The sequence below is a fragment of the Diceros bicornis genome, chromosome 11, assembly GCF_020826845.1.
Source record: "Diceros bicornis minor isolate mBicDic1 chromosome 11, mDicBic1.mat.cur, whole genome shotgun sequence".
Taxonomy (NCBI): domain Eukaryota; kingdom Metazoa; phylum Chordata; class Mammalia; order Perissodactyla; family Rhinocerotidae; genus Diceros; species Diceros bicornis.
Genome location: NC_080750.1, coordinates 44,901,642 through 45,045,820, shown reverse-complemented (window position 1 = coordinate 45,045,820; position 144,179 = coordinate 44,901,642). Strand labels below are relative to the sequence as shown.

The 144,179-nt window shown below is 35.8% G+C and overlaps 1 protein-coding gene across 1 annotated transcript; it reads right to left on the bottom strand.

Moving 5' to 3' along the window:
• Window positions 1-36,454: 36,454 nt before the first annotated feature.
• On the bottom strand, window positions 36,455-123,918 carry GLRB (glycine receptor beta). Its single transcript, XM_058549785.1, has 10 exons — window positions 123,854-123,918; window positions 122,019-122,169; window positions 84,150-84,256; window positions 82,568-82,635; window positions 65,363-65,592; window positions 65,173-65,255; window positions 63,429-63,569; window positions 58,528-58,680; window positions 47,696-47,988; window positions 36,455-37,669 (listed from the first exon to the last, which is right to left on the bottom strand). Exons 2-10 carry the CDS (start codon window positions 122,138-122,140, stop codon window positions 37,373-37,375), a joined length of 1,494 nt encoding a protein of 497 aa, XP_058405768.1. The 5' UTR covers window positions 122,141-122,169; window positions 123,854-123,918; the 3' UTR covers window positions 36,455-37,372.
• Window positions 123,919-144,179: the final 20,261 nt, after the last annotated feature.

Sequence of the window (144,179 nt, the reverse complement as noted above, 5' to 3'; positions counted from 1 at the left end):
TCCAAAAATAGAAAGAAATAGTAGAGTTTTCATTTTAGGTTGTTTAGGGGCTTTGTATGGATTTTAATTAATTTTACCCCAATAGCAATCTTATACCAGAAATATTTATGGGAAAATAGTGTTTCAGTTGATTAATTAATTCAGCAAACTATAAGGAACTACTATATTCCAAATACTGTGCTTGAATATAGTGGATAAATTAGATGGAAACAACAGAAGCCTTCTTCAAGAAGTTCCCAGACTTCATTCAAGTAAACAAATGCTTAAGAACGTGTGAGAAGGGCAATAAGAAATGAAACAAATATGCATATGATTAAGGTAGTATAATGAAGCAAAGAAAAATCTATTATTCACATTGTATCTTGGAGCTCAGAGAAGAGGCGAGTCACCAAATGCTCACACCCAAATTGAGTCAAGTAGAGGTTAGCTAGGTGAAGACTGGGATGTAACTAAGGAGAATGCTTCATTTTTTTAAATTTTATTTTTCAGCTTTATTGAAGTATCATTGACAAATGAAATAGTAAGATATTTAAAGTGTACAACATGATTATTTGATATATGTATACATTGTGAAAGGATTACCCCCATCAAGTTAATTAACACACCCATCATCTCACATATTTACCCTTTTTTTGTTTGTGAGAACATTCAAGTTCTACTCTCTTAGCAAATTTTAATTATATAATACAGTGTTATCAACTATAAACACCGTGTTATATATTAGATCCTCTGAACTTATTCATCTTATAATTGAAAGTTTGTACCCTTTTACCATCCTCTCTCTATTTTCCCCACCCCTCAGCCCCAGGCAACCACTTTCTATAAGTTTGACTTTATATTTATTTTAGATTCCACATGTAAGCACTACCATCCAGTATTTGTCTTTCTCTGTCTGGCTTACTTCACTTAGCATAATGCCCCCCAGGTTCACCCATATTGAGGGTGAATAATATTCTATCATATATATATATACACACCACATTTTCTTGATCCATTCATGCACTGACAGACACTTAGGTTGTTTCCATACTTTAACTATTGTGGATAATGCTGCAATGAACATGGGAGTACAGATATCTTACCAAGATAATGGTTTCATTTCCTTTGGATATATACCCAGATGTCAGATTGCCAGATGATATGGTAGTTCTATTTTTAATTTCTTTAGGAACTTTCATACTGTTTTGCATAGTGGCTGTACCAATTCCCAACTGTATACAGTGGTTCCATTTGCTCCACATATCACCAGCATTTGTTATCTCTTGTCTTTTTAATAACAGCAATCCTAAAAGGTAGTAGGTGATATCTCATTGTGGTTTTGATTTGCATTTCCCTGATGATTAGTGATATTGAGCATCTTTTCATGTACCAGCTGGCTATTTGTATGTCTTCTTTGGAAAAATGTCTATTCAGGTCCTTGTCCATTTTTTAATCAAGTTATTTGTGTTTTTGCTATTGGAATGAATGAGTTCCTTGTTTATTTTGGATATTAACCCTTTATCATATATATAATTTGAAAATGTTTTCTCCCATTCCATAGGTTGCATTTTCATTTTGTTGCTGGTTTCCTTTGCTGTGCAGAAGCTTTTTAGTTTGATGTAGGCCTACTTGTTTATTTTTGCTTCTGGTGTCAAATTCAAAAAAAATCATAACAAGACTGATATCAAGGAGCTTATCCCCTATGTTTACTCCTAGGAGTTTTATCATTTGAGGTCTTATGTTCAAGTCTAATTTATTTTGAGCTGATTTTTGTGTATGGTGTAAGAATGGGTTCCATTTTCATTCTTTTGCTTGTGGCAATCTGGTTTTCCCAACACCATTTATTGAAGAGACTACTCTCTCCCCATTCTATATTCTTGGCTCCTTTGTCAAAAATTAATTAACCATATATACATGGGTTTATTTCTGGGCTCTCTAGTCTGTTCCATGGATCTATGTATCTGTTTTTAATGCCAATATCGTACTATTTTGATTACTATAGCTTTGTAATATAGTTTGAAATCAGAAAATATGTTTCCTCCAGCTTCCTTCTTCTTTCTCAAATTGTTTTGGCTATTCATGGCCTTTTGTGGTTTCATACAAATGTTAAAATTGTTTTTCTATCTCTGTGAAAAATGCCATTGGAATTTTGATAGGGATTGCATTGAATCTGTAGATCCTTTTGGGTAGTATGGATAGTTTAACAACATTAATTCTTCCAAACCATGAGCACAGAATAATTTTCCATTTATTTGTGTCTTCTTCAATTTCTTTCATCAATGTTTTATAGTATTCAGTGTATAGTATTTTATTTTTTTTTTGATACTATTGTAAATGGGATTGTTTTCTTAATTTTTCTTTCTGATAGTTCATTGTTGGTATATAGAACTGCAAATGATTTTTGCATACAGTTATGTGCCCCATAACAACGTTGCAGTCTAAGACAGACAGCACATATGACAGTGGTCCCATAAGATTATAACAGAGCTGAAAAATTTCTGTCACCTAGTGATGCCATAGCCATCATAACATTGTAGTGTAAAGCATTACTGACATGTTCGTGGTGATGCTGGTGTAGGGAAACCTACTAGGCTGCCAATTGTATAAAAGTATAGCACATACAATTATGTATAGTACATAATACTTTATAATGATAGTAAACGACTATGTTACTGATTTATGTATTTACTATACTACACTTTCTATCATTATCTTAGAGTACTCTTTCCACTTACAAGAAAAACTTTTTCTGTAAAACAGTATGCCACGTTATGTCGACAGCAGCCTCATACATCTTGTGTTTGCCGCGTCTCTTGATTGCATCATTTTCTCTTTTGCTTGATTTAATCTCATGTTGTTTTGTTCATGTCCCCTAAGTGTACAAAAAACACTGCTAATGTTGCCAGTAGAAGACAATGTCAAGCGATTGACCTGAAAATGAATTAAAAGTGATTAAGGACTACAAAGGTGGAAAATCGGTGATGGTTATTGCTCGCCAGTCAGGCATGTCCCGTTCCACCATAGCTACGATTTGAAGAACAAGAACAAAGTGATGGAAGATGTTAAACATTCTGCTTCATTGAAGACAATGAGACTAACAAAAATTTGGAAAAGATGTAGAGAAACTTCCATGACGTGGAACGAACACCAGACACAGATGCATATCCTTCTCAGCACCATGACGATCATGGCCAAAGCAAAATGTTTGTTTGTGATTTTGAAAGAAAAGGCTGGACCCAACTATGACGTTGAATTTACTGCTAGCTCTACGTAGTTTAAGTGATTCAAGAATTGTTATTCATTACGTAATATGAAAGTGAGTGGGGAGTCTGCAAGTGCTGATGTGAAGGCAGCTGAAGAATTTTTGGAAACTCTAGATAAGCTGATTCTGGAAGAAAATTACTTGCCAGAGCAAATATTCAACATGGATGAAACCTCCCTATTCTGGAAATGGATGCCTGAAAGGACCTTCATCCGTAAAGAGGCCAAGTCAATGCCAGGTTTCAAGGCTTTTAAGGACAGGATAACAGTCTTGCTTGGGGTAATGTTGCAGGCTACAAATTGAAACTCTTTGTGATCTGGCACAGTGACAACCCCAGGGCTTTCAAGCATATCGATGAGCACACATTGCCAGTCTACTACAGGAGCAATGAAAAGTCACAGATGACCGAGCTCCTCTTCCGAGATGCCCTCTTGAATTGCTATACCAGAAAAATGGAGAACTGTTTGGAGAATAATATACTTTTCAAGATTTTCATTATTGTTGATAATGCTCCCAGACATCCTCCTTTTATGGATGATCTTCATCTGAATATCAAGATGGTGTTTCCCTCTCCAAACACCACTTGTTTGATCCAACCAATGGATCAGGGAGTCATCGCAGTTTTTAAGGCCTACTACCCGAGAAGGACCATTGCCCAGGCTATTGCTGCAACTGAGGAAGACACTGAGAAGACAGTGATGCAATTATGGAAGGATTACAACATCTATGACTGCATCAAGAACCTTACTTGGGCTTGGGGTGATGTCACCAAAGAGTGTATGAATGGTATCTGGAAGAAGACACTCAAGAGGTTCATCCATGACTTCAAAAGACTTGCCAAGGATGAGGAGGTTGCAAAAATCAACAAGGTTGTGGTTGAGACGGCAAACGGCTTTTACCTGGATGTGGATGAGGATGACATTGAGGAGCTCCTAGATGTAGTTCCTGAGGGATTGACTAATGAGGAACTGTTGGAACTTGAACAGGAACACATAGCTTAAGAAGAGGCAAAAGAAAAGGAAACTGCAGGAGAGGAAAAAGAAAAAGAAGCCTCCAAGAAAATTCACAGGGAAGAATTTAGCAGAAGCTTTTGCAGACCTCAATGAGCTCCTTAATACATTTGAAAATATAGACCCCAACACCAAAAGGTTTTATTAATGAAGAGGAATGCTCATTATCTGCTTCAGAGCAAGTCTATGATTAAAAAAAAAGTAACCAAGCAAACCACCATAGGTGTATTTCTGAAAAGAGTGACGCCCCCTCAAGCATTTTAGAAGAAGGCATTGTTATCATAGGAGATGACAGCTCCATGCATGTTATTGCTCCTGAAGAACACCCAGGAGGACAAGATGTGTAGGTGGAAGACCGTGATATTGATGATCTTGACCCTGTGTAGGCCTAGGCTAATGTGTGTGTTTGTGTCTTAGTTTTTAACACAAAAAGTTTAAAAAGGGAAGAAACTTCAAAATTTTAATAGTAGAAAAAAGCTTATAGAATAAGAATATAAAGAAAGAAAATATTTTTGTACAGCTTTACAATGTGTTTGTATTTTAAGCTAAGTGTTATTACAAAAGACTCATAGAGTTTTTAAAAAATTAAAGTTTATAAAGTAAAAATGTTACAGTAAGTTAAGGTTAATTTATTATTGAAGAAAGAATAATATGTTTTACAAATTTAGTGTAGCCTAAGTGTATCATGTTTATAAAGTCTACAGTAGTGTATGGTAATGTCTTAGGCCTTCACTTTCATTCAACACTCTCTCACTGACTCACCCAGAGCAACTTCCAGACCTGCAAGCTCCATTCATGGTAAGTGCCCTATACAGGTGCACCATTTTTTACCTTTTATACTGTATTTTTACTGGACAGTTTCTATGTTTAGATGCACACATACTTAACATTGTGTTACAATTGCCTGGAGTATTCAGTATGGTAGCATTCTGTTCAGGTTTGTAAGCTAGGAGCAATAGGCTATACCGTATAGCCTAGGTGTATAGTAGGCTGTACCATATAGGCTTGTGTAAGTACACTCTACGACGTTCACATGACAAAATTGCCTAATGACACATTTCTCAGAATGTATCCCCCTCATTAATGATGACTTGTATTTATTTTTCTAGCCCAGTTACTATAACCAGAACTTCTGGAACTACGTCAAATAAAAGTGGAATGAATGGGCATCCTTGTCTTTTTCCTGATCTTAGAGGAAAAGTTTTCAGCTTCTCTCCATTAAGCTATGGGCTTGTCATGTGTGGCCCTTATTTGTTGTGGTTCTTTCCCTCTATACCCAGTTTTTTAACAGTTTTTATCATGAAAGGACACTGAATTTTGTCAAATAAAATTTTTCTACATCTATTGAGATAATCATATGATTTTTATCCTTCATTTTGCTAATATGGTGTATCACATTGACTGATTTGCAGATATTGAACCATTTCTGCATCCCTGGAATAACTCCCCCTTGATCATAGTGTGTGATCTTTCTAATGTACTGTTGAATTTGCTTCACTAATATTTTGTCGAGGGTTTTTGCATCTATGTTTACCAGGCATATTGGCCTGAAACTTTCTTTTCTTGTTGTGTCCTTGTCTGGCTTTTGTATCAGGGTAATGCCAATCTTGTAAGATGAGTTTGGAAGTGTTCTCTCCTCTTCTGTTTTTTGGAAGAGTTTGAGAACAATTGGTTCTAATTCTTCTTTAAGCATTTGGTAGAATTCACCAGAGAAGTCACCTGGTTTTGGACTTTTCTTTACTGGGGGGTTTTTGATTTTTGATTCAATCTATTTACTAGTAATTGGTCTGTTCATATTTTCTATTTCTTCATGATTTAATCTTTATAACCATTATTTTGGAGTCTCCGTCAGGTAAATCGGTTATCTTTATTTTACTAAGATCTGTTTCTGAAGATTTATCTTGCTTTTTCGCATGGAATATATTTCTCTGTTTCTTCATTTTCCTTGATTTTCTGTGTTGGCTTCTGCACATTACATAAAACAGCTGCCTTTCCTAGTCTGGATGGAGGGTCTCACCCAGGAGATACCCTTGTTAATCAGCCTGGCCCAAGCTCCTGGTTGTATCTCAAACCTTTGTGATTGTCCCAGCCACCTTCTTCATTCTTAGTGGTTCTAGTAGTTGAGAGCATGCCAAGATTTGTCGGTTTCCCAAAGGGAAGGATCATATTCCACACCCAGATGCAGGCTGATTGGAAGCTGAGTCCTCAGGTAGCAGCTGGGAAACTATGTAGTTAAGCCCTTTCTAGGGGGAAACTTGGAGAAGGGTATTTTGGCCTATTCCCTCCGTGCTGGACCCTGGTGTTTAGCCAGGGGGATTGGGGAGGGTACACCTGCACCCATTAAGAACTGCTTTTTTGTTTGCTAAAGTTCTGTGGGACCCGTGAATGCAAGACCTGTTGGCTCTCAGAGCTAGGTGATCCGGGGGCCTGTCCCTTGGGCAGCAGCCACGAAAGCTGGGGTGCCAGACATGTGCACAAGCTCCTTCTAGGGAGATACTGGCAATTTGGAGTGGGCTAGAGGGAGAAGGCGAGGGAGGTGTCCAGTAGCTTCCCTGGTCTCCATGGAGGATCTTAGTTAGCCCCTAGATGTGTGATAAATTAGAATCCCGATCCTTAGATAGCAGCTTTTAAAATACCCAGATGGACCCCTTTTATTTTTGCCTGCTCCCTCTGTGCTGAGCCCTGAGGGGTATAGTGGCAATCAGTGCTCACAGGCCCAGACCATTTTCAACTGCTTCTTTTTTTGTTATAGTTTTGAAAGTCTTGTAGATACAAGCCTCATTTGCTTTCAGAGCTAGGTGTTTTGGGGCCCCGTCCCTCCAGTGGGAATCCTAAAAGTTAGCGTACTAAATATGAGCTCCAAACCCTTTACTTCTAGGGAGTAGCTGGGTCTCGGGTGTTCCCTCCTGATTGTATAGCGCTGTGCTTGGAGTGGGGCTTATGGCAATAGTTTGTCTTAGCCCTTCCTATCCTTTTTGGTATGGCTATTTTCTCATTCACCTGATGTATAGGAGTCACTCAGCTAGTTTCTGGATTTCTTTTAGAGGTAATTTTTCCACGTGTAGCTGTGCATTTGATGTGTCCATGGGAGGACGGGAGTTCAGGAGCCTCCTGTGTCCCCATCTTCGTTGATCCCAAGGATGTTTCGTTTAAATGTAATGGTGTCAGTAAAGGCATGTGTGGGGTCCAGGAGTTACAAGCAGTGCAGTGTTTCTAGAATGGGAAGTGTGAGTCAAGGAGCCACAGGAATAAGCCAGATCATAGTAAGAAATGTGTAGTTTATTCTAAAGGAAAAGGGAACCATTTTGAAAGTTTTAAGTAGAGAGGTGAGTTATTAAAGTTAGTATTTAAATAGAACATTCTGGAGGTTATGTGGAGAATGTATTTATAGGAAACACACTGAATGTAGAGAGGGGTAGGAGGCTGTATTCTTGGTGGAGGTGATAAGAATCTGGATTAAGCGAGTAATTGTACAGATAGAAAGAAAAGGTTGATTTCAGGAAATATTTAGGATGGAAACTTAGTAGAACTTGTTAGTGAACTTATATGTGATAGAGGTAAAGGATATGGAGAAACAAAGCCAACTCCCAGGGTACTAGGCTGAGGGCCTGGGAAAACGTTGTGTCAGCTCAGGATGAGATGTAGGGAACAGTGACCGGGAAGCAGATATGTAGGCAAGGTAATGTGATCACTTTTGGGTAGGTTGGGTTTGCAGGGTCTGTGGAACACAGCCACTCAAGCTGTTGTGTTAGCACTTGACACTGATTCTGATACTCAGGGAAGAGGCCTCATCTGGAGGATAATTTTGAGAATCATCAGCATGTGGTATTTCACATGAGAGTTACTATTTCTTGAAAAAGTCAGTTAAAGCGAAAAATTGAAAAAAGAGAAGACAGATGCATGCCTTAAAAATCCTGCTTTCACTTACTACTGATAAATGTGCAATCATTTCCCACTCATTTGAAGTGGGACCAGGCCATTACCTTGAGCATGGATCTACTGAATAGTTTGCCATTTCAATCTCTTTAAAGTGGAAGAAGAACTTAAGAATTTTTGTGAAGAAATCTGAACACTAAATCCTTTTCAATTTTTATGATTTTTCTGTTATTTTGTGATAGTCTTGCTCACTCTTAACCAGAATAAAATATTTTATCTACTTGCATTATTGATCTTTTCCAGAACATTCAACATAGTTTTCAACAATTCCCTTTTCACATGTTATCAATTTACAAAGTATTTTAACTAAATTACATAATCACAATATCAAATTCAACTGTCATAAAATGTTTTCTTTTCTTAAAATACACTTGACTCTCACTTAACGGTTGACAGCAGAAATTAGAAGGGCAAGCTGCTAGCCAAAAGTATTCAGGAAGCCTAAATTTTTTTTTTTTTTTTTTTGACATAAGAGGAGACAAAAAGGAGAAGAAAAGAAACAAATAAAGAACATAAAACATAGCTACAACGGTTTCCGAATCCATAGACGGTGACAAGACTTAAATAGGTAATGACAGCCACTTTCTTCAAACACTCCTTCCATATCTACATTACTTTTATCAGTACATCAGCTAGACAGAATTCTAGCTTTATTCCTTCATTCATTCCTTCATTCCTTCAGGATCTGAGTCCTTGATGTTCTTGTCTTTTTTGGGTTTCTATAGTTTTCTTTTGACTGATGACTGGGCAAGAGAATACTAAGAGGCACTGTAGTGCATAGTGAAACTCCTCATCTCCTTCGTTGTATAGCACCCCCCAGTTCAATATATACCATTTCTATTTTATAATGGTATGCTGCTGTGCATGTATAATTTTGTGGTTCAATGTATTAGATAATGTTATTTCTTCAGGATGGGAAGATCAGGTTGTAGAATCATGTAGTATCCTTTGGACAGGAGCTTAGTATGTACCAGGGCTCAGTGGTAAGTCAGAAGCTATTTTTGAAATGGATAAGAGTTGCCAGCAGAGGAGAGCAAGGTCTTACTTCAAACTCTAGGCATCTGTGCTTTGATTCCCTTGCTGGAGCTTGCCATAGTCTCTATATTAGCATCTCAGACTGCCCCAGACACTTCAAATACCATTGGGTCTACTGGGTCTCAAGACTCAAGTGTCAGCTTGCACTGCAGCCCGAATCTCCTATTCTAGTTTTATTTCTTTGGGTCCAACTGGCAGCCTTAAAGGTTAATACTAGTAAATGTGTTAGAGCAGTACACCCAAATGTGGCACACATTACCTGCAAAATCCAAACGGGTAAACCAAGCATTGCTTCTTTCTTTGTGGTGAGTGGTAAAAGGTACAACCAGCCTCAGATCACTGGATGCTTAAAAAACTTCACCTATGAGACAGACCCTCTAACTTCTGAAGCGTTTATCTCCTACACTCTGTCAGGCATCTAAGTGGCATACTACTTCTTGCTTCAGGTCCGATTAACATGGTGTCATCAGTTTAATGCACCAGTTTACTGCTCTGCTATAGCGGTCATCTTATCCAGAAAAGTCCCTGTACCTCTCTGGAGGATATAGTGGGATATAACTCTTACTATTGGCCAAGAGACAATGAGAGATGGTAGAGTAAGGAAGAAATGGCTTTATCTTGGGAGGTAACTGTTCCATATGTAGACATTAATTTTTTTTTTTTTTCACATTGAGGATGACTCCCTTGCAGAGTTGAAGGGTTTGCTTCTGATTGCACAGGAGGTCTGGGGAATTTGGAATTTCTAGGCTCTCAGCCTCACCCAAGTCTGTACAAATGTCTTTATTCAATGCATCGGAGTTCCACTTCTTGTTTACCAGTACCATTATACTAGAGACCTGTGGTAGAGCATTTAATTGGCACTGCAAACTGTTTACTTAGGTTTCCCCAAACCATAAATGCCCTGCTACTATAGGAGAGGAGGAACTCGTTCAAAACTTCAAGGAGGCTTTCTGCTTCTCTATGCATATTCTTAATTGCAGGCTTATAGGTTTTAATTTCTCATATCCCCTCTCTTTGTTCTCCGGGGCCAGAAAAAGAATCTGGATAGCTCCAATATTTCAAATCACTACTGTTGTCATAGCAACAAAATGCCACAGCTACTGGATTTTCTTCCAGTTCCACTTCATTCTATGTTATGATCAGTGAAAATGCTAGAAATCAAGATTTTATCATCTGCCATAAATTACCCAAGTCCCATCTCCTCCTTCATAAGGAGCATAGCCCCTGCTCCTCAAATATGTGAGCAATTTAATCATTGTGAGGTTCTATTTCCTAGAACCAGTTGCAACACCAACTACCCTATATCTGGAAACCAGCAGAAAACAGATGACATACACAAACAGAATGACCCAAGGATATTTTACATACAGAGTGTGGGTGAGTAAAGAAAAACACAAAATTTAGTGTAATAATCTAGGATAGTAACAGCAGAGCTGTTGACATCCTTAGGCTGAAAGAGATGAGTGAGGAATCGGGTACCTGAGCTCAGAAAGAGAGAGTCATGAGGAGATGACCGTCTTGAAAGAAGCAGTGATTTTTGGTTGAAGGACACAGATCACCTGAGGTGACCTATCAGAAGGAAACCAGATGAAGAGATATCCCAATCTCACTCTGCTTTCTTCTCCAATCACCTTACCAGGCTCCCTGTTGGCTAAAGTCAACTGAAAGTCAGAGTGAAGGAAGCCAGTAATGTAGCTCATACAGGTCAGCCACCTGGGGCAGAAAGTAGGATAGAGAAGGAGAGGGGGTGAATTTGAAGAGGAAATGGAAATATGCCCAGTACACACGAGCATTCTTTCTTAAACCTAATCAAGATTCAGATAAATATTAGAATACGAGATGAACTATTAGGCAGAAACACGGAGAGTTCAGTTTCATAACAGCTATTGATGGAGAAGACCTGGTTTTTCATTATCAATGGTTGGTAAGTAGACTGCTTGGTTGATTATTTGGTTTTGCATGAGCACGTAGAGGAAAGGCGGGAAAGGGAAAGACAGCATAATGTCTGTCTGACATTGGTTCAAATACACCAATTATACCTTTAGAGAGAAAAGGAGATAATGAAAGTGATGATTTCGCCATAGTCTCCGTAAGGCAGTATGGCACAATTAGTGCCATTTTAGATTACTCGTCCATCCCCAAATCTGCTTGGATCATGATGTGACTATGTGAGAATGAAGATCCAAGGAATTCTATGCAATTTTGCAGTTTGAGGTTTTGCCACTATGCGAACACCTTATAAAGTACATAGATGTTCTCACATATGGCACTAGCATCAGAGGATGAGGAAGGTACATCATAAAATGGCTTAATAAGTACCAGATATTGATGAAGGAACCAGAACTGAAGAGCCTGGGAAGACTGTTTGTGAGCACACGTGAAACAACTCCAGAGACTCCCAGAAATGGGAGGAGGAATTTGTTGGGAGCTGGGGTACGATGTTTTGCAGGAGGAGTCAAGAGCCAGTGAAATTTTGAACACTATCACTATCATTACCCATTTTGAATCTACAGCCTGAGGACAGCTGGGGAAATGCAGTTTATACTGTTGATGTCGGTTTTTATGGGATTGGTTACCTTTCCTATACAACCTAACTAGAAATTAGTTTGACCTTCTGAAATTACTTTCTATGATGTAACTTGATAAATAGGAATACAATCCTAGCTTAGTACCTACAAAGGCCATATATTTTCCATTGTTTTCAACATAGACTAATAAGAAGTGTAAAAAAAAAAAGTTACCCTCTGATAGTTGTTTCTGGCTTATTGCAAACATAATCCATTCAAAACTTTTTTAATAAGGGCAATTATTCTTAAGGAGTTCTAAAAAGCCAACCCAAATCAAATAATATTAAAGAATGAAGAGTCTAAGTTTAGAAAGATATATTACACGGAAAATAAGTGAATATAATATTTATAGAGTGTTGTGCAATTGTACCTATGATATTTGGTCAACTTAAATTCCTTATACTCTTAAATTATTTTCATTGTTCAGTTATGTTTTCTTCCATTCAACAAATATTTATTGATCACCTATGTGCTGAGCACTAGAGAAGTCAAGGTTATTATGACGATTTTTGCCTTCAGAGAGCTCACACTCTAGTGAGAGACAGACAATTGCATTAAAGGGATAAAGTGTTACGTAAAGTTACTTCTCCTCTAAAGAGAAGACGTATGATTCAAATGACAGAAAATAAATTTATTTTTCCACAGAGACTTGTGGAAATGCAAAGTAAGAAAGACTTCAACCTCAACCCCTCTACCATAGTTGAGCTGCAAAAGGGTGAGACCCATCTTGGTTAATTTTCATTCAGAGAGCACTTTAACAAGTGATGTGAAAAAGTGGATGTGAAAAAGTGGATCTACAGCCAGGAAGAGGCAGGCAGAGCTAAATTATACTGATTTTTTTAAAAAGGAGGAGAGTTGAATTTCCAGAAGACACCCAATATAAATGGCCCAGAAAACAGAGAAGCAAAGAAACAGCATAGCAGGAGCCAGGATCCTACAGAGAAGGTGGTCAAATTCCTGGGAAAAAGGACATGACGTGCTTATTAGAAAATAGAGGTCTAATATTTCAGGTGAAGTTGTATTGCTAGGATGTAACCCTCTCCCCCTCTTCCTAACTTTCAGTGAAACCCTGCTGTGGAGGTTGAGTTCTACTTCTGCATCAGCAGAGACCAGAGAGAAGTTACTACAAGGATTTGGAATATTAAGAGGAGTATCTACAATCCTGTCACATATTTTAGAAAACCTGTTCCTGAAGAGGAAGAAAACATATTATATAACTATTGGAGACTGAAAACTTAAAAAAAATCAATCTATTTTAATATGGCAATGCTTAAGTTCTTATTATATCTGAATGAGGCAGAAAGGAATAGAAGTTTCCTTTTCTAAAAAGGAAACTTAGTAATTTCATTGCTAAGTCAGTGAATATTGTTCACAATATCGTGAAAATAATATTGTCATTTATACAAATAACAATCACAAAAATTCCAGCTCCAACTGCCTTAAAAATAAGATAAATGTATTGATTCATAGAACTATAATTTCAGAGTTATAGTAGGATTTGGTTGACCTACTTTACTCTGATTTTCTTTTGATCAGCTTTAGTCTAAGATTAAGATTAATTCTTCTTATGGTTGTAGCAACTGATGTTTTCTCCAGCTGGAAAGAAAGCACTTTGGTTGCAGCCTCCATCAAGATATCCTGAGGCTTATCCTAATTGCCTTGCCTAGGTCACATGCCCAGCTTTAAGCCAATGCATATGTCCAGGGGAGAAGAAATGCAGTGGTTGGATTTGGGACCTACCACTAACGCCAGGAGTTAATGGAATGTGTGGTTACTTTTAACAATGGGGAGAAAGGAATGCTAAGCAGAGACAAATATGTCCACTAGAGTAGATAGAAATGGAAAAAAAATAAGGCTAATTCTAATAAAGGAGAAATTCTGTGACTTTATCCAGAAACATGCTTTCTCTAATCTTAGAAACCTTTAAATTGATTTGATCACTTAGATGTAATTTGCTATGAATGTAGTATTCTACTCATTTCAAAGACTGTTCCTTGAACATTGTATAAATTCCGGTAACATTGTAAACTCACTTGGAATAACATCGTTTGCTACCACATACACAACTTGAGAGAATTTCAAGGCTATGAAAGGAGTTTAAGGCCCAAATAAACTCTGAACTGCGCTGAATGCCCCCTCTGTTTTCAGCAGTTTTATAACATCATAAATATTTTTGTGTCTGATACTGCTAATGAGTTCCATAAAAGAATTTTTAGCCCACAAAAATCCTTGTTCAGCACTCTCATTTTGGCAAAAGTACTCAGGTTTTTTATGTGACTGTGCTAAAATACATCATGGTTGGATAGCTATTTTAAAAAAAATTAAAATAAACAAAATTTTTATTATGCACAGTAAAGAAAGATAAGATTTTTGTTTTGGTTGTTCAGTTATTTTTTGTTTCCTTGCTTTCCCCAACACCAGCATTCAAATAGTAATGTCTAACTGGTGTACTACCAGTAACAGACTTTTGCCACTCTAGATTATGTATGGATGAATGCATTAAAGTTAAAACCAAAAAATGTTTTTCAGATGGTGACATTAAAGAAAAATTCTAGTTAGAGTAGACTGTATTTCACCTGTGGATCAAAGCTACTTACTGAAATGAGGAAAAGAAACTTCAAATAAATTACACCAACCACCTGAAGTTTTGAAAGTTAATTATAAATTTGTACAATCTTACAATTCATGATTAATTTTAGAAAAATGCTTCTGTCAGATTATACACAAAAGCCTAATTCAGATGTGCCATTAACATTCCTTTCCACTGGAATGCATTACAGAATGTATCTTAATGACAAAAAGTCCTAGTACCATTAGTGGTGAGATAATTTATAGAGATAAATAATTTATGTTTTGTTCTCCCTCTTACAGAAGAATCTTAAAGAATGAGAACTATTTTCTTTCTAGTGCAAACGCCCTTTGAAATGCTTTTCTGGGCTTTGAGTCTTAGAGGCAGAAGGATGCCCTTGCACTAAGGTCAGATATAATGGGTTTTGGATTAAATTGTCATAAATTGAAGGGTGTGGTTCTGAAGTTAGCAGAAAATTAAGGCTGAAAGGGCCTAAAGCTCTAGACAGCTTCTCTGAGGTGAAGGATAGAGATGGGTGTTTTGTTCACCTTAGTTTGATTACTTTTCATGAGAATTGTAGGGAATGAGGAGCTTCACAAGACATGGGAAAATATAGAAAGACTTGGAAGCTGATAGAAGCCAAAACGGAGTGGCATGTGGAGACTTGGAGAGATGGAGAGCCCTAAGAACCATGGCCTTGGTGTTCGGGCAACGGCTTCTGTGCTCATGCTTGCATGGAAGGATGGAGCTGCTCACTTCTGAAAGATCACATGGCTCAAAAAATGACTTGGTGCACTGGAGACTATAGTTTTTTTCTCCCATTTTCCAGACATTACCAAGTTATCCAGTTTGTCATGTGACCCTAGGAAAGAGAAGGGTCCCTCAAGAGATGACAAAATTTAACTTCTCACTACCCTGGCAAAGTGAGGGCATAGAGTCAGGTTCAATTTAACTTAGTAAAGTAAGGGTACTGTGGACTTTCCTTACATCTTCCTTAAAATCAGGAATGGAAATCATATCCTCTATTTGTTATTATACCTTTGGTCACTGCTGCAATTCGACTGACATCAATCACAAAATTCTCATTCAGTTGCCATCTTTCTAAATATTGAAGTAATTTCCTGTTTCAAATTCTAAATAGGGGACAGGAAAAGAAAGAATTACACAGCTAAAATGTTTCTGTAGACATTAAAACTCCCTTTAGTGTAGGAACAAAATGAGATGAAAACAGAATTTATTCTATTAGGATGAAAACAATGACAGATTCAGGTAAGAGCTGCTTTGAGAACAGTTGGCTCCTAAGCTTTTAGGGTTAAGGAGAGAGCAAATAGGTAGGGACAAGTAGCCATAGCAGAGAAATGTCTGACCTCCTCAGGTTACATACCCTGCAAATGCAGACATACACAGAAACCAGTTAAACTACTTGCTTTCCAGTTATAATAAAGACAAGGTACTGGGAGAAAGCTAAGGTGAACTAGAATAACATTACACAGCTCAAGTTTCTCCATAGATTAGCAAGAGAATTTGGAACTAAAGGAGCCACACATATCTATGGCATTCTTTAAAGGATGTTTCTGTATTTAGTATTTGGTGTATAAATTTCAAAGCAGCTTTTAAAATCCAGCAACGCTTCCAAATTATTCCATAAGCTGCCAAAGGAAGATGAACAGCAAATCTTGATTATTAAGCTTGAAATTGTCTGGTGGATTGATGGGTAGGATGATCTTCAGGCTTTTATATCTCATTTTAGAACCAAGATTTTATTATTCATATAAACAATTTAATGTTCGCATTAGTGTGTATAATTGTATTACATGTAGGAGTAATACTAATTTTCTTCATCCCCATAATACATAAAAGGGAAAAATACCGTATGCTGCAAGCTCTGAAATAGCTGTCCTTATTGAGTACTTACTATATGCCAGATACTACATGTTTAAATATGTTGCCTCGTCTTATTTTCATTGTAACTCTATTAGGCATAATGATATTTTAAAGAAGAACCAACTGGGCCCTGAAATTTAAGTAACTGAACTAGCAAGTGATAGACCACAGATGTAACCATAGATTGTGTCTAACTCTTAAAACTATATGTGATCCATTGTTCTATAATGTAAATGCATAATAAAATCATACTAGTGAGGAATAAGACGTGATTCTCAATTTCTGAATGAGGCATGCAGTCTACCACACGGACCAGCCCTCACACATGCTTCTTCCTACTATTTAATTCATCATTAACTTGCTCACCACATATTTGTTGAATTCCTCCCCTGTGCCAGGCAATGGACTGTTGGAAATATAATGGTAAACAAGTCACATGTGGTCCCCGTTCTTATGAAATTTTTATTTAATATTTTCTTATAATTAGAGAGACTAACAATTACAAGTTAATATACAAACTAACAAAATAGTTACAGATTGTGATGAGTAATAAGAAAAACTAAACAGAGGCACTATGATAGAGAGAAGAACTGTCTTTTGAATGGCCATCGGAGAAGCCAATGTGAAGCTGTTATCAAAAGGAGAAGAAGGAAGAACCACATCTTTCGATACACTTACTTCCAAATTCAAGTGCTCATGTAATTGAAAAGAGTGAGAGGCACACTGCAAGTAAAACAATGATTGTTCCATGTTATCCCAATGATCAGCCATACAACAAAATAACATGCTCTTTCTCTCTGACCCATAGCAGCAGAATCCTTTTAAAACTCCTTAATGAAAACAGAGAAGAAAATATCAGTGTAGAATCAATTATAAGTAGACCACGTGGCAGAGCATTTAGTGTAGATTTAACCTGACTTACATATAAGATTCTTTAGATAGTGGGGGTGGGAGATTGAGTGGTTAAAAGGACAAGTTTTCTATTATTTATTGTCGTCGTTATATTGAGGTTAAAAAGCTATAATGATTATCTGTGGTTTTCTGAAGCATATTGTAGAGAATTCTGAGGCTGCATCTGAGTTCAACAGGAAAGGTGCCATGATATGTGCAATGGAAGTAATAAAAGACAGCAATGGAAGTCGGAGGAGAGCCTGACTGCTCTCCTCAAGGGGTGCCAAAATGCAACCCATTTGCCCTCCTTCCTCTAAGACATAAACATTACCCAGAAGGATGACAAGAATTGGATATTATTAGTTAGGTATCTTAAGTCAGATTTCCTAGAAGAAAGAAACTGAGCCAAGGATTCACATGCAAGTGATTTATGAAGTACCCCCAGGAGAAACGAGGAAGGGAGTGAGAGAATCCAGAGAGGAAAAGGGAACAAGCCAAGGAGGATGCAACTTCAAGTGAAGCCCCAGATTCAATTTGATCCCATGGGAAGCTCAAGAATGTAAATTCCACCTCAGAGTGAAGGACCTGGACTTCTGTTAGCCCACGTAGTCAATCACTGGCCTCAGGCTACCCTGACATAGGAGGGATGTGATGTCCAGGCACTGTCAGCTCCCCAGGCCACTTCAACGTTCAAGAGCCATCCTCTGAAGTAGTCTCAGGCATGGTCTTTTCACAGAAAATCACATCAAAGCTGACGGATGGGCCCAAGGAACTGGTAAAAAGATCTGAGGGGATCTGGGAAATGTACAAGCAGGATCTGCAATTCTACTTATCAAATTCTTCAATAAATGAGTGATCAGGAGATCAATATAGGGCAATGAGGAAAAGAGATTAACAATGAAGTAAAGCTTCTAGACTAAGGTGTCAGAGCACGTGGCTAAACCGTCTTGCCTTGGCACAAAGCACAGTCATCCCCATGGGGGATAGGGACAGAGCCATGCAGATAGGGATGGTGCTCTCAAAGGCCTAAGGTTGAAACTGGGAGGGTCTGAAGATGCTGAGTGAAGAAAACCAAGATAGGGATGGAGCTACAAACTGGAAATTGTAGCTGGATAGAATATTCTGTAGCCTTATTGTGTTTAACTATACGCATAACTGGGATAGACGTTACTTGTGAATGAGACATAGGGATGATTTTCACAAGGGATATAAATTAAGTCTGCCTTTGGCACAATTTAAATTGGCCACCATAAAGAGGAACTTTGGAATTGCCTGAGCTCTCCTCAGTAATAAACATTAAGCGAGATAAAAATCCAGAAGAGCAATAAGTTATCACTGCTCTGACGAAGGAAGTGGTTGAAGTAAGAGTTTTGATTCTCACTAGCTCCCGTTATAACAATCCTGTCTAGCCAGTGTGTTAGGAAGGAACTAAAGGTGGATAGTAGATTATTAAGGGTTAAATATGGTGAATCCTCTGATTCATTCAGTTTACTTGATAGGTAAAGGCAAAATCATCTTCCTCATCTAGGAATCCTGTTTGCTCCTAATCACAAAGTCAACAGAAATAAATCTGAATTTAATTGGGCTCTGAGCAGAAACAAGCATTAAAAAAGTTACAGAGTCGTGTCACAAGGGCTCCCACTGAGCCCTTAAGACCTAACTGCTCACATCACATTAAAGATCTCTGTGACCAGAATATATACAGACTAGGCCTTTAGGCAAAATTTGAATAAGGCTACCCAGCTGAAGCCTCATGGGTTTTGGATCTGAGAACTGCCTAACACTGCTGCTAATTCTAGCCTACTTGAAAGGAAAGTGTTGGCTTGTTATTGGAAATTGATCAAAACTTCACCCACCACAGAAGGGGTCAAATAAATCTAAGGGCAGAAATATCAATGATGACTTAGGTGATGTCATAGAAGCATTCTAATAGGGAGAGAGCAACACAACAAAGTTCACTTATAAAATGGAAGTGGTATATTTAAAAACCCCATGAGGATCGGGGGAGTTCGGTGGGGTATATCACATACATGAGTGGATTGCCTTACTGCTCCAAGACCTTATGGCCTCTGAGGAACTCCTTGCCTCCATTGCTGTGTAGTCAGAATCTTGTTCTCTCCTTGCTGAGGAAAAGTAGGCTTGTTGGTCACTGGTGCGAGTTCCCAGTCTCAGGGAGTCCCCAATCTCAGAGCTATATTGCTGTTTGGAAATCAGCCACAATATGCCCGGCAGTTGGTAAAACTTTGAAGAAAGCAAGGGCAAGTTCATGCAATAGACAGAACTGAGAGATATTTAATTAAAAGTGGAAGAGGAGTTAGGCTCAGGTCCTCTAAAGAGTGTTTGAATATTTATAGACTTGGGCTGTAGCCAAAGATCTTTGCTCTATGGTCAGGTAAATGGGCTCTAGATGATTGAAGAATTAAAAAAAACGCTGTATATGGAGCATTCAGTTATAAAATTCTCTGTGGGTATTTAGAGGAGGAATTAAAATTGGTCATGTAGATGCCCACCAATAAATACTGTTGCCAGCTAAGGAGATTAGAAAATTACGGTAAATGCCTAGCTCATGGCTTCATGAATAAGTGGGCATGGGGTGTTCAGGCCATGTACTCATGGACTGAGAGATGTCATGTCCTCTGGCACTTGATAAAATGGCTAATGTAATAAGAAACTGTGCTTAATGTCAATTGGAAAAGAATCAATACCTACAAATCTGATTACACTGGACTTCAACCAGTAGCCTGGGGAGTCTACAAATGGACTTTAACTGGGATTGACATAGATTCTGCTCTAGGCTTTTCTTTTCTTTTCTTACTTTTTCTTTGAGCAAATGTCTTTCTTTTTTCCAATTTTTTTTAAATTGTGGTAAAATACACGTGCATAAAATTTACCATCTTAATCATTTTTAAGTGTTCGATTCAATAGTACTAAATACATTCATAATGTTGTGCAACCATCACCACTATATATCTCCACTCTTCATCTTGTAAAGCTGAAACTACACCCACTACTCCCCATTTCCCTCCTCTCCTCATCCTCTGGCAACCACCATTCTGCTTTCTGTCTTTATGATTTTGACTACTCTAAGTACCTCATATAAGTGGAATCATAAAGTATTTGTCTTTTTGTGACTGGTCTATTTAATTTAGCATGATGTTTTCAAGATTCATCCATGTTGTAGCAAACATCAGAATTTCCTTCCTTTTTAAGGCTGAATAATAGTCTATGGTGTTTATATAACACATTTTCCTTCTCCATTCATCTGTCAATGGACACTTGGATTGCTTCTACATTGTAGATATTGTGAATAATGCTGCTATAAACATGGGTTTACAAACATATCTTTGAGACTTTGCTTTCAATTCTTTTGAGTATATATCCAAAAGTGGAATTGCTGGATCATATGGTAATTCTATTTTTAATTTTGGGGGGAACTGCCATTCTATTTTCCACAGTGGCTACATCATTTTACATTCCCACCAATAGCGCACAAGAGTTCCAATTTTTCCACATCCTCACTAACACTTGTTATTTTCTGTTTTTTTTTTAATAGCAGCCGTACAAATTGGTGTGAGGTGATATCTCATTGTGGGTTTCAGTTTACATTTCCCTAATGATTAGTGATGTGAAGCGTCTTTTTATGTGCTTATTGCCCTTTGTATGCCTTCATTAGAGAAAAGTCTACTCAAGTTCTTTGCCCATTTTGAAAGGGCTGTTTGGTTTTTTTTGTTGTTGAGTTTTAGGAGTTCTCTATATATTCTGGTTATTAGTCCCTTATCAAATATATGATTTGCAAATATTTCCTATTCTGTGAGTTGTCTATTCTAGGCTTTTATTCTCTTGCATCAGAAACAACCTTGAAGAAAACAATTAACAGTTTGGAACAACAAATTTTCTACCATTTCGGCCCACCTAGATATATTTCTTCTGAAAAAAGGAAGCACTTGACCGCTACCAATGAGCAAAAATGGAAAAGGAAATATAATGGTATGTGGACCTACCACATTTTAAATTTCTAATTGGAATGGACAATTAGAATACTTATCATTCAATACAGGTAATGGGAACACTTTGAAAAGTTAGCTGACATTTTAAATGATTTGATCCTCCGCCCTATGGGTGAATAGGACATTTGAGCTAAAAAGAGGCTGATCATGAGGGGTAATAAATGGAAACAAGGGAAATAATAATAAATGAAATAAGAACTCTCAAGCGATTCACAATCCCAGGAAGGAGTGTAGTCAGGATATTCCCACAAGAGTGCCTATTTCACCAAATGCTTTCATTTCTGGAACTGAGTAGTGGCTGATGTTGGAAAAAACTCCTGAACTTATTTTCTCTAGAGACTCCTGTTGATACATGAGTTCTGCCAATGAAATCCACCTGGAAAATTTGTAGAAAAGAAGTCACATGGAACACACAAATAACTCAAATTACTTGTAGTTAACTCCAGCCATCATTCAGTTTATTGTTTTAAGAATACAAGAGCATGAGTAATTGAATAATAACTCTAATGGAATGCCATACCTGTCACAAATGATGACAGGGCTGGCATCCTCACTCAGGAAGGACTTTTAGATATTCTAATCACTATGGAATCTGATGCATTTAAAGTCTACTTCCAGGAGTGCTAGAGGGCTAGGGTAGTGGAGTACACTTATGGGAACACTATGGTAAGCCTAAGTTATGGTCAGATATTACAGGACGGGTGGCCCTTATTGCTGTTCTCTAGTAGCACAGTACCATGAATAAAAAAAGGATATTGTGATTGCTGCGATGCAACTAATTAGAAATAAAAGATAGAGGAGCAATATAATATTATCCATGGGGGGAAAGATGGGCAGTGTTACACTATGACCCCTTGATGTCAGGCTTTGTGAAAACCTGTACCATAATGTGAAATAGTTATGTCTACAGACCAGATAGAACCCACAATTCACTGAACAAAGGCCTCCAGTCACCACCCCAGCTGCTGGAACTGTATGCACATTATAAAACATGGTTTCTGTTAGGAAGAAATGAGAGTGATACTGTAATTTCACCGATGTCAATACATCGAATATTTACAAATGGTGTGCCAAATATTCCTTTTCTTTATCTGTCACAGTTTTATAGGTAACAAAGTTTCTGTAGGTTAATAGGTAGAATTAAATAAAAACCAAACTTACTGTAGATGATGACCTCCAGAATGAGAAAATATTTTGAGAAGCAGATTTGAAAAGCCGAGTGAATATAATCATTTTCATAAAATATTTGCCAGAAAAAATAAATTTTCCCTTAAAAATTAAAATGTCTCCATCAACACATTTTTTAGAATTTGAAATAACTACAGATGCTGGAGTTGAAATTGGTGGTAAAAAAAATCAAGGAACTATGAAATGACATGGTCACAGTTAACATGCTTTATAGAGAGAATTCCTTCACACACTAAATGGTTCAAAAATTGTGGCCAAGGGGGCTTAGAATCTTTATTATTAGTCAATATAAAATAGTCCATAAAATAAACATGAAAACTTCCTGAGAAGTGTGTGTCAAGGAGATCTTGACCAATGACAGAAGGTGGACCGAGAAGGAAAAAGTTGACAGCAGACTACAATAGAGTCTCTCCCTTTATGGTGAATGACCAGGAAAGAAAGAAGACTGATCAAATCTTCTCGTAACCAAGCTAGTGGCAAACCACCTGACAGACACATTATCAGCAACATTCCTTACCTTTGGAATGTTTTTAGGAGGACGTAACTGGTCTGTCTGGGATTAATCTTGGTTAACAAACCTGAAATATATGGATTCCATTGCTCCCTGGAAAATGTAACGTAAGCTACGCAACTATTATAAAAAGGAAATGTTTCATGACCAAATAAGCTTCCTTTTGTGCATGCTCTGAGATGATGTACTTCACTTAAAGACCTCATACTTAAAAGATGGTCCACCATATGTCCTAATGCATCAAAAAAGGAATACTGTTGGCAATCCTAAACCTCTGCTTCTCTGTGTTTTGTGATTACTTGTATCATTGGAAATATTAGTAAAACTTGATGCTGGGTAATTTAAAAAGTGAAAAAATAAGAGGATTATAGGAATTTCAGAAAGAAAGAGTAAAGGAAATGATGGTGAAGCTGTAATTCAAAAGACAGTAAAATTTTCCCCCAAACTAAGAAAGACAAAAATCTCTTGATTTAGAAATTCTAACTATTGAGAACGACCAACTAAGGGGAAAAAAGATAGCTGGTCAAAATTTAGACTATCAAGGAAAAAGAATATCCTAAAATCTATTAGTGAGAAAAGGCAGATTACCTACAAAAAAAAAAAAAAAAGAGGGCCACCCCTGGTGGGCTAGTGGTTAAGTTTGGCATGTTCCGCATTGGCAGCCCAGGTTTGGTTCCTGGGCATGAACCTATACCACTTTTCTATCAGTGGCCGTGCTGCAGTGGGGCTCACATACAAAATAGAAGAAGATTGGCAACAGATGTTAGCTCAAGGCATATCATCCTCAGCAAAAAAAAAAAAAAAAAAAAATCAAGACACAGATTGATATCAGACATATCATCAGAAACATTAGAGGAAAAATAACTTTAACTTTAAAATACTACACACAGCTAAACAATCATTTAAGAATAAGAGAGAAGAGGCTGGGCCAGTGGCATAATGGTTGAGTTCATGTGTTCCACTTCAGCGGCCCGGGGTTCACGAGTTCAAATCCCTGGTGCGGACCTACACACCACTCATCAAGCCATGCTGTGGTGGCATCCCACATAGAAAATAGAGGAAGATTGGCATAGATGTTAGCTCAGCGATAATCTTTCTCAAGCAAAAAGGGGAAGATTGGCAACAGTTGTTAGCTCAGGGCCAATATTCCTCACTAAAAAAAAAAAAAAAGAGAGAGAAATGTAGACATTTTCAGATGTACATGAACTCATAAAGTTTATCACAGTGCATAGTAGCTTGCTGAAAAGAACTTCATAATAATATATTACAATAAGAAGAAAGAAGGTTGGAATTGGACATGAGGAAGGATATACAAGTAAGTCAGTACAATACACTGACAAATCCAAATAAGTATTGAATTCAATAATAAACATTTATGTTTTTAATATTATTCTAGAATTAAAATTTCAAGCAATTATGACATAGGAGTTGAAAGTAATGTCAAAAGAAGTACTTGTTAATATTCTTATCTCATTCAGAGAATGAAAGCAGACATTCAATACATTTAGTTGTAGGAGGAAAAAACTTAGATATGCATGTTAAAGATTTTACACCTAAAGAATATAACATATATATAAATATATTTGTATCTGATAGAGAAAATATCGAATCAAGAAAACTTGATCAAAGCAACAGAGAGCAGGAGAGAGAACAGGAGAGAATGGTAAGAACACGCTATATAAGATGGCAGAAGTATGTCCATATATATCACTAAACACAATAAGTATAAATGAGTTAAACAGCCCTATTAATAGAAACACTCAAATTATATTTGTAAACTGTTTAATTTGAAATAATTTTTTTATGTACAGAAGAGTTACAAAGAAAATACAGGGTTCTGTATAGCCTTCACCCAGCTTTCTCTAATGTTAACTTCTTATGTAACCACGGCATATGTAGCAAAACCAAAATATTAACATTAGTACGGTATTATTAACTGAATTACAGACTTCGTTCTGTTTCCCCAATTTTTTCATTAAGCTCTTTTTCCAGGATCTCATCCAGGATACCACATTGCATTTAGTTATCATGTCTTCTTAATTTCCTTCAAACAGTGAGATCTTCCTTGTTTTTCATGACTTTGACATTTTTGAAGATTACTGGCCAAGTCTTTTGTAGAATGTCCCTCCATTTGACTTTATCTAATGTTTTATTATGATTAAGCCGGAGTTCCAGTTAGATTTTAAAATAACCCATATAACATAGCTAAATGCGGTTCATAAGGGACATATCTGATGCAAAGCATCACCAAAAAGATGAAAAAGTCAACAAAGAGAGAGTTATGTGACAAAATTAATGTTAGGCAAAATAAAATATAAAATTAAAGGAGAAAAGCATGGAATAGACTAAACAGCAATATTCATACAAATAAATGTAATAATCCACCAGAAAATATGTCAGCCTTTAACCCATATGCATGCAATTATATATATAACATATATTTGTATATTCATATGTATGAAAATATTCATAAATATTCATATATATGAAAATGTCAGTCTTGATTCATATGCATGCAATTGTATATATTTATACATATATAGAGAGAGTAATATACACAAAACCTCAAAATATAGAGAACTAAATCTAATAGAATTATTGAGACGAAATGACAAATAATTTTTAAGAATTTTTTTACAGATTATGTTCACCAATCACATATAGTAAAATAAGAAATCAATAACAAAATGGAAGCCAAAAAAATAGTTATACCTAAAAAAATGATAGCCGAACATTCCATGAATTTGGGTACTAGAAGCCACAGTCCTAAATTCTTCCAGGTTGCAGAGTATATAAAAAATAAACTTAAGAGCATTCATAACTAAACTTCAACAAATATACATATAAAAATTGGTGGCATGCAGCAGTACTTAAAGGGGAATTTATAGCTTTAAATGTATTTATTGGAAAATAAGAATGGTTGGAAAAACATGGATTAAACTTTGGAGTCAAGAAGTTTAAAAAAATCATAAAACTCAAAGAAAATAGAAGAGAAGAAATACTAAAGATAAAAAGGAGAAATTAATGAAATAGCACACACACAAGAAATCAAACAGAGTTGATCCATTAAAAAATAAACTAAGGGGCCGCCCCATGGCCTAGTGGTAAAATTTGTCACGCTCCGCTTTGGCAGCTTGAGCTCGGTTCCTGGGTGCGCACCTACACCGCTTGTCAGTGGCCATGTTGTGGAGGCGACCTACATACAAAATAGAGGAAGACTGGCACAGGTGTTAGCTCAGGGCAAATCTTCCTCAAGCAAAAAGAGGAAGAGTGGCAACAGATGTTAGCTCAAGAAGATTAAAAAAATAATAATAAACTCATTCTTTAATGAGGATAATAAAATTGAAAACATCTATAAGTACAATTACAAAACAAGAAAATATGAGTAATCTCAAGATAAAAAGTGAGACAGATTATAATAGAGATTTTGGAGGCCATAAGACATTATTTCATGAATAATGTTATCAGAAACTTAAAAATCTATATTCAATAGATAATTTCCTATAGAAAAATATAAATTATTAAAAATTCATTTAAAAAGGAGAAGCATGAATAGACCAATATGTATATTTTTTTTTTTTTTTTTTTTGTGAGGAGATCAGCCCTGAGCTAACATCCGCCAATCGTCCTCTTTTTTTGCTGAGGAAGACGGCCCTGGGCTAACATCTGTGCCCATCTTCCTCCACTTTATATGGGACGCCGCCACAGCATGGCTTACCAAGCAGTGCGTCGGTGCGCGCCCGGGATCCGAACCAGCGAACCCCGGGCCGCCGCAGCGAGCCCGCGCACTTAACCGCTTGCGCCACCGGGCCGGCCCCCTATGTATATTTTTTAATGAGCTCAGAATCATAAATGTCCTCCAATCTACCCTCAATAACACAAGCTGGATCTGTTTTATGGTAGTTTTAGAAAACTCAAAGAACCATTAATTCCAGGCTCATTTAATTTCTTCCAAAGTTTGGAAATAAATAGGAAGATACTCAACTCATTTTATGAGACTAGTGTGACCTTGATGCATAAACAGAATGCGGATGACATAAGAAAATGATATTATTGGCCAATCTCATATATAATAACAATTTTACATAACCCTTCAAAGACTATATTAAATATGAAAGGAATATGTTAAAAATAATACGTCATAGACAAAAAAAGTTTATCCCAGGAATACATGTGTTATACCAAGTTAGAAAATATTTTAACATGGTAACTACATAATAGTTTAGGACAAAAACAATATAATCATTTTAATGGTTGCAAATTGAGACAATGAGTATATTCAGTATTTTACCTTGGCAAAATTTGTACGTGTTAAATTCTGACAGTATCATTTGTTGAATGGAGGATGAGAAATAAGTTTTCTCATACAATCTTGGGTGGGAATGTAAATTGATATACTCTATAGAAAAATTTTGTGTTATCAATTAATTTTTTTAATTGCATACAGGTTCTACTTGTAGTTATCTACTACACAGAATCACTCTCACATAAATACTAGGATATATACCCCAAAATGTTTATTTCAGCATTGTTTGAAATAATGCAAATTTTGAAATAAATATTTTTAATTAAATAAAATGTGACACATGCATATGATGGAATAATCTGGATATCTATGTGAATAGCTCAGAAAAACACTAATGTGAGTGATGCATATAGTTAGATATCATTTGTGTAAATTTAAAAACTAATACTTGTATATTTTTTCTTAAGAATATTATAAAAAATTTTGGAAAAATACAAACTGGTAATCACGGTTATCTCTAGGTATAACTGCAGAAGATCAAGATCAAGAATTGGAGATGATGATTATTTTAAGTTTGTCTTTAAGGTTCTAACTTAAAAAAAAAGACAAAGTATTCATATATTACCTATTGATTAAAAGAATAAAAATAAACAAAATTCAAATCAAATATACCAGAAAGTCAAAGTGATTTCATTATCAGTGTTGGAATATAGGTGATTATTATATTTCCTTTACCATGTTTAAAATTTTTTTCACTCCCACACATCTGTCTCTTTCATAGATACACACATGTACAAACACACACACATTTAAAAGCATAATCTAGGAAGATAGTCCAAGCTTCAAAAGAAAGAGGTCTTGCATAGTGCAATGGTGTGAATGTTTGTGCCCCCCAAAATTCATATGTTGGGATCCTAATCCCAATGTTATGGTGCTTGAAGGTGGGACCTTTTGGAGGTAATCAGGTCATGAGGGTAGAGCCCTCATGAATGGGATTAGTGCCCTATAAGAAGAGGCCCAAGAGCTAGCTAGCTCTCTCTCTGCCCAGTGAGGCCACTGGAAGAAGACATCCCTCTGTAAACCAGGAAGAGGGCTCTCACCAAGAGCCTGACACCCTGATCTCAGACTACCAGCCTCCTCAAGAAATAAATGTTTGTCGGTTAAGTCACTCAGTCTATGGTAATTTGTCATAGCAGCTCGAAATGACTAAGACACATAGGTAGAGAAATAATCTGGGAGCATTAGTAGGAAGCAAGAAAAATGCTAATTCAATTCCCATACCCCATATATGGTGGGGCAAAATAAACAAGTGCCACTTGAAATAGATACAGTTTGATATCTAACAAAGAGTTCTCTGGAGAGTTCTGATTAAGTACAGGCAAGGCAGGGGAAGGAATGGAATACATAAAGCTTAAAGAAGTGAAGGTTTCATTTATAATGGCATGGGCGTTTGGAGGGCACAGAGGAAACATATGGAAAGGAGGGTTGCATTATTTGAGTGGAAAAATGAAAAGACAAGAAGAGTTGGGATTTGGGCTGATGGCTCATGAGTGGATACCCAGATAGGATATCCTAACAAGATAGGATATTCTGCAGATGTCAAAACCCTCATGGGGACGGGAGTGACTTGGCCTACAGGGAAGGAGTTAGATTCAGTCTGAATTATGTGTCAAGCTGAAAGAACTCGATTCAGTGAGTAGAGGGGCAACTGGGTGTGTTGCCTTCCAGAACCACTTGGCCTGTAGAAAACAGGCATTGTCCCTATGTATAGAATGATGGGGTGGGGGAGGTTGTAGTTCATATAATGAGGTGGGGCAGAATGGACCTGGGATATATACAAGAATGAGAGTGTTTTTCAATGACTATGCATACAAATAAATAAATAGAACAATCTGTTGAGACTAAGTTTTTCTCTGCAGACCATCTGGTTCATATCAATTAGCACACACATTTTATTTGATCCTTAAATGGGCATTCTCTCAAATAGCTCCTAATATAACCTTAATGTGAAACTGTTTCATATATACATAAAATAGGTACCTGTAGGACTTCCAAAAATGCAAAAATATAGTATGTCTTAGACGCAAATAAAACACAAATTAATGTTATTATATGTATACATATGCATATACATATACAAATACATATATATTCACCCACACCTACTCACACACACATATATATTGTATTTGCGTGTATATATACATATATATGAATATGTATACACTTACTTTAGTATCTTCCCAGCAATATACCTGTCATGCATCAAATGTTTAACAAATATTTCTTCAATACATGACTAAAGATTGTGGCTAGAATATAAAATATATTGCCTTAAGGAGAGTTAAATATGATTTTTTTACTTAGAGGTTGGCCTCACATGTTTAATATGAGTTCAGAATACAACACATTATCATTTATACAGAATTGGGTTAACTGGATAGTTTGATTAATTGAGAAGAACCATTATGTTCTATAGTTGGATTAGCAATCTTCAAAGAATTAGAATATAATAAAATATATTAACACAACAATTCTATTGAACATAATTTAGTATTTCCTCTAGGTTTCAGAAAGAACTTCAGAATCATGCAGTTTTCTAGGATAATCATTGTGAGCATTAATTATCTTCTATTAGTACCATGTATGGCTAAATTCTAAGAGATTGAGCTCAATTTGTACAGCATGTTTAAGATATCTAGGAAATACTTCTTCTCCATATTCTTTTTAAAAAATTCTGAAATATTTTCATTCATTTTTCTTTTTATAGGATAAATGTAAATACGACCTTTAAATATGTGAATTCTGAATTTTTGGCATTGTTATATTGCATTACCCACAAGGTAATTTTTAAATTATGGACCTTCAAGTAAATATTCCAAAGACTCCCTACTCACTAGAAGAATATTTCAACATGCAGTTTACAGTTTTGGCTAATGCTCCTATCCTTAAATTACATTATATTCTAAATTGATCTCAATGATTATGGATGCTAAGACAACTAGAGGGCAGAAGTAATATGCATCTGTTGTCAAAATGTCAGTGTATTTTTTTAGCCTAACACCCATTATTTTTAATAATTTTGAAAAACTGAAACATCCTTAGAAGTAGTTTTGGGGCTAGAAATAGTGTAGTAATAGTATTAGTAAAAGGCAAAATGAAATAATAATAAGCATAATTTATTGCACACTTACTATGTGCTAGGAACTCTGCTGAGTATATAAGACAATAAATCCTCACAATAATGTTACAAGGTTCTCATTATTACCCATGTTTTATAAATGAGAAAACTGAGGCTCACAGATGTTAAATAATTTGCCAAACTTTACTCTAGTAAGTGGGACTCTAGCCTAGACTATCTCGTTCCAAATCCGTGCTTGTAACCACTGTAAAAGACAGACTTACATATTGTGATCAGTAATTCTTACACTATTTTTATTCTCTCTTTAAAAATAAGGTGACTGAGAGAAAGATTCTTTGACAAGGTTTGCAAGGTTGTAATGGCAAACTCAGGTCCTATTACTTCTAGTCCAAGGGTCTTTCTACTACCCTCTCCTGCTTGCGGTATGTTTACATACAATACTGGATTTTGGCTTAGTTTAGAGTCTTAAGACGTTTTTGATGTGATGTATGTCCCACATGTATCCCTTAGGAAATTTCACATTTTTATTTGGACATTTAAATTAATTCATTTAGAAATTTGAAAGCTTCTAAGATGCCAGTGGACTGATTGGAAACTCGGGTGGTTTTTTGAATGAAAGGGCTTTTGAGTATACAAATGAATGAACCAGAAAAGTGCAGCTGTGTTTGGAAAGAGGCTTTACAATAGTCCAAAGCAGAATTTATTAGGTATTTCCTCTTAATGAGTTCCATATCACATTCTCTCAGTTAGTTAAAGATCCTCTTTGTAGCTGACAAACCTGCAGATTCTGACTTCGATTTATTTAAAAAATGCTTATGTTTGTTAGTCGAGCAAGCAGATATGATGCTGCCATTGTGTGCCAAATTTGTGTCCTAAGGAGGACATTCCTAAAAGCTGTATGGCATGAGGTCATAGTCCTCAAAGAGAAGGGGACGGGGTGTTTACTATTGTTACATGCCACTTGCCTCCTGCTACATTTCCAACTCTAATAAACACTTAAAAGAACATCCCATGGGAACACACAATAAACTGATCTGAGCTTTTCAAAAGCTAAAATCATTTGCCTCTTCATCCTGTTTACCATTTCACAGAATGGGGTTTCTGCTCTGTGTCGTCAATGGCATAGGGCGAGGCAATGCTAATTGACTAATAAAATCCCTGTTTGATGAGGTAATTGGGGAAAGACCTGTAGTTTGACTGCATTCTTGCTAAAACCATGGAGGGCTCTGCCTCCTTTTGGCTCCCTCACTGTGAATGATATTAATTGAACTGCAATTGCCTCAGGCTGCAAATTGGGATTTACAGAAAATTGTTTCAAGTTATAGGATTAAGATCAGATGGGAGTTTTAGTTAAGAAACAAACATTAGGTAAAGTGCATTACATCATCAGCTAAGGGAAATTAGGTTTATTGCTCATTATTGTCCCAGCAATGTTAACTAGGAAATAAAATTGGAATAGCACTTTAACATTTTTTATTGCAATGTTTCTGCACTTTACAATTCATCATTTTTCTTTTTTTAGTTAATGTCTAGCTTCAAAATTCTATGACCTATAGTAAAATGGCTTTTATTTAGCTATATTAAAATGTTTATTTTTTAAGATAGGTTTTTTCCATTTAGACAAATGATTGATTTTGTTTGTTCTTATGCTCTTTTATAATATGCATTATATTCTGACTTGAATTACAGTGATTTGTATATTTAGCATACCTTTCCTTCTCACACTATTGACTATCACGTAAGAGTGGAACCCATGTTTTATTCATATTTACAGTTTTGGGCTAACACAAGACCTTTAATGTATTAAGCACCCAATAAGCATTTACTGATTTACAATTTTTTCTTTAGTATTCTACTCTGAGAGGGTTTAGAAAGAACTATTTTGGGTATGATATGTGAGATCTGAGAAATTTAAAAATACTTATGGAAGTGAAAATGCACTGATTGAAGTACAGAAATTCCAACTGGAACAGAATTCATTAATTTTCTCATTGTTCTTGATGGTTAAAGACAAAATAAAATAATATATATGCATACATATAATATATATTTGTATATATATGTGGAGAGAATGCAAAATGTATTAAAATTTAAAATATCAAGTTTATGTATATAGGTACTTACACATACCAAGAGTATAACCAAGCTTGAATATGACATCCATATTATCCATTAATATTAATCACAAGAAAGTCTGTATTTTTACTCCACTGATGGCTGATGCTTTGAAAAAATTTGATGCTAACCTCCTAAAAGGTTAAGACTAGTTTCATTAAAAAAGGGGTGGGGGAATTAGTGAGTGTGAAACTATTGCTATATTGTGTAAACATATGCATTTAATTTGAAAATATAATTGGAATAAATCTACTATTCTAAAGCTAGGTAATAATATTCTAACAAGAAAGCCTGATTAAATGTTATAAAAAGATTTCAAGCTATTTTTCATCTTAGGCTTGGTACTTTAAATTTTTATATCCAACTATTTATGTAAACTGACATTTTCAGTAATATAGATGACGTAAAACTGAGTTGTTTTTAGAGTAGCTTAATTTGAACACTGCATATGTAATGGGAAATATTCTAACTTGATTATTCAATAGAGATGAAACCATATGACTAAAAAACACTTCATGTTGATTAAAAACATAGTCAAAATGAGTATAGGAAGACACAACATCCAAGACTGACCCACTTAAAAGAAATAGTGAAACAAAATTAACCACTTCCCTAAAACAAAAGGTATCCAGCTGAATTTAATACTCCAATCTTGCTAAATGTGATACATAAAGGGAAAAATAATTTTGGTTGGAGTTTTAAGATGTGAGCAGAGGTGTAGTGTGAGAAATGGTTAAACATTTAATAAGAATTCTATATGTTACAGAGAAGACTTTTTACTTAGTTCATCAGGCAACACAAGGCACTCAAGATATCTGAGCAGAATGCCAGGATCACAGCTTTAGTTTAAAGAAATTAATATCATGACAATTAATGAAATAAGTGATAGCAAATTGGATCTTGAACAACAACAAAAAAAGTGAGACAATTGGCAAATTTGAATAAGGTCTCTAGATTATAGTATTTTATCAATGTTAATTTCTTGATATGGATACCTAGGACTACCGTAGTTATGAAGGGATGTCCTTGTTTAGAAAACGTAACTCAAGTGTGTAGAGGTAAAGGGACATTATGGCTGCCACTTTATTTTAAATGTTTCCAAAAAAATGTCTCCTGCACACACACACACACACATACACACAGTAGGGGGAGAAAAATAAAGCAAGTGTGATAAAATATTAACATTTGGGGAAGCTGAGGAATGGTACACAAGAGTTCTTTGTAATATTTTTTAAAATCTGAAACAATGTCAAAAAAGTTTTTAAAAAAGAAAAGTAATAGGGGCCGGCCCGGTGGCACAAGCGGTTAAGTGCGCGCGCTCTGCTGCGGCGGCCCGGGGTTCGCTGGTTCGGGTCCCGGGCACGCACTGACGCACTGCTTGGCAAGCCATGCTGTGGCGGCGTCCCATATAAAGTGGAGGAAGATGGGCACAGATGTTAGCCCAGGGCCGTCTTCCTCAGAAAAAAAAAAAAAGAGGAGGATTGGCGGATGTTAGCACAGGGCTGATCTCCTCACGAAAAAAAAAAAAAAAAAAAAAGAAAAGTAATATGTCAACAACATAAAATAGGTTAAGAGATGACTAGCTGTGAGAGCTTGGACATATCATGGTGAAAATCTACATTAGTAACCTTTTGGAGGGAAATTTGGGAGAAGCTACCAGAATTTAAAATGCATACATCTTTCAACTCAGCAACTCTTCTTCTGGCATCTGCCTCATGGAAATAGACACATATGAGCACAAAGATATTTATTGCAATACTATTTTATAACAGAAAAGAAAAACAATCAAAATTTCTGCTTAAAACAGAAGCTAAATTCAGGCACATTCATGTTATAGAACAACAGGAGGCAGAAGATAGATTTATGAACATCCACTACGTCCTCACATAGAAAGATCTCCAAGATATATTAAATAAAAAATAAAGAAATTGCAAAACTATACATACGGTAAAATCCCATTTACATTAAATCTCATTATGTTAAATTATCTTTTATATTTAAAAATTGGATAGAGGTTCTAAATGCCTAGAGTAAGGTCTAGATGGACACAAGATGGGTGACCTCTGGGGAAGAGAGAGGTTTGAAGAGAGGAGGCTACGACAGCAAATTGAAGTGCTTACTTTAAATATATCTGTTTTCTAATACATCAAGATAGTCATGTACTACTTGTGCAATTAAAAAATAAATATCACAAAGTTAGTTCAAAAAGAAGTTGAATTATAGGGGAGTGAGATTGTAGACTGCTGTAATAATCTTGCTTAAGAATGGGAAAGGGAGGCCAGTCCAAGCAGTCTAGTGGTTAAGTTCGGCACACTCCACTTCGGTGGCCTGGGTTTGGTTCCTGGGTATGGACCTACATCACTTGCCTGTCAGCGGCCATGCTGTGGCAGTGGCTCACATACAAAAAAGAGGAAGATTGGCAACAGATAGCTCAGGGAGAATCTTCCTCGGCAAAAAAAAAAAAAAAAAAAAAAAAAAATGAGAAAGGGAAACTGAATTAGAGTGATATCAGCATAAATGGAGAGGAGGTGGTTGATATAAGAGGGAGAATCTATAGGACTTGGTCCTTGAAAGGGTATAGAGTGTGAGAAAGGAAGATTTAATTGGGTAACTGGAATAGTGACGGCTTTAACAGAAATAGAAAATAAGAGAAGCTACCGATTTGTGAGGAAAAGATAATTTTTATTTTGGAGACACTGAATTTGAGATACTGATATCCAGGTAGACACACTGCAAGTATCCTAGAAAGACATGATATTTAAAGTACACAGATCAGAACTACCCTGGGGTTAAGTGACTAAATTCTTGAGATAACAATTACAAAGCAACTGTTGTGGACACTGATTGTATTTCTTTGTTATGATCACTGTCAAACGGTGTATTTGCAGTTATAGATACACACTTAATCCTGGGATAGCTATTTATATATACGTGGGTAAGAGGCTACAATATTATATTACAGAAAGAAATTTATTCACATTATTTTCAACAAATTCTTATATAATGAGACCTGTCTTCCATTTGGTACATTTCCCACTTAAAACTCTGTATCTAAATCAAACTCCCTAATATGAATGCAATTTGCAAGAATAAAGAAAACAGATTATAAGAAGATATAATTACTATAAATCAAAACTTTAAATGGTTTAAGTCCTATTCAAGACATTTTTTTTCCTACCACAGTTCCATTAAAATGTTATTGGCCTGGGTCCTAGCAGGATATTGAAGTCCATCAATAGATTACTTGTGGCATTTTAAAACTATTCAGATGGCTAAGCTTTTGCAACTAGAGGGTGCTGAAGGACTACAGAGGACTAGATTATATCTCATTTTTTAAAAATTTAGTAATCAGTGAGAATCTTCCAAAAATTAAAGTCTTCAATAAAAAAACATCGAATTACAAATGGCAATCTGCATAAATAATATTTAAACATATTTTATTATTGAATTGGCCATACAAACTGTCAGCTGCAACAAAACTCTCCAAATAATATAAATATACTTATTTGGTCTTATGTTTATGTTACGTAAATTACTGATAGTTCTAATTTCAGCTATGGCAGAAATAAAAAGGTACATCAGCTGTGATATTGCTAGGAAATGAGAGTCTTATAGACCAGAAAGTGCATATTTCCAGGTTGGAACAAGATCAAAGTGAGTAAATCTAGACTTTTAGCAACAAAGAAAATATAAGTAGAAGTGAAGCCTAACATAAACAAAGATATTATTTCCTTAGTGTTTAAATGTTTTGTAACAAATCCAAAAAATATTCAAATAAATAAGAAAAAAAGAAATGAATTCAGAAAAACACTTTAATTTTACTTAAAAATATGTAAGCATTTTAATAAAGAAGTTGAAATCTGGGCTGGCCCCGTGACTTAGCGGTTGGGTGCGCGCACTCACTGCTGGCGGCCCAGGTTTGGATCCCCGGCGCGCACCGATGCACAGCTTCTCCGGCCACGCTGGGGCCGTGTCCCACATGCAGCGACTGGAAGGATGTGCAGCTATGACATACAACTATCTACTGGGGCTTTGAGGGGAAAAAATAAGTAAATAAAATTATTAAAAAAAAAAAGTTAAAATCCTTTAAATATTATGAATTTATTTTCCAACTCAAGTTACTTTTAGTAATAGGGTATTTTCCTCTGGGCTTCTTAACAACGATGTGAAATCACATAACCATTACTACAGTCCAATTTAAAATATTTATGAGTCTTTTTAAGGCACAATTACTTTTTTATACTCTGTATCAACAAAACGGAATCCATGAAAATATATTTAACTTAAGGTGGATTACGTAGAATTTCTTTTATCAGAAATATTTAATCAACATATCTATCTTTTATATTTATTTTATCAGAAACCAGAATTCAGTACGAATTTATGTAAATCCAGATTTCCCTTTGTTTCACAAACACTTAACTGTGTTTGATCATCTGACATTCTGACAACATGGGCACACTTTAAAATGAGCTGATTTTACAAATTAGTAATTGTTTGAACTTTATTTCTCCACAGAGCCCACATAATTATAACTGGTATATTTCTACTTACAAAGCTTAAACAATACGTAATATAATTTTGCTTAATCTGTGACAATATAATCTAAAATTATACAAGAATAAGATGGCTTTTTCTGAAAGTTACAAGGAAGGAAATTTCAAATACTACATCCATTAGAATCATGACCATAACAGGATTTGGCGTGCACATCATTTTATTATCTGAAGTAGCTACAATTTGCACTAACTGAAAAGAATTGTTTGGATTTATATTATGTAGTATGCTTATCCTTCACTTATTCCTAAAGCATATGTTTGCTATACATATATACATCATTATTAGAGCACAGACATTACAGGATCATGCTGCCATTCAAAATTAAGGTGCCACATTTTTATTACAATCAAATGGCATCCAAAATGCAATATATTGCTATGAAAATGCAAAAATTTTCACAGATTGGCATTTATCAATGAGGTCAGTCACAATGAAATGGGATTTTATTTCATACAAATGGAAAAGATGTATCATAAATATATAGACCAATATATAACATTGAAGAACAAGAAGCAGAAAGGAAACAAAGCTCTTGCATAAAGATCAATTCGTTTTGCTGCTGTTGGAATAACAGGCTTGGCGGGGGGTGGCTTCTTGTTGTTCTTTGCCTGAGATTTCCCAAGTCCATTGTTGACTTCGATAGGTTTTCCATAGCAGTCGTAGTTGGATAATTCAAAATCTCTTGGTAAGCTTCCAACAATGCTGAAGTCATTAGATCTCAGATCAGACTTAGAAGTACAAACCTTTTTGCACCTGGTCTCTCCAACCTGAGAAGAGAAATTAAAGACAGAATATTTTCAGAATTTTTCTGTTTATAAAATACATTTCTTCAAAAGGATATTTTAAAAATCTGATAGTTTGGGGCTGGCCCCATGGAATTGTGGTTAAGTCCAGCGTGCTCATTTTGGTAGCCTGGGTTCGAGGGTTCGGAACCTTCCCTATACCACTCATCAAGCCATGCTGTGGCAGCTACCCACATACAAAATAGAGGAAGACTGGCACAGATGTTAGCTCAGGGCTATTATTCCTCGAGCAAAAGAAGAGGAAGATTGGCAACAGATGTTAGCTCAGGGCCAATCTTCCTCACCAAAAAAAAAAAATATATATATATATATATATCTGATGGTTTAGTCAACTGATTAAACCATCAGATACTTGAACATTTAGGGCTCTAAAATGTTGCCTATATAACAAGGCTTATGCCACGGAATAAACTTTTGATAGGTTATTTTATGTTAAGAGATCAAAGTACAAATCAACATTCATCTTAGGTGCTCCCAGGCTTGTGAGAGTTCTCAGCTGAAAGACCAAGAAATAAAAATCCAATATTTAATCATGACACAGACCACATTACTATACACATGGATTACAGAAATCTGGTACTTCTAACCTTTGACTTCCCATGGATCTTATTTCCAAATAGGGTGGTTTATAAACGACTGAGGCATTGATCACTCCAACGAGACTGACTGTGTCTCTAAACCACACTCACAAATAAGAACTAAAAGATGGTCACAATTATCATGAACCAAAGAGTTACTAATGAAAGGCACTGCTAGCTTGTTGACTAAAGTTTAATTAGCCAACCACACTCAGAGAATCCAAAGAAACTGTGTATATGTTGGCCAGACTATATGCTACAGAGAATATTCAGAGTTGATAATCTCTGAATTATTAAATTTGAATTAATTATTAAATTATTAAATTTGAATCAATTCCCAAAAATATACAAAAATAATTATTTCACACTAAATTCTCTCTAGCAATCAGAAACGGTCTTAGAAAGAATAGAGTTATAGGCTAACCCCAATGGCTCAAGATAGCACTGATAATACAAAAGGCCACAGAAGGGTGAGCTCTTGACTCTCCTGCTCAATCTTCCACTGCTCTTACTCCTGAGTTCTGTGACTCACCTTTGGACTCTTCACTGTTGATATTTACTGTTTTTACGGAGAAAGGAAACCACGTCATTGCAAACTGTTAGTGTACTATAGTTACTCTAGTTTTTGCCTTACTAGTATAATACATGACTAGTTATGTAGATTTGATTTACATTTACTAGATTATGGCTGGCAGAAGTGAAACAAATTATTCCCCAGTAGTACTTCAGGTACTAGGACACTATCTTTTATCTGAACAAACACTGAGAACTACTTTCTGGGCAAGAGCCAGACAGCAGTGTTCAGAGGTGGATAGTAAAGATAACCAAGATATGCTGAGGGAAAAAACAAGTTAAAATGTATTCACACATCCTCCTGTCATTATACATTTAGGTTATTTCCATTTTTTTTCAGTTATGAACAAGTACTGGTAACGTTATTTTTTAATCTGGTATACAAATGTTGGCTTTATTGTTATACACTTTATACCACACAGATATTTGTACAATCCTATTGGGTAAGAAACTTTGAAAAACATGTCTATGTAAATATAATTGTACAAAATTACATAATCGATTGTACAAAAATACACATAGAAAATATTGAAAAGTAGGAATGCGGACTCAGGAGCTAGAAGTTTACTCTTCTGAATGTTTCATACTTAAAAAAATGTCAATCACCAATATATTAACCAATTTAGAGAATGTTATAAAATAGCCCAAACGGAAACATAGTTCCATCCTGATTTGACTGGATATTGTTTTAGCTTACAGAAGCTAACCTAAAGAAAGAGGATCCCCCCTCCTGGTTTTTTCAAATGTACAGTTACAATTTACCAACTGTCAGAGCTCGGCTGAGTTTGAAAGAGTGATTATGTCTTGAGGTAACTACTCTTGATGGAGTCACCATAGGTCCAGCGTCTAGTCCATATCAGTTTATACACTGTGTCTAGGAAAGTGTCTGGCAAAAAATAAGACTGGTCAACGGAATGAGAGAGAGAACAAAGGTAGCAACTAAAATCTAAATTATTTAAATGCAACTGCAACTTTGGGAAATCATTCATACATATATATATATGAATCATTCATGAATGTGTATATATATAATTTATTTCCAGACCTTCCATTTAAATTCCCCAATTTGAAATTTTAAAAAGCCCTTTGCAGCAAGCTGTCATCTAAGCTCCATTATCATACACACACACACACACACACACACACACACACACACATGCACTCACATACTTTTCCTGTAAGTGTACCAGACAGAAGACCACATTTAAAGCTCTAGTTTTCCAGTGCTGTTCAAGGAATGTACAAGTCTCAATACGTATCAGTGAATTTTTATAGAGTAAATCTCTACCTTGACTGGAGCAGAAGTTGAGAACAGACTCTATATATCAAATCTTTTCATTATCCTCAGACTCACAGAGCAATCTTCAAAACCTGGGACTCAGTGGGTATCCCAGTGTCTCTTTCTCCCGTTAGAATTCTCTACTCCAAAAGTTTTAGATGCACTAACAGTCCTTAGAATCCACTTATCAAAACAAAGGAGTACCCTACCTTCTGCCAATACACTTAGGAAGCATGATTCTTATCAGTTATTTTTACTTTTTCACAAAGAAGGCCACATATACTTACGATAGAAATGCATTTACTATAAAATCACATTTTATACGTGGCTTTAGGTATGGCTTTAGCATCTGTAAATAATAAACGAGTAGCCAAATTTATATGATATTATAACCTAAGTCACACATAAATACTTCAAATTTTCTAATCTGTTTTATTTACGTAAACATATTCTCAGATTCTGCCAGTAATTTAATAATTTTAGAATTTTACCTAAATAGTTTATTCAAAACTATGTAGACATAGAATGTTACATTTATTCAGAGATATTATCTAAATATAGTAAATATGACAGTAAAAGAAAAATAATTTCTTCAATGTTAAAGTAATAACATGGAAAAGCACTTCAAAAACCTTCAATTTGGTCATACTAAATTTTTAATCATTTAACTTATTAAAACTTCTTCCAGAAATGTATTTGAAGATTCTTATATCTGAAATAAGTAGAGTTGTGTGTGTGTGTGTACTGGTAAAACCTCTACTACAGAAGTAATTTTCAATAATGTGACACAACTGAATAAGGAATAAAATTAGGTTCCCCCATGAGGAGTCCTCAGGTTCCTTAAATAGCTCATGATTCATTAACTAGTTGGCTGGTCTCATCTTCTCCCATTCATCGGAGATTTTACACAAACATAACTTTCTTTTTTAACTAACACTCTCCAACATAATTATCATATAAAATATGTACATAAAAATACAAAAGAGTTTACAATACAAATACTATTTTAAACAATGATAATATCACAGGAAGTGGGATTAAATAAACTCCTTATAAATAAAACAGTAACCCTACTTAACACATTTTTAAAAGTGATCTTAGTTATATTAATCTTCAATTTATAATTTCTCAGTTTTTCCTCATATGAATATGTGTCTCATTTATTTTCATCATATAAACTTGTTAATTCTGAAAATTACCGGTAGCAAAAATGAGGTAGTATGATAATGAAACTCTCAAGAATAAAATATGATGCAGGTAAAAACTTTCTACTGCTTCAAATCGCAGCAGTCTCTAAGGTTTTCTTTGAGGTCTTTTTTAGTTTGAGTTAGCACACATTTAAAAGAAAATCACCTTATGCAATTTTTCTCTACCAGAAGACTTAGGCGCGATTCCATGGTGATGATAGTGTCTTCTACAGATGATAAAGATATGTTGAGATGGGAATAATCTCTATATATTTTACCAAATTTAAATCAATCCTTATTTTAAAAAACATATCATTACCATAACGAAACAACTATCTCATTAATGTGTGAACAGCAGTTTTTATTTTTTAATTTATTCAAATTCATAGGCATAGATACTATCTTGTCTTTTATTCACAACACCTTTGTTGTGAATAGCACATAGCACACACTAGGTGTTGGAAATAGGGTCGTATTAACAACAGTGGGTCCTCAACTGTTTTTATTGAATAACAAAAGAAATATATGAGTGAACAAACAAATCAGTAACCAAAATATTAGAACAATTGAGGAAGTAGCAATGTTAGGGGGAAAAAAACCTAGACGATCATATATGTATGATGCCAGATTTATGTACGCAGGCAAAATTATTAAATCCTCATACTGAAAGCCAGATAAATTATCAATGATCTTTCCTACATTTTTTAAGATCATTCCTTTTCTTAGCAAGCAGAACAGTATTTTAAAAATCAGCATCAAAATTTTTTTACAATCTGAATTTCATTATGCTTTCATTAATTACTATTGTTATTCTCTCTGAAAAAAATAACATACCATCTGATTGAAATTACTTAGCAAAATATACTGGAACAAATGCATTTTTTTTTTTTTTGTGAGGAAGATTGGCTCTGAGCTAACATCCATGCCTATCTTCCTCTTTTTTGCTGAGGAAGACTGGCCCTGGGCTAACATCTGTGCACATCTTCCTCTCCTTTATATGGGACGCCGCCACAGCATGGCCTGACAAGTGGTGCATCGGTGCGTGCCTGGGATCCGAACCCGGGCCACCAGCAGCGGTGGAGTGCCACACTTAACCGCTACGCCACGGGGCCGGCCCTGGAACAAATGCATTTTTAAACCAAAACTAGAATTATATTTTTCATAGCAAAACTACTAAATTAAAAAGGCAACAATTTTTAAGCTTCCTTTTTTATATTTTCTTTCACGTGTACACGTGTAACAATCTTATGAACTCATCAATCTTACAAATTTGCTGTAAGTTGGATGTCTAATTTAAGCTAAGTTATTTTTGGACTCATATTCTCATTTTGAAGCCTGTCTCAGAATATAAATATTACATAGGTACAATGTTTATTTTGGAAATTGCATTTTGGTCTATAAGAAATAAAAGTAATTTACATTTATTTCTGGAGATTAACTTTTAAACACTCTGAGCATCACTCTATGACTTTTGTAGCAAAATGTCACAGCAGTTTCAGATTCCAGACATGTGTGCTTCTATTAGCAACTAAAAACAGTGAATTAACTTACAGACATTCTTAAATATATGGAACTTTTATTCATAGGGTTATTATTTTAAAAATTGAAAGTTAAATTTATAATAACATAATTCAGTCTAATATTTTGGATCCTATTTATCCTTTATCTCTGTGTATATAAATAATTTTGATATTTTCTACAGTACTCCAAAAAAGTGGCTTCTAATGAGTCTCCTTCCATCAATACATCCCTCACGGACTACATTAAGATTCCAAGATCAGTTGCATATTGGTGTCCTCTGTTACCAGAGAATTCCTACAATTATCGATGCCCCATAACACTCCAGAAAATGAAGCTGATTGTAGCACTACTGGAAATCAAGCACTGATTCTATAGGATACCTTTGCTTTCTGTCTCCAGATGTCCAAACCAGGGTCCAAGTTAGAGAGTAGGGGGATTAATGGGCTGGAAACATGAGGAAGTGCTAAAAAGTAGGGAGATGTAAATGGAGGGGTTGATAGCTACAGACAAAGATTCAAGGTGTGAACATCTCCATATAAGGTAAGGGTCTCAGGTGTTCCTCCTTCCATTTCTGGCACAGAGAAATAAGTATATGTTTCAGAAGGAACCAAAGTTTCTCACAAAGAGCTAGTATGCTTCGAATACCAGTTCTTTGAGGTGCTGAAGCATGCCCTCAAGCAGTTGCTAGCTCTTCTAGGTACTATTTGGCAGTTTTGATGGTAACAGAGAAGAAAGTAAGATACTAGGAAAGAGAACCTTAATTTCCCTGAAAGGGTGTGTTCCTGGTGCAGAAATGCAGTAAGTCTGAAATGGCCTAGTAGGCAGAGCAGTTGCAACATTAATGAAAATGCTAAGAGTATCCCATTGATATGTGTATTTAATCACTAGGATGTGGTAGGCAGGTTACAGATACAATCAGGTTGCTGAGGGACTCGAAAAGAATAAGAGGTGACTTCTGATACCAAGGAAGATGGAGTAGACATACCCTGGACATTGAACACAACAAACATAAGAGGACTGAGAGGTGGAAAAAAAAAAGCAGATCAGCTAGGGTTCTTTAAACCCAAGGAATGAGACAGTGGTGAGTTCTCGTATTTCCTTTTTCCTTCATATATTCCAGATTTGGAGCTGCAGAAGCTGGAACTGAAAATGCCAATGGGTGCAGATAAAAACACTCCCAACAAAAGTCTGCTCCCTCTAGTCAAAGGACAAAGAAAGGGGCAACTTAGCAAGATAGAAAACTTTTAGGTAATAATCCCTCTACTCCAGCCAAACACCACAGAAAAAATTACGGCCCTATCCCCACCCATGCCAGCAAAGGCCGAGTGGGGAGCGGAGCCTTCCACCTTCAAGAGGCTGTAATGAGGCGCCCAACACCACCAGTGAGGTAGTATCAGAGAAGGCCAAGTCGGGAGTCGGGACTTCTGTCTCCATAGACCAGTAACAAGGCCCCATTCTCTGCCACTGTGTCAGAGGAGACTGTGTAAACAGCCTGGACTTCCACCCTGACCCAACAGCAACAAGCTGCTTCTCCTCTTCCCACTGAGGGTGATGTCAAAGGAGGCCTAGTGTAGAGGCAGAACTTTCACCATTGCCAAGCAGTAATTAGGGCACCCCATTGCAGTGTGAGTAGAGACCACATGGGAAATTAAGAACTCCCAATCCCACCCAGCAGTAATGCGGAGCCCCCGACCTCACTGTGTGAGGAACCTGGACTTCTACTTCCACCTGGCAATAATGAGGCAGCACCTTTCCTTCTTCTGGCAGAACAGAGTCAGAGAAAGCCAGCTAAAACAGAAACTTGAAACAAGATTCAGAGTCTCATAACATAAGATGAAAATGTCTAGGTTTCAATAGAAAATCACTCATCACACAAAGAACTGGGGAAGATCTCAAAATGAATTTTTTTGTGTGTGTGAGGAAGATCAGCCCTGAGCTAACATCCATGCCAATCTTCCTCTTTTTGCTGAGGAAGACTGGCCCTGGGCTAACATCAGTGCCCATCTTCCTCCACTTTATGTGGGACGCCGCCACAGCATGGCCTGACAAGCGGTGCGCCAGTGCGTGCCCGGGATCCGAACCCAGGCCGCCAGCAGTGGAGCACATGCACTTAACCGCTACGCCATGGGGCAGGCCCCTCAAAATGAATTTTTTAAAAAATATAATTAATAGATATCAACACCAAGATGAAAAATGTGTTAGAATTATCTGAGAAAGGTTTTAAAGCATGGGTGATAAAAATGCTTCAATCAGCAATTATAACATGCTGGAAATGAATGAAAAATAGCGTGTGCAAAGAAATACAAAATCTTAGCCACAAAAAAAAAGAAAAAACAAATGGAAATTTTATGACTGAAAAATACATTAACCAAAATATAAATTTTAGTGGATGCACTCAACAGGAAAATGGAAGGGCAGAGGAAAGAATCAGTGAACTAGAGGATATAACAGAAGAAATTATTCAATCTGAACAACAGAGAGAAAATCAACAGGAAAAAAATGAACAGAGCCTCAGGGATCTGGGGGACGATAACAAAGGATCTAACATTTGTGTCATCAGAGTTCAGAAGGACAGGAGAAAGAAGGCAAGTCTAAAAAAGTACTCAAAGAAATAACAACTGAAAACTTTCCAAATTTGGCAAGAAACATAAACCTACATTTTTTAACAAGCTGAACAAATCCCAAACAGGATAAATCCAAAGAAATTCACACCAAAATATATCATAATTAAACTCTGAACAGTGAAGATGAAAAAAAAACTATCTTGAAAGCAGCCAGATAAAAATGACACTTTACCTAGAGGGGAAAAGCCATGTGAATGAAGTGGAGTTCTCATCAAAAGCCAGCCAGGCCAGAAGGAAGTGGCACAATATTTTTTAGGTGCTAAAAGAAAACAACTGTCAACCCAGAATCATATGCCCAGTGAAAATATCTTTTAGGAATGAAGGGGAAATCAAGAGATTCTCAGACGAAGGAAAATTAGAAGAACCTGTCACCAGTAGAGCTACCCAAAATAACGGATAAAGGAAATTCTCTAAAAGGAAAGAAAACAATGAAAGACAGAACTTTGGAATACCAGAATAAAATAAAGAACATGGTAAGCAAAATTATGCATAAATACAATAAGCTTTCCTTCTCCCTTTGAGTTTTCTAAATGATGTTTGATAGTGAAGCAAAAATTATAACACTGTCTAATTAGGTTCTAAGAAATATTTATGACAATTATATCATAAACAGAGGAAAGTAAAGGGATGTTAAGGGAGGTAATGTTCCTACACATCACACAAACTGGTAGTGATACTAGCAGATTGTGATAAGTTATGTATGTATAATCTAATACCTAGAACGACCACTAAACAAGATATACAAATGAATACACTTAAAAAGAATATAGAAAACTGAAAATGTCATTCCAGAAAATATTCAAGTAACCCACATGAAAACAGGAAAAAGTAAATAGAGAGATAAAAAACAGAACAGCAAACAAAACACAAAACAATAGACTGAAGCCCTAAAATATCAATAATTACATTAAATTTAAATTATCTGACTATACTAATTAACACATAAGAGGGGAGAGCAGATTAAAAACCATAAACCAACTACATGTTACTTACAAGAAACTGACTTCAAATATAATGATATAGGCATGTTGGATGCAAAAGGATGGAAAAAGATATGTCAAAAACGTGGCTTCTTTAAGGCCATGATAGCTTTGCATTAATGAAAATTTTATACTATTTCTTCATGAAGAAGGTTAGGGTATGAAAGAGTTATAAGGCCTGAAGATTCCTCCCACAAGGTGGCAACTAAGAATTTGCAGAGAGGCTCAGAAAATGAGTTTAATGACTTAACAGTAAAAAAAGAGCTGCAGGCAGCACCACATAAGAACAGTTTGCTTGCTTTTGTATCTAAAAATACATATGTGGCATACTTGTCTAACATTCTAGGTTATGGCAGTGGTGGTGGTCAACAAACTGATATAGTATGGGGCCAAATAAAGGCAGAGCAGCCAAGATTTTTAAGGTTGTAGGATGGTATGGACCTATTAGTCTCTTGTGGAATTTACCATACTAAGCTCAGTAGAAATGGTCTCCTAGCTTACTGGTCTTCCCAACCAGAGGGCATCAGGCAGGGGCACTTTGGGATAAGTGGACAGCTATCCCTAATCCATGATGCAGCCTGTTGCTCCAGGATTTATCAGTACCTGAATCTAGAGGCATTGCCCACTATTCTTATACGCAAGATCAAGTGACAGGCAAGGTAAAGGGGTTAATCCCTGTCCAATTCTTCTCTAGCTACTCACTGCTGGGCTGGATAGATCTCAAACCATGGGCATAGTTTCCCTATGGGCCAGGCATCCAATAAATAAGTAGCCTGCCTGACATGTTCTATGTGAAGCTCTCTAACTTGATGGGGAACAGGTGAGGGATTTAATCAAAAGCATGGCTCCCCTAAGCCTTCAGTGTTGGCAGAAGGTCAATGCTTCCTCCCCAGTCCTCTGGCCTTTCTCTAAGGCTTATCAAATGAGAAACAGTAGGGAGGTCTATAGTTTTGGCAAGACCTCCACATTGTATTGTGACCATCAAAGCAGAGGTGCATCCTTAAACGCAGTGAAAATTCCTCTAGATATTTAATAAAGTGTAGATTTTTTTTCTTACTTAGTATTTGACCTAAATGTTTTCTATTTCTTTTCCAGAAAGTGTATTATGCTTAGTTCCTTTTCATCTGTGAGGAAAAAAATGAATGAATACCAATTCTATCAAACCTTTACACCCACAGAAAAGTATCTTTCTCCTGACATTGCAGAGAGGACGGGGGAAATCATTTTGTTGGATAATTTCACGCTTACCTGCAAAGTGCTAATGTGCACAGGAGTCCCTGTACCATTCACGGTATTCTTTTTAGCCGCATTTCCACCTTTCCCATCTGCTTGCTCAGCCTTAGCAATTCTGGCTTTTTCTGCTTCAACTCGTTTGGGGTTATTCAACATCACCTGGACGACAGCGTACTCCACCAGTGAAGCAAACCCAAAGAGAAGACAAGCAATGAGCCAAACATCAAGAGCCTTCACGTAGGACACTTTGGGAAGTTCAGCAGCAAGGGTTGTGCATTCAGAGGCCAAGCTGAGGACTGAGAAGATACCTACAGAAACAGAAATAGGCATTAAAGTTGCTTTTTACAAAACCCTGTGAAACGTTCTGTAATCATTACTCTTTGGCTAAATTCCTCTCCAGTAACTTCCAATGGGCCATAAACAATTCATCAGGTCCCTTTAAAGCTCAAAGAGTAGAAGAAAAAATATGTACCTATTTTTATGCAAGGATTATTGAATGTGGTTGGGGATGTTTGTAAACAGTATTAAAAAATAAATAGAAATTTAAACCAAAGTATAAAAACAAAATTTGCATCTGGCTTAAACATTAAAGATATCTAAAACTATTCTATAGTATCTCTGAGGAAGCCACAAAGTTGTCAGATTAGAGAGGGTTATTTCATTTTTCAGCTTTATTTTCTACAGTTATAGAGCTGAACTTTACCCTGTGAACAACTAAATCATAACAAGAATAGAACATGTAAAGCCATTTTCTGATAAGGTTTACAATTTTTAAAATCTCCTAGAGAAGACAAAGTAGAGAACATGCCTGATTATTTCAGGGAAAACAAATGATTCCAGCTTTTCAAAAACAGAATAAAATTTTACTATATATAATATTAACCGTATATGGAAAGCTAACCAGTTACATACCAATTTAAGTCAAATAATCGTAAAATCCCAAAAGAGAGTTGCAATAATTTATCTCCCTCTTTCTACTCCCTCTTGCCACACTCTCTCCCTTCACGTTTTCAGAAGAGGGGATGGGGAAACATGACCTGTTGGCACAGACTACCAGTAACACACTAGGTCAGAAAGAATCTCACACAATGTCAAGGGAGCCTCACTTTAAGTCAAGTAGGAAAACAGGTTTGCCTTGGCTCAGTGAGTCCATTTCACTTATGGGGCCAATTGCACCTTTTTCTTCTTGGATTTGATCACCTCTGAGAATAATGAATGCGTTACCATAATAACTAAAGATGTACTTGGCTCTCTTTTCCCTTGCCTTGAAATGGGAAGCACCATATTAGTATTAATAATCAGTTAAAACATTGAAAAAATATATTCCATCAGCTGCATCATTTCAGAGGCTTCTGGAAGGTGTCGTCTTTTTTTTTTTTTTTTTTGAGTATTCAAGAGCTAAGAGACTCTACTAGAAAGAAAGGCTTTTAGCAAAATATAATGACTTCTGCAGATGGAAACAATATTACTTAGATATATAACGACTTGATAGGCATCTAATTTACTATCACAGTAATTATCCTCAGTCCTAAGGAAAACTAAGAACTAATTAATAGGACTCTATTTTTAAAGTTACTATAGGTCCTAATGTTTTCTAATTTGGAAGTGAGAAGTAACATAAAATCCAAGATCTTATCAATTATTGCCCTAGACTACAGTTAATTATACTTACGAGCATTAATTTGGCAAAACATCTTTCCAAGTCAATTTTTCTATTCTTAATCAAATGTTATGTGTCAACCTAACAATCAAAAATCAGGCCTTAATTAATTCCTTGAGATAGAATATATTGACATCATTCTGTGTTTCCATAGCATTTCATGCTCATCAATAATATAGAACGTATCCAATTGTAGTAAACTTAGTACATACCTGAACTTTATCCTGATACATTAGAAACTTTATGACAAAATGGAGAATAGTGTCAGATTATAGAAGGCCTTGAAAGTCCTATAATGAATTTACCATACTTAGTAGAGAATATTAAGAAGCTTTCAGTTGGGGGGAAGAAAAATGACATTATCAAAAGAATGTTTAAATAACATTACTCTGGTAGGGATATACAAAATAGACTGAAAAAGGAAAAACTGTAGTTGCAGAAACAAAGCATAAGGAAATGAAAAGGATAGCATCAATGTGAAAGGATTTTGGAGAAAACATTTCAAAAGACTTGATTACTGACTAAAGGAAGAAGGAAAAGATTGAGACAAAGATCTGAACAGAATGACTGGAAAAATACCCTTGAAAGATGGGAAGAGGAGACTATAGACAAGATGATGATTTTAGTATGAAAACACTGAGTTAGGTTAAAGACCAAGAAACATACAACTGATGACCATGACACAGCACAGAGCACTTGAGAACTTTTTTAAAAAGAAAGATTAGGGGTCGGCCCGGTGGCGCAGGCGGTTAAGTGCGCGCGCTCCGCTGCGGCGGCCCGGGGTTCGCTGGTTCGGATCCCGGGCGCGCACCGACGCACTGCTTGGCAAGCCATGCTGTGGCGGCGTCCCATATAAAGTGGAGGAAGATGGGCACAGATGTTAGCCCAGGGCCGTCTTCCTCAGCAAAAAAAGAGGAGGATTGGCGGATGTTAGCACAGGGTTGATCTCCTCACAAAAAAAAAAAAAAAAAAAAAAAAGAAAGAAAGATTAGTCAATAACATTCAGATGGAGGTCAAGTTGAAAACGGAGAAGACTTTAAGAGGTAAAGATGTTCAAGTCTCAGAAAAAAGGGGATCAAAGAAACAGAGAAGGGACTGCCTTTTAAAAGGAAGGATATGACATTAATGGATTTTTTGGGGAAAGGAGAGATATTTATAATTCTAGGCATTACGTTACAAACCATGCTGGTCAATCCTATTAAGATTTTTATCATTTCAAAGATGTAAGAATAGAAATGGAGATACGTTAAGGAGGAGAAGATGTAAACATCTTCTGGAAATCATGTGCCTTATCTTCAGGAAATCATATTAAAATAGGAAATATCCACTTGTTTTTTTATCCTAAAATAAGAAATCTGAGCAAATAATATTTCTTTGGACAAATATTATAGCATTATCTTAATATATAGCCTTCAAATGGGATTACTTCCTTGTTAAATAGGGCATAGTGAAATTATGCCTGAATTGTAATAAATTATAAACCAATAAAAAGAAATATGAAACCCATCATTCATAAAAATGTAGATTTTTAGAATTTTAATACTGTATTATTAATAAATTGTCCTCATTTAATGGAGCTCCTCTCTAATAAATTCCAGGACTTGTTGGTACAATATTTCTAAAACATGTTTAAAATATGTAGACCTTATTTGTCACAATTGCCCCTCCATAATGTAAAAATAAATCAAGTCTAGATTTCAAATCAGGGAAACTGTCTTAAAATTGATATCAATTCTTATAAATAGATGTGGGGTCTATATCTATCAAAAGTTAAAGCTGGGGCTGGCCCCATGGTGTAGTGGTTGCATGATCTACTTCAGCGGTCGGGGGTTCTCAGGTTTGGATCCCGGGTGCAGACCTATACACAACTCATCAGGCCATGCTGTAGTGGGGGCATCCCACATACAAAACAGGGGAAGATGGGCACGAGTGTTATCTCAGGGCTGATCTTCCTCAGCAAAAAGAGGAAAATTGGCAATGGATGTTAGCTCAGGGCCAATCTTCCTCACACACACACAAAAAAGTTAAAGCTAACAAATAATGTAAATTAGAGTATTAACAGATTAGCTATTAAAAAGTTTGAACTGAACAAAAACCTGTAACAACAATTCAGGGTGAAAGAAAACATTATTTAGCTAATCAATATGAAGAATTTTGCAGTGATAAAATCATCTCAGTTATTCAAAAGACCACTATTTATAGTGAACTCTATGATTGACTATGGGATGCCCAGTGATTTCTTGTTTAGCCAATCTCAGAGGAGGAATCTGCAGAATAATTCATAGCATATATACTAGCAACGTATTAATGACAGGAGAAAGACCAAAAGTAGAAAATAAAAAAGGAAAGAAAGAAAAAGAGGGCGAAAAAAGGAAAAGAAATGGAAAGTAGAGATAGTACGGCATTTGTTGTTAATAACAAGTGTCATGAACCAATACAGAAGGTCAAGGAATAACCGCAAGTGTGCACATACCAACTACTGTCTAAACTCCAGACAATTCTTATCGCATACTGAGATAAACTATTTACCAGATAGCATATATGGAATTGTGGTTAATAAAATGAAAATTCATTTACAAGTACTACTAAATTATATTAGCATGTTATCATTTGATAACATTTTAATCAAAGGATACTAAAAAGACAACTATTACTATCATGTGGAAATCCAAAAATATTTATTGACATTTTTGAAAGAGGTCCTTATAATCCTTGAACTACTGCTCCAGATGATAAGAAAAGAACATAATAAGAAAGGTATGTGTGCGTGGTCTACTAGAGGTCTGAACTGTGACTTGAATTATTAATCTTTTTACATTTATGACTAAAAGTTATTTGTTAAAAAAAATTCCCTTTTAGCAGCAACTAAAGTATTTTATGTATCAGGAAAATGGAGTGTGATAGCATAGTTTACTTAGAGTATTACAAAAAGTTACTTTCATAGTTACTGGCATAGTTACTTCCATACTTAGAGAAATAGCTACAGACAAAAAGTCTTTACCCAAAATTCATAGAGGAAGCTTTGATGTTTGTTAACAATGGAGAAAGTAAATCAAAAAGAGACTGAGGGAAAAATAAAACTGATTTTTTAAAAAAAGCAAAATGAGTCTAGGGTAAATTAAGTATGTCATGCTATATGTTTTTCTCCTAACTTCTAGAAAATGTAAATTATAGGCCATAAAAGGAAGAGATTGACAAACTGATTTTTTTTAATCCTTTGGAACAATACAGGGGAAAAAAAGATAGAAAAAAGAAAGATATGATGAGTCAAAATAGCTATATCAACTGAATATCTTGAAATTTAATGTCAGTAATATGATTTTTTTAGATAAAATTATAAATATGTATAAATCTAATAAGAGAGTTTCAAAATACCTAAGCAATAATTCTATAAACATAGTTTCAGATTTTAAGAACTCTCTCACCAATAGCTATAATAATAATAGACAAAAGACATAAAGGATTTCAACAAGACTATCAACTTAACTCCACTGATATTTACAGAACAATACACTCAATAACGACAAATATACATTGCAAGTACAGATGGTCTGGTTACCAGGAGGCATATTGTGGTCTAGGCCATTAAAAAAAGTCTCAACAAACAAAGGATTGAAATCATACAGTTTATTCTCTGACAAAATTAGAAAGCAATCATATTCAGGTACTTACGAAAATCCTAAATATTTGGAAATTAAGCAAATCCATGGGCAAAAGAAGTCACAAGAGAAATTAGAAAATATTTTAACTGAAAGAAGATGAAAATACAATATATCAAAATTTGTACATTTCAGCTAAAGCAGTGCTTCCAGGGAAATTTTTAACTTTAAATGCTCATATTAGAAAAGAAGAAAGATCTAAAATCAGTTATCTGAGTTTCCACTTCAAGCATCAAAAAGAGATCAAATTAAATCCAAACTAAGTAAAAAGACGGAAATCAGAAACATAAGAGCTAAAATCAATGAAAAGAAAAAAAAAACAAAATCAAAGCTGATATTTTGAAAATATCAAGAAAATTGATAAGCCTTTAGCTAGAGTGATTAATAAAAACAGAGAATTTACAATTTAACAATATCAGGAATAAACGCCAGGATATCACTACAGGCAGCCATTAAAAGGAAAAGTAAATATTATGAACATTTTTTTGTGCTTAATAATTTTTGCAACTCATCTAACACTACAAATCAATCAGTATGAACCACCAAAATAAAGAAGGAAATCCATATAAATATTTAAATATATGGAAAAAAAGCATTTGGCAAAATTCAATCAAATTTAAATTCAATCAAATTTTGTCATTCATGATAAAAACCTTCAAGCAACTAGGAAGAGAAAGGAACCTACTTAACCTAAGGCATCTACAAAAAATCTACAGCTATCACACTCAACAGTGAAAGCTTCAATTATTTCTACCTAGAATCAGGAATAAGGCAACTCCCCAAAATTCTATTCAACATCGTACTAGAGGTCCCAGCCACTAAATAAGGCAAAAAATTAAGTGTTGGGGAGTATGTGAAACAACTGTAGGAATGCAAAATGATACCATCATTTTGATAAACACTATGGTAATATTTTATAAAAGTAAAACATACTTTTACCATAAAATCCAGAAATCTCATTCCTAGGTATTTAACCAAGAGGAAAGAAGACATATGTCCACACAGAGACTTGTACACAATTATTCATAGCAACATTATTTATAATAACCAAAAGCAGGAAACAATTCAAATGTCCATAATTGTTGAATGGAAAAAAAATTGTGGCATATTCATACTATGAAACACTATTCAGCAATAAGATAGAATCAAACATAAATGCAAGTAACAACATGGATAAATCTCAAAAACATAAATATGTCCCTATCCTCTAGCTTTCGTTTAACGAGTGTGGCTAGAGATAAACATGCCAACATGCTGACTGATCTCACTTGAAATTTATAATCACTAACCTCAAGAAGTCCATAATCCTACCATACATAATGTGTTTCCCTTGTCCATTCACTGCTTTCTCTCTCTTTTCAAACCAACAACACTCTATCTTATCTTACTTGCAACTCATAACCTTGCTTCCTATTTCAATGAGAAAACAGAATCATTTACAAGTCTGTACTACCATATCTACTCACGTGTCTATACACATACACTCTGCCTTCCATCCTGATACTATAGACCAGGGGTCAGTAAACTGACATAGGGCAAATCTGGCCCACCACCTATTTTTATAAATAAAGTTTTATTGGAACACATTCAAACTCACTCAGTTATGTATTGTCTAAGACTGCTTTAGCACTACAACAGCAGATTTAGGAGTTGCAATAGAAACCATATGGCCCACAAACCTAAAATGTTTACTATCTGGCCTTTTACAGAAGGAGTTTGCTGATCTCTGGAAAAAGTCCACTTTGTCTCAGCAAAGGCCAATCTCTCTATTTCTCAGATCTCATCTCTTCTCACGTCTCAAAGACGTTGCTCCTGCACTTCTTCCATCTCTCAATTTTTCCTTCACTATTGGTTGTTTTCCACCAAAAATAAATATGCTATGATTTTGTCCACCTTAAAAAGCAAAAACAAGCAATTCTTTCAACTCTTATTCCCACCCTAGCTATTTCCCCATTCTCTTTTTCTTTTTACAGCTAACATAACAATCTCAGAGGAGTTGTTTATACTGGATGTCTCTAGTTCCTCCCCTTCTGTTCTCTTTTGAAGTCCCTCCAATCAAGCTTTCCTCTTCTCCTCACCCTACGGACACTGTCCTGGTCATGGACAACAGTGACTTCCTCCAGGTCTTAAATCCAATGGCAATCTTTAGCCCTAAACTTACTTGATTTGCAAGCAGTTTGGTTGATCACTCCCTTCACCTAGAAATACCTTCTCTACTTGGCTTCTAGTAAACCATATCATACTGGTTGCCCTTTATCTTCCCAGTCCCACATCCAACCCTTAGACTTCTCTACCTACACTCCAGTCTCATTGCTTTAAAGATCATCTATATTCTAACAAATATAAATTCTTACCTCCAGCCTTGATCTCTCCGAGAAACCCCAGACTTTTACACCCACCTGCCTATCTGATATCTCTACCTAACAGACATCTCAAACTTAACACGTCCAAAACCAAGTTCCTGGTTCTGCTCACCTTTTCAAATCTGCTTTACATGCAGCTTTTCCCATCTTAGTTAATGGCAATGTCATCTTTCTAGTTTCTCAGCCAAAAAAATCTTGAAGTCAGCTGTAAGTCTACTTTGTTTTTTTTTTTTTTTTTGGTGAGGACGATTGGCCCTGAGCTAACATCTGTTGCCAATCTTCCTATTTTTTGCTTGAGGAAGATGGTCCCTGAGCTAACACCTGTGCCAATCTTCCTCTACTTTGTATACAGGACACCGCCACAGCATGGCTTGATGAGCGCCGTGTAAGTCTGTGCCTAGGATCTGAACCTGCGAACCTCAGGCCGCCAAAGTGGAGCACGTGAACCTAACCACTATACCATGGGGCTGGCCCCAATTCTACTTTCTTAAATCCCACATACAACACATCTACAAGTCTCTTTATCTCCACCATATCCATCATCTGTTTACGAGCACCTCTGCTACCACCTTCTGGCCTGTACCATGATTGTTTCACATGGATCATTAAAATAGCTTCCTAACCTCTTTCCTTGCTTCCATCCTTGCCCCCTACAGTCTGTTGTAAACAAAGTAGGCAAAGGGAACCTGCTAGAATTTAAATCATATCATGCTTAAAAGCCCTCAGCGGTTTCACGTTCTACTTGGAATAAAAGCCAAAATCATCAGTATGCCTTAGGAGACTTCCCACAGCCCACCCCTCACTATTGTTATCTTTCTGACCTCATCTACTAATCTCCCTTTCACTCATTCTGCACCAGCCACATTGGCCTTCTTGGTGTTCCCAAAATACTCCTGCCTTGGAATGCTGCCCTTGATGATTACTATCCAGGCCCACTCTTTCCTAGATACCCACAATGATTCATTTTTTCACCTCTATCGTGTCTTTATCCAATATCACTTTCTCACTGAGGCAATTCCTGACAAGAAGGCCTGAATTCTCTATCCCTATACCATCATCTTATATATTATATATTGTACTTATTTGGTGTCTGTTTCTTACCAAGAGAATATAAACTCATTGAGGCTAAGAGTTTTTCTTTTTTTAACTATTTTATTAACTATTTATCAGCTATTTACTTTATTAACAATATCTCCATCTTCTTGAATATTACCTGACACATAGTCAGCACATAATAAATATCTGTTGAATCAAAACATGTAAAAGTACTTTGTAAACTGTAAAGTAATATATGTGAGGCATCTAATTAACTCCTGAATGTGAAATATGGGCTTTACACTCTTTTTTTCAATCCTCCAAGTAACCACTTGAGTATTTTTTCATCCCTGTTGACATCTCAACAGAGTAAACAGAATATGTTTAAAGAGGTTAGATCTGTTTGTTGTCCAAGTTGTCAACAGCTTGTAAGCAGAGAGCTGGAATTCAAACCCAAGTTTGACTCTAGAGACTGACTTTCAACTACTAAACATTTCTGATTCATACAACAGGTCTGCTGGATGCTAAGTGACAGCTTAGGAACTTCATATCAGAAGTCCTACACTATGAGGAGTACAGATGAGGATTTACAGAGAAAAATCCTTTAAGGATATGTCAGGGATTGGGCTGTCTCCAAAGTAACCTTGGAAGCCTGCCATTTCAATTTATATCACTAGATGAGAGTAAGATATTTCTTATAAACAAAAAAATTGGCTAAGTGGGGGAAATGCATGATATTTTTGACAAGTCTAAGAACTTAAATCTAGTTTTTTGGGTACTTTATTTCTAGTACAATATACCACACAGTTAATTCTCATCTCCTAAAGGAATTAATCTATCAGTTGTCATTGATTTCATTACAGATACATAACCCTTAGGATGAAATTTCCCACCTTTTTGGCTATTAAGCTATAGATTTGGTCTTTGTAGTTTTTATTAGATGCAAACTACCAAATTTCTTATTCAGATAAAACTGTCATTTTCATTGCTTCTTTCCTGGTGTCCTACTCTTTAAAATCTGTATTTCATTTAATTCCTCCAATAAGTCAGGAGGGAAGATTTCCACAAGGCCTTTATGATGGAAGAAAAAATGAAATGCTGCAACCAGTCAGTCACCAAGAGGTCAGATGTATCACTGCCTTACCTATGTAAGTTCCAGGTGAGATTCAGAAAACACACACACACAGACTAATGAAAAATTTCAAAACACTCCAATGAAAATTTGTTGTTACAATGTCCTTATTTTGAAGTTTATTCACTCTACTCATAAGAAGGGCTCTCGAATATCTCCCTTAACAGAGACTTTTTAACCCCTCTACAGACACAATGTTCAAGTCTGGCTAATGGTGTTTCTATGTCACAGAGCATTAACAATAACAAATTGGAGAGCATGAACAACCAGCCATTATTCTCTCTAGCCACTCTTGATGATACAGCACACAATAATTGATGTTTAGAAAAATGATGCTGTCTTTTTTTTTTTTAATAATTTTATTTATTTATTTTTTCCCCCAAAGCCCCAGTGGATAGTTGTATGTCATAGTTGTACATCCTTCTAGTTGCTGTATGTGTGACGCGGCCGCGGCCTCAGCATGGCCGGAGGAGCGGTGCGTCAGTGCACGCCCAAGATCCAAACCCGGGCCGCTAGCAGTGGAGCGTGCGCACCCAACCGCCAAGCCACGGGGCCAGCCCACTAAGTCCTTTTTAAAAAGATAAATTATATTCCATATTCCCTCATTAATAGTATGAGATAGTATATAATATTATTTAGAAAGATTTCCATCAAAATAGTTATTTGTTTGTAAGTTTGGCACTATTGGGGATTTTAGACTTTAGTTATCTGTGAAAATCACATATTAATAATTATTTCATGAGAACCAAAGTAGGATAGATTAACTGTTTAAAATACCTTGACGACAGGAAAAGGAAAAACTTAGCTTAATTATAGAGTACATAAACATTGAGAAAATCTAGTTCAAAGTCAAGTTTTGAAGGAAGTCTAAAAACAAAAAAAAGAAAAAGCTTGCCATCAATTCCAAAACTCATTGTTTCAAAATAGTTGACTATATTGTTAGTTATATAAAGACATAACACATTCCTGACATGAGACAGAAGCATGGAACACTTTACCCAGGGGCACTCTGGCGGCACTTGCATCCGGATTGATCCAGAAGGAAAGCCAGGAGAGAACCACAATCAGCAGGGTCGGGGCATAAACACCCATCATGTAAAACCCGACCTGTCTCCTTAGGGTGAAGATGACTTCCACACAGGTGTAGTACCCTTTCAGAAACAAAGATATTAAAAGTATGAGATTCTCACCTACACACAACTGCAAAAATCAATAATGCACCTATAAATTGAGTCACTTCTATTTGAGGCAATTTCACAAAGTAGACTCCACAAAAATAGTTTTTTCTGTAAATATATATAATTTATGTGATCTAAAAGGATGACACTATGGGACTTGTTTCACCTGAACTTTCGCAGCTCCATTATGACATTGAGAAACAGATACCACATGTCCCTCCACTCTGTCAGTGTCTTGGCTTTTCAGCCTTTGTTCAGAGAATTTGCAATGAACTTAAACTTTTCTTTACCCAGGGGTACTCTCCGCGCAAATGATCTAAGGGAGTCATATAGAGAGCAGTAAATCAAAGGAGAACAAGTCTAAAAAGAAACACTCCTGGACTATGCATTGTCAGTATAATTTTTCAGCCACACGTACCACTTCTTATCTAGAAGGGATGGCAATCTACAATAACTCACATGCATATTTAAATCTTAAAAAATTAACAAAGTATTGGAAGTAAACATTAGCAAGGATCAGAAATAAGTATTTTCAATGTATATAGATAAAAGATTATAAAGTACAAACATCTGACATTCTTCTCAATTCTCTCCCCTCCTCTCCTCCAGGCTCTCAAACATCCTCTAATTGAGGGCAAAAACTTCATTTTCACAAGCTGAGACTAAAGCAGAAATTGTTTTACAATATAATTCTAGAGCTGCCATAACATCAACAAGTCCCCCAAATCAATCACAAATTATGAGCAGCCTCATAACAGCCTTTGCTGACTTGAGAAAGAAAATAAGTGACACAAATATTCTCCTAGCACTGGAATAGAAGAGACATTTCCAGATTTTTGAGATTATTTTTTAAATGTTTTGGTCCTTTCATTTAGCAACTTAAATAAAATAATGCCTAGAGTGCTTAATTTAGATAAACATGTCATTTACCATTCAACAAAAGTAAGATTATACATAAATACCAAAAAGTTAAAATATCTTCAATTGTATTCAGCTTAAACTGTACATAATTATTTTAAAATGTTGAAACAAATAAATGACTGAACAGTGAATAAATAAAATAATTATGGGGAAAAGGATAATATTACTCTGTACTATTTTATAGTTTAAAAGTAGTTTTTATCTATTTTTCCCAGCTGGGAAGAATATATATATTTCTAATGCTAGAATAATCTTCATATTTATTCATTAATGGTTGCACACCATAAGGTCTTAATAAATGTTGAGTAAAAGAATGGCTATTCACATCTTTTTATCAAATAACTTAGATTAGAAATCTATCCTTTTTTCCAATGTGAATTATAACATTGATACCTCTGAGAGATTAGAAAGATATTAGGGCTAATATGTAACAAAAATAAATAGTTGATTTAAACTGAAATAAATTCTAATTACGCCAAATATTTCCATATTATATCATTAAACAAGAAATGCAGAATGTTTGTCTTTAATTTTAATTTCCTTAAATTTTAAATTTAATTTCATTAAAATTAGGCAATTTCAATTGTGCACAGGTTTTAAAAATATACCAAAGGCAAAACAATGAAAAATTTCCCTCCCTTTCCAGTTCCCCACCACTCATCTTAACTTTCCGCCTGGACAAACAAGAACATATGTTTCTAACTAACAATCATGTGCTAAATTTCCAAAACACAATCTTTCATAAACTCAATTGCAGCAATTAAAAAAGTATTTCACAGTATTTCCTAAAAGTGGTTCTGAAGTACCTCGCTTTGTAATAGTATCACTTACTCAAGCTCATTTTATGTTCGCCCAGCACATGTGAAACAGAGAAGGACACATATGTGCTTATTAGGTACTTTTAGGTAGCCTAAGTTGTTACAAAGATAACAGTTTAACTATGAAGTTGCTCACTTTAAAATGAATTTTTGCATTCCATTCCACCATGTTTAAATGACAGCCTGCATAACCTGAGTCCTGTAATCTAAAGCAAGTTTCCACCGTGTCCCTTTATGGAAGCACCCACTAGGGGATCTTCCAAGACTCAGATGCATTCGGCAGTAAAATCCGTGCTTGGATATTATAGTGATTTGCTCGATAAACTTTTATGAGAAACATTTCTTGATCTTTTTTGATCTTTCCCTGGTACTGTTACATTTATGAGAGGCAGGTGGGCAGCTAATTGATATAAATGTTCATTGGCAAATTCAATTTACTTTCTATTTCCTGTGAGGTTTTATTTCATTATTATTCACTCAAGTTTCCAATTTAAGTATTTTTCTATATATTTCTCCACCTTTGTAATTTCTACAATTATTTAAAAAACGTAATTTTTAATAAAGTTAAAGCTGAATCACTATTTCAGATTATTTCTGTACAAATTAGAGAAAATATTGGCCATCATTTTGTATATGTTGCTCTCTATATCTTTTCCACTATTCTACATTGTTAAGCATTCCACATATTTTGAATGTTCTGTTGTCCTAAACACATTTCTAAATATTATCCAAACATTAAAATGTTTTACTTATATTCATATGATTCATGTAAATACTGATGAAGCATGTTTACTGAAACATAGTAAGTGCCGATTATTATTACGTTAGCCATAAGTCTTTTTCTTCTTTTCTGTAGCTAATGAGATATCAGTGACTTATTTACAATGACTTAAAAAATATCACGCAAAAAAACTATGAAAGTTTTACTTATCATAAATCTTGAGTAATTCCCCCAATACTCTCTACCACAGCACACCTTCTATTTCCTTCTTAGAATTGAAGCAACTTACATTTACTTTGTTTACTTGTCTACCATATTAGAATATGAATCTGTAAAAGGGCAAGGATCTCTCTTTTATTCACTGCTGAGTCCCCCAAATGGAGACTTTTACGTGTAAGGCTTAAAGGTGAAAAAATGAATACCCCCAGACTTTCAAAGTATAATACGACTGACTCCACAGGTAGTGTAACAAGGCCAGACTCACCATCCCAACACATTGCTTACTAACAGTAGGCCTTGAGCAACTGTCTTTGTTTCATTATTCAAATGGGTAAAATAGAGATAATAGAAGTACTGAACTCACAGGACTGTTGTGAGGATTAAATTAAAGAATTCTTGTAAAGCACTTAAAACAATGCCTGACATATAGCAAGAACTCAAAAAAACAACTACTAAATATGTTTCTGCATGACAAGCCCAAAAGGACTATTCTTGTCTTTCAAAATTTTTTTGTTTTCATTACTAGGTGAGTTGGAAAAATCTCTAAAAACTATACTCGGTCTCCTCTTCCTTGAATGAGGAATATTATGCCTAGTGCCTTGGCTGACACTGACTTGCTGGTGACATTAAGTCATTCAGTCACCCTGCACCTCAGTTATTTATGTGTTAAATAAAGGAGCTGGCTTGGAATTATCAATAAGATCACTTCCATCTCTCATATTCTATGTATCTATGACTTCTTCATTGAGAACTTGGATGGTCAAATTTTTAAGAGCTCTCAGTTTTTCCATTTAAAAAACTTGATAATTCCTTTAGCAGTATATTTGCTCATTATCTCTCTTGTCCTAATACACTATAAGCTCTATAAGAGAAGGGACTATTTATATATAAATGTTATATAACCTGTTAATTTATTTGAAGGTCAACAACAGATGTTTCAGCTAATTTTATCTCCAAGTTGCCTAGTGTTGCATACATTATAACACTGTAAATATGCAAATATTCACTCTTCCTCTCATTTTAATATCAACAGGAATGTTTTAAATTATATTTTGTCGTTGATGATGTCATGATGGCAGCATTTTAGCTCAAACATCTGATCTCTCTAAATTCTACACAATTACACTATACATTTTTGTTTTTGTGAAGTCAACATAAATGTTGCAATAAACTTAAACTTTATATCTATTCCTGAATATCTTGGTCATGATTTACTTCCTGATATAGAATTATAATGGTGTGGTAATTTACAAGTTGAACTGATCATTGGTATGAATGTAATGATCAAAATTCAATCATCTTTTTCTTTGTACTGCTAAGGGAACTAACACTATATTTAACCTCTAAAGCCCTCAATAACCCATAACTACCGGCAAAGACTCAAAGGTTGAATACTAATCATATTAAGAAAGCATTGATTAGTATGTACTGTATTTTCATTTCTGCAAAGCTTGATGTAATTTAATGAATGAGGTTAATTTGTTGAGCTTCTCATAATTGGCTGTTCCATAACCTAGGCCATGAATATTATACAAGGAATATTTACTAACGTTCAATTATTTCACATGCTTATTGCTTCCTGCACAGCATAAAGATCAATACTTTTTAAAATTAAGAATATGGGTCAACCAACATTTAAAAAGTGCCCCAAAGAAAGCAGATGAGTATATATGGATTACATTGTTTATATCCATAATGTTTGGCCCTAAATTGAATCTTGCCATAAGTCGAATTTCTTGGCAACATCTAAGAAAACCACTTGGGAGAGTTCCTATTATTGAAAAAAGAAAATTGACAACCTCTTGTTATCCATAATTACATAAAGAAAAGCAAAACTATCTAGTAATAAAAAATTGAAAGAAAAACTTTAGTGAATGTACTTTTATGAAAGATTTAAATATACAAATGTAAAGATAAACTACTTATAAATACTGAACTTATTTTTTAACTAGTTTTCTTCTATTCCATCCCTAGTATACTTAAACATTAATGTGAATCTTTGAAATAGGATTTAGTTTTCTTAATTTAAAAAATTTACTTACCGGTGCCTTTGTAGTATTTTGTACAGTTACCATATTCAATATCCTCCTTTTTAATATCAAATTGAGGCAAAGCAATTTTTTCTAATTGAACAGGATCCCCTGACTGCCAGATAAATCGTAAATCATCAGTTGTGTAACCAACTATAAACAAAAATAAATAAATAAAAATATTAGTTTGAAATATAATTGTTCATTCTTTCTTAATATTTTAATAATCCAAACATTAAATTTGGATTTAATAATCCAAACATAATGTTTAATTAAACATTATACATTAATCATAGAAATGATAATAGGCCCTTTCTATATAAATTTTTTGTTCAAAATGTAAAGAGAGAAAATCTATGGCCACTAATGAAAATATTAACACAAAAGTTACAGATAATTGGCTTAAAGAAAGAACAAGTGAAATAATCAGCATACTACAAATAGTTAAAATCTTAGGGTGTCATACAGTAGTACTTTTGTCTATGTCAGAATTCTGAAGTGTCATCAATAAAAAAGTAATAAATAAGTGATACTAGTTTTCTGAATGTATATATTTACAATCATGAATATGCTACCTAAAAATTTTTAAAGAAACTTAAGCACCAAAACACTTCTTTATTTTGAAGAAAGAACTACCAACTTCCCTAAAGGGGTTGCATTGCCACAGGAGAGCATTACAACAACCCCTCAAATGGACATCATCACAGCACCCTGAGGCACACATATTGGGCTTAGTAATGTGGCTACAATTCAAGGATCCTATGGAGTTTTACAGCATAAAGTAGTTTACCATCCAACTCTATAGTACATGTATCTTTTAAAGCAATATTTTCGTGTATCTGGTAATAGAATTGAATGTAAATACATGTTGGAATTTTTTATACAAATACATATTGACACACAGGCACATACACAAAACACATACACAAACGTACATACATACACTGACATCTGCAAAATCTCATTTTACAGTTAGAAAATAATAAATATTGTTCAAATTTAGGATCCAGTTTCAGTAAATTAAAATGAAAACAACAACAAACAACCACGAAGTAACTTTAAAGCATAGCATCGAGCAAGTGTATGCAAGACATTTTACAAGGTTATTATTCTTTACTTTCTGCAGAAATAGGTCATAGTATCTAGGTATTCAGGCTAAAGATTCCTTACATTAGTATTAATTTTTCAAGTTTTATTTCCTACTTCTATTTTCAAAAGATAAGCATCAATGCAAATTAATATATTTTCAGAGATAAATAATCATTTCAATTAATAGTACATCTTTTATAAACTGAAAAATATATGATCATAGAAACCTAGAAAATCCAATTTTGTAAAAAGTAATTTTTTTACACCCATAAAAAATGAATGCTTGTTAGGATTTAGAGAATATTTTTCAATGTTCTCTGAATTTTCTGCTCTGAAAATGTGGTTTTAACATCAGAAAAGTTATTAGGACGTTATTTTCTCCTTTACTTTGCCTATAGTACTAATTCAAATGAGGATGGCAATTGGAATAAATTAGAAATTACTATACCCATTTAACTGAAATAAAAAGCTAGTACCAAAAAGATTGTCTATCTTAGTACAAATTAATATAGTAAAAGTACAGTTTCTCTAAGTAAATTACTCTAATAACTACTTGTAATCAAAAGCATTAGTTTTACTATTGTTATCTAAGATATTAGTAGAATGTATTGCCTAGAAATTTTAAGCATTTTTATTCCGATAGTCACTTAGGGTCTCATTTACGTACAGCTCTCAAGTTGCATCTTGCAACGTTGTGTATCCATGGGAAACAATGTCAAATCCAAAGGGCATGAAAGAGTAATAGATAACCTGAAAGTAGAAACAGAGGTCTTAGAAGTTGTTTAATATATTTCTCTGTGATACACTGATTTTAAAAGGAAAACATAAATCTACAAATATTAAAGATAAAAGAGTACCTCATGCTGACAAGGACATCTCCATCACGAAAAATAAAGAGGAGGATATTTTCCTGGGTGACATCATGAAAATTGGCACTTTTTTCATTTGCGAAAAATAAATCAGGTTTCCAGAGACACTTGTACATTGTGGGATCTACTGTCAGTGCATCTGAGCCCCGAAAATCACTAGGGAGCTTCAGCCTGGGATCATTCCATTTTTGTCTCAGGAAGATGTTAACTCTGTAGTCCTAGAAAAAAATATGTGTGCATATTGCTATTTTTAAGAATGTTTTCAGCACCAGAATAAAAAGAGTTTCAATTATTAGCAGCATAAATATTGTTTGCTCTTCCAACATCAACCAGAACCACAACAGCTCAGTCAACAAGGATAAAGAGCTCCATCAGTAATATAAAAAGATCCTGTGGGGACTGGCCCAGTGGCACAGTGGTTAAGTTTGGCATGCTCCACTTGGTAGCCCAGGTTCGTGGGTTTGGATCCTGGGTGCGGACCTATACCACTCGTCAGCCATGCTGTGGCAGTGACCCACATACAAAATAGAGGAAGACTGGCACGGATGTTAGCTCAGGGCTAATCTTCCTCAAGCAAAAAACGTGGAAGATTGGCAACAGATGTTAGCAGGGCAACTGCTTCCTCAGCAAAAAAAAAAAAAAGAAGAAAAAAAAGACTGTGTCTATCTAATTGTTCTCTGCAGGTATTTCCTTAGCACTTCCTGGTTGAAATGTCAGAATATAACTTTACCAATAACTGCTTTACCTTTAAACAAACACCAATTATACCAGTCGGTTAGTCAATGCCATCATAAAGCATGAGAACTGCTAAATATTACCGTTATTTTTCAAAAAAAAAGTAGAATAAAATGTAGTTAAAAATAGATAAGAAGCCAAGGGAAATAGTCTTACTTGTCCTTTACTAAGTAGCACATAAACTACAAAAATAATTTATATCTCTAAAACTATATATATATTATATAACACATATATAACATATATATTTTACATATATATATATTCTTGAGAAGGAAAAAGGAAAACTACCCTTGACCATTCATACATGTAACAATTATAGAGAGAATGAGACAGTCAAATGAGATTTGAATTATGCAAAACAGATGAGAGTATATGCCAAATTTGTATAATATAACATAACATATGTTATGTTATATTCAACTATAGGAGAAAAATGTTTTGAAGTCCACTAAATAGCTGATTATTTTACTTTAGTTTCTTGCCTATCTCCAATAGTTTTAATTTTAAAACTTTGTAAAAATTGAATTATATCAAGACATAGATTTCAAGAATATGTGAACCTAGGAACATGTTTAATACCTTAATACACTTTATATGTGCCAGCGAGATGGGGTTCTGACACAAATTGAGTCGTTAGTATACAGTCAAACTCAGCATTGAGGCATCATGCTCAGGTCTTTTGATTTTAATCTTATATATCAAACTCAAAATATGCACAAAAGTATTCAAGACATAAATTATACTGGGCTTCAGTTCCCTCATGTTCAATCATTCAAAATTCACAAAATACTATCTATCCATAGCCTTTTGACATGATCAAAATGAATTAGATCATAAACTTCAATTCAAAATCAAAATAATTAAACAGGAAAAAATGATAGATCATCTTTTATTAAATAAGACCTAATACATTTCTGTGAAACACAAATGTACATGCTTTATATATGTATAAAATCTAAAATAAAGCATAAGCAATGAGCAGTGACTCCAGAAAAGCTTGGGGAATTTACTTTCTCTCTCTTCTGATGTTCAGACTCAGGGGAGTAACTAGAGAAGGGTAAGCACATAAGAACGATATACATTTACTGAAGTACAGACAGTGAAGCAAGATGCAATCTACCTACATCTTACAGCTACTCTAAACTTGACATTTATAAAAACTTCAACATATATGAATTGATTCTTAAAAATCATATGCAGATGGTTTTGGAGTGCCAAAGTCAAATAAATTAAGGATTACATACGCTGACACTAAACATATCTACACCACGGGGGAAAAAAAGATAACATTTTTCTAATCAAATGAACATGGAATCAAGGAAGGAATAAAGGAGGCCTAAAATCCTAGAAAATGTAGCATTGCACAGTTGCATGAACTTTTTGTCAAAATATACACATATCTTAAAATTCGTAATGGGACTTAATTTTTGACTGTGATGGTGACAACTACACAAACGAACTCAAACACATCTAGGACAAAGGGCTTTCTACCTCACAGAGTGTGTCCAGCAGACAATGCTGCTTCCATGCAAAAGTTTTTATCCCATCCGCGCAAACATGCTTGGCTCTCCACTTAAGAAGGAATACACATTAGGTTCAACCATTTTCTAATAAAATATTAATTATGCTACCTTAGATAAAGCACATATTTAATATCCACTTGACATTACTTTGCACACTCAACAGTATTCAGTTTGAAATTATTTGCTAAAAAGCTTCCTTGTAATGATCTACCAAAATTATGGGTATTCTAAAATTATATACACTAAAATCTATTTTATTACCTTCTCTAAATACTGTGTCTTATCAAGGTAAATCACCAAAAAACTACATCTTTAAACTGCTGGATTTAAACTACATATTCACAATACTGTGATAAAATACTATGTCAACTTAACTTGTTATCAACGGTCACTATAAAAAAAATCAGCAGATGAAGTTGCCCAAGTATCTTTTATAAACTTGTTATTAAAGCCATGGCCCCTTATTTTAGTCAATGACCATTCTACCATTCTACAAAAATACACAAGATGAATTTTTTCTTTCTTTCTTTAATTTTTCATTTGTTTATACATATATTACTATAATACCATTATACAGGTATTTACTATTTGCTAGGCATACTCAGTCTAAGTGTTTTACGAAAATATATCTATTCCTCAGAGTTTATAGTATAAATGCTCTCCTGATGCCCTTATACGCTTCTTATTAGGAAAGTAAGACTTTAAGTATCTCATCATGTTTTTCCTTTTGACTGGCAGCTAGGGAACTGGAAGCTAAATCCTATAACCAATTGAATTAACAATTTATCTCTCATATCTTGGTCTGACTACCATTTTATGTCTCTTGCAGATTTAGTCCTATCTCAATTATTTCATTGTATTTTTTGTCATTATTATGATTATACACCTCAAGTCCCTTCTAGAAATGGGGATGGATGAAAACTAAATAAAATAACAGTTGAGAGATTGTCATATACTTAACAAGAGTCTTTCAGCATTATTTGAATAAGCTCCCAAGCAATTTTTCCAGTGTGGCTTTCAGAATCAAGATGCTTTATTTTAGCCTAATATTAGGTTTTCTTGTTTTAATAAAATCTTAGATATACGTATAGAGATATAAATATTTAGAACTCATTGGTATTCTTCATCTACACCACCACACCTCCTTTTTGAATGTATGCTAGTTTCTCAGTAATTAATTTCTAAAAACATTATATCAATATTTTATGATAATATTGAAGATATCTGACAGGAATTAAATTTTTGACTAATTAAAAAAGAAGCCATCTTATAATGTTTGGGATAGAACTTCAGAAATTAAGCCTGCATAATACTGAATTTCCCTTAAAATCTCCACACATGCACACATTCTTTCGGGAGCACTATTCTATGTTCCACCTATTTCCAAATGGTATGGTTAACTCATCTAAAGTTATATAGCAAAATTATTTTTCTTTTAAATTTTTTATAGTAATTTTAATAGTTTCTCCATGTGAAGTTCATTTTTCATTGAAGTCTAATCAATGTTTCCACACAATCCAAGAATATATTTACATCACTTATCAGTTATTGAGTTCAAAGAATTTTAATCAGCAGAAAGCTGAGTAAAGCTCTACATAGTATGAGAGGCTTTGACAAAATAAAATCTATCTGTGGGGAAAACTACAAATGATATAAAAGTGTTTTAATTTACAGTCAACTCCCTTTTTATTTTATACACCATCATAAATAATTTTTCCAAAAATTATGTTCATCAAATTATAAAGTCTAGTAAAATGGAGTCAGCATAGGCTTGGAATTATAAAGTTCTGATTCAAATTTCAGCTCTGAATCTTAGAAGCTTTGACCCTGAGCAAATTTCTTAACCTCTCTGAGCTCAGTTTCTTAATATAAAAAAATAGGACTACTAATATCCTAATGTAATAATTAAATAAAATACTCAGTATGAAAATTAATATAGTACCTCCTATATAAATAAGTTAGTTTCCTTTCCATTTTACTTCGTTGGAAATCCAGCCACAGATACATCATGTACTTTCAGAAAACATTTATTTAAATTCCTCCTAAATCCCTAGGTGATTGATGGATGGGCTCACTCATTCAGTTCAAACGTTATTTATTAGCCATATATTCCTTTTCATGCTCTGGGTACTAAGGATGCAGTTGTGAATACTCCCAGACTTCACAGAAATAACTGAAAGGGATATTGACAATCAGTCCAGTATAAAACAATCTGGAAAAGGCTATGTAAAAAGGAATAATTTGCAACAGGGCATCTAATCTAGACTCTAGGGATTAGTTAAAAGTAACCGAGTGGATTGACACCTACACAGACCGTGGAAGTTAGACAAATCTAAGACGAATTATGTCCTGCTATGTTGCCTAGGCAAGTTATTTAACCTCTCTGAGCCTCAAATTCTAGACAATAAAAAGAGTCCCAGTTATTCACAAGAATTAAATGAGATGCTGTACCTAAAGCATGAAACTGGGCACAAAGAGAGCACTCAAAAAAAGTCAATTAATTATATTATCTGTATTATTAACGTTATCATCATTATCTCTATTATCACCACTTTGAAGGCGAACAACTGCTATTGACAGCATTTCTTTCTATTGCTGTAAACATACTACATAGGAGTTTTAATTGGTTACTAAACATTAAAACTGACGTCAGTTTTAATAATTTTTCAAAGCTTTTATAAAGTATTTTGTGTGTACTACATGTCAAGCACTATGTCAGTTGTTAGCCATACAGAGATCAATACAATACAGTCCTAGAAAGCAAAGTCGAGATTTCTGGACTATTTATTCGGATTTCTCTGACTTAAGACACATTGACTAACAATGGCAAATTTGTTTTACAGACTAACCAAAATAAAACATCTACCTGTAATTACGTTCCAGACGATCACAAAAGAGGCTCAGGTCACCATCAGTTTTGCGGTGCTATGTTAAACATTCCTTCTCCCTTCATGTGTTCATTCACTCAATAGTTATGTATTAAGGGTTTCCTACATTCAAAGATCTGAGCTACCACTGGAGAGGGATTAAAACTTGAGGTCCGTGCCTTCAGGTAGTGCTAACTAAACAAGTAAGGAAACAATTGGTAAGGACTCTAAGGGTGATGATAGCCGTTGAGAGAACAAATGATCACTTCAGACACCAGAACTCAGGAAAGGCTGTGGAGTGTGAGTCTGAGGAGGTTTTTGGAGAGTGGGACAGAATTTTGACAGGGTGGTGGTGTCAGAGAAGGGTAGGATTAAAGACAGGGGCAAAAAGTCACCTTTTCTTGAGTGTTTCATCAACAACATAAAAGAATCACTAAATATCAAGATACAGAAAATGGCAGAAATAATCAAGATCATCACTAAAAAGAGGCCAGAGCAAGAGACAGAGGTTTTGGAGCGATCAGTGAAAAGGTAGGAGTTAAAATCAAGACCAGAAATGTACAAAGAACTCTTAAAATGCAACAGTAAGAAAACAAACAACCCAGCTAAAAAACGGGCCAAAGATCTTAACAGACCCCTCACCAAAGAAGATCTACGGATGGCAAATAAGCATATAAAAGCATGCTCCACCTCATATGTCATCAGTGAATGGCAAATTAAAACAATGAGATACCACTACACACCTATTAGAATGGTCACAATCCAGAACACTGAGAACACCAAATGCAAACGAAGATGTGGAGCAACAGGGATTCATCTATTGCTGGTGGGAATGCAAGATGGTATAGCCACTTTGGAAGACAGTTTGACAGTTTCTTATAAAACTAAACAGGACCAGCCCCGTGGCTTAGCGGCTAAGTGAGGGCGCTCCGCTACTGGCGGCCCGGGTTCAGATTCCGGGCGCGCACCGACGCACCACTTCTCCAGCCATGCTGAGGCAGCGTCCCACATAACAGTAACTAGCAGGATGTGCAACTATGACATACAACTATCTACTGGGGCTTTGGGGAAAAAAAGGAGGAGGATTGGCAGTAGATGTTAGCTCAGAGCTGGTCTTAGCAAAAAGAGGAGGATTAGCATGGATGTTAGCTCAGGGCTGATCTTCCTCACAAAATAAGTAAGTAAGTAAGGAAGAAAGAAAGAAAGAAAGAAAGAAAGAGAAAGAAAGAAAGAAAGAAAGAAAGAAAGAAAGAAAGAAAGAAAGAAAGAAAGAAAGAGAAAGAAAGAAAGAAAAGAAAGAAAGAAAGAAAAGAAAGAAAGAAAGAAAGAAAGAAAGAAAGAAAGAAAGAAAGAAAGAAAGAAGAAGAAAGAAAGAAAGAAAGAAAGAAAGAAAGAAAGAAAGAAAGAAAGAAGAAAGAAAGAAAGAAAGAAAGAAAGAAAGAAAGAAAGAAAGAAAGAAAGAAAGAAAGAAAGAAAGAAAGAAAGAAAGAAAGAAAGAAAGAAAGAAAGAAAGAAAGAAAGAAAGAAAGAAAGAAAGAAAGAAAGAAAGAAAGAAAGAAAGAAAGAAAGAAAGAAAGAAAGAAAGAAAGAAAGAAAGAAAGAAAGAAAGAAAGAAAGAAAGAAAGAAAGAAAGAAAGAAAGAAAGAAAGAAAGAAAGAAAGAAAGAAAGAAAGAAAGAAAGAAAGAAAGAAAGAAAGAAAGAAAGAAAGAAAGAAAGAAAGAAAGAAAGAAAGAAAGAAAGAAAAAGAAAAATAAACACACTCTTACCATACTGCACTCCTTGGTATTTACCCAAAGGAGCTGAAAACTTATGTCCACACAAAAACCTGCACACAGATTTTTATAGCAGCTTTATTCATAATTGCCAAAATTTAGAAGTAATCAAGATGTCCTTCAGTAGGTGATTGGATAAACTGTGGTACATCCAGACCATGGAATATTATTCAGCACTAGAAAGAAATGAGCTGTCGAGCCATGAAAAGACATGGAAGAATCTTAAATTCATATTAATAAGTGAAAGAAGCCAATCCGAAAAGGCTACATAGTGCATAATGCCACCAACATGACATTCTGGAAAAGGTAAAACTATAGAGAAAGTAAAAAGATCAGTAGTTGCCAGGGGTTAGGAGGCAGGGAGGAATGAATAGGCAGAACACAGAGGATTTTTACGGCAGTGACATTCTTCTGTATGAAACTATAATGGTAGATACATGTCATCACACATTTGTCAAAATCCATAAAACATACAACACCAAGAGCAAACCCTAATGTAAACTATGGACTTTAGATGCTGATGCATCAATGTATGTTCAGGGATTGTAAAAAATGTACCACTTTGGTGTAGATGTTGACAGTGGGGGAGACTGGAGAGTGGGGAGGAGGTATATGAGAACTCTGTACTTTCTGCTCAGTTTTGCTGTGAATCTAAAACTGCTCTAAAAAATAAAGTCTACTTTAAAAAAGTAATTGCAAAACATAACATAAACAAAATGAAAGTGAATAAATACAAAGTTAAGAAAAATCTTCCTAAAATTTGGACAAAAGACAAAAAGATTATTGTTTGCCCTTTCAATATCATACTAAAACACTGTCTAACAAGCCTACCTAAGGGCTGTGTGATTCTCTAGGAAAATGTAACTTTGTTCGACTTGTTATTTTCTATTGATTAGGGCCCAGACTCTATAAAATTACATAACTTATAGAAGACTGATAAGTTACAAATGATTTTTGTCTGGTAGAGATGCAAATGATTTCTGTCAGGTAGAAAAAACATCCCCAAAGATTATGCTTTTATTGCCCTGTGGAACATTAACAAGCCTGTATGTAATTTAGCAATCTAATTTCAGCATTCTTTCTTTCACTTGAGTCTCCTAAATTCTCCATTGAATCAGCTTTATTATCCTCCTGGATCCTTACTAATGAGTTAAATAAATCACTGACATAGCCTCACTATATGTGTCTTTTTAACTTGTTAAACATTATATTTTGTCCTGAAAAAAAGTTAAACATAGAAATACCATACGATCCAGCAATTCCACTCCCAGGTATATACCCAAAAGAATTGAAAGCAGAGACTCCAAGAGGTACTTGTACACCCATATTCATTGCAGAATTATTCACAATAGCCAAAAGGTATAAACAACCCAAGTGTCCATCAACAGACAAATGGATAACCAAAATGTGATATATACATATGCACACCATGGAATACTATTCAATCATAAAAGGGAATGAAATCCTGGTACATGTTAAGACATGAATGAACCTTGAAAACATAACCAAAAAAAAGTCAATACTAATGAAGAGTTTGTCCAAAAGTACTAACTAGAGTAGGAATTCAGGGTAAAAAGCAAGCATTTAAAGGGCAGGCTAGAAGACTGAAAAAAGAAATGTGATTTCACCAAACCAAATGGACAAAAGCTTTGAGATGGTCAACAGCAGCAAGTGCCATAGAGGGTCAAGTAAAATCAAACTGAATACTTTCAGCAAATGAGGAAGCCATTGAAGACTTTAGCAAAAACATTTTTGGTAGAGTGGCACATCAAGAGCAAGATTACAGAGGACCAAGAATTGAACAGAGGACAAAGGTTCCTACCTATAAGATGGAGATGATAATAATACGCCCAACAACATAGGGTTTTTATAAGGATTGAATGAGATACTATATATAAAGTCCATGAACTGCACCTGGCCGTATTAAGCACTAAACAAGTATTTTGTCTTATTAGGATATATCCTTTATGCTGTTGTTATTCTTTCACATTGTTGGTAATAGTGATGAACATGTTTTGCTTCAGGTGTAACTCATTCATTTCACTCTGTACTGTGCTGATTGACCAATAATGATTCTCAACAGTAATCCCCTTCTAGGTCACAGATTTTGAAACAGTGCTAAATTATGTTTTTTGAGCATCTCCTGAGCTCTTCTTGCTTTCAGCTGCACTAGTATAAGCTCAATACACCCTACAAGCTTCAAGTCCCCACTGGAATCCTTGTTTAAATTTTATTTTTAGAACTCCAGAGTTATATTACAATGAGCATCACCAAAACACTGGAAATTGCTTATTCTGTTGTATCATTCTTGGTCACTATGTCTTACTATTTCATTACGGAAGTGCTTCAAAGATGCTCGTCTATTACTTCTGTAGTTACATACTATTATAGTTCAATTCAAGTTGCAGCAAGCTTATATATCTTCTAAGAATGTTTTAAGATTTTACAATTTAAATTAATAGTTTGAGTTCAACATTCATTACAAGATAAAAGCTCATTAGTTAGTATGCTTTGGTTAATGTTTTATGAGCATTTCTAAATAATTGCTAGTTATTGGCATTTCAAATGTTCTATATTAAGATAACGATCTTTGAAACGTATTTATTTCCATTTTCAATTACTCAATCACCATAATTATAGCTCTACCATTTATTTTGCAATGAACAAATTCCCATCAGACACAGACTTCTTTTATCAGTGGGAATTAATTGTTTTTAAAGAATTTGGTGACAAATACTACTCATTGTTCATTTCAAATGGCACACTATTAGTCATTCTCTAGAAAATGGATGTTCTCCAAAATTTTCAGTACCAATTAACACCCAAATTAAACTACTTCTTCAATGCAATAAAATATTTCACAACAAGACATTAAAACTGGTTAGGTTTCATTAATGATATTTTAATATTAAGAACTGTTTATCTATGTTTTTGTATTGTTAGGTTAGCTCTTCTGGTTACTTGTAATTTTTACCTAACTCTCACATATGCAATCTTTAAATCATTTGTTTTCTTGACATTATGATAAAAAAAATTAGCATTCAAGGAAATAAAGAAAATCAGCTCTCATAGCACCTGGCAGCATTATAATTAAAGTTTTGTCAACAGAGCTGTTATAAGCCTGGTTTGAAAAGGATTTCAATTTAGTCATTAGTGAGGTTAGAAGTTTCATGCAAGAATTGCAAGTTAACAAAATGCCAGTAAAAATTCTTAGGTTATATTTTAGCTATCTTTCTCAATATGCTTTTTTTTAAGTTTTTAGTTAAATATCGCTTAATAACACCTTATGAATATTTACATCTTTCTAGACCTATGCCAATACTCCATTTTTATTAGGAGTGCCTGCTAGGTGGTGCAGTGGTGCCACACTAAACTATAAACCCTATAAGAGTAGCAGTAGCTGACTGGATATATAGAAAGTGCCCAACATACTTCTGTTAAATGCAGCAGTGAAGAAATAATTTCTATAACATTTTGACAGGTTAGGATATTTGAGTAGCATTATTCACATCAATAATTTAACTTTCCTATACCAATTGGTAACAACAACAAATTACTGGAAGAAGAAAATAAAACTTGGACATTTCTCATCCTTCCTTATTGCCTAATACAATACTCTTACTTATGATGTTTAATTGCCAATGCTTCTGAATAATTAGCTAGGAGAAAAAAGATAAAGAGGAAAGTATACATGATAAATCATATTATTCTTCATTTTAAAGTAGACACACTAAAAAAGTACCTTTGATAGAGAAAACAGACAGAAATACTAAACTAAACTACTAAAACCATAGCTTCTCTTTCAAATAATGCCCTTATTATGATTAACTTTAATGAGTGAGAATTTTTGGTAATCACTGAATGAAAACCCACTGGTTATTTTGGCATTTCCATATATAGAAAAAGTTATATATATATATATATAATCAGCCCTCCAGCAGCATTTGGGAGAGAGTTATATGTAATCAGATAATCCTCCAATAGAATTTGGGAGGAAAAGACAATTATTAACAAGTGTTTATCACCATGTGTATTAGTTTTCTACTGCTGCTGTAATAAAATTATCAAAAATTGAGTGGTTTAAAACACCACAAACTGTCATCTTACAGTTCTGGAGTTCAGAATATCAAAATCAGTTTCAATGGGCTGAAGTCAAGGTGTCCCCAGGGCTGGTTCCTTCTGGAGGCTCTGACGAGAGAATCCTGTTTCCTTGTTTTTTTCAGTTTCTAGAGGCCACCTCCTTTCCTGGACTCGTGGCCTCTTCCTCCCATCACTCCCAGTTCATACTGCTTTCATTGCATCTACTACTACTGACTCTGTCTTCTTGTGTCCCTCTTATAAGGATCCTTGTAATTATACTGGGCTCACCTGGACAACCAGGATACTCTCCTGCATCTCAAGATCCTTAATTTAGTCACACATCCAAGGTCTTACTGTGTAAAATAACATAATCACAGGCTCTGAAGATTAGGACATAGACATCTTTGGCGGACCATTATTTAGCCTACAATAGGTACAAACCCAAAAGATGGATAATATGAGAAAACATAACTATAAAACCATTTTAAGGTTTGTGTATCTAAGATGTAAAACAGAAAAAAAATTGGGACAAATATGTCTAATATTAATCTATAATAAATGAAATAATGTTGGAAAGTTAACAAAAACAACAAAATATAAAGAATAGTGAACTAAGACAAGTGTTAAGGAAAGAAATTTAAATCTCTCTATAAAAGGAAATATACAAAATAAAATTGTTTTTAAAATAACAAAGATGAGTAATTATCAAGAACTAGAATTAAGCTCTTTTAGCTGATCCCAAATATGGCTTTTTTTTCCTTGACAGGCACAACTGTGTTGCTCAAAAAAGATTTGAAGTCTATTATTAAAACAAACAAAAAGTCATGCAGCAGAAAGGCATAAAAAGTCTGACAGGATCATGAATTGTAGTTCAATAATAATTCAATATAATTACAAAGCATGCCTAAACCAAAGAAAGAAAATGGATTGTATAAACAGGCTTTTATTTCCATGAAAGAGCTCTTATGTATTTCTGATGAGGTAAAGTGCTTATGTATAGATTATTACAATAAACCATAATACTCAATTTTTCCCCCACAAGTGCAATAGTTCACATTTTCAATTATGAAAATCCCGCTGATTTAAGCCAAAGGTAAGAACTGAATGGAAAAATCAACAAATATTATAAGCATGCCCATAGAGCAGATGCCACCTAGCCTCTAACAAACCATTCTTCTCACTGTTTTGAATGTTCTTTTTTCAGTTGTTATAAGCAGGAGCATATAAACTGATAAAATTAGAAGTGACTGTTTCAGCAACTTCAAATTAGGGTGATGACATTTATTTGACAATTTTGGTGATCCTAATATTAATGTCAGTAAATACCACTTACAGTATTAGTAATGATATCTTAGAAAAATGTAAGGTCATGGAATGCAAATGAACATACAGATATGAGAAATAGGAACTAGAAAGCTATAAAATGAGATCATAAAACAAGCTGAAGGAGCACATAACCATGGAGGTGTGGAAGAGCTTAAGGAATATTAATATGGCTGTAATTTTTCCTCCACTACACAATTATGGTTTGTGAATAAATATGAGATTACTTTTAGTTTAGCTAGCAATAGTTAGCATCTGAATTAAAACACAAATAAGCAGGAAGGACTGTTTTCCACATTGAATTGGTTAAAATTTCCTGACAACAATGTTAACGCCTATAACTTTGATTGTTTCTTTGCTTGGTAATCAACTTTATGCGCCGGAGGAATGGGCTGCCCTCTCCCTTCAGAAGTTGCCCTACATCTGTCTGCCACCTGACTTGCAGCTATTCATGTTACATCCACACCCAAGTTCTGCGTTCTACATTATGATTTCTGGAACAAGCAACTGCCAGTTGAGGTAGAAAGGCTTGAACTGGAGAGGAAAGTGTTGGGCAATATTGAAACTTCCCAAATGTTAGGACTTCCTTTATTTCAGCAGATCTTTGTAGGAGACATTTCTAGGGATTAATAAACAAAACCACAACTGCACAACTGGGCTACTAATAAACTTATAAGTGGTTTGTTTTCTTTAGTATTTTCTTTAGAAATGAGATTCTATTGTGAAATACTACATTAATTCGCAATTGCATGACAAGCAGTCACCATCACAGAGAGTTACTACGCCAGACAAAATACTGCTACTGTATTTTTGAATTTTTTTCACTGTTCTTAGGGTATAACACATGAAGTACACAAGAGATTCAAGCACAAGCCTGTCTGATACCACAACTCACACACCGTCCGCCATATTGTTTCCATGAACACATATCTGCTATTTAGACAAACCTAATCCTTTCTGCTTTCTGAATGTCTTGTTTTGGAGGGCTCTTTTATTTGTTTCTAAGAAATATGCTCTCTGCTTATTATCAAAAAGTCAAGAGATAACAAATGCTGGCGAGGATATAGAGAAAAGGGAACCATCGTACACCACTGGTGGGAATGCAAAGTGGTAGAGCCACTATGGAAAACAGTATGGAGGTTCCTCAAGGAATTAAAAATAGAACTACCATAGGATCCAGCAATCCCACTTCTGGGTATATATCCGAAGGGAACAAAATCATTACCTGGAAGAGGTATCTGTATTCCCACGTTCATTACAGCATTATTCACAATGGCCAAAGTATGGAAACAACCTAAGTATCCATCAACAAATGAATGGATCAAGAAATTGTGGTATATATAATGAAGTATTATTTAGCCTTAAAAAAGAAAGAAATTCTATTTGCAACAACATGGATGAACCTGGAGGGCATTATGCTAAGTAAAATAAGCCAAACAGAGAAAGACAAATACCTCACGGTATCACTTAAATGTGGAATCTAAAAAAAAAAAAAGTTCAAATTCACAGAAACAGAGAGTAGGAAAGTGATTGTCAAGGACTTGAGGGTGTGGGAAATACGGAGAGCTTGGTAAAAGGTACAAACTTTCAGTTTTAAGATGAATAAAGTCTGGGCCGGCCCTGTGGCTTAGCGGTTAAGTGCGCGCGCTCCGCTACTGGCGGCCCCCATTCGGATCCTGGGCGCGCACCGACGCACCGCTTCTCCGACCATGCTGAGGCCGCGTCCCACATACAGCAACTAGAAGGATGTGCAACTATGACACACAACTATCTACTGGGGCATTGAGGGAAAAAAAAAAGGAGGAGGAGTGGCCATAGATGTTAGCTCAGAGCCGGTCTTCCTCAGCAAAGAGAGGAGGATTAGCATGGATGTAGCTCGGGGCTGATCTTCCTCATAAATAAACAAATAAATAAATAAAATAAAAAAGCAAACCCAATTGTGCCACACACATGTTTAAAATCCTTGGGTAACTTCCTATTAAAAAAAAAAAGATGAATAAAGTCTGAGGATCTAATGTATAACATGGTGACTTCCGTGTGGTATAATTGAAACTTGCTGAGAGAGTACAACTTAAATGTTCTCACCAAAGAAAAAAAGCTAAACATGTGAGGTAATGGATATGTTAATTAACTTGATGGAGAAAATCCTTTCACAATGTAGATATATACCAAATCATCACGCACACTTTAAATATCTTACAATTTCACTTGTCAGTTATTCCGAAATAGCTGAAAAAAAATAATAAAGCCCACCCCAGATGATTGGAAGAAAAGAATAAAAGAAATATCCTCTCATAATATAGCTCCTATCCATACACGTATACTCCTTTAGTTACTCCCCTGAGTCATCACTATTATTTCTGACCTGTTTGTAACAGGTAATGAAAAACAAGTTTTGTCTTAGATCCCTTTTTTTCCTTAGAAGACATCTTAATGTTATCTATATATCTATAGTAGCTTGTGCCCTTCCTAACTATTAAGCAATAAGGTATTAGGGAATTTGTTTTGGAAAAGCCTGAGAAAATCTATAAAATATGACAGCCTTAAAAGACATGTCTATAAAACTCTGCTTTATAGGGATGCAGGAAATAAACATTGCTAAAAGCAAAAAACAATAATTATGATAAAGTAGCATATTTAAGTCTATTTGATGAGTATAATTCTGATAATGAACCTTGGGGCTATGTCTGCACAACACAAAGTGGAAGGCAGATTGGGCTTCCATGCATGTTATTTCAGCAAAAGAAACAGAAAATATAAATAATGTAGCTCCTCTGGATAAAGGTCTCCAAAATTTCCCAAATTAACACTCTACAATAATAAAATTATTCAGTGTGTTATTTAACCAAATAAATGTTCAACACATGGATCTATTGTTTAGATTTGTTCTTCCAATTGTTTTAGGCTGCTCTGACTCACTTCTTGCTAGGTAAATAACAGAATTTATTTGTTCATTTATTCAATCTATATTAGCTAATATAAGAAATTATTTACTTATGTATCCACTATTTATTGAGTGTCTCTTGTCTTCCGTATTTTATGGAAAATGAAGAAGTAGAATACATTATTCCTGACTTTGAGGTTTATACTCCATTAGAGAATAAAAGGAATACACACAAAAATTGTTTAATTACAGTAAAGAAGCTACCAGATTTAAGTAACAAACAAATCACAGCGATGAGAGACCTGGATTGGAAAGAGTGTACCGAGTCAGACTAGCCATAAAAGGTTCTGATTAGAAGGTAAGAGATCAAGATCAGGGATAAATAGTAGAGGCAAAGACTCCGTGATGAGAATTGGTTGCATAAGGTCCTAGCAATAAGTACTTTGGGCTAACTACTGCAAGGGGTCTGTGCAGGAGAACAATAGGAGATTATGTTCAAATTTATGAAATATTTTATGACAATCCTCAAATAATCTGTAAGAAAGTTTTCCCTTTTCTAACATCCTTTCCCTCAGGTGTTTTCAACTTGATACAATCATGTAACTACTGATGGGCCTGAGAGAAATTTAGGTGTCTGATGTTTGGAAGGCATTCAATATTTATTAAAGAATAGACACATTAAGGATACTTACTGAGCTATGACACATGTGTAGCCTTTATGCAAATGAGAAAATAATATCCTTGCATTAATTGTCCTAAAATGCAAGATAGAGTTGGAAATATTTCCAACAGGCTGTAACATCTTGATAGTGGTGTTTTAGGATTAGTGTAGTGGTGCCATGAAAGATAAAACAGGATACAGAGAAGACTGTAGAGATCAAATAGATTCCCTTAAAGTTTCACCTTGAGAAAATGACATCTCTTACTCCTGCAAAGCAAAGTGCTTAGACAGACTAATCATATTTTTAATTAATGAGTGCTACACTTGTCTCTTGAGTGATAAATGATAGTCTATATTTTATTTCTGAGCTGTCTTCTAGTGATCTACCCTATATGTGTATGTTACTAAGGTGAACTAAAAGTCACTGGAAGTGAATTTTGGACTTTATTCCAAAATCTTCTTGTAAATAATTCTCTAAAAGTATCCACACATTGTCTAGGAAAATCAATTAATCAGGGGCTAAATACACACTTCTATAAAAAATAAATAACATTCTCATCACAATTAGATATAAAAATAGGTGTCATATTTCAGCCTGTGGTTTTTCAAAAAGGGCACAAATCTAATATTGTAAAACATCAAAAAGCAAGTAGACTTTATCGAATGTCTTTTGAGAAGCTGAAGGGTAATTATATCACACATCGCTCAGGAAACCTACCAATCATGCTTTACAGATATCTTAGACTCCAGTTCATCATGGATACCAGCCACTCCTCAAATCTCTCTTTTCCGCTCCTTTCAAAACAGGAGCCTGCCTGTCACACCTTCCCACTCTTCCTTTGCCTTTCCCCTTGTTATGTATCTTTTCAGGGAGCTCTGCTGCCCTATTTTATGAAAATCAACTTTGCTCTTTAAAATTCTCTGCTTCACACGTCACAAAATTAGCACAACCGAGAAAACAAAAATTCTCCTCAGGAAACTGGAAGAAAAAAACCTGTGAACACAAATATTTTTGAATGCTTATACACATAAGCATATTAGGAAAAAAATGTTGCTCTAGAGTAGTCATTGCATAAATCCTTTTTCCAGGTGGTATCCAAGAAATATTAATTCTTCCAAGTCTGTAGGTATTAATGCAGTATTAAAGCTAAATTTGAATTGCAAAACTACATAGGCACTGAAATCACTGATTTAACAAAATCTTGGAATTTGGATATTTTATACTAGGAGAGAGCACATATTTTTCCTTAGAGTTACTCTTTATTTTTCAGTTTTAATATTACTTTCACTATCCTCCAGTTAAAATTTTGATAATTAAAAATATTAAATTAATTGTAATCTTACCATCGTTGTCTCTTGAATGGATCCAAAACTGTTGATAAAAATGTTGACTACTACATCAACAGGAATGCCTATGAATAAAAATTAAAGATATATTTAGTAGCTGTAAAACACTTGGTCAGAATTTTCATATTTTTATGGTTTATGCATTTGATTTTTATATTATTTTCCAGTCCACATGGGACATAAAGTTATAAATCCATGGTCTCAGCATACCACATTCATTGTTGCTATTAACTTATTTTCTAAATAGGGATCATAACACAAATCAAAAATGAGTTGTATTTTATGTTATTTATTCAGAAATATTTCTCTCTTAAATTGTAAAGATTCTGGGAAAATACATTCACCCTTTAAAAAATTTTAAATTGGGCTGATGCATTTACTTTAAGAAAATGTAAATTATTCCTTAAAAAACATCATTTAAAAAATATGGTCTAATTTTTTCCATTTTTATAATCATTTCAAATTCTTACTTTAATTGGTAAAGCAGCACAATAAATTTTACTTACAATTACTTTATTTTTATTTTTAATTCATGAAAATGCAAAGTCAATCAGACATATAACAGAGTCATTATAAAGATTTTTGCCTGACCTGTTGGAAAATAATTTGAAAGTTCATGGAGTGAGAACTAAGGTATAATGTTGCAAACTTCTTTCTTTCTTTCTTTCTTTTTTTTTTTACTCATTGTGGGCTGCTGGTTGGGCTAACAAAGGAAAAATGTGAATTTAGCCTTTTAGCCACATAACCATTGACTGATGAAAAACAGGTGGTGAATCAATATATGGTAGACATGTGACAACTCAGACCAGGGCTGTTGTTGAAAGTAACTGAATAGGTTCTGGTAATGAACAAAACCCCTGTTTTTACAACATGGTTGTATAACTTCAGTTGACTAGAAGCAGCTGCAGAATTTTTTTCTTCTGTAAAGGGAAAAAAAAAAAATCGAGCCTTACAATGTTAATCTGATCTACATTAATACTTGCCCTTAACCAGCAACAAGGATTAGGGTTTTCAAGAGAAGATTTTTTTCATAAAGCTTTTCCTAACTCACCAAGAGGACAAAAAAAAGAGAGAGAGAAAGAAAAAGAAACAAAAAGAAAGTTTGCACAACTATATAATCCTCTTATAACTTTTATTGCAAGTACGGTTTTGGTTCTTAAAAGGTGTGATAAACGGTATCTATCCTTAAATGCGTATATGGACATTCTCCTACAAATTATGACTGTGGTGTCTGGAATGAAAGCCAGATCTATATCCAGAGCCTAAATTTGAAATTAGTAGGATTAAAAATACTAAGTACTGAGAACACTCATTACAGAGTTTAGGCTATTAATTAACAATATAACTTAAAAAAACAAAACAAAACCTGGGAACCATATAAAACTATTAGAACTAATATTTTGCTTATATTTGAAAGTTTTTTGGCATTAAATTGCTCTGACCTAAGCACATTACAAGACAGTTACATGTCAATTTGAAACATTACTGTTTTAAATATCACAAATAAGTAATTGTATACAGACAAAATTAACTTTTAAATTGCAAAGAATGAAGGTATTTTGGGGGGAAAAAAACAAACCTTTGAAATTTGGTCTTATCCTGGGATCATAACTGACCAATAGCCTATTCAAGATATTGCTAGTGGAGTTGGCAGGTACTCGGGCAAGGTCCTCTGCTGACTGCTGGCTATAAGAGAAAAAACAAAACAAAACCCTGATAAGTATTTAAAAATAGCAAGCAACAGGAATGGGTGGTTTTCATTGGAGAAAAGACTTTGTTTTTGAGACAAATCCACAAGTATGGCATGGCTTTTCCAAACAGGCGTAAATGAAAAGTAGTAGACATTGTCAGAAGCCAAAAGATATTTGTCATAAAATATAAAAACAAACAGAAAAAGTATTTTAGCACTTAATTTTACCAAATGCATGAACACTGTCCTAAATACCCCATGTTACTTTCTTCTAAATAAAATTAAGCAGACATCTTACTTGTCCTGAAGCAACCTGAAACCAAAATCTAGACAAGCACAAAAGGAGTGGAGACAATGAGACAACAGCAAAAATAAAAGCAGCAAAAAACAAGTTTTGAATAATCTATAATATTAACTTTCTGCCTAAGCAAAGGAGTATGTGAATACTATAAGAAGAATACGGCCAGAGAGACAGTCTAAGAATTCATGAAACAATCACACCAACATTTATAAAATGATATTGCCCAAGAAATATACAATAAATGTTCTCCTCATTGAGTTAAATGTTAGCCCAGGAGGGGAATTGGTGAAACAAATTTCTCTATTATCAGGTCAATTAAACAAGGAAAATACTCTCTAGAGCTATGAGATCAACTACCTCTTGCTTCTATAGCATATATATAGACAAACATACATATTTGCTGTCAACCATCAAAAAAGAGGAAAAACTGCTGTATTTTTCTATTTTAATTAACTTTGAACAATGAATCGTGACTAAATTGGTAGTTGCCTGAGAGCACTTAAAAAAAAAACCCACTTCCTTGGAAGCCAATGGAAAGTGTTTTGTTGTTTGCTGTTTGTTTGGGTTTGTTTTACCACCCACAAAGTCTTATCATATAATCATTTTCCTATACAAAAAAAATCCATGACAATCACAAGGAAGATTAAAACTATACTTGGAGCATCTACCACTGTCTATTCTGTATTGGTATGGTAAAAGTATTGATTTCATAAATGATATGAATTTATATGAAGCAAGCTTAGATGTAATGGGCATGGCTCTGTTTTGAAATCCCAGCTTTTACATATCAGGCAATTCTATTCTGAGTTAATTATCATACAATCTGCTGATAAGATATAACCACTAGGGTGAAATATGACAGATATTAAGAAATTTATGAAAAATCTAAAAATACTATCAATTGATAGACAACGTTTTCAAGTAGATATCATACAGAGTCCAAAACATTAAAGGAAAAAATGAAAATCAATTAGTAAAACCTCCCAAAGGTACAGGAGATTATATAGATTTTTTAAAATTGCTTCCCATGGCCTTATCGGCTCCAAGTCACAGCTGCAGGGACCTGGGGAATGATTTTCCATTTCATTGCAGGTGAAATCATAACCTCCTCAGAGGCAATTTCATCTCTTATCAAAAGACAGAAAATTCTAAAGAGAATGAGGGTACGTGGGAAAATTGGATATTGGAATGCAAATTAGTATTCAAACACATCTACAAGTTTTCTCACTCAAAGGAGGAAAATAGAACTGATTGATTACAAAATACTCTTGGATCAATTAAGGACTGCTATTATTGTGTCTCTTGATATAAAACCCTTCATGAGTACATTCCCTCTAGCAATGAAATGACCAGACAACATAAAGACAGTTAACACTAATTTTTGTAGTAGAGAACTTTCCAGCCTGATTTTTTTCTTCCAACTGTGAAGGGTGGAAGAATATGTCACCCTACAATATGCCTCTTTGGCATAAGGATTATTTTGAGCTAAAGGCACTTGAAAAACAGCAAACACAGGGAGAGGCTTTCTCTGAACTCTTCTCATCTGCCTAAAGACTGATCCTCCAGAAGGAATTTGGTTGTCATAAATCCCCTCCCAGGGAGTTTCATCAACTAGGGAAGATTGACCCTCATCACAGGAGAGGACACTGGAAGTGAACACCATACCCAGACACTTTGTCACAAACTATTATACGTCCCATCTATTCTTCTAAAGGCCCACTCATTTTTCCTAAAAATCATCGACTGTCCCTTAAAAGACCTACATCCCTCCTATCTTTCCCCTATTAAGATGGTATATAAGCTCTTAAATCTCACCATTCTTTTGCGTATTCACTTACATCTGTAAGCTCTGTCAATCAAACTCATTTTCTAGCCTTTCTAACTCACTACCAAATTTTGTCCTTCCTCCTTTCACTGGTTCAGAACCAGTCACCCTTCTTGAAATATTATAATTTCCACTCCTCATTGGACTAATCTAATCCCAACCTGTCCTTTAAGATTGGCTTTCTACAATCTTGCCTCAATCATCCCAGCTTATTCTAATGAACACAGATAAATCTACAGTTTGGCAATTATTTTGTAGCTTTTTTTCATACCTATGTGTGTATTATCAACTAGATTGAATGCAGACAGTACAATTCTTGAGGGAATCATGGCTTCTGTATTTCTATAATTCCCTACACTGCTTGTAGAGTAGTAAACACACATTGCCTCAAGCACTTTCCCTGTGCCAGCTCTTCTAAGTTGACTTCAACCTCAGGGTGACTGCGTGCGCTATAGAAGTAGCAGTTCCACACATCATTTCCAGAGGAAGAAGAGCATTTCTTCCTGAGGAGTCCTCTTAGGAGAAAGGACTTGTTTTTCCCTCAGAAGCTTCCCAGCATTGGTTACTGCCGAACCAATCACTGGCAAGCAGGAAGAAACAATTATGATTGGCTCAGACCTGGTATGGAATGGATGTTGGAAAATCAACCACCATGTCCATTACATTCTTTCATTTGATAATCAAACTCACTTGGTTAAATAGGAGAGAACTTAACCACACAGAGAGCAGTTTTTCAGTGGAGAGACAGAGAAAAACTAGACGGGTAGAAGAGTGAGCAGTTGGTGAGTAAATGGAGCAACAGAGTACATGGTAGAGGCAGAAACTAAGACACAGCAAGCTTAAGAGATTTTCCTAGGAGACAAAAAGGCGGGAAAGTGAAGAATGAAACCTAGGAATCCCAATTCCTAGTTATTGCCTGCCATAATGGAAGCAAAATATTACCTATCTTCTTATCCATTCATATATTGCTTTAGGATATATATATATATATATCATATATATACAAAACATTACATCTTAGGTTCTATTCGTCTTTTAAATTCATTAGTCCTGGAAAATATGAATTTGCCCTTTCTACAACTTCTCCATGTCACTCTTTCTTCTGGCCATCTCCAAATGCCTGTGTTTCTCTCCATAGTTAAAAAAAAACTCTTATTTGTTAACAACGAAAAAAACTCAATGTAGGTTGACTAAAATCTCTTGAAATAAAAAGAGGACTATATCAAATATGTTATAGCCCCTTTTCTTTTATTATTTGTGTCAATATATATTTTCATGGCCCTGCTGTAGGTAACCTGATATGAATTTTTAATCAACACTTCACTTTCTTTATATTAGGAATTCAAAGACATTTTTAAATTTAAGTGAAATCTCATGTGGTTTATATCCACATGCATAAATTCAGGGATTTTTTTTCCTACCTAAAAAAAATATAGAAATCATTTTGTTAGCTCAGTCAATAGTAAAATAACATTGAAGTCATTTCTACACATTAAAATATATTTTAAGAGCCTAGATAGCCATGCCACTTTCTTTGAAAGAGTTGAAACAATTTGTATGTGCTTATTTTCCTATGTCTGCACTTTATTATATATAACCTTACAATTTGGAAAGTGACTAGTATTATTTATAGAAAATATGCAGAAATAAGAAGAGTTAAATGATTTTAATTAGGTTACACACTTCATGCCTATTTCATTATTAGAGTTTTCATATTCTGAATCTCATTCCAATGTTTTGTCCATTTGACTATGCCATTTTGTTTTATTTCAAGAAATCTATCAACAATTCTGATAGTATTACAAAACAAGATTTATTTCATGGAAATATGATATTAATTTAAGAAAATAACTTACTCTACTCAGGCAAAGTGATCAAATGACTAGAGAAAATAATGTTTTATATCAAAAGCCTTTTTACAACCAGTCTTCTTTTGTTCCCTTGCCTAAACTTCAACTGATGTCATTACTAATATGTAAAGTTATGCAAGGAATGTATCAGGCTGTATAGCTAGATGATGTAATGTTTTCCAACACTAAAGAAAAAATTCAGAAATTTCTTTCCAAAGGGGGATGCTCAGTTTTCCATTAACTGTAGAACGTTCTTATTTTTACATGACCCTTTAGTGACCACACTGCACAGTTCCATTTCAAAACTGGTGTGTATGAGCATATTGTCTTAATCTTCTCCCTCACACCAGGAATCTGAGTCCAAACGGATTGTTTTATATTTCCATAAAGTTATAAACGCAACAACAATGGTCAAAGGTCTTCTCAGACCTGAATGGCATATACCAGCATGAGTAATCTTGGTGTGAGAGCTGCCAAGCCTTCAGCTGGATATGAACTGAAGAAAGCACAAGGCAGCAAGGAAAGAGCAATGTATGTAAAATGTGTAGGATGTATTATTTCTCCTCTTTAGTCCAGGGCAGTGATTCTTTACCTCTTTTTTAAGTTACAGAAACCACTGAGAATCTGATAAAAGCTATGTTCTTCCCTGAAAAAACGCACATCAAGTTTGCAACACTGAGGTTTCCTGGACCTGTGGTCCACGGGTTAAGAAACCTTCCTTCATGGAAACAAATGCTGTTATCCTCATCTAAAGTGAGATAAGAAAAGATTAAAATAAAACAAAAAGAGCAGGTATCTTATAATTAACAGAAAGTATGCTAAAAAAATAATTAAATAATGAGACTATGTCAAAGCGAACAGGAACCAACTGAAAGAGCTCCCATGGCCAAATCTAGAATGGTTTGAACAATAAAATAAAGGAGTATTGGGTTACAATACAAAGTATAAAATAAAAATCCATGAGTCCATACAGATATAAATGATTGAATAAATAAATAAATGGTAGAGAACAGACAAATCTTCTACGCAGAATTCTAAATAATTGGTGTAGACCCTCTGCTCTCAAATTGACAGAGCATAACTCCCTGATCCTTAGTGTGGAGCTGTGCTTAGTGACTTCCTTCCAAAAAAGTACAGTAAGGAAAGGGAGAAAAAAGAGTAATTTTTACAGTGGAGAAACCTGACAAGTACAACCTCAGCCAGGTGATTAAGGTTAACCTCTATAGTGATGTCATGTTGACTCTATGTACCTTTAATATAATGTGATGAGAATGACATTTTTAAACCTGTGTTATTCCTCCAAAAAACACATAATCTCAGTCTAATCATGAAAAAAGTCAGACAAATCCCAATGGAGTGACATTCTACAAAATACCTGACCAGTACTCCTCAAAACTCTCATGGTCAGGGGGGAAAAAGAAAAAATCTGAGAAACTGTCACAGCCAAGAGGAGCCTAAGGAGACATGAGGACTACATGTAATGTACTATCCTGAATGGGATCCTGGAGCAGAAAAAAAAGTAGGTAAAAAATTAAGAAAATCTGAATAAGGTATGGACTTTAGTTAACAATGTATCAATCTTGGTTCTTTCATTGTAAAAAATGTACCATACTAATATAAGATGTTAATAATAGAGAAACTAGGTGCAGGGTATTGAGAACTCTGTACTATTTTGGCAATTTTTCTATAAATCTAAAACTGTTCTAAAATGAAAAGTTTATTTGAGGAAAAAAAAAGAGGAGAGGGCCAAAGACTGTAACAGACACATCACCAAAGAAAATATATGGATGGCAAATAAACATATGAAAAGATGCTCCACATCATACATCATCAGGGAAATGCAAATTAAAACAAAAATGAGATACCATTACACATCTATTAGAATGGCCAAAATCAGGACACTGACAACACCAAACGCTGGCAAGAATGTGGAACAATAGGAACTCTCATTCATTGCTGATAAGAATGCAAAAATGGCACAGTCACTTTGGAAGACAGTAGCAGTTTCTTACAAAATGAAATAGACTCTTACTATATGATCCAGTAATAGTGCTCCATGGTATTTACCCAAAGGAAGTGAAAACTTATGTCCACACAAAAACCTGTGCATGGATGTTTATAGCAGCTTTATACATAATTGCCAAAACTTGGAAGCAACCAAGATGTCCTTCAAAAGGTGAATGGATAAACTGTGGTATATCCAGACAGTGGGATATTATTCAGCATTAAGAAGAAATGACTTACCAAGCCATGAAAAGACATGGAGGAAACTGAAATATGTATTTCTAAGTGAAAGAAGCCAGTTTGAAAATGCTACATACTGTATAGTTCCAATTATATGAAATTCTGGAAAATGCAAAACTATGGAGACTAAAAATACCAGTGGTTGCCAGGGTTTGAAGGTGGAGGGGAGAGATAAAGACATGGAGCACAGAGGATTTTTAGGGCAGTGAAATACTCTGTACGATACTACAATGATGGATACATGTCATTATACATTTGTCCAAATCCATAGAATGTTCAACATGAAGAATGAATCCTAGGGCCAGCCCCAGTTGCCTAGTGGTTAAGTTTGGCATGCTCAGCTTCGGCGGCCAAGTTTTGGTTCCCGGGAGCAGACCTACATCACTTGTCTGTCAGTGGCCATGCTGTGGCAGCGGCCCACATACAAAAAGAGGAAGATTGGGAGCAGATGTTAGCTCAGGGTGAATCTTCCTCAGCAAAAAAAAAAAAAAAAAAAAAAAAAAGAATGAATCCTAAGTAAACTATAGATTTTGGGTGATTACAATGTGTCAATGTAGGTTCATCAGTTGTAACAAATGCACCATTCTGGTGGGGGATGTTGATAATGGGGGAGGCTATGCCATTGTAGGGGCAGAGAGTATATGGGAAATCTCTGTAACTTCCTCTCAATTTTGCTGTGAATCTAAAACTGCTCTAAAAAATCAAGTCCAAGAAAAAAAAAAAGGAACAGAGAAGAAGCTGAAAGATTCAGGAGAGGCAATCACACTCGCTTTTATTCCAAAATCCCCAGCCTTAACTGGAGGCATACTCCGTATACAATCACATAGAACTGACATTTTGATCATATGGTAAGGCTGGGGACTATGAAAAGACTGCTACAAGTCTGTACGTATCAACTTACTGAAAAGTCAGCATTCCATCTTCCTCTATATAGAAGAATTTTTAGTTGGATAATCAGACAGCTAGACATACAAAGACAAACACTTTATACATTCAGGTAATAACTTAAGTCAGTAGTTATTTATGAATCCAGATGATTATGGAATTATTATAGAGTATTTTTATTTGTTCCATATTTGCCTAACTATAGTATAATTTATCACCTCTTGACAGCTTCTGTATTTACTTTCCATTCTGTTTTCCCAGATTAAAGTGTGAACAGAAGGCTTATGAATACAGTGAGCGATATCTTCTACAAGATTAGGTGAGTTTAATTAGTTTATATTTATTTGAAAAGAATGTGTTTATGGGTATATGTGTATGTGTGTGGCAAAGGCTGTCATGTTATAACAGGCCAAGAATCATAATTAAGAACAGTGTTCCACAACATTCATTTTATTTATCCTCCAATTGGGCTTAAGGAACTGTTAGATCCCATGGAAACATTTTCAAATCTTGTCTATCTTCACTATGCAATTACATCATCCATGGCTCAAAGAAAAATATTTTTCACAAAGTACAAACATCTATTTGGAGAGAGGCTGGATTTTTGATACTAGCAATTTCCAAATCTCATCAAAGGCTATGGTCTTTTTCAACTTCACACCACATGTGAGATCACCCATCTTAGGAATACTATAAGTCTCTTCTATTTATATGGTATGTTTCTCAAACAGTGTAAAACACTATACATTCTCACTACTTGTCATTGATTTACTAATTTTATACAAACCTCATGACACAAGGAAGTAAACCTCAATTCAAAAAAAATGTTTACTGTGCAATTACTTTCCATATTATAAAGAAATAGTATTACATCCTGGCCCAGCAAATAAGGATCCATAGTTATACCTCTAACTCTGCTACTGACTATAACTGGAACAGTGCTTATCTTTTCTCAATTTTCCATACATAGCATAAATATAAAATGTTTCCTTTCTGGCCTAATAGAAATGGTAATAAGATAAACCCCACATTCACACACACATAATAAAGTTGAGTTAAGTGTGAGTATAATTGAAGAAACACTTGTCTAAGAGTCAAGAGACTCACGTTCTAGCCCCAGAGAGACTGTAAGATTCCCACATGATATTGGGCAAATCTTTTACTCTCTCTGAACCTCAGTATACTCACCTTTAAATCAAAGGTTTAGATACGGTGATCTCTAAGATCCCATTCAGGTGATAATGCAGCTCTACCTATAGTGGGTGCTGTGGTGCTGCATCCCCCAGATGCCCCTTCAGAACTGAGGCGGCTGCCAGGAATGTTGGCTGCTTAAGGTTCTGAGCTGCATCTCTTCTGGAATCGCCTCCAGTGGAAGGCTGTCTTGCCCCGGAGGCGACCCACATCCAGAGACTTTGATATGGGGATATAAAGGTCTCCAAGTCCCTTTCTACTAATTGAGATAACTCTGAAAGGCCATCCCAGCTTCAGAGTTCCCCGGGGCATCAACTAATGCCTCAGTTGCAACTCCATTGTTCTTGTGTCTGAACCTGCTTTTCTCACTCCTAAGAGGTCTTGTTCCAAAAGCAATCCCTTTCTGCACGTAAATTTTCATCTCAGAGTCTGTCTCTAAGAGAACTCAACCTACAACATCAACTAAATAATAAGATTCCTTAAAGAACAACAAAAGCTTAACCAATCATGCAACTACCAATATGCTAAACTTCTTTTACTTTAGTCATTCCTGAATTCATTTAAGAAAGTTCTTGAGCATTTACTATGTGTCATTCACAGCTCCATGTGCTGATTATGCATTTAAGAATCAAACACACGTGTTGATTATTCTGACATAAAAGTAGTATTTAAAGCTGTGGGTTCAGATGAATTTGTCTAGTGGTTCTCAGCTTTGGCTATACCTTGGAATCATCTGAAGAGCTCTGAAAACTACTGATGCCCAGCCCCACCACCCCCCTCCTGATTTAAGTAATTTGGGGTGAGGACCAGGCATCAGGATTTTAAAAGCTCCTCAGATGATTCTAATGGTCAGGTAAATCACTTGTTAGAAAAGAGAGTTTACAGTGAGAAAAGGACATGGAATTGAAACATGAGGAACTCCGATATTTAACGAGCAGATGGAGGAAGATAAGCCAACAATGAAGACAAAGAATAAACTGCCCACGAGGAAGGAGGAAATCGAGAAGTGTGCGGTATCAACAGAACTCAAGAAAAAAGAGTATCTTACGGAAGGGTTGGTTAACAGGACCGAATGCCACTGAGAGGTTAAGGTGAGGAATGAAAACTCGCCCTGAGATTTAGCAAAATGAACGGCTATTTTTCAGCTGAGAAAGAGGCAGAAGCCAGATTGGAGTGCACAGCATAGTGAGAGTAGGCGAGGAAATGGAATGAGGACTACATCTATTGAAAAGTGTAACTGGGAGTGACTTCAGCAAGATGTAATAGGAAGCTCTGGACTCTCCTCCTCATGGACATACTGACTTAATAGCAACGCATGGATGAATTCCCTTTGTCAGAAATCCAGAAACTAGTTGAGAGGCTTCTACACCCACTCAGCTGCAGTGAAACCAGTAGGAAAAGCCCATCAACTGATGAATGTATAAAGATGTGGTATATATATACAATGGAATACTACTCAGCCATAAAAAACACAAAATTGTCCCATTTACAACAACAAGGATGGACCTTGAGGGTATGATGTTAAGCAAAATAAGCCAGACAGAGAAAGACAAACACCACATGATTTCACTTATATGTGGAAGATAAACTAACACATGGATAAAGGGAATAGATTAGTGGTTACCAGAGGGGAAGTGGGTTGGGGGGTGAGTGAAAGGGATAAAGGGGCACATATATATGGTGATAGATAAAAATCAGACTATTGGTGGCGAGCACAATGCAGTCTACACAGAAACTGATAAATAATAATGTACACCTGAAATTACACAATTTATAAATCATTATGACCTCAATAAAATAATTAAAAAAAAAAAAGTGGAGATGTCCTCTTGCCATAATCGCTAGCCCAGACACAGCATAGCACAAGACCATCCAGAGGGAACCCTCAGCTCCCAGCCTTTCCCTGAGTTGGGAAAGAGTCAAACTGCACATCTAACATCTCAGTGCTACCCCAGGGACTGGCTTCTCCCTCGCCTGTCTCAGAGCAATGATGGGGCACTGCATACACTACACTAGTCCCCTGGGCACTGCAGAGAACAAAGCAGCAGTTTGAACAAGTGGCACTCACACCACCTCCTCCCCCTCCCTACTCCCCACCACCACACACACTCAGCCCACAGTGGATGGGCTATAAACCCCAGCTCCTCCCTGTATCTGCACTCCCATGGTCTTCTCAGGACTATTCACAATAGCCATAGTGTGGAAACAACCTAAATGTACATTGACAGACAAATGGCTACAAAAAATGTAGTATATGCATACAACAGAATACTATTTAGCCTCAAAAAAGAAGGAAATTCTGCAATACGCAACAACATGAATGAACTTAGAGGACATTGTGCTAAATGAAATAAGCCAGTGACAGAAGCACAAATATGGCATAATTCCATCTATATGAGGTATCTAAAACAGTCAAACTCATAGAAGAAAAGAAAAAAATGGTGGTTGGCTAGAGTGAGGGGGCAATGGAGAGTTGCTAATCAACAGGTATAAAATTTCAGTTATGCAAGATGAATAATATGTTCCAGAGATCTGCTATACAACATTGTGCCTATAGATAACAATACTGTATTTTACACTTAACAATCTGTTAAGAGGGTAGATCTCATGTTAAGTGTTCTCACTACAGCAAATAAAAAAAAATTTTAAATACAATTTCCAGTGACCACCTCCTCCAAAAGAAAATCCATACTGTATGTATACATAAAGTTTTAATTGTTATTGCTCAAGTTAAGATAGAAAAATATCAGTCAAATTAGTTTGCTTTTTTTTTTACTGAGCCAAATGGCTGACTACTTAAACTATTTGCATAGCTAATATTTGGAAACAAAATTTAATTTCTTGGCTTTCTTCTAAGGATAATCTGGCACATGAAAAGGTAGAGTAAACATCAACAGGACTAAACATCATTGGATATAATTCCTAAATACTTCAACTTCAAAAATTAATAAAACAAATCTATTTTTTTTTTACTCCCCAAAAAAGAAAAGTTTGACCTTATGGGCTCTAGAAAAAGAGAAAGAGTGACAACTAGAGAGACACATGGGTTTCAGAGACATGCTGGCATTTTTCTTTATATTTGCCTGTAATGGGAAACCTGAATATATTATAAAAGGTGCAGTTGAGAGCAAAAATTTGAAAAAAGTTAATCCTGATCCCAGATTTCCCCCAAAAATAGGAGTCAATGAGATCTAAATCATGGGTGAAAGAATCAGCTTTAGATGGGAGAAGGAGAGCTCCTTCTTTGTAAGGAGGGAGATGGCAGTATAGGCAGGGCTGTATGGCTGGCAGTGAAAAATCAAGTCAGATAGATTTAGTTTCCTCCTTAAAAGTTTCAAGCTAATAATCCAGAACAATCTTCTTGTGTACTTGACAAAAAGTAAGAATTACATGAGCACCTAGAAAATAAAAAATGTAATATACTGCACTGAATTTAAAACAATTCAGAACTTTAAAGGTAACCCAAAATTCATCAATGTGACTGATTTTGAAATAGATGTTTCAAAGGTATTATGATACAGTATCCAGTACTATTACCAAATGATTAATGGCATGATTAATATCATCTATTACCTGTAATTTTCTGTATTTTGTTAACACTGTTTTTTGGGTGGGAAAATATTCCTTGAATGTAAATTTGCAAGAGTTGAAATTATTTCTCCATCACGAAACTCATACTTAAATAGAACTACACATTCTGAATATACTACACATACAGTTTTCAACAAATATTTAGTGAGTGCCTACTACAGCCAGGCATTTTCCTAAGCCCTGGAAAAATACCAGCAAACAAAACATACATAAACACCTGCCCTCTTGCAGTTCAACCCCTGATTCATGGAGCAATTGGCCCCAGGATAGGAATCAAAAAGTCTCCAGTTCCCATTCCCTAAAGACTACTATTCAGTGCTATGGTTTTTGACATGGTTTCAAATAACCGTTATCCCAGGTCTAGCCACGTTGATGAAAAGGTGGTTATTCCAATGTCCTGGTAAATATCCTCATTCCCAATTTGTTTGCTTTGCCTTTTTTCCCCATGTGTGATTTTTTTTCCTTGTTTACTTTTTTAGTTAATGTTTGAATACAAATTAGAAACAAAACTGAGTCCACACTATGTCAGTGCAAATCTCAGCATTTTGTGTCTATAAGTATGAAAATGGATAAGCTGATTCTAAAATTCATACAGAAATGCAAAGGACCTAGAATGGCCAAGGTGACACTGAAGAACAAAGCTAGAGCTCATGCAGGCATTCAGCTACAGTAATAAGAGAGTGTGTTACTGGCACAAGGTAACAGTTAATAGACCAGCGGGACAGAAAAGAGAAGCAAGCAACTGATTTACAATTAAGGTACAACTGCAATTTAGTAGATTACAGAAGTCCTTTTCAATAAATGTGCTGCATTGATTGGATATGCCTCTTTTAAAAATGAGTCTTCACTCTACCCACATGATACACAAATAAACTGAAGTAGATTATAGAACGAAATGTGAAACATAAAACAATAAAGCTTCTAGAAAAAAAAATAGACTACCTTCATGGTCTTGGTGTAGAGAAAGATTTCTTAAATAAAACACAAAAGCATTAACAATAAAAGATTAATAAACCAGATTTCATTAAAAATGACTTCAGTTCATCAAAAGACAAAGATAAGAAAGTGAAAATGCATAATGAAGATTGGAACAGAGATTTGTAGTACATATATCTGACGAAGAATCCCATCTAGAATGTGTAAGAACTTCCATATATCAATAAGAAAAAGAAAACAATTTTTTTAAAAAGTGGGCAAACACTCTAAAAGGCACTTCGCAAAAAAGGATAGCTAAAAGTTGAATATACGTATAAAAAGGTGCTTAACAACATTACTCATCAGGGAAATGCAAATTAGAATCACAATGCCACATCATTATACCCACACCAGATAGCTAAAATTAAAATGACTGCTGACAATATCAAGTTTTGATGAGGATGTGGAGCAACTGGAACTCTCATACATTGATGATGGGAATGTAGTTGGAAAACTGTTCATGTCTTCTAAAGTTCAATATTCAGAGACCCTAAGATACAGAAATTTCATTCTTGGGTAAATGCCCAACAGATATAAATCCTTATGTCCACCAAAATACATGTATAAAAATGTTCACAACACTTTTAATGAACCCAAATAATGAACCCAAAGTGGAAACATGAATGTTCATGAACAAGTCATGCACCACATAATGACGTTTCAGTCAACAGCAAACACATATACGATAGTCCATTAATCTAATATAAGATTAGTACCATATAGCCTAGGGTGTAGCAGGCTACACCATCTAGGTTTGTGTAAGTGACAAAACCCGGTAACACTTCTCAGAATGAATCTCCGTTGTTAAGTTACGCATGACTGTAGTTGAACTTTACCTGAGCTCCTAGAATCCTGGGATGGTTAAGAAATATTGTCACTCTTTTGTGTTCTGGGAAGCACCTTACTGCAAAGAACTTTCCCCAAATGACCTGAATAAGACTCACAGATAACCCCTTGTTTACCTATGACGAAATCAGACACAGACCCTCTCAACAACCCTTTTCTGTCTCATAAATGAGTAGCTGAACTGTTTGTCGCCCCTGACCAATCTAAACTAGATGCCTGTTAAATCAACTTGAACAAATGTGAGTTAGGCTTCTCTCTTCCTCACAGGCCCCTCAATTTTCTCTTGCCCCTGAGGTTAAGCAATCATTGGAAAGTACAAGAAACCCTTCTTAACAGACTTCTCCAAGAACTGGCTTACAGCAAAGAAAACTGTCCACTTATGCCAGTGGCTCATTGCACTTCCCCACACTTGGTTCCTTCTAGCCTCATTTATTCCTATAAGAGAGAAGCCCTTTCTGCCTGACCTTTGAGATGCTTATAGATCTTAAAGTTGGAGCATTCTCCCTATCGCAACAATGTTTTCAAATAGTCTCCTTACCTAGGTTTGGATTTATTTTTTCATTTGACAATAAAATGGACAAACGTGTTGTATATTCAAAACAATTAAATACTACACAGCAATGCAAAGGAAGGAACTACTGCCACACCAACAACATGGATGAAAACTCACAGATACTATGTTGAACAAAAGAAGCCAGATACAAAAGAGTACATGTTACTATGAATCCATTTATATGAAGGTCAAGAACAGGCAAAACCAATCTAAGGTGATAAAAATCAGAATAGTGATTACGATTTGGAAGGAGGTATTGACTGGTCTATGACCAGTGGACAATCTCTAAAGTACTAGAAATCTTCTAGATATCTTGGTCCGAGTGGTAGATTCATGGGTGTACACATACATAAAAAGTCATTGAACTTTACCTTTAAGATTTATTTACTTTACTGAATGTAAGTTATACCTTAACTTTTAAAAAATGAAGAAAAATCAGGTAGGTAAATTTAGATGCCATAGTGTATAACAGCTCATCAAAATCTTGTATAAAAAAAGACGTAGATACTAATTGTGTCATTTATAAGCAAACATTTGTTATAGATCCATGCATTTGTGCCTTGTGCAGTTAAAATTACAAAAAAAGCAATGTTCTAATTCTTAGGCTGGTAATGGGTACATAGATGTTTATCATTTTTCAGACTGTACATCATTGCTGTATATATTTTTTCCATATGATTTTATAATAATTTTTAAATTGTCAACATATCATTTTGAGCCTTCCTAAACCATACACCAAAGGCAAGCTCTCCTTATCTAATAGAAAAAATATGTAGCCCCCCTGGCTTGAGAAGCACCATTGGCGATTAAGCACAGTGACTCTCGAGCCAGGCCACCTGAGTTTGAATCCCGGCTTGCTAGCACCGTGGCTTTGGACACAATCTCCGTGCCTCGGTTAGCTCATTTGTAAATGGGGCTAACAATCCTGGAAAATCACTTCTTTATAAAAGGCCTGTTTTCAGAATTAACTTAGACTACTTAAGAACTTAGCATACTACCTAATACTTGTGTGATATATCAATTCACAGTAACCTATCTTGTGTCATAGGCAGAGGAAGAGAAATCTATGTTACAAAAGTAAGACAACTAGTCAGAAAAAAACTGAGTCCAAACCAGTTGAAAGTTATCAGTTTGTGGTTTGGTTAAGCAAATATGCAGAATATCCTGATTTCTTACATATACACATACTGTAATTCACACATCTTAGTTTCCAAATGAATACTCTAATTCTGCTGTTCTCTAGAAATTTATGGTACCAAACTAGTAGAAGGGAGTGTTTTCCTTGCTACTACAAACCAAAACTGTAAAATAAGATATTAAGCAGAGAGAGGCCAGAGCAGAAATTGGGAACTGAAACAAATAACTTAAGCTTCATAGTCGTTTAGAGTAAATCTCTCAAAGGGACACTACAGAGCCTTTGGATAAAGGGGCTTTTGCTGCTGCCAGGAAACCTAAGGAACTGCGTGAAAACTGCTACAGCGCCACCACCAGGAATGAAGCTGTTTCTGCTTTAACTACTCTCTGCAGCTTCTTTTTGCAGCATTTCTTAAGTGTAAAATTATTTGAAATATAGAGACAAGAAAAGTATCTCTTTTGAATTATATATTCATTACAATATCCACAGGCACACGTCTGAACAACGATATGTGTCCTGAACAAAAGTCCCACCACAAGATACAGAGGCAACAAGTCTGAAGGTCCTTCTGAGAGATGAACTGCTTCCTTGCAGTATGAATGTGGTGGCATCGGGATAATGAAGGACAACCCTTTTTTGTTCCTGTCAACCATTGTTTGGAAACGAACGTAACTTTTTATTAAATGAGCTAGAATCTAGAGGACTCAGTTATAAAGAAACTCTATTTTCCCCCCAACACCCATCTAGACCTTCTCTGTGAGCTAGTACTTCCACTCTGCTTGGATGAGCTCTCCAGCGGATCCCATAATATTTTCAGTCACCCTCAGATAATAAAAAGTCGCCCCACTCCCCAGCCCTTTCAGTCCCACTAAAATTGTCACTTCCATAATTAAGATGCCCAGTCCTAGATGACGATTAAAACTCTGAGCTTGATTCAAAAATGAAACCCCCTCGCTCCCTAGCCAGGCCTTCCTCAGACAGGGAAGCTCACGTTGGGGCTGGGGACGTGACTTGCTTTTGCTCTGTTCTCCTGCCTTGTTAATTTAAACTAATCTCCTTCCTTGTCGTAAAAACATCTCTGTGGGTTTCTGAAAATTCCCTCTTCGAGAACCTCTCATTTCAATCACCATGAAATGGCCATGGCTTTTCTCCAGCTGGCAACTCCTGACTCCAACCTTCAGCGCCGGGCACTCTGCAGTCCCCACCTCACAGGCTCGTACTATTGGGGTTCCATCACCCTCCTAGGCTCTTTTGGGCAAAGTTCTTTTGTTCTGAACTTCAAGCCTGCACTTTCTTGCTCACTCTTGCTCTCACTGTTGCTCTCTAGCTCTCTCTCATGTGACCCACATCTGAGTCACAGTAAATACTCAAGCATCCTTTCTCCTGACAAATAGAAAACGTATTTCCACCTCACAGCAGCCCTCTTCTCTCTGTCCTACTTCCTCTAGCCAACAGTCACAGCCACCGACTCTCCAGTATGAGTCAGATACCAGTCCACCATGAGCCCCCCAGCACACAGGGGACTGACATAATTCACCTCTCACTAGGTTTGAAAATAAGAAGCATTTTCCTCCCATCTCTGTGTCGGGGAGTACAGAAAATGCCACAGCACTCCCACAACTTCCTCTGAAGAATTTCTCCCACTTGTTCCTTTCAGTCTTAACCCTTTTAGACCACTCAGGTAGATGCTGAGCTAAAGGTTACAAAGCTAGTTTCAGCCATCTTTTTTGCACGACTTGCATAAGAGGTCTGTTTCCTAACTTTGATGTGTGGGGGTTCTTCCCATCCATTGTTTTGTTCTTGCCCATTGGGGCCTCAGCCAAAACTGAGACAGAAAGAATCCCACTTCAACTTCCTGACATACAAACCTAACTTTCAACTGCCCTTAGTGGTCATATCTAACAGAAAATATAAGTGATTACAGATTACTTATGTAACAAAAGTAAATGTAAAATTTACTTAAAAATTAAAGATAATTAAAACGTTCCTTAATATCAAATAATCAATTATCATTTCCATTTTGGAATCTGGCAGGACATAAAATAAGGACAAAAGACTTGCAAATACGGAAGGTGATTTTGAATTAATATAGCTAGGCAGACTTTTTTTTTTCTTTTTGTGCTGAAGAAGATTTGCCCTGAGCTAACATCTGTGCCAATCTTCCTCTATTTTGTATGTGGGTCGCCGCCACAGCATGGCTGCTGAGTGGTGTAGGTCCATGCCTGGGAACTGAACCTGGGCCACCAAAGCAGAGTGGGCTGAACTTAACCACTAAGCCACAGAGCAGCCCCTTCTTGGCAGAATTTTTAATGTAGAAATTTAAAAATTTTCACACGAGTTAAGACTTAAGATTATGAACATTATCAATTAGAGTTTTAATAACTTGGTTTTTTAATTATATAAAAGTTCTTTGTCCTAATTAATAGTTGAATCAATATTTGCAATTGGTCGTTTCTACATAAAGAGCTCAAAAAAAACCTCTGTTTTAAAAACTATTTTCATTTCTGATATGAAGAGTTTATAATAATATGTAAGAGATACTAGCAGTTCATGTCTTATAAATTCTACTCCTTCCCCTGCAAGGTCACTGTAAGAATTTTACCTGCTATCCATAAGGAAGTCTTACTTACTATCCCTGTTCAGGTGGATTTTTCCCTAAAATTTCACACACTATTGAAAGGTAATTTGTGCAATACTGCTTAGAAATAGGCCTCCAAAGACAGACAGACAAGTATACGGAAAGAAAACAATCTGAAGCTCTGTAAACTAACCCTCTGAACCCGTGGAGACAGAACGATGAACCAAAACCAGTTATCTCATGTCATAGGGGTATCAGTCAATTAAAACCTGCACAGGTTTTACAGATCCTGTATGCTTATATAACGAAGACTTAAGAGGAATATACTTGATGTTCCATTATCTATTAGCAGATTTTGACTCTTACAATCCTTTAAGTAAGGTATTTTGCCTTGAATCTGTGTCCTCGTGCAGAATAAATGGCAAGATTAGCAGGTGGCATACGCTGACACCAGATGAAATTCCTCTTTGTGTTTCCCACCTTACTATGACTTTTAAGCAAAACAATTGTTTATCTAATTTTCCTCTGTCTATCAGTGTAAACCTCATAAAGCTAAAAAAGACATGAGCTAAAAAAGACATAAAGCTAAAAAAAGACATGAACATGCTACTCAAGGTTACATTTTCCACTTGTCTGTGAGTTTCTGCCATTGTCGAATCACTCCAGCAACTGTCTCCTCTGTTTTGCATCATAAACTTTCTCTCTCTACTAGAATCTTCTCATTAGCTTACAAATTGCTTTATTATCTCCCATCTATAATAACCTTCCCCTTAACCCTACATCGGCTCCAACTATAGCCACTTCTCAACTTCCTGTTACATCAAAATTCCTCAGAAGAATTTTAATATTTTCAGTTTCCATCTCTTCTCTTTCTAATGTCTTTTAAACCCAATCCAGCAAGACTTTTGCAACCACCATTTATAGAAACAAGTCTTGTCAAGGTCAACAATGTAGTCAAATTCAACAGCCAATTCTCAACCCTCATCTCTCTTGATCTAACAGCAATACTTGACATTGGTGATCCCTACCACCTTCTTAAAAGATTTTCTTAGCTTTTCTTGAGTTCCAAGTAAAAGACATGACCCTTTTAATTCCGATCTTACTTCACTAGCTGCTCCTTCTCATTTTCCTTTGCCTGTTCTTCCTCATTACTTCAACTTCATTCCTGAATAATCATTTCTCAGATATCTTTACTTTTCTATTTAAGTCACTTTCTAAGGGGCATCATCCAGTTCATTAATTTATAACTCTCAAATTTGTACCTCCTGACCAGATCATTCCCCAGAATGACTCTATATTCAATAGCTTATCATACATTTCTTCTTTAACGTCTAATGGGTACCCCAAACTTAGCATGACCAAAACCAACCTCCCGGCTTCCCCTCATCTCCTATTACTCTTACTGCAGTCTTTGATAGACATCTCAGTAAATCAAAACTTCACTCTTTCTGCTCAGGCCCAAAATATGGGGATCATTCTTATAATGGCCTACAAGGCCATGCATGATTTAGCATTACAAGCTTTCTGACCTTATCTCCTATCACTCTTCCCATCATCCGCTCTGCTCCTCGTCTCCATACTGCTGTTTGAACACATAAAACCTGCCTCAGGACTTTGGTATTTGGTGTCCCTTTCTCTGAAACATTGTTCCTCTAGAAATCTCCATAGCTTTCACTTTCACTTCTTTCAACTCGCTATTCAAATCTTGTCTTACAGAAAGATATTTCCTGAACAACATGCATAAAAGAGCAACTTCCTATACCCTCAATTCCCCTCATCCTGCTCTATTTTCCCCCAGAGCACTGATCACTACCCAACATATTAAAGATTCATGTTTATCTGTTTATGTTCTGTCTACTACTGGTATTAAACTTCTTGACAGCAGTGACTTCGTTTTGTTCACAGCTACATCCCCACACCTACGACAGGGTCTGGCACATAGTAGATGCTCAAGAAATAGTAATTGAATGAACTAAATGTCATTTTAAAACATGAAATGAGAAGCAGTCAGTAAGTCAGTTAAGGGTCAGAAAGAGAGCATTTTCTGTTTGCTCTAAGTTGGAAATTTGCATAAGGGTTGTGAAATCCCAGAATATAATATTATAAATGCACTCAAAATACTAATGAGTGTACCTTTTATTTAGAGTTCCCTATAGGACTACTCTCTTCCATTCCATTGATACTCCAGAACTGACTATACCTACCCAACTTTGATAAGCAAGAAGATACACAATATTTCCAGAAATAACTTAAAGGAGTTAATATTTATCATGGTAATTTTAATTACAGCTTCAAATGTCAATTTTTCCTTTTTCATGTGATTCTTATCCTAGCCAACTCAATCTATATTAGTAAGGTTCTAGTTCTCCAACCCACGTGATGCTAAATATTATTTTAGTGTGAAAAATTTTGAATCCTCTGAATCAAGAAAGCATATCCAAGCTCACAAAATGAATTATGTTTTTGGTAATTACAAATAGTGCTTCTACGAACATTCTTGTACATGTCTTTTGGTAAACATGTGTACACATTTCTGTTGAGTCTACACCCAGGAATAGTGGCTGGGTCATAAGATATATGAATTTTCAGTTTTAGGAGGTACCGCCAAATGGTTTACCAAATGTTTATGCCAATTTGAACTTTCACCAGCAGTATGTGGGAGTTATAGTTGTTCATATTCTCATTAACACTTGGCATTTTCCTTCTTTTTTCATTTTAGCCATTCCGGTGGATGTGTAATAGTATCCCATTGTGATTTTAATTTGCATTTTCTTGATGACTGGTGAAGTTGACCACTTTTACGTATACTTATTGGCCTTTTGGCTATTGTCTTTTGGTCATTTTCAATCAGGTTGTATGACTTTTTTTCAATTATTTGTAAAAGTTCTTATTACATTCTTGATAAGTCTTTATTGGTGTATGTGTTTATTTGGAACAACCAAAACATCTACAAACAGTAGAATAGAAAAATAAAGTGTAGCAATTCATATAATGGAATACTATGCAGCAATGACAATGAATAAACTATTGCTACATATTGAACATTGAGGATGAGTATTACAGACGTAATGAGCAAAGCAAGCCACATAAAAGATATTTACTGGATTATTCCATTTATATGCAGTTCAAAAATAGGCAAATTTAATCTACTGTATGGTAATCCTTGAGAAGGTCGTTAGTAATTAGAAGAGACATGAAGTGGCTTCTAAGGTTTGGATAATATTCTATTCCTAGATCTGGATGCTGTTTACATGGTTCCAAGTGAACACTTATTGAGTTGGAAACTCATGATTAGTGCACTTATCTGTACACATACTTCAAAAATGTTTAAAACAACACACACAAAAACTTTTGTGTTTAATTATATATGTATGGTGTGTACTCACCCATATAGACAGACACAAACACCTGCATACATACCTACTGGAGAGAGAGAGAGACTGCACAAAGCAACTAAAAGATGATATTGGAATTATTGATTAGTTAAAACGGTAAGTCTCTATTTAATATTCTATATGAGAGAGTAAACGCATGTGTCAAAATGTATTATGGTCATTAAAAGATAATTCACTTTTCTATCTCTAAAGAACTAGTCTATTGCTTTTTATGTCTTGAAAGCACAGCCAAAGAGAACCAAGTGTTTTGGTTGCTTGTTTTTTGCTGAGAAAGACTGGCCCTGAGCTAACATCTTTGCCAATCTTCCTCTATTTTGTATGCATGGCTGTTGCTGCCACAGCATGGCTGACAAGCAGTGTAGGTCTGCACCCAGGCCACCGAAGTAGACCACGCCAAACTTTAACCACTATGCTGTGGGGCCGGATCCCAAGAATCAAGTGTTTTGCACTTCATTTCCTTTGTAAATATGCCTTTGTAGAGCTTACTGTATGAGTACATGCAGTATGAAGAGGGAATAAATCATATACTCTCTCCTGACAATACTAGCTTAGAATGAGTTCTTATTTACAAAGCTCTGTTGGTAACTAACATCCAAATTGAATATCATTAATCAAACTAATGGCTAGTTTTTAGGTGGTGGAACACACATCTATGAACAGGAAGACTGTAAGATTGTGTGCTCAGAAAGTGACATTCTGTTATTTAGAAAGAACTTCAATGAGTCTTAAATCTCAGGAAAAGCCTACAAGTAAACCTAATATGTTCCTTGAAAAAATGACAAAAATATACAAAGGATAAGTGAAATCAAGAGAAAGAAAAATGTGTTCTTATTGGTGAGGATAACTAAATAAATATAAACATAGTGGCACAAAAGCTAATAAAAAGCTTTGAACTAGGAATCAGAAGACCTGTTTTACTCCCAGCTCGTAGTCAGTGGTGTGCTCTTAGGAAAGCTATTTTACCTCTTGTGACTCCATTTTTCTTATTTTCCAAATAAACAGGATGGACTACGAAATGTGCTGTATGACCAAAAAGTTAGCCTAAAATGCCCACGTGGATCAGATAACTAGAATACCACTAACTTTACGACCTTAAGAAAGCTACATAAACACTCTCCGCAACACAAGTTCTTCATATATGAAGAGTGAATGATGCTACCTGCTGCAGAGATTCACTGGGAGGATTAAATGAGGTCACGTGTCAAGCATATGGCACCTACTCTTGAACAGAGAGGGTGTGCCACAAGTATTGCATCCAACTCTGCCCTAACATTCTGAGATGATGAAGAAGCTGTATGTCATAAGTTGACTTAGATATCTTTGCCATGATTAGGTTTTCTATTTGTAAAAATTAGCTTAAGTAATGATAGAAGAATGAGAACTAAAATAATACAAAATATGAAAAACCCCTCTGAGCCCTTTAAAAGAAACTCTAATACCATAAACATAGGTAATCCACTTTAGGAAACACTTTCACATACAACTTCAAATTATACTATCAGAGAAGCTCTGTAAACTAGGTTGAAATTATTTCCATTTTACAGATAAGAAATAATCTTATTTCAGGACCAGCCCAGTGTAATGGTCAGGTTTGCATGCTCCATTTAGGCAGCCCAGGGTTCGCAGGTTCGGATCCCAGGCGTGGACCTACACACCACTCATCAAGCCATGGGATGGATGGCAGCATCCCACATACAAAAAATAGAGGAAGATTGGCACAGATGTTAGCTCAGGGCTAATCTTCCTCAGCAAAAAGAGGAAGATTGGCAACAGATGTTAGCTCAGGGCCAATCTTCCTCACCAAAAAAAAAAAAAAGAAGATTGAAGACTGGCGAGGTAAAATGATCGCTTATTATTCAAGGTCACAAATGTATTAAGTGATCTGTTCTAGAATAGAACCAAGGTCTTCTGACTCTAGACAACAGTGTTTCCATATATTAAAATTCTGGAATAATATTTTTTTCCCAATTACCATGAGAAATTCATAAATCATACTGTTAGTTCCTTCATTTTATAGATCAGGACATTAAGGCCCAAAGTGACTTATCTGAGTACACACAATGAGTTAGTAACAGAGTGAACTAGAACCCAATTCTCCTGAATTTCAATCCAATTCTTCCTCCTCTGTATTAATTCAACTAATTTCACTTTAAATTTGTTATTATTAATTTTATTTCCTTATCATTTAATTGTGCACGGAGTAGAGATTTCATACAGTAGGTGACTTTTGAGCTGGGGCTGGAAGGATAAGGAGGGACGTAACAGGTAAAGGGGACAGGCATAGGGCAAGTTCTAGGAGGTGGTTATAGCATACACAACAGTACAGACTCACAAAGAGATCTGGCTATCCAAGAACACTGAGAAGTTAAGCACACAGGAGAAGATGCTGGAGGTGGGGAGCAGAATTGAAAAGAGAAAAGCCTTGGCCACAAAAGGAGAAATGATTGATTGGATATATTCTGAGCATTACAAATCTGCTGACACTATAAAGGAGCAGTCTCAAAGTGTGGACCACAGACACCTGAAGGTATCTAAGACCTTTTCTTGGGGTCTACAGGATCAAAATTTTTTTCTAATAATAATAATAATAATAGTAATAAAAATATTATTTACTCTCTTTTACTACGCTGACATTTGCACTAATGGTACAAAAGCAATCGTGGTAAAAATGCTGATGCACAAATCAACAAAATAAAACTTACATGTACTAATAGTCATTGTATTCTTCACCACTACACACTAGCAGTAAAAAATAAATACAAAATGTAAAAGACAGTGTTCATAAGTAATGCTCTTAACAAAGTAGTAAAAAATATTAATTTTATTAAATTTTGAAACTTAAATCCACATCATTTTAACACTGTGTGGAAAAAATGGGAAGTATCCACGCAGCACTTCCACTGCACACCAAACTAAACTGTGATAATTGTTCCAAAGACAAGCACTTGGGTGACTGTTTAACTCACTAGCTGAACTAGATTCTCTTCACGGAACATCTTTTTCATGGAACACCACAGAAAATCTATGGTAATCCAGACTTCGATATTTGGCAAAAATTTTTTCAAGAGTGAAATGAAGAGAGCCTGTAACTTTGAGAAAAACTACTGAGAATATTTGTTGCCTATAATAAAATGTGAATTTTCAAACAAAAGTTGGAATTTTAGAAAACTTAACATTCACCACCATGAGCTTGACAGCTTCCCAATGCTTACAGACTTTCCAATGGGATCAGAAGTGATAGTAAATGAATGTGATTTTCTGATATTGTATAATGAAATATGTCAACATTTGAAAGATATACAAAACACAGCCAAACAATATTTTCCAAGTGACTGATGCATGACGTTATAAAATCATATTTGGGCAAAAAAGCCATTCAAAGTGCAAGACCAGTGGAGTTTAATGAAACAGAGAACAAAACCTTTACTGATCAGATTTCAGATTTTATATCACAATTAACTTCTAAGGAACTATCACTGGTTAAATTTTGACGTGGCACTGGAAAAGAATCTTCACAACTATAAAAGGACTATTAAAATACTCTTCCTTTTTCCAATTATATGTCTGCATGAGGTCATACTTTCTGCACATACTTCAACCAAAACAACATATTGCAGCAAACTTAATGCAGAAGCAAATATGAGAATTCAACTGTCTTCCATTAAGCTAGTCACTAAAGAGATGTGAACAATGTAAAATAATGCCATTCCTCTCACTAATTTTTCTGTTTTTGCAAATATGGTTAGTTTTCATAAAAAATAAGTTATTTATGTTAACATGAAATGAGTAGTTAAGTGATTTAGTAAATAAATATTTGTAAAATTTCTGTTTCAATTTATAATAAGGCAATATCAATAGATAAATCCCACATAAACTAAAGCTTTTTGTGTTCCTAAAAATGTTACAGATTGTAAAAGGGTTCTGAGACCAACAATTTGAGAGCCACTACTGTAGAGTATGAACTAAACTGGAGGAGACAAGATGGAGTTCAGGAGTCTAAGGTAATTGTAATAATGGATTTAAGGTGAAATGATTAGAGCCTAACAAACACCATAACAGCTGAGATGGGGAGAAATAGGCAGGTGCAAGAGTCATTTCTGAGCAAGAATCAACAGAATGAGTGACTGATGAGATGATCATGGTGAAAATGCATGAAAGATGTGTCTGCAGTTTCTCATGAAAGGCTGGGTACTGAGCTGGGGAACGTAGAGGGTGGGGCTGGTTTGATACATTAACTTTCGGGTCCAGTAGGAAGTTAAAAATAATTACCTGGAACTCACAGGGGTAGTTACACCTAGAGATAAAGATGTGTGAGTAACCACAGATACAAGTAAAAATTACTCAGAGGAAAACTGATGAGTAAGAAGCTAAAAGGACCAAGGATGAATATCTGGTAAAACCCAAGATATGATGATCTGGTAAAACCCAGTATTTCAGGACAGACAAAAAAAGAATAGCCAGTGAAGCTGGCTAATCAGTTGTATTCAGACAGAAAAAAAGAGCCAGGAGTGAATAAGTGCTAGAAGCCAAAGGTGGGTGGGTGGGGTAGGAGATTGTTTCAGAATGAAGAAGATAGTCATTAGTCCTTATCAAGTAATCTAAGAACTCAAAAGCAAGTTAGTAGATTTGCTCAAAAGAAATAAAATAAATATCTTTATCAAAAAGTAGAATGGTGACAGGAGTTGATATGGTAGTCCTCCCTTAGCCGCCTTTTTGCTTTCCTCGGTTTCAGTTACCCACAGTCAACTGTGGTCCAAAAATAGTAAATGGAAAATTACAGAAATAAACAATCTGGGCCCAGCCAGTGGCGTAGTGGTTAAGTTCGTGTGCTCTGCTCTGGCAGCCCGGGATTCGCAGGTTCAGATCCCGGGCGTGGACCTACACACCACTCATCAAGCCATGCTGTGGCTTGTCCCAAATATAAAATAGAGGAAGATTGGCACAGATGTTAGCTCAGGGGCAATCTTCCTCACAAAAAATGAAAAATAAATAAACAATCCATAAGTTTTAAATTGCACGCTGTTCTGAGTAGCATGATGAAATCTAGAGCCATCCTGCTCCATACTGCCCAGGACATGAATCATCCTTTTGTCCAACACATCCACACTGTATACACTACCCACCTGTTAGTCCCTTAGTAGCCATTTCGGTTATCAGATCAATTGCCACAGTACCGCAGTGCACGTGTTCAAGTCACCCTTATTTTACTTCATAATGGCCCCAAAGTACAAGAGTAGTGATGCTGGCAGTTAGATATGCCAAAGAGAAGTTATGTTGTCAACCTCTTACTGTGCCTCATTTATAAATTAAACTTTATCATAGATATGTATGTTTAGGAAAAAACCTAGTAAATACAGGGTTCAGTACTATGTGCATTTTCAGGCATCCACAGGAGGTCCTGGAACATATCCCTTACAGATAAGGGGGGGCTACTGTATTAATAGGAGAGTGATGAAGTGGTACATATTGTTTCATTTGTTACAACAACACTGTATGGCTTTTGTAATTTAAAGAAATTCAAGTAAAGGAAAGGAAAAAAGTGAATTAGAGCTGAGAAAGTTTAGGCCATTGTAGGCTATTAGCTTAAGAAGTATGACAATGAACATTGGGACAAAACAAAGTTAATGAAATAGGAATATAAAGAGTATGTATTTTTTTTCAGGTGGGATATCTGTCAGTGTATTTGTAAGCCCTTAGAAAAAAGAGACAAAGAAGAAAATTGAAACTATGGGAGAGCAGAGGTGAGGTGATAGAGATACTTCTCAGAAGAGGGTGGAGAGGATGAGATCCAGGGACTGAACAAAAGGAAGTCTCTTTTCCTGTAAGTCAGAAGCAAACGAGAAAAGAAGGGATGATGTGATAGGTAGCTTTACAGTGAAGACAGAAAGAGAATGGGGGAGTTCCTGCCCAATGACTTCTAGTTTTCTTTTCTTTAAAGTAAAAGTTAAGATTGTAAGCTAAGACTGAAAGGGGAAAGATAAAGGCCAGAAATAGTTATCAGAGAGAGAGAAAAGCATAGCTGCTGAAGGGCAAGTAAAAGGATTGTGGAACCACCATGAAGACCCAGCCAAGACTAGATAAACACACAAAATAAATCAATAAAGATTCTGAAGAACTGAAAACATCTACATTTGTAGAATTAAATCAAAAATGTTATAGATGTTCTAGTCAAATGAATATAAAACTTCTAGGTGATGTTAAAGAGTATTGCAATAAGATCTTTGGATTATCTTGTCAGCCAGGTCCATGGTGTAACTGAGAGCTAAACATTGATGCAAAGAACACTACACATCCACTCCTTAATAGGTGGGCCTTTTCTATTAGGTTATTGTCAGAATCAGAATAGTAAATTTCCCTACATAAGCATGAATTCCTACTATTGTTTTCTTACATGAGCACTAATAAAGGTCAGATGTTTCAAGTTATCCAGTATATTCCATTAGAGATTTAATCAGTGTTTTGCTATTATTCCAATCAGAGCTCTAGACATATTATTTTATATTTACATCATTTCTCAGAGGAGCTATTTGTATGTACATAAATTTGAATAATTTGCTTCATAAATTCTAAGAGTAAATTTCCATAAAACGTCTATGGTAAAGCAACTCATTTGTAAAAGGTTCTCAGCTCTCTGGAGCACAGTAGTGCTGTGCCTCTTTTAGGTAGTAGCCCAAGTTGAATATAGGAGACTTCTACAAATATACTGTCCTCTTTAGTGTATTAAAGAAATTATTCACTTCCAAAAGAAAAAAAAGACACATTTCTGTAAATCAAACTCCTTAATTTCTGAAAAATTGATAGGCTAAGAATGCAGACAATTCACCTTTCACATACATTATTCTTGTACTTTGGAGTACAGTTAAATACCTACATTTTGATAAATCAACTTTGAAATTAGATCCCTTTGTAATTAACTTAGTGAAGAAATAGAATTTTGTGTATTCTTTTTCTGTTGGTTAGGCTTCACTGGTTCTAAATCAGAAAACAAAAAAAAAAGTGACAAAAAACAAAAATAGTTAACCCTGAATATAAAGGTACTAAAACAATCATAAATAAAACTCCACTGCATCAGAAAAGATACAGTTGTCACAAATGAATGCATGAATGAAATCAGGAAACTACTAAGAGCAAACTTTTCACTGTACAGATGAAAAAATTGAGCCCCAGATAGATTCGTGACTTACTGAAAGTCATAAAGCCAATCAGCAATGGTTCTAATTGAGACACAGAGGTGTTCTTTCTTCTATATTACAATGCCTTGTCCATCATGATTTAGCAGACATACAAAGGGAACTTTAAACAACACATGTTTAGAGGTGTTACCTCTAACCAGGGTCCCAGTGAGGCACTGACCCATCAAAAGATTGATTTATGGTTCTTCTATATAATCAGTCACCCATTTGATTCCGTTTGATTTAGCAAGACTAAATAAAGCTCTTACGTAAAGAATTTTGAAGTACGCAGAATATGAAAGTGTGTATATGTATATGCATATATATAAGTCTGTGTACATATATATACTTTCATATTCTGCCTACTTCAAAAATATTTACATAAGAGCCTCATTTATGCTTGCTAAATGAAAGTGTGCATGTGTGTGTGTATATATATACACATACATAGTGTGCATGTGTGTGTGTATATATATATACGGTTATATATACATATATGGTTATATATATACATATGGTTATATATACACATATGGTTATATATATACATATGGTTATATATACATATGGTTATATATATATATGGTTAGAGAGTTAACCATATATAGTGTTAACTCTCTAAATTGTAAATACTTGCGATGTGATATATATACACACACATATATTAGATGAGATGTGTATATATATTAGGTAGAAAATTAACACTACATATGGTTCAACTAGGAAATAAAAGACATCATCTAGAGTAGTAGTATTAAACCTAATCAAGTGTCAAAACAGACAGTATGGACAAAAAGGATTCTAAGAGATCAAAAAGAGGGAGTTCAACATTAGCTATAATCATAGACTTATGAAATCTTGGGGATGAAAAGAACTTTAAAATTCTGCAACTTTCCAGTTATGCTTGATTTGGGTAGTGTCCCTACCCAAGCTATGCTTATACACTCTCGCAACAAAGAACCACCCAAAGAAATCCATTTTCTCTTTGGACAGTTCTATCGTATCCTTTACAATTGAACTTGTCAGCTTCCACTATGTTCCTCTCTTTGGTCTTGATTCTATGAGTTGGGGTCCCACAAAAGAAGTCTAGTGCATCTTATATGACAGCTCCTTAAATAGGAGGTGATTCCTCTTCTGCTTGTCAAAGAAAACAACCCACAGTACAACTGATCAAACAACAGACTTGCATGTTCCTGCAATTACTGATCATGATTCTCTAAATAAACTCCCATGTAATTCTAACCCTCATAAACAATGGCAACCAGAATTTAACACAATGCTCCAGGTATGATATACTCACCATGAGATTAGTACTTTTATCTTTCTAAACACTGTATTTCTATCAATGTCCAAGACCTCAAAGTATGAAACAGCCACAGCATGCTATTAACTTATATTAATCTGGTTCTCAAGTGAAACTTCTAATTATTTAAAAGTTTCATAAGGCGAGGTAATACCCGAGATGAGCCCTGAAGGACTAGTGACACCTGCATACGTTAAGCAGGAAGTTGTCACTCTAACCACAAACATTTCTAAGCATAAACAATAGCAAGAGAAGGTTGGGCACAAGGACAGATCAGCCTTTCTAAAATAAGAGAGTAGTTTCACATAAAGTTTGGGATGTAAATTAGGCCACTGAAAATCAAAGTAGAGTTTGCACTGGATCCATCAAGCAATAAGAAGACATTGTGAGTCTTGAACATAAGATTAGCAAAATAAAAATGGAAACAATATGTAAGACGGATAATAATGAGCAGAGAAAAAATAGGGCAAATAATTAGGAAAATATTGATGAACTGTTCAAAATGATGTTAAGTGGAGATACAATGAACATGACAGATATAGGGGACCATGTTAAAAGAAAGAAAGACAGTTCCATTTAAGTTTCACGCCTGAGTAACTGGAGTAAACAGGATGCCAATTTCAAAATCCGGGAAATTATTTGGAAAGAGAAGATCATTAATTCAATTGATTGCAAAATAACAGCATGCCATTAAATTGGAATTGTTCAATAGGTAGTAAGAAAACACATAACTAAACATCAGTGAAATATTCAATCTAGATATGTTACAGTAATAATACAGGTCATTTTCAATTGTATCCATTGTATAGATTATCCATATCCTTTTCCAACCAGCCTTTCACCTTTTGGCCAATGTATTTATCTTGAAAATTTCTACTAGGAAGTAAGAAACTGGAACTAAACTAAAATCAATCTACTCTACTAATGAATAGTAGGTAAGAAAATCAGAATAGAAAGAAGATGGCTAATATTACACTTAGACAACATATGATGGCTTTGATTATTCACAGTATCCCTACTCTTCTTACTACACAGAACTGATGTGTACAAATGTTATCATTAAATGGTACAATCTCTCTCTGAAGGAGACAAAAATATTTCTCATAATGGATATCAAACACCTTTACACACATAACATTTTTTACTTTGTGAACAAACTAATATAAAGAAGTTACATTGTTTCCCATTATGTACACAGAACTAGAGTGAAAAGCTCTTTGTCATGATTTTAAAGCTAGAGTGCCAACAGTTTGGAGGAAAGATAATTAACTAGATAGGACAAATACACTAATATAAATAACAGCAGCCCTCATCAAGTATCAATTAAGGGCTGGTTATTAAGCTTTCCCATACCTAAGATACAAGTACAGGCCAAAAATGGGAAAAAGGAGATTTTAAATGTAACTTGTACAAATATTAGTTGCACTTATTGTAAGCTATCAAAAGCTTGAAATTCAAACAGTCTTCAACAAATGGTTGAAGGTTCCCTAGCTCAGTGATGGCAAAAATGGCAGTTATGGGGCCAATCCAGTGGCTTAGCGGTTAAGTGCTCACGCTCTGTTACTGGTGGCCCAGGTTCGGATCCCGGGCGTGCACCGATGCACCACTTGTCAGGCCATGCTGAGGTGGCATCCCACATACAGCAACTAGAAGGATGTGCAACTATGACATACAACTATCTACTGGGGCTTTGGGGAGAAAAAGGGAAAGAAAAGAGGAGGATTGGCAATAGATGTTAGCTCAGGGCTGATCTTCCTTAAAAAAAAAAGAAAAATGGCAGTTATGTGCCAAGAGGTTACAACGTGGCCAAATGCAGTATTACCAGGTGTTATGTCTGCTATGAGCACAAATAGAAATGACAAGTAGTGTTTTGTTTTTTGTTGAGATAGTTCTGTTTTGTTTTGTTTATTTAATCAAAAAATCTGGGGACCGGCCCAGTGGTGTAGCGGTTAAGTGCGTGTGCTCTGCTTTGGCGGCCCAGGGTTGGCAGGTTTGGATCCCGGGTGCGCACTGACGCATCACTTGTCAAGCCACGCTGTGATGGCGTCCCATATAAAGTAGAGGAAGATGAGCACGGATGTTAGCCCAGGGCCACTCTTCCTCAGCAAAAAGAGGAGGATTGGCATCTGATGTTAGCTCAGGGCTAATCTTCGTCAAAAAAAAAAAAAATTCTGAAAGTATATTTTAGTATGTTCTGGTTTCATATGTAATATACATATAAATACAAATCCATAAACCTGTGCCTTATAAATTACAGCAGGCATTGATTACATCATTTATATTTGTCATCCTTCAATCATTCATTTTTGAGAAGAATAACAGTTTTCTTCCTATTGGTTCAGGTCAGAAAAGAGAAAAGATTTTCTGGGTTTGAAAGAGATATTTTAAAAACCTGATTATTGGGGCCAGCCCGGTGGCATAGTGGTTAAGTTTGCGCGCTCTGCTTCAGTGGCCCGAGGTTCTCAGGCTCGGATCCAGGGCATGGTCCTACACGCCACTCATCAAGCCATGCTGTGGCAGCATCCCACATACAAAGTAGAGGAAGACTGGCACAGATCTTAGCTCAGGGCGAATCTTCCTCAAGCAAAAAGAGGAAGATTTGCAACAGATGTCAGCTCAGGGACAATCTCCCTCACCAAAAAAAAAAACCTGATTATTCATGACATTTCAAGAAGAAATTCTACCACTGAAGGTTTTTAAATCCCTATTATTGACACAAGATTAAGATATATTTATTTAAATGGTAGAGCTTTCCAGGACAATGCACCAAAAATAAAGATAGATCTAATTAAATCTGTATTGAAATAAAATTTTAAAAAGATGATTTTCTCTATATCATTCTGCTATTGGATAATCATAAGGCTGTAATCAAATATAACATATTAGAATCAAAGAATCTTAAAAATCTCACAAACTGAAATGACCTTAAATATCACCATCTGGTCTAACCTATCCAATGCCCAAACTTTCTATAAAATATGCCTGCCAAATAATTAGCCCTTATGTCTGAGCGACTCCAGTTACACTGAACTCCACTCCCTCCCTTCCTAGTCAATTGTATCTAGGCAGAACTCCATTAGAAATTTCTTCCTAATTTGGAGCCAAAACTATCTCTCTTCATAGCGTCTACTCATTAGTCCTGGTTTTAACTATTGGTGCCAAACAGCAGTCTACTCTCTCATCTATATCACAGTTTTTCAATCATTTGAAAACAACTTTCAAAAATCTCAATTTCTTCAGCAATTCCTAATACAATATGATTTTAATTCCTCAACTATTCTTATTTCTCTCCCCTGAAAATACTGACTAGAACAATGCAGAAATCTCTGTAAATCTTGCTTTAAATAATATTATTCCATTAAGTGAAGTAATACACTTAACATAGAATTAGCAAAATAGAAACATTACTTTCTCTCTTAAGTAACTACATATATTCATTTGTATAACGATTACTATATTACCTAATATTTTTTCCAAATGTGCTCTACCCAACTATGTTTTCCCCATGCTATACTTGCACAAGCGATTTCTGGACCAAAGTGCAAATTATACTTCTATCTTTTTAATTTCAACCCATCACTTTAACCCTTCAACATCATAATGGATCCTAATTCTGTCTCACATATTCACTATATGTCCCAATATCACATTATCCTCAGTTTGGATAAATGTTTCCTATGTATAGTCTTATTTTAGTCATTGATATGTTGAACATGACAAGGCCAAAACTTCACCAGGAAACATCATCTAGGTTGAAGATGTTCCACTGATTACCCAATTGTTCACTCATCTAGTTCTTCCTATATTGAAACCGTATTTCTAAATATTGTCCATAGGGATCTCATAAGTTATTTTCAAGTACCTTAACAACATCCAGACATAATGACTTATAAGAGCCAAAGATCTTTAGGTTTTTATTCACTCTTTAAATGAATTTTTATTGTATGTATATTTTGTGACAGGCACTGTGTTGATCTCTGGTGATGGAGACACTGCTCTCAAGGAGCTTACAATCTACCAGGGAAAGCAGACAATTACAACTGATGATACCATACAGTATTGTAAACATGATAACCACTTAGGGAACTATGGAGGCAGAGTGTGACTATCTACATCAGTCAGGATTAGGAAAGGTTTCCCAAAGGAAATAACAGAGTGAGTTTGAGTTGAGCTTGAGGTCATTAGGAACAGGCAGATTAAAATGTTGGATATATGGGTGTGGTGCTCTTCAGAGAGGTCTGAGCCAGACATAGAGACTAAGGAGTCAACAGCGATAAGTGGTATTTATAGCCATGCATTTGGACAAGACCGTTGAGGCAAGAGTTAACTAAAGAAAGAAGAAAGCATTGACATTTCAGGTAAAGGCAAGAACACTTACACAGATGTGAAAGAGCAAGTGCATATAAGACTCCACCCATGTGTGGGCTGCGTAGGGGTGGGGGCTGAGATGGAAAGATACTGCTGGAGGTGTCAGAGACCAGTTCAGCAAAAACTTTGTGTGTAGAGCCAAGAATCAGAACCTTATCCAGAAAGCAATGGAGTCCGTTAATGGGCTCTAAGCATTGGAATGACTTGACTAGACTGAAGATTCAGGAAATACACTCTAGGGTCAGCGTGGAACAGGAGTTGATGGAGGAAGACAAGAAGCAGGGAGACTAACAAAGAATTCACCATAAAGGGTGAGGAGGAGTAATTAAAGCAGTGTCCACGTGGGAATGAAAACGAAGGACACATTCCAGAGATGGTAAAGACTCTGAACTGAGAAGTCTTAGAGACTACTAAATTTGGGGAGCTAAGGTAGAAAGAGAAGGTCTAAGGTGACCCCAGATTTTACTTTGGATGGCAAAGAAGGTAGTCGTATCATTTGCTGCAAAAGGGAACAGTGTATTAGGAGCAGTGGGGAGGACTCTGAACTCAGGTTTTATCATTTTAAGTTGAGTTTGCGGTCAAAATGGGACAGCCAGGTAGAAATGCTGGATGTATGGGTATGGTATTCTTCAGAGAGGTCTGAGATGGACATAGAGACTTACAAATTAACAGTAAATAGATGGTGGTTACAACCATAGATTTGGACAAAATCACTCAAGCAATTGTATAGAAAATCAGAGGAAAGACCAATAGATTAAGGTTAATGGAAAATTCAAGCTGTAAAATAAAAAGCTAACTGGGTCCAAGGACTTAATTTAAAACATTTTTTTCTTATTTAAAGTTTATTTCTTATATTTTAATATATATTAAATTTTTTAAGGGAAATTTATTAGGTAGCTTGTCAACGTGGTCCTGATGTTTCACATCACATCCAAAAACAACAATAGCATAAATTTAGGATGTTAAAGCATCTCAAAACAATGTGAGCTAAAAAAAATAGTAAAGAGCCAAGAAAAGTTTATGACACAATTCAAGCTCAACATCAAAATTATACCCTAGAAAGTTAAGGACCCCAAGTCCTTTATTTCTTCTACATTTTATAACATTTTTCCTCTTATTTACAGTCTTTGGGGGTGCAATGTTGTTATAACAGTAAAATGGGATGTTTTCACTCATGTTTGCTACATTTATTCAACACATGAACTGTATATGTCCATACAACCCCATTGGTTCCCCAACTCTACTCAAAAGAAAAAAAGTTTAAATAAATCAAAATATCATTGGGCAAGATATTCACCATATTGAGGAGTACTATGGAAGTCTGAACCTAACTTCCAAGTTTTATAATCTCAAATATTCCTCTTAGTCAAGATGTTTGATACTTAATCAACTTACATAAGATGGGCTAACTGGATTATCCTCTAAGATACAAATAATTTGCACATTCTTTCATAGGACATTATTATATAGCTGAGATTCTGGATGTTCAAAGAAATTTAATAAAATGGATTTAATCATAGAGAAAACTCTAGTCTTCTGAAGTTCATAATGCAGTGATAATAAAATCAAAATTCTTAATAAAATGCTCAAATAAAAAAAATACACAAATCTAATTCTCCAAAGTGCATCTACCTTTTAATAAGGCAGATTTTTGGCAGCATCACCATGGCAACTGTTAATAAAGCATTATCTCATCTCATAATTATAAAAAATAAAATAAATAAAAAATTTTTAAACTATGGTAGAAAATTTCAAAGGTAAAATTTCAATTAATTACTCAACATATCGAAAATACTGTGATATGGGCTTACCAGGCGTGTGTTGGGCCTTCCACTTGAAGATTTCCACATTCACCAAAAGAGAACCTTATTGTTTCACTTTTAATCTATTAGATTGAACTTTAAAAGTTTATCTTAAATAACTATAGACACCATAAGTATATACGGTCAGTTTATACATAAGGCAATTTAATAGCGTAATTCTGAAAAGAGATAGAAAGTCCTCTAAAAGACTCTTCTAAGATACATGTAGTAATAAGGCTTGCTGTTGCCATCTTCAGAACTCTTTGATTCACGACATTTGATGGGGGGCAGGGGAAGAGGACAAGAGCCCCATCAGCTTCTGCATATAGAGAAACCCCACTGATAGAAGTTGGCTTGACTCCACACACAGAATCACCATGACTACAAGACACATAAAACAGTTTGCATCAATATGTCAACATTCATCAAATAAAAGGTTAATATAAAGAACATCTAAAACAGGAGAATGTGTCCTTTCACTTGGGATGGTAAGGCCTGACAATGTCCAGTTCCCTAAACAGCTAATCTCCTGGTTGTGGCACAAAAACTCTAACAATGAAGAGTAGTGACAGTTGCAGATGGTGGCTATTCCAGAACCTTCCCCCATCAGACACTTCATACCCCATTGGGCAGATGGCCAAGTAGAGATACATGAATATAAGTTAGGGCCATCCTATCACACACCCAGAAATCTGGACCTGACATCAGACTGCATAGCACTGGAATAAGCAGGACTATTAAAGCTGAAAACCAGGAGGTTTTTCTTAATAGGGAGCTTTATTTCATGCTAGACTTTATGCAGATCATGATTCTGTCTCCAGACTTTTAGTCTCACATATTCATATAAATATCCATTCCAAAATACCAATTCTAATATCCTTTCTTTACAAAATATTCTCCCCAAAATGTATCTCAATGTCTTTTACAGAACATCTATAAAACTATAATAATCTACATTTAAATAATGATAATGCTGGAATAATGTTACTTGTGATCAATATGGCATTTAAGAAATCTTAATTTAAAAATGATCTATAAAAGAAAATTAACTTTTATCCCAGATCACTGTGTATGTTACATTATTACCTAAAAGCACATCATATTTTGCAAAAGTTATTTACATACTGTTCGATTGCTCTAACTATTCGATATTATTTGCTGTTATTCACCAGTAATATTAACCCTTCCTATTAAAAAAACACAAAAACAAAAAACAGTCCAAACCACAAAACTTTGTGGGGATGCCACCACAGCATGGCTTGACGAGCGGTGTGTAGGTCTGCACCGGAACCCTGGGCCACAGAAGCAGCGCGTGCCAACTTCACCACCACGCCACCAGGTCAGCCCCAGCTATCTGGTTTTTTTTAAATGAATATTCATTTTTAGGAGCTATTTTTAAAAATCAACTTTTTGAACTGATATTTTCTCAAAATACGGAATCTCAGTATCGAATTAAAGTTGTACATTTAGGGTAAGAAAGCAATAGTAACTTTTTTCCTATTGTTATAAAAGATATACAAAAATTATATAAGCCCAGGACATGAAGAAAACTTTATAAAACTTCACCTTTAACAGCGGGAACTGCTATCCCTTTCTAAACCTCTCTTTAACCTGTCATTTTCTTCCTATGAAACAAATGGATACACAGTCTGATGGCTGATATGTGTTTCAATAAACCATCTTACTCCGATAAAAAATGCAATAACATTTCTCCACATAAGAATATAAGACATGAAGAACGTACGATGGGCATAGATACTGCTTCTTTTTCCCCTTCCCTTTCTTTGAAGACTTCTCTTTAGAATAGACTTCTTCAACCCACAAGGAAATTAAAATAAAAAAGGCAATCGCCAATAAAAACTTCATCTTGAAAAGTTAAATTTCAGGAGATCGATCTACAAGAAAGAACAAGAGAATGTTTACATTTATGAAGCAAGTGATAACTATATGACACTTGAAGGAGTATGACCATTACTACCCAATGGACAAGTGCATTTGTCCACCAAATTCTCATTGTTCAAACTTATATGGTTATATTTCACAATAAATTTTGTGATGGTTTAGTAAAAGTTAGGTTAAATAACAGTTTATAGAAAATAAGACCCCAATGAGGTATAAAAGGTAAGTATGCAAAAATTTTTGATTCTCTAGTTATATAAAATTATAAACTGATATAGAATTGCACAGTATATCAATACACGTTTAGAAAAATACCCGGAAGGATGTTTAACAGTTTTAAAATGGTTATCTTGTGCTAGCATCCTGCAATTAACTTTTTCTCTTTTAATTTCTACGTTGTTTGAATTTTACATGAATTTTCTTCAAAAACAATAAAAGTATTCTAAAGGAAAAGACAATTCTAAATATTAAAGAATTGACAGATATAAAAGAAAAAATTTAGTATCAAAGAGTTTCACACTCTGAATTCATTGTTATTATTTATACACACTAAATTTGCAAGCCACCTTTTACCCAAAAAAGGTGTATACTGATTTGTTAACTTTTTGGCTTTCCTATTTACATGATACTAACATTTATCATCAAAAAGATGATTTCTGACTCCAGGAATCCTAGGTAACATTATATGAAATAAAACAGCAAGTATGGTCAGACTCTTCCAAACAATCTTCTTAGTCATATTTTAATAACATATTCCATGCTCAAATGAGAATTATGTTCTTGCCAATCTGATGAATAAAAAGAAAAAAACCTACAAAAACTTTAAGCTCTACTAACACTGGAATATTTAAACCTCTTCTGCGTCCTACATTTCCAAACTATAAATTGTTTCTCCTTCACTGCTTTCTGCAGAGTAAGAGACCTGTCATATTCCTCATCATGAACTTAATTCCCATCTCACCCTTGTAATTTTGCTTCTCCTATGTCATATTTTTCATCTCCCTTTCTCCCAGAAATTCTTATTTTCTCACATTTATCCTTTACAGCCCTTAAGGCAAGCCAGAAGGGCTTCTTACCAGATCCTTTATCCTGAAGACAACAGAGGGGGCTTATCAGGCCAACAGCAACAGAAGTCTCTCCTGTGTCAACTTACAGCATTGGATGCTCCCCTCCCCCACCCTACGGTGGCATCTGCTTCCAGACACCTCTGCCCACAGCAGCAGGTACTTCTCCTACCTTCACACTCTTCCTCAAGAAAACAGGAGGGCCGCCCTAACGGTTTGAAGGGTCAAGAGAGAAATTCAACCCTATGCTCTCTGTGTTCACCTCCAACCTTTCAAAAGGGACAGCGGCAATAACCGAAGGATCTTCCCAAACGAAACAACGCAAGGAGCCCTCCCCGCCAATCTTGCATTCCCTAATTATCCCCCGCTCTCTGCAGCCCTCCACCGGAGCGTATCCGCGGAGGCCACCGCATCGGCGACCCGGCGGCCGGGCGCCCCGCGCGGGGCAGCGCTCGCCTCCTCCCCCTGCACGCCGCAGTGCTCCTCGCGCCTCCAGCAGCCCAGGCTTGACCTGGTCTTTCCGCAGAAGCATTTATCCCGGTCCCCAGACCCTCACCACCGCCACCCCTCTGTCCTCTCCTGCCCCTCCCTCCTAAGTGGAGCCCCCGAGACTTACCCCGAGGCGCCCCCGCCCGCAGCCTCCCGGCAAGGAGGCAGCTGCTCGGGGCCCAGACGGCGGTGGCCGCTGGGGGTGCACCGGGCGCAGAGAGGGGGCAGCTGCGTCCCCGCCGCCCGCGCCGCCCCGAGCTCGGCTGACGCGCCTGCTCGGGCCGCGGAGCCTGCGCCGTGACGCGCTGCTGCCCGGCGTCCGCAGCCTGGGTCGGGGCCGCTGCGGGGACCGCGGGATGCGCTGCGGGGACCGGGGATGGCGGGACGGCGGGACGGGGGAGGGAAGAGGTATCCCGACCCGGCGTGGAAGGACGTCACAACATCTTCCCCTCCAGGCATTGGAGGCGTTTCAGAGCATCAGCAATGTAGTCCCCCTTAGGGGAGTAAAGGCGATGGTGGGGGGTGGGGGGGTACGGGTGGTTAGGACAGTGTTGGTTCCTAAGTAAAAACCTTTCAAGGAGCTAGAATCGTTTAGGGTCAACTGTGACCTGCAGCAACAAAAAACAATAGAACAACAAATGACCTTTTTCTGTGATTTCATCATTTACCTCGACTCCTGGCATGTAACTTAATCTCTGAGTCTTATTTTCAATTTCTAAAAGTCTAACCTTTCTAAGCAAACAAATTGGTCAAAATTACTACAACCATGTAATCATGCAGGTAATGCCGTTTTAACGTTTATTGCATAATTAACCTGTGTACAGAACTTGACAGTTTGAAAACGTTTTCACTGTGTTATCTCGTTGGGTCCTTACAACGTTCATTCCTGGGCAAGTTTTGTGGGTGCATTCCCATTTTGCAAATGAAGAAAGTGAAGCTCAGATATGATTAAGGGATTTACTTAGTGTTGCATGTCTTGAGTGGAATTTACCAGAGACTCTCAGTCTGATTTTTACATTTCTGAGTCAGCTATGACCTCTTGGCCTTCTTGTAGCAAAGTGTTCCTCTTCTCTATTGTTTAGGAAGTAGCCCTTCGTTTGGCTATGTAGCTCTTGGATAACAGACATGGCTTTCCTGTTACCTCCAGACTGTATGCCTAATTGAATATTTATTAAGAAAACATTGTTTCAGGTGAGCATCACTTAGCATTGTACTGTAGACCTAGAGATGTATCCACTAATAAATTTTTCAACCCATGTCATACGAGAGGAAGGGAGCATTCCCTATGTATAACCATGTTCTACGAGCCTCACAAGATATTCTGCTGCCTAAGATTAGCATTTGATCATTACTTTATTTAAAGGGCTGTCCTATTTGGAACGGAATGACTTTGGATTTTACAGGTATATAAAGGAGAACTGTATTGATCATGTAAGGTTTGTAAATTTTGGAGAATAAATCATATATGGAAGCGAAGGGGAGCAGGATTTGCCACAGCAAAATATGTCTCTTTGGCATAAGGATTATTTTGAGCTTATTATTTTTAAGAAAGAGCAAACATTGGGATTCTGATTGGGATTGTATTGAATCTGTAGATTGGTTTAGGTAGTATGGACATTTTAACTATGTTTATTCTTCTAATCCATGAGCATGGAATATCTTTCCATTTCTTTATGTCTTCTTCGATTTCTTTCAACAATGTCTTATAGTTTTCAATGTATAGGTCTTTCACTTCCTTGGTTAAATTTACTTCTAGGTATTTTATTCTTTTTGTTGCAATTGTAAATGGGATTGTATTCTTTATTTCTCTTTCTGCTAGTTCATTGTTAGTGTATAGAAATGCAACTGATTTTTGTTTGTTGATTTTGTACCCTGCAACTTTACTGTATTCATTGATTATTTCTAATAGTTTTTTGGTGGATTCTTTAGGGCTTTCTGTATATAGAATCAAGTCATATGCAAATAGGTTAATTCTTCCTTTCCTATCTGGATCCTTTTTATTTCTTTTTCTTGCCTAATTACTCTGGCTAAACCTTCCAGTACTATGTTGAATAAGAGTGACAAGAGTAAGCATCCTTCTCTTGTTCCTGTTTTCAGAGGAATAGATTTCAGTTTTTCACCATTGACATGTTGGCTGTGGGTTTGTCATATATGGCCTTTATTAAGTTAAGGTATTTTCCTCCTATACCCATTTTGTTGAGAGTTTTTATCATAAGTGGATGTTGGATCTTGTCAAATACTTGCCCATATAAAATTCATTTGGAACAACAAAAGACCTGGAATAGCCAAAGCAATCCTGAGAAAAAAGAACAAAGCTGGAGATATCACACTCCCTGAATTCAAAATATACTACAAAGCTATAGTAGTCAAAACAACATGGTACTAGCAGAAAAACAGACACACGGATCAATGGAACAGAATTGAAAGCCCAGAAATAAAACCACACATCTATGGACAGCTAATCTTTGACAAAGGGGCCAAGAACATATGATGGAGAAGGGAAAGTCTCTTGAATAAATGGTGTTGGGAAAACTGGACAGCCACATGCAAAGAATGAAAGTAGACCATTATCTTATACCATACACAGAAATTAGCTCAAAATGGATTAGAGACTTGAATGTAAGACCTGAAACCATAAAACCCCAGGAGAAAATATAGGCACTACACTCTTTGACATCAGTCTTAGCAGTATCTTTTCAAAAACCATGTCTACTCAGGTAAGGAAAACAAAAGAAAAAATTAACAAATGGGACTACATCAGACTAAAAACCTTCTGCATGGCAAAGGAAATCATCAACAAAACGAAAAGACAACCCACCAACTGGGAGAAAATATTTACAAATCATATATCCGACAAGGGGTTAATTTCTGAAATACATAAAGAACTCATACAACTCAACAACAAAAATATGAACAACCCTATCAAAAAATGGGCAGAGGATATGAACAGACATTTTTCCAAAGAAGATATACAGATGGCGAATAGGCGAATGAAAAGATGTTCAACATCACTAATTATTGGGGAAATGCAAATCAAAACTACAATGAGATATCACCTCACACCCATCAGATTGGCTATAATTAACAAGACAAGAAATAACAAGTGTTGGAGAGAATGCGGAGAAAAGGGAACTCTCATATGCTGCTGGTGGGAGTGCAAACTGGAGGAGCCCCTGTGGAAAACAGTATGGAGATTCCTCAAAAAATTAAAATTAGAACTACTATATGATCCAGCTATTCCACTACTGGGTATTTATCCAAAGAACATAAAATCAATAATTCAAAAAGATATATGCACCTCTATGTTCATCACAGAATTATTCACATTAACCAAGATGTGGAAGCAACCCAACAGATAAATAGATAAAGAAGACGTGGTGTACACACACACACACACACACACACACACACACACAATGGAATACTACTCAGCCCTAAAAAAGACAAAATTGTGCCATTTGCAACAACAGGGATGGACCTTGAGGGTATTATGTTAAGCAAAATAAGTCAGACAAAGACAAATACCATACGATTTCACTCATATGTGGAAGATAAACAAACAAACCCATGGATAAAGAGAACAGGTTAGTGGTTACCAGAGGAGAAGGGAGTAGGGGGAGGGTGAAAGGGGTAAAGGGACCCATATGTATGGTGATGGATAAAAACTGGACTGTTGGTGGTGAACATGATGCAGTCTATACAGAACCTGAAATATAATAATGTACACCTGAAATTTAGACAATGTTGTAAGCCAATATGACCCCAATAAAATAATTTTAAAACTAAAATAAACAGCAAGCGTAGGAGAAGCTCTGAAAACCAAGTAGAAGTTACTGTTTTGTAAAATATATTTACATTTATAAGGGAAATCTTTATTTGTAAGGGTGCCTCCCTCCCTGTACCAGGAAGAGGAGAATGACCAAATCCTAGAAACTCCCAGCAATGGAGAAGGCAGCAACTTAAATCTGCATGACACCCTCGTTTACTGTGCTTTTCCTGGTAACCTCCCATAACTCATCTTCCCTCTCCCTCAGCCTCTTCTTTTGCCTTCAGCTGCACACAGTATTTAAGGTGATGGCTTAGGCCATTTCAGGGAGTTACTCAGTTTTCCTGGGTATCTCCCATGTATACTTGAGGTATATGTTTTGTTAAACTTATGTTCATTTTTCTCCTGTTAATCTGTCTTTTTATTACAGGGGAGGTCTCAGCCAAGAATCTAGAAGGGAAGAGGGAAAATCCTTTTTCCTCCCCTGCAGAAGGATAGGAGAATAAGTTTCATGCAACCAAGGGAGTTTAGAAGTTGAAGAAAACAAACTTAGTTTTCCCATAATCAGTGAGTTACTAAGTTTGGAATAATAGAATGTTCACATTCATGTAATGAAATAGAGTTAACATTACTTACAAAATCTTAGGGACACATTTACAAGGACTTACAAAATCTTAGGGACACATTTACAAGGACTTTTATGCTGAAAATACCTAAAATTGACTTGTTTACCTTCCCTAGTATTGTCTCTAACTATGCCACCTATGGATATTATATTGGAGAATTAGGTTATTCATAAGAAAAGCATATCCAACTGTTTGGATGGGTTTGGTTTTTTGTTTTTGTCTTTTTCCCAAAGGGTAGCAAATACAGTTGATGACCTAAAATGACTTCTTCCATGCCTATGAAGTTGTGAAGTTCAGAATTTTGAATATTTTCCGTGAAGATGATTGGCTCACTTGTATTTATATAGCTGTTTCATATTATATTGTCGAAGGGGAAGCTGCCAAATAATGTCAGGAAATAATCTATTTTCTCCAATCCTATCAAATGTTGGTTTACTCTTGCTATTTTTTCTGTATCTCCATTCTCTGCCTTCGTAATTTCATCCAGTTACATGGCTTTAAATACCATGTTGATAACTCCCAAATTTATTTCTTCAAACTAGACGTCTCTCCAGAACTCTTGAATCAGATATCCAACTGTCTTCTCAAAATCTCAAGTTGCATATTAATAAATATTTCATACTCAATATGTCCAAAATGGAGTTAATGTTCCTCCCAAGATCTACTCTACACTCAGCCTTCTTCTCAGTTGATGGCAACCCCTTCCTTCTGGTTGCTTAGGCCAAAAATCTTGAAGTTGTTCTTAATTCCTATCTTTTCATCACTCCCCCCATCCAACCTGTAAGGAAACCCCATTTACTCTCAAATTATATCTAGAACCCAGCTACTTCTCACTATTTTTACCACGACCAACCTGGGCTGAGCTACCATCATCTCTAAGTTGGATAATTGCAATAGAGCCCTGGCTGCTCTCCCTGCCTCTACCATTGCCTTCCCCATCCCCTAGTATTCTCAATACAGCAGCCAAATAACTTTAAAATGTGTCATATATCAGATTTTGTCACTTCTTGGCCCAGAACCCGGCAATGACTCCACATTTCATTCAGATTCTAAACCAAAGTGCTCTCAATAGTCTACAGGTCCCAGTCGCTGTGCACTCCCTCCAAATAACCCTGCCTTCTTCTCCCACTCTTTGCCTCGACCCCTCTGCGCCAGCCACACTGACCTTGCTGCCTCTCCAACATGCCAGTGACAGGCAGCGGCCCACCTCAGCTTATCAGTGGCAGCTGTTCCCTCTGCTTAAAACTCTCTTCCCCCAGACAGCCACATTTCCAACTCCCTAACGCCTTTGAGTTATTTCTTAGATGTCACCCTCTCAAGGAGATTAATCAAATATCATTTAACAGGGCAAACTGATCCCCATAGAAGGATTCCTGATCCCCTTTTACCTACTTTTCCTCTTTTTTTCACAGTGTCTATCAACTTCTAGTATATTATACAACTTGTTAATATATTTGTTGCCTCTCTTTCCTCGTTAAAATGTAAGCTTAATACAGGCAGAGATTTTTATCTGTTTTTGTCCATTGATATTGCCCCGGCACCTAGAATAGTGTTGATAGTAAGTAAATAGTGAGTAAATCCTGGCCTAGTTACTTAACTTCTTTAAATTTCATGTTTCCTTATCAGTAAAATGAAAATTACAATACATACTTGCAAAATTGTTCTAAGAACTGAATGGGTTAATTTATATTAAATATCTGGTACAGAGAAGAGAGGCCATAAATAGTTACCTCCCCTCTTTTTGTTGCTTATTTCTATTTGCTTAATGAAATGATAGAATTTTAATTAATGGGATCCTGTTGTACGTTCCTTTCTGCTTTTTGGTTCCTTTATTTACATCTGGAAACATTTTGTGAGGCCTATCTCTACACACACAATAGGAACTCTATTTTTTATGCACTCTATTTTTAAACTCTATTTTTATGCACGTGGCCTATACTATATTAATTTTATTTTACTTCATCTTGAAACTTAAATGCTGTTCTAAATATCTTTTGTTAGATTAAGAAACCAAATACTAGAAGAAGAGAGATTATTGTCACCAAATCATGTGTTCAAATGGCATAAGCACTTACCACTCTTGCCACTGCCTAAGTAGCCTTAAAACATTCGTCTTGAATATATACATTTCTTTCTTTTTTTTTTTTTTTTTTTGTGAGGAAGATCAGCCCTGAGCTAACATCCATGCTAATCCTCCTCTTTTTGCTGAGGAAGACTGGCTCTGAGCTAACATCTATTGCCAATCCTCCTCCTTTTTTTCCCCAAAGCCCCAGTAGATAGTTGTATGTCATAGTTGCACATCCTTCTAGTTGCTGTACGTGGGACGCAGCCTCAGCATGGCCGGGGAAGCGGTGCATCGGTGCACGCCCGGGATCCGAACCCCGGCCGCCGCCAGTAGCGGAGCGCGCACACTTAACCGCTAAGCCACGGGGCCGGCCCTATACATTTATTTCTTTCCTATTTTGTCTCTATATGAATTATATTTATTCTTTAATGATATCCTGAATCGTAATACTCATTCATGAAATTTTTCATCAAAACTTCAGTCCATATGCCATTGTATAATTTATAGATGAAGATCCAGAGACATCATTTAACTTTTCCAAAGTTTGCTAATAACTTTACTAATAAATAGTTCAGAAAGCTATGCACCTAAGTATGTCTGATTCTGGAAACTGGGCCCTTAAAATTTTTTGTGTGTGACTATAAATTGTATATTCAACAATATCTCATGGCACCCAAAATAACATTAGCATACAACCAAAACACCACATTAATTATGATGTCATTTTGAGAAGATAAAAGAAGAAATATGAGTAAGATCTTCATATTTATGAATTTGAGCATTGTACGCTGTTTCATCTAACTGAGGAAACAGTGCAGAACAATCAAAGGCCCACTGTAACATCTACCAATCCACCATCAGCCCTAACTCCCATGGAGAGGAACTATCTGTGATTGGAGATGTATGGAGTTAAAATAGATATCAAGATTTTAATGTTTTGTCAGAGTATTTACTGCAAAACACCTTCATTATATGATACAGCTTTTAGGTAAATTAGACATATGTCCTAATCCTTAGTGAAAAAAGAGAAAAAATTATTCACCTCTATGTAAATAATATGATACTATTACCGTACTTCAAGAATGCACCTTAGGAAAAAACAAATAAACCTATAGATTATTTTGTGTTATCAAGGCTAATCCAATATCAATTATATCAAAATCACTGATTTTAGCCAGAGCTCTTCACATCCAGGTAGATATTATAAGGCAACTGTCACCAACAGATCAGTTTGTATGAGTTATTTATTCTCTTATTTTGTAGTTAGTATGTGATAGGTCAGCTCATTCAGTACTGCTCAAAGCCAAACATTCCTCTGAAGCAACAATAACAGTTATTGTGACAGAAACAGATCACTAGTAACTCAGGCCCACAAATCTTTCAGCCAAATGGAATCTCTTCCAAAAGTATCTGCATTTTTTACCAAGTCTGAGCAACGTTATAGTTGCCTCTTTTGACAAATTTTGAGTCTGCCCATCAGCATTTCTGCAGATCTGAGAAGAGGTCATGCTATTCTCCAGCAGCCAGGATTTCAAGTCTTAAATGATCATGACAACATGTTCTCTTCTTCCGCTATCCAAAACAGATATGTCATATCAATATAAAAACCAATCCAAAAATATGTCTTTTAGAAACTTGCAAATAATGTCAATGTGGATTTCTTTTTGTTATCTCTTTCTTTTAAGACCTAGGTAAACAATAATATTGGAAAAGTATTATCTATAGATGATGTTATGAATTTATTCCTCTAGTTTTTCTAATATCAAGCTATATCAGCTGAAAGCTCCAAACATGCAGATTATGGATTCTAAATCTATGTCTTTGTAGGAAAAGTTGCATACTTACCACACCAGTAAACTCCATTTATAATTTATATATATGGCATGAGAGATGATGAATAAGAACAGACATTCTATTTTAGCAATTTTTTTAGGAATAAGCAAGTGAATGGATAATGATCTCACAAATATTAAAAGTAAATTATGGAAAGAAAATCATGGCATTTATCAAATTATTATGGTTTTAAAATCAGGCTCACCAAGCAAATTAAGCTCATCATGTCATCCTTAAGTAACTACTTAAGCTTGCTGTGGATTTTAAAGATTATATCTCTTGAACCTAATTTTAAAAACTTATTTTACCAATAGAATCTGTATATATTACTTGGGCAGGAGAAGAACATTTGTTCTGGGGTAGTAGCATCAACAGAGGGAGTGAGAACTGACAGATAAACATCCAATTCTGAGGTTGGCTTGGCTGAGGAAGAGAAACCAAGAGGAAAGTCAACAAAGCATTGGGTTGGGGTAGAAAAAATGGGACCAGAATAAAATATTTTGATAAAATTCTCTAGGTTAGCATTTCCTAAAGCATGTTCTATGCAACATTAGCCTTCGGTATGCTTCGTAGGAAAAAAGAAAAAGTCAATGACTAAACAAACTTGGAAATTTTTGTCTATCATATCTTCTTTCTAAGACTCTTTATAAAGTATTTTAGCATATTGTTTTGTTATGTCATAAGTAAAAAACATTCAACATTATTTAACCCAGTATCTCAAAAATACGTTTACCCAGTATATATTTTTTATGCTGCATCCATAAATATTCTACAGACTTAGGATTCCAAGAGCTATAACGCACAAAATCTTCTCCACACAAAAATAGTATAATAATAGGCTCCTGGTAGATTAAAGAGACGGAGAAAACAATGCTCTTTGTGTTCTATATAAGAACAGAATACTAGCTAAAATAAGAGACAGATGGCACAGAGCCTGGCTAGAAGGATCTTACAGCAATCATGGCATAAGGTAAAGGACTAGATTAGATGAAGGTCATGGAAGTACACAGAAATAATAAAATCTTATAGGTATTCTAGAGAGGTAGTCAACAACTTTTCAACTAGAAATAGTTTACACAGATAGTACTAAAAATAATAAAACTTTCCTCAGTGAGCTTGAAGTTCTGATGGAGAGATGGCAAACAATAGGTATGAAAAACTGAAAGTAACGTGAGAGAGTTCAACGTTTAGCATTAGATCTTGAGAGTATTAATGGTAAACTGAATGGATAATCAACAAGAATTAGAAGAAAATCTTTGGTCAGGTGGTAGGTCTTGTGCCTTCTATAATTTGCCAGGAAAAAGGATAGAGGGCAGCATATCTAGCAAAGAGAAGAATGAGGACCCGGTGAGAGATAGAAGGGAAGAAAAATTCCACAATGATTCCAAGTCTTGAGGCTTAGGAAAAGAAAATTAGCGTTTTCACTAACAATGAGCAAGAAGGGATGCTGGTCCACAACTATGAATGTCATAACCATCTATTAATCCTAAAATGAGTCAAACACAATATTACACCCTCTTTTAAGTACACTGTTCCCTAGTAGGATAACACTAGAATATTATTATTACGACAAAAGACTCACGTACAATATCTTCATGGTTTCCTGAGGACTGGGTTATTAACTGGCTTGAGGCAGTAGGGGAAGGATTGTCATTTCTCATTGAGATGATGCCTGAGTTGGGTTCTGTAAGATCAATATGCCAGATTGACCAAAGGGAAAAAGGAATTTCTAACAAGTGGAAAAACATGTGTGAAGACATACATATAGAATACGTGGTATGTTCGTATTTCTGTAGAGTTTTATTTTGCTGGAACATAAAGAATTAGTGGTACAAGGAAGAGAGGGACAGAAAATGAAGCTGGAGGAGTGGGCATGGACCAAATCATGAAGGGTCTCATTTACAATGATGCTTATTTTACAGACTGTAATAAAGCAGTGAAGGGTCTTAAGAAAAGGGAATTATCTGATCAGAATTGTTTTGTAGAATGATCACTTGAACAGCCATTTGGAGACAATGATAGGAGAGACAAAACAAGGAACAAGAAGAGTACTGAGGAAGTTGTAAACGTGTACACAAAATAGTATGGGCCTGAACGTAGGTTAAGTCTTGGAAATAGAGAGAGGCCAGAGGATATAAGAGATATCAATGAAGCAAAATTCCCAGGACTGGTGATGATTAGATGTTGGGGAATGCATAATGGAATGTGACAGGATGAGGATGGCGGAACCAAGTACGTGGATGGCCAAAAACATAGGAAAAATGGGGTGGTTATTTTGGCTTCTTTCATTTTGTTTTGTTTTATTTCAGTTTAGTGACCAAGAAGAGGATATAAATTGCGGTTAGGCAATTTCAAAGAATAACTCTTACTGATATCCTGAACTACACTGCCTCATGGTCATTCTGCTACATTCCCTTGACAAAACTCCAATCCTGGGTGAAGCCAACTACTTGCTTTCTTCAAAACTGTGTCAACAGATTAATTACTTAACAGAGTAGCTAAAATGACATTTATATTGATAAGCCCTTTGTATGTTAAGCAATCTTATTATGTTTGCTCTTGTTTTCCATGATTATTTCATACATTCTCCACTCTCCTCAAACCTCCAAACATCCCTCTTCCTACTCACCCTCAACAGATGAGAAAATGGAAGCCATCAGGGGCTGGCCCAGTGGCATAGTGATTAAGTTCGTGTGGTCTGCTTCAGCGGCCTAGGATTTGCAGGTTCGGATCCTGGGCATGGACCTACACACCACTCATCAAGCCATGCTGTGGTGGCATCCCACATACAAAATAGAGGAAGATGGGCACATATGTTAGCTCAGGGCCAATCTTCCTCACCAAAAAAAAAAAAGAAGAAGAAAAAGAAGACGAAAAGGGAAGCCATCAGAATGAAAATTCCTTGAGGTTCATTCAGCAAACCTACCTATGATAAGAACTTTTCTTCTCTCCTTCCATTCAGTTACAATAAAACATGTCTTCTCCTATGTTTTTTCTCCTGTTCAACATCAATTCCTTCACCTGTGCTTTGAATCTTACCTTCTCTCATGTATTCAGGAACTGTAATACATCAATTCTCCTCTCGTTTTCCTTTACCTTCATCTTTACTCTTTCTGCTGACTCCATCATTAAATGTACCAAGGCTTTCCAACATTTAAAAATAAAAATCTTCTTCTGAAAGGCTAAGTAATCTACAATAAACTTGAATGTTAAAGAAAAAGTAGTGGTTAAAAACAGTCCGACTCTGAAGCTCTACTTCTACATTTATGCTTGCTCCTTTTTCTAGTTCTTTCTTTCTCTCTCTTTACGTGATCGACTTTATTACTTGTAGGAGGAACATTAGGTTGCCTGTGGATTGGCAAGTACTTGACCCGAGTTCAGTATCATATTTGTTTGCTGGGACTGCCATAACAAAATCCCACAGACTGGGTAGTTAAACTATAGAAATTTGTTTTCTCGCAGTTCTGGAGGCTGGAAGTCCCAGATGAAGATACCGGCAAGGTTGCTTCCCTCTGAGGCCTCTCTCCTTGGCTTGCAGGTCATCTTGCTGCTCTCTTGCTTCCTCTTCACAGGGTCATCCCTGTGTGTGCACATACGTTCCTGACATCCCTTCCTCTTCTTATAAGAACACCAGTCATATTGGATGAGGGCTCTTCCCTAACAACCTCATTTTAACTTAATCACTTCTTTAAAAACCTTATCTCCAAATACAGTTACATTGTGAGATACCAGGAGTTGGGACTTCAACACGTGCATTTTGAGGGGACATAATCCAGCCCATGACAAGTACTATAAGCAGATATAAAAAAGAAGCATAATGAAGACTCTTAACAACTTTACTGACTACTTACATATTAGTTTACTAATTTATTCTCTTATTCTGAAGGTAGAGGGGAAAATTTCAGACCTATTGTAATATCTGGACTTTGGACATAGCACCTGAAATGGATAGGAGAGATAGATATGTAAGAGGACTTTGAAAAAGCAGCTGAAATAGAGAAGAGACTGTATGTGAGAGAGATTTCAAAAGAAGGATTCATGCTACTTATAAACCGATCGAGTGTGATGGGTAGTGAGAAACACTCAAAGACAATTCATAGTTTTTGAACTTGGATAAGAGGGTGGCTAATGGGATGTTTATAGATGTATGGAACAGAAGAAGTGCCACTGTGGGAAGAAAGATGAAGTATTCTATTTTCAGTGCACTGAGATTGAGGCACCAAATAATGATGTCTAGCAGCTGTAAGAAATGAAAAATCTATACTTAGGAGAAAGTCAGGGATGGAAATGTAATGTAAGGCACACTACCAACTGATACACTAAGGGAAAATATAGAAGAAGAAGTCCAGCTGTATCTTTGGGGATGCTTACACTTAGAGGAAGAAAGATAGAAGAATTGTTAAAATAGATGACGAAATAAAATTCATGGAAGTGAAGAAAGGAGAAAAAGTATATTGAAGGCTGCAGTCTGTCATATCCAATGAGTAAGATTGGGTTTGCAGGAGAATGGGGTGGGGATGAGATAAGGACCAAAAACAAGCATAGATCAGTTACCTGCTTTATGTGCAGTATCTCTAACACTGGAGGTAAGTATCATCTCTTATTATTTTTCTATATATTAGAGCTAGAATTGAAACCTAGGCCTTTTCATTTTCATATCCCACTTTATGTAAATGATTTTTAGTAAATTATCTGTATAGAACTTTAAAGGAAATGTATGGAAAGTTAAAACAAAGTACTAAAGGGAAAATAGAATTAGTAAAAGATAGATAGATAGATAGATAGATAGATAGATAGATAGATAGACAGATAGATAGATAGTCTCTAAAAACATTAATAGAAAGCAAAGTGTAACATTTTTCAACATCATATGTAGGTTATCAAGTGCCAATAGGAGGGGGCTTCCATAGCATTTATGGACTTCATTGTTAGTCAAAACCGATAGTCCCAAGTGAAAACTTTTTACCCCAAGACAAAATAGTTAATTACACTTTTGATAAAGATTTATCTCTTATTCTTTTGTTCAATCTCTTTTAGTTATTAATTACAAAAATTCGACTCTATTTCTAATACTTTCTGTGTAAATGAATGAAAACTAGGATCTGATTATTGAAAGTGCATGAAGGTAGAAATGATAGAGGGCTAGAACAATAACATTAGACAATATTTTTTTAAGTAAGAAAATTACTCATTAAAATTGAAGTAATACCACATAGCTCATTTTTATTTTATTTTTCTTTGAGTAAAAACATGCTTTGGATATCCACTGTAGGTCAAACATTGTGTAGGCAACTGAAATATGAAAACTAGTAAGAAATGGTACCTACACTAAAGAGATCCAAAGTAGTAGAAGCAGACAGATGTTTACAGAAAAGTGTGGCTAAGAGTTGTCACATAGGTAAGGACAGAGCACTCCGGGAGCACATAGCCCAAACTGGGGGAATCATGAAGATTTCCCAAAGAAGATGACTGGGATGAATCTTGCAAAATAAGGAGTTGAAATAATTAGGAGTTAGCTAGATGAAAGTCCTTTGGGTGCAGAATCTTTTTCTAAACAGATAGACCAGGATGTGTGAGCCAAATAGGTGTTTGGAACTACAGTATGGCTGGAACATCATAGGAAAATGGAAGAAGATAAAGCCAGAGAGGTAAGTAAGATCAGGTAATGAAAAACATTAAATGCCATGCTAAAGAGTTTATCTTTACTTTATTCTGAAGACTATAAGAGTCACTGAAAATTTTTAAGTAAGAGATAAAGCAGATTTACATTTAAGAAGTATGATTTGCAAAAGAACATGTTGATCTTGAATTGTTTCCAAATAGTAAAGAATTTCATTAAAATAGATTAAGTAAACAATGTAATGAATGAAGAGTAAATCTCTTTCAAAGCAACATATTGTGATTCCAAAATGACACACCATTGTTATTCAATTTTGTGCTGTATTAATTCCTTTTTGGTATTTTTATTAAATAACCATAAAATTGATTTAAAGGGTTATGTGTGGAATTTTTAAAAAATTTAATTCTCTCCATTAATGAGTTCTGTACAAAACTTAAGTGTCAATCAATCTATATCCTCAGTCAACAACTGGCTCTATCCCAATGGTATTTGTTAAATAATTTTGTACCTAAAAAATAAAAATGGTACTGGCAAGAATGGCTGCTCTAACACAAATCAATGTTATTCAAGGAACTTCCACCTCTAGGGCTATGACATTAACCTGAGATCACTGAGCCACTAGAAGCTTGATGTCAGAACAGGAGGCAGGTGTACGAAAGGAAGGAGTATTTGCACGCAGTAGACAGGTGTGCACTGGGAATATTGAGAGAGGAAGAAGAGAGCCATTTGTATCTCAGGCTTGGGATTTGGAGCATCCGTAGGGAATCTTTTCCACTAGATTTGTGAATTCAAGATTTCATCTACCTAATTTTTGAAGAAATCTATAAAAAGTAAGATCAAGCTATTAGAATATTAGAATATATATCTCTGTCCATGAATCTTGGAAAACTTTCAGGTGAATCACATACAGCGTTTGAATTTCATAAGAATAAAATATTTATTAACAGTTTTTCTAATATAGAATATAATGATATATATTTAGGAAAACAAACATATAAAAAGAAGTAAATATGACACTTGAGATTTGAGATTTTGTCTCTTAGAAAATTATGGTTTTTTAATTTTGTTTGTGTTTTAGTGTGTTGTCAAAACAAATATAGAAAGTTCCAGAAATAATTCCTCATTTATCTCCATTCCATTTTGGTTAGTATAATTTCTAGGGAAACTATGTGCAATTGATTGAGTTAATTGTTTCCATTTGAAAACCAAGACAGAAGATGTCTCAACCAGATGCCAAATCAGGTTACTGATGGAATAGCTAAAAGCAAGAGTTTTTATTAGGTTAGTGAAAGAATATGCTTAAAATTTACATTAGATGGCATTTAGTGCAGTTTCACTGATTTCATTAGGAACACTTAACCGCTGCTTTTAACAAATTTGTAGCTCCAAATGGGAATTGATCTGGAAGAAGATGAGAAAAGCCAAGAAGGAGGAAGTGTGCCAAAATTTAAGAAGGTTAAAAGAAGCTGGAAGGTTACCATGTGAATAAAGCTCAGTAAATTTAATATTATTTCCGTTGTTTTTGAAGCAACGTATTTTATTATCTCCACATTGACAAGTAGACAAAAATATATTTTAAGAAATAGGCCTCTTCATTTTCACAATTTATCAAGATACTATTATTTTGTGAATAAATAGGGCATTATTGATTTGAGGGCTTTAGCTTGGCCAGATACAAAAGAATAATTGAAGAGTTTTTCTAACATAGTATAGACATGGTTTTTTAATTTAATTTAACTAATTCAAATGAGAGAATCTCTTTTACTTATAAAGGACAAAATACGAAAATTCTTCAGGCATACAGGCATACATTGCTAGATTTAAACAGATCTCAATACAAAAGAGTTATTTTGTCCAATTTTTGTTATCCAAGAAGATGGAAAAAAGTTATTAATAACTAACAGGAGAGTCTATAAAGATAGCTACCTATATTACTACTGAGTCCTCTTTTTAAAAAATTACCCCTTTGGTAATTAGTGTGTGGGTGTGAGTGTGTGTGTGCATTTTGAGAACTTGATTTGGGGAGTTGGGGGAAAGCGATACAGCTTACGGAGAAGCAAGGGATTGAGAAATCTTGTAAAAGTTTCTCTTTCACAAGGGGGGTCTGCAAGGAGCAGTTTTTCTCATGCAAGACCACGCAGTCTGAAGTGAAAGCCTGCATGAGAAATTAAAGTGATGCCATCCCCTGCCATGGCTTTCACGGAGAAACTGTTCCTATCTGCTTTATGATCATAGCACAAGGAAAACTATAATGCACTTATCTATCGTGTCCCCCTAAAGAAAGGACTGTGCCGGGGGAATGGGAAGCAAGGAGAATGCGTCTTACTGCTCCCTCCATTAGAGCGTACCAACCTGAGGTTTCCAAACAGAGCCCCTCTATCTGTGGGTCACAGTTTGCCAGTCCATTGGCTCCTAGCCACCTGGTGACAAAAGTCATTTTTATCCTCTCACCACCTGGGTAAGGCATTCCCCAGATATGAGTAAGGAAATAAAAGTGAATTCTTAGGATAATACAAGATGACATTTCGAAAAAGTTAGCAGAGAACAATAAAGAGGTTCAAAAATTTTAAAAACAACATGATTTTTGTATATAAAAAAGGTTAATAAATGAAATTTAAAAATAGATTGCAAAAAAGAAATCATCAATTTGGAAAATCAAATGTCAGAATCCTTGCAACACAAAGCAATGTCAGTATGGCAGTAATGGGTTGAATTACTCTATTAAAAGATAATTAATGGGTTGGATTAAGAAACGAAACCCAGCTATATGCTTTTTACAAGGAATAAAACAAAAATAAAATTATATAGAAAGGCTAACAATAATGAAATGACTAAGGATGTTTTAAACAAATGATAATTTAAAAAATCAGATAAATTGAGATATAATACTAAAAGCATTAAATGAGGCCAAAAAAAAAGTATATTTATAAAGATAAAAACTAGATTAGAGACTTCCAGTTTCAGATGTAAAGAGCTTGGAAGTTGTCACTCCTATCCTTACAACAAAAGAAACCTGGAAAAATTAAAAATCAATGACTTTTCTTAGACCTATCAGAGAGCTAAGTTTGTAGTGCAAACCTCCACCTTCAAACCCGGAGAGATAGGCAAATCTGTCACCCGGAGAAGTCCCTAAAACATTTTCCATGTCTAATGCTTTGTTTTAAGTTGTGCTTGCTTATAGGAACCAAGGCAGAACAATGCCAGATGGCCAAACCGCAGAACCAGTCCAAACCAGAAGAGTCCAAGATGGTGATGGGGTGCCAGGGGCAAAAGGAAATGTGTGCAAAAGGTGCCATGTGCAAAAGGTGCCATGTGCAAGAAAGAAAGATCTGCACGTGCCTCCAAATGTCCCCATGGAAACCCCTCCCCCTTCACATCCCATAAGAACCCTGCTCACATTCCCTTCAGGGAGGTGTTTCAGAGCACAAACTCTGCCTTCTCCATTCATTGATCAACAGATAAAGTTTCTGCTCTGCTATTCCAAACCTGGTCTTGTTCTATTGGTGTGAGTGGCTCTGGGCAAAAGGACCCACTTGCATGTCACCAGTCCCTTAGGGCTTGGTAACTAATCCAGAGTCTCACAGCAGAGATCTGCTTATCTGGAGCAGAAGTTCCTGGAGCCATAAACTGGTAGGAACTCTTAAATGGTAATTTTGACAAGTTACTGGAGGCTGAGTGTGCACTAGCATGAGATTGAGATATTCTTGGGGGCTAAAGTCCTAGGGAGCTCCACGCTTCATGGACTAGACCTCCAGGTACCCCCTACCAGTTGTCACAGTGAAGCCTGGAGAAAGATCCCCTATTGGCTTTGGCTGGGGGCAGGGAAGAGTTATCCTTGTGATATATGCCCAGAGCCGTCTCTATAACAAAGACCTACTCTCCAGGGGAAAAGTCTTCATCAGAGCCTTGTCCTCAAGCTGTGGGGGAAGGGCGTTCCTCTCACTCCAGCCACGTCCAGCCTTCCTGTCCCTCTAAGCGGGGAAACTATACAAGAAGAAACACTTGTGAAGGTCACAGACCAGAGACAGAGGCCCAAGTAAAAGACTGAGATTTAATTGGAAGATTATAGAATACCTTCCCTCATCCGTTACCACCACACCCAAAGGGCTCCTGTATAATCATAGTGGATTATAGCTGAGAGAAAGGCTGTTTCTCAGAAGTACTTAGGAAAGCCCAAAGTCAAAAAAGGAGACAAAAACAGGAACATAAGAAGAATTTTGAAGTCTTTGGTGGCTATAGCTACAGCAAACAGTAAGTAAAGTCCTACTCCTAACCAGATTAACATAAAACCTCACATTAAAGGCCTATTTACCTCAGTTCCTATTAACCAATAAAACATGTCCAGCTTTCATCAAAAAAACTACAAGGCACACCAAAAAGTGAGGACAAAATTGTCTAAAGAGACAAAGCAAGCATCAGAAGCAGACTCAGATATAACACAGGAGCTGGAATTATCAAATAGGGAATTTCAAATAGCTATGATTAATATGGTAAGAGCTGTAATGGAAAAGTAGCGACATGCAAGAATAGATGGGTAACATAAGCAGACAGATGGGAATTCTAAGAAAGATTCAAAAGGAAATGCTAGAAATCGAAAAGATTGTAACAGAAATGAAGAATGTCTTTGATGACCTCATTAGAAGACAGAACACAACAAAGGAAGAAATAGCTTACCTAAAGAACTTATAACAATCACAAACTTACATGCGTCACATTCTATTGCTAAGACATGTAGCAAAAATTCCTATTAATGAAAAGAGAAGTATGCAACCCTACAATCAAGGTGGGAGATTTTTAACATATCTCTTTCAAAAATTGTCAGAAAATTTTTGGAAAAAAATGGACAAAAAAAGTGAAGATATAGAATTTGTTTATTTTTTGCTTCTATTTCTTTTATTAACAAGATACAAGATTCTCTTTGCAAGTAGGTCTGTGGAGGCTGAAATATCAAGTAACTGAAACAACCCTCAGTTTTGTCTCCCTGCTATCTCTCCTCCCTTTTCCCTTCCCATCTCTGTCTGGTTTGGGACCACATGATGCTGAGGATAGAATTTGTATAACACAATTAACACGGTAAATCTAATATAGAGAGAATTTCACAATGAATAAAAGAGGAAAAAAATTACAGAAAAAAAATTTAAATTCACAATAATCTTACCCAAAACCCAAATTTTATGCCCCTGAAACAGTGGACAATGGTTTTTATAAGGCCTCAATGAATAACTCAACTAATTCCAGGAAAAAGAATCTATATAGGCTTCATTTTCAAGATACAATGAAATAAACTATAAATTAACTATAAATGACTGGAAATATGCACACACATAAAGCCCTTCATTTCCAGAATTAAAAACACATTTCTAAATAAAACTTGAGTTAAAGAAGAAGTCAGAGGGACGAAGTCAAGATGGCAGCGTAGGCAGACTCTGAACTCACCTCCTCCCACGGACACAGCCAATTTACAACTACTTGTGGAAAAATTACCCCTCAGACAGAACTGAAAAGTGGATAAGAGGAACTCCTGCAACAACAGACAATCCTAATTGAGGTAGAAGAGGCAGAAACTCCCTTCTGGAGAGGAAAAACGCCACCTCACAAGCTGCAGCACCTCATGGCTGCCCGGGAGCAGCCCACAGGTAGGCAGCCCTCCCTGGAGGAGTGGGGCCCTGAGCTGGGGAGTGCCCCCCCTGTGGGCATTTTGTGGACCCAGCACAATCAAGGTGAGTGGCAGAATATCTGACTTTGCCTGCTACTAAAACATTGGGGAGTACCCCCAGAAAAGCCAGTTCACAAAGAAATTAAAACCGGCTCTTAAAGGGCCCACGGGCAAACTCACCCATTTCAGAAAGCAACCTAAAATCACCAGAAAGAAAGGTGCACAGTGCTTTGGTGAAAAGAGACTGACCTGATAGGCCCTGAGTGCATCTCGGTGAGAGGTGAGACCTCTCCAGGGACTGGGACATTGGCAGCGGCCATTTCTGTGGCCTGGTGTGGGTGTGCTGACACAGATGCCATTGGAGTTCTCCCTGAGAACTAGCTAGCCCAGGGTCTGCCCCACCCGCTAGAGCACCGATTTAATCCAGCTCAGCCAGGGCAGGCAGCCCACCCTAGGGACTGGCCCCACCCAACAACAAGCCCTCAGGCAACTTGTGGGCCTGCATAGATTGGTGACTGGATTCTCTGCAGCCTGGTAACTGAGCCCACTTCAGTGGGGCAGGGCGTGCACAAGGAGCGGGTGGAGAGTGTGCGGCTCCCGCCGTGGAGACACTGGGTCTGCTTCGGGAGGTGGGGGCACACTCATGGGGCAGGACAGTGTTGACTATGTGTGTGGACCTGTGGGCGACAGGGCTTGTCAACTGCAGAAGACTTGTAGTTCTCAAAGACCCACATAGGGGGTTTGCCCCACCTTCCAAAGCCTGAAACAATTGGGTGCTCCCGTGCCTGAGGCCAGCCCCACCCAGCTGCAATCCTCAGAGAGCTGACAAGAGACCTAAAGGCTGGAGGCTTATAGCAATTGTAAGGCCCTGAGCCTAACAACCTGCC

What these genes read in the sequence shown, in the direction of transcription:
- GLRB (XM_058549785.1), bottom strand. Translation starts at nt 122,140, where the DNA reads ATGAAGTTTTTATTGGCGATTGCCTTTTTTATTTTAATTTCCTTGTGG. An exon ending in AAGCAGTATCTATGCCCATC is followed by an intron (nt 84,257 to 122,018) that starts GTACGTTCTTCA and finishes TTTCTCTTATAG; the next exon opens with CCAGCAGTCAGCAGAGGACC. An exon ending in GATGTCCTTGTCAGCATGAG is followed by an intron (nt 65,256 to 65,362) that starts GTACTCTTTTAT and finishes TTCTACTTTCAG; the next exon opens with GTTATCTATTACTCTTTCAT.